This window comes from Aedes aegypti, chromosome 2 (genome assembly GCF_002204515.2).
Source record: "Aedes aegypti strain LVP_AGWG chromosome 2, AaegL5.0 Primary Assembly, whole genome shotgun sequence".
Classification (NCBI taxonomy): domain Eukaryota; kingdom Metazoa; phylum Arthropoda; class Insecta; order Diptera; family Culicidae; genus Aedes; species Aedes aegypti.
The window spans coordinates 111,820,376-111,964,554 of NC_035108.1; the positions used below are offsets into that span (position 1 = coordinate 111,820,376).

Sequence of the window (144,179 nt, forward strand, 5' to 3'; positions counted from 1 at the left end):
TTTATGATCTTTTCGATAACAAATGGGATGTGAAAATGGTTTTAACCCAGTTTGTGCTCTCTGAACCATTGTGCACAACCCAAACTTGAGAAGAAGAAATTAAAGAAGCCAAGAAAACAAGCCAGTTGTCAGTGAGCTGTCTCCTCTCTCTCAGGTCCTGGCCAACTTCATCTTGCCATCAAGAAGGCTGTTGAAAAACGCCATGGGGCTCTGCACTATTATGATTTTGCATAGGATTTTGACGTTTAGTGGCCTTGTTGTTTACTTATTTCAAGGGGGAGTGAAAAAAAGAGAATGATTTTTGTGCAGAGCCCCATACATCGTCCCATACAATACACACGTTGGAACCCTCGACGAACAAAATGAAGAAAGCATCATTCAAATCCGTTAAACCGTTCGTAAGCCATTTCGTGACATACAAACACCATTACATTTTTATTTATATAGATTTTTATTCTATTACCACTGGTGAACGTCGATGAAATTCATAGGAATCTGTTAAATTAGCTTAGTTTTCTAGAATCTGACGAATTTCTCAATCGAGTTCTTAGCGATATTTCATGGTATTTTTAATATAACCTACAAACATTTTTCAGGACGTTTTTTTTGGAAATGATAATTTTCAGGAAATTCAAAAACAATATTAATTTCCGTGGCAAAAATTTTCCCTTGCATAGAAGCGAAGCAACGAACGATCTTTGACAGAAGCCCGATTATAAGTTGGGTTTAAAGAATTATCCGAAAAGTTTTAAAAATATTTCTTAATATATTGTAATATTTTGATAAATATGTTTTATGAATATATCTTTTAAATATCTAAACAATAAATTAATCGCCAAAATTGTGTTACGTATGTAACAGACAGCCCGTTACCAAACGTAGAGAAAAAGCTAAAGTAATATGAAACGAGCTCACCGAATAACATGATCTATTCCTCATCGCCTTGAACTTCATTACGAAAGTTGGTACCGTGATTCGGGGTGAAGTTGATCTTTTTTAAAGGATTCCGTTTAATAAGACCTGGTGTGATGCATGTATTGCCATCTAAATATATTTTAAATCTGTTGGATGTTTATCGAATTATGTGAACGAAATATTGACACACTGCTTTCAAACAATTTTTGAAAATCAGAAGTTTCTGATTGATGATGAATTACAGATTCAGGCGTTTTACTAAAGGCAGTAATTTTTTGTTTGAATTGACAACCTAAGAAAAAAAAGGTAAAATTATTTTTCTGGAAGTGCATTTTTATCATCAATGCAAATTCAAAATTCAGTTCAGGAAACAAATCTTAAATGTTTGAAAACGTGTTTTTATATGCCTTTGGCAATAGTCGATTGTTCGGAGAAGAACCCTTCAATAGTTCATTAAACATTTCATAAAAAAAAATTTTTTCTTCCATGCTTATCATAGCTATTGAAGAAATTCCTATCGATCACTCATTTAACGATCATATCAAATTTGCTATGTTTCGAACCTCACAACCGAAGGCGCAAGCATCGTTTCTTCGTGTCTGACGTTTCAACGTTTGCTCGCCAGATGATGATGGTGTGAACTGAGCAATGCAATTTGTTCCAAGTGGTACGTCTGGTTATCTATGGAATAACTATCTTCTATGTCAAATAAAATTTCGGAATATCAAGAATATCTATCACGTAATGCTACATCACAGATTTTTTCTTAAATAGAAACCGAATTACAGTAAGGACCCGATTTTGTCAGCCCCTTGATGAATTTTAAACTGACAAATTGGGGAACCTGACAAAATCGGGTCATTTTATTTTGTTCCTGTTTTTCATATTTTGACGTGTTACATGGTTACATGGACTTTTAAGAGGCCGATGGACATGGGCATAGCCAGTTTTTTTTATCAGGGGCTTTTCCTCCCTTATATTGGTAATATCGATTTTTAACACTTAATAAAAGGCATTGCCATTGCCCCCTCTGGCTACGCCCATGCGTGCATGACATCAAACATATCATCAATTTTAATATAAACGTGGTAAAACATGACGATAATAATTTTTTGACAAACTTAAAATAGGCTGACAAAATCGAGTCATAAAGCTGACAAAATCGGGGGTAGACAAAATCGGGGACAGACAAAATCGGGAGCTGACAAAATCGGGTCAGTACTGTATAGCCATTTTTACATACTATAATGTGGTTATGAGAATGATCAACTTCTCCCCGCTGGTAAAGTACACCCCGAATCGCAGTACTAGGTAGGTGTATTTGTCCTTATGGACGGAAAATTCTTTCTATGGTATTTCGGATATTGAATATAAGAAAACTTTCAAGCCATTTGCATGCATAATTTCATTCTTTTAATGTGTTTTGTTAACAAATTCTTACATTTTGTTACTTCTTTTTTTATATTTTTGTATAAGAATATGAGCGTATATCATTCCATTCAATTGTTTTTTTTTCCTCCGACTTATTTAGGGGATAATCGTAAATAACATATATACAGCCTAATATAGCTGAATTTCGTTAACACAATACAGGTTGTTGCCACAATAATCTTGCCTAACATTAAACTATCATCGAGTCGATCGCAATCCAATTCGAACTGAACAGCTTGCGTGCGTGTGGTTTCCATAAAGTAGCTGCACAATTTCAGCTTCATTCATTTAGCCTTTGACCACGCACTTGAAATCCTTAATAGCGATAGCGGAGCGATTAGATTTAAAACGACAAATTAAAGCTGGCGATTGAAATGAGAGAGATCAATCTTCGTTAAGATTTATTCTGCCTTAAATTATTTATTTTTTATTTCTACTATATAAAATCCTATTATTCATCTATTTAGTCTCCATGAACTTGTAACGAAATTTGCGTTTATTGTTTGTTTTGAATGCCGTTCGTTTGGCTAGCATTGTTGAATTCCCAACGGTTTGTCTAGGAATGGTTAAAGAATTATTGAACTAATTCTCGCTAGCGATTGAATTTTACCGAAGAATCTTTATCGATTAACAAGTTCAAGTGTAATCTCGTAGCTAACGTGCTAAGCTGGAAGGATCCGGATGGAAATACTTTCAATTGAAGCTCGCTTGAAAATGAGAGAAAAATACGCTACAACAACGGTTATTTTAAAAAGTAATATGCAAAGAATTTTGTCTACTCTTATCGCTCACTAAACGTACAATTATTATCATGTTTGTGTGTTTTTTTTGTATGATACATACGCCTTGCGTTACAGATGAACACTGTTTGTCTGAGGGGGGGACACCGATAACGGGTGGTTGCTTTTGGAGGAGGGAATCTGTACAATACTGATGCTTACTTGCTTTCGGTAAAACCGATGTTATTCTCAGTCATCGGCGTGGAGGATTCAGTATTTGCTGAAATGATTAACCCTCGCTAAAACCAAATCTTGCCTGTTGTGATTCTTGGTACCGAAGAGATAATTGAAAGGTTGAGGTTGAAGACAACGCAGGAAATGAATACATCAGTACTACGATCGATGGAAACCAATCAGCCAACAATTTAGAGGAGGCCAAGAATGCCAATCATCAGCTCAAACACAATCAACAACTCAAAAAACAATTAAGCAGGTGATAAGCATGGTATCGGACTTAAACTCATCTAGAGAAACTGGTCATCTGTCTGCTCTATTTAGGACATGCTTCCAATCATATGAACGTAACTACTAATTTCTCTAAAAAAATACAAATATTGACAAAACAAAGTTGTATGAACCTTCATGGTTAAATACCTTATTCATAGACCTTCGGGAGAACACTGGTAGATCTGGAGATCTTCGCCACAGAGCAGGTAACAGCGCCAACCTGAAATCGAAGTCCTTCACGACTCTACATATTCTATCACAACTTTAAATCTTTTTCGGCTCTAAGAGAGCCGTATGAATAACACACTTGGGGATACGCAGTTTTTTACAGTGAAAATGAAAGAAATGTTTGTACGATGAAAAAAGCAAGAAACAAAAACATTATGATGTAAGTCTCATTCACCGTTTTCGTAGGAGATTTTTAGCGTGTTGAACCCCTGACATAAACTTCAAGGTCGAATGCCTCTGCGTTCCAACTAAGATCATCGACTTAACTAACGAACACTGGCATCAATTTGGTTTCAGCTAAGATTTCCTCACCTACCACAATTCTCTTTCAGAAAATACCTACCCTGAGGCCGTTCTCAATCTCCCGATCTCGTCCGTGCTGCTGATCTACTCGCTGCTCACACGTACACTTCGTCTCACAAGCGATGCCGATCGCTCGGATCGGACAGATCGTTCTCGTCGTTGCTGCTGTCGTCCGCTCGGTTGGTGGTCTGTTGGTTTGGTGCCTCCAGGTCCCGCATCAATCCGGCAGTTGGGGCACCACTGCTGCTACTGCTGGTCCCTGCCGCAGCTCCACCGGACGAGCTTTGACAGTGGCTGTTGCGACCCTCCGGATAGAGCAGGCCCGCCTCGCTACTGCTGAGATTCTGAATGATGGAGCTTATGTTGGTCCCCAAGCTTTGCCTCTTGATGGGGGTGATGTTGAGGTTTTTCGGCGATTTCGGTTTGAAATGTTGCCCGGGCTGCTGGATTTGCTGGGATGAGACCGCTGGGTGTTGATGCTGGAAGCTGAGATGTTCGCGGGATGACGGCGTCGGCATCTTGCTCGGCAGGTACGAGAACTGGGCGGACATGTCCTGCTGGGTCATGTAGGACAAAGTTAGCGGAGTGGTTTCATTGTACTTACTGGATTCCTTGATTACCTCGTACTGCGAGTCGGGTGCCAGGAAGATGTCCTGGAGATTCTTCGTCGAACGCCGGTGGGCTTCTTGGCTTTGTTCGTTCGACGAGTAAGGGTAGGACGCTATGAAATTGGAACTGTTGGGCTCCGTGGCGAAGTCCGCAACAGTGCCTTTGGACGTTGTGGGACCACCAGAGCTACTGCTGGGCTGCGACAGAGCGTTGAAGTTATTGCTGGTGTCCTGCTGGGGATATGTTACCGAGGGGAAATTTGTACTTGGAGTCGCAGGGGACAGATCGGTATAGTCAGTCTTTTCACCCGACTCAACAGAACACATACTCTGGCGGGAGATGTCTTTGTGCATCAGTGACGGACGAGGCATCACCGCTGGCTTCTCGTACGTCTCCGGGATGATTTGCGGGAAGGGTAACCTACTGCGGACGGACGGTTCACGTTTACCGAATCTTTGAGCAATGTAGTCATCGGCTTGGTCCTTGGTGAACTGTTCCTGTTCCTGTACAATCTTGTTCTTATCCTTCATATTCCTACGTCTTTGGTTGGTATCCTCGTAGTAGTTGTCGTTCTTGACGGACATGTTGCAACAGCTACTTACGTCGGCAAAGTACACTTCCGATTCGGTTGGTTCCATGACCTTCCCGTTCATGGCATCGGCTTCGAGTGCTTCTACCGTCTGAAACCCGGTATTCTCAACACCAGCTTTAATTCTTCTGGTTTTCGCATGCACCGGCGCCATTTGACCGCTACAGCTGGCCTCATTGTTGGGCAGGGAAGGTTCGTTATACTCGTTTTCTGAAGTTTCTACGGAATTCTGCGCAGTGTTGGGAGTGTTAGAGTTGAACACGTTCTGAACGTTGACCCTCGGGGCTGGCTGATTGGGCCCGATGCTTTTGGCACCGGCCTCTACCCGCTTCTTGGTCTTCCTCAAGGGAAGTGTATTGGAGAATCGATCTCTCGGTCCGTCGCTGTCCGATGGGGTGTTCTCGTAATTGTCCTTGGCCGGTTTGAATGCTTGCCGTTTCCCCGGATTTCGGAATGCATTCTGTTGGGTGGCATTGTTAAATTGTTGGATGGAATGGTTTTCGGACGTCATTGGATGTTGATGGCATTCCAGAATGGCTATGTTTGTTGGAGGAGCATTAGCTTCGATCATCGGTTGACACTGCGCTGGATGAATGTATTGATAACGGCCCCTTCGGGCTGGACTATTTGGATCACTATAGGGCGGGGGAGGTCCCCAGATTCCATACTGCTGTTCTATTACATTGTACCTGGGTTGATTCGTACCAACTTGCACCGGTTCCGGGGCATTAGTCCTGTTTGAGAATCCATACTGAGAATCAGGACTGTGAGGGGACATGCGTTGAGAATCGTTTCGTTGCCAAGGCATCCTTGGCCAACTCCAGCCTGGCATCCTCCGGCCGTTCTGATTCAACCTGTTTCCACCTGCGTTCTCCTCTCCGCCAGGATTAGGTGAGTAGAAATTCCCCGCCTGACCAGGCGTCCAAAACCGTTGATCACCTTCCCAGGGATACGCAGACGGCATCACGTTACGGTGTGCGTGGCACTGTTCGCAGCATCGGCAGTTGCCATTCCTTCCGGCTGCCAGCATCGGTCCCGACGGCAACACCGAAGGCCCTTGCTGACCCGAATACAGCGAACGGCATCTCAGTTCCAGCTGTTCCCAGTACATTTTTTTTCGTTCGTGACTCAAAAGCTGATACACCAGCATGCAGCTGAAAACCGCTACCAAGACCCCTGCCACAGACAAACCGAAGACGGCCCTCAAGCAGGAGTACAACGCCCCGTGAACGACCCCACAATCCGAAGTGGAATCGAACACGAAGCGCACGTTATCGTCCAGGCCTTCGGCTTGCTTCTCGGCCGTCACCGAATAGCAAGTGCAGGTTCGTGTCTTTTGCGTGTATTCACATTCCCGCAGCACCTGGAGGCGGCTCATGTGCAGAACCGTTGTGGTGACTGTGACGAGGGCGCAGGTGAGCGCCGATGCCAACCCGCATGCACCGGAAAGTTTGATCTGCGGGAGAAATAGGAAGATGGGATTTAGTATGTTATGCGATTTATTGGTATGGCAGTAAGGATTGTGCCAAAATTATGAATATGCCTGTTGAATATATTAAGAAATGTACACATTTTATCAATTTTAGGTAGATTACGATGGCTTCTATTTGACAATTTAAAGAATTCCCTGAAGAATATCAAAATTGATTTCTGTAGAATTCGTACTGTATGAGTTTTAGAATATTTTAGCATGTTCTTAGGGGTTTTTTCAGGCATTCTCTCAGTGATTCTAAATTAATTGTTGAACGATTTTTTGATAAAATCTTTGAGAACTTCTCGAGCAATGTATTGCATGTCTATTTTTTTAGATGCATTCCCTACGCATTTTATGGAAACATTTTCTGAGGAATCTTCTGAAAAATTACTTGACGAATAGATTAACAGACCTCTAGATTCTGCCAGATTTTGGAAGAAAGTATCGAATCTCATCATTTCTTCCTAGAGGAATTTCTGGAAGAATCTGTTATCGAATTTCTCAAAGTATTCTCGATTGTGCAGTTTTTCATTAAGTTTTATAATTAATGCATAGATAGATACCCACAGTAGACAACCAGAATGTACGTACAACAAAATCGCTTTTGCATTGCGATATGCGTGTATATTTTATACGATGAAAAATAGCATCCAATGCGAGTGGGAAGATTTAATTGCACACTTGTCTGTAACCTTTTACGACTTAATTTATAACAAAAAAGTAGAATTGACAATTACTACGGATTAATTCGGCTCAATCCGCTTGTGTAAACGGAACGAAACGAAATATACGAATGAACGTAAAAAGTCACGTTCGAGCTCCACCAATCCTACGATTTAATTTATCATTCAGTACGGGTGTGTTGCAACTTGTAAAGTTGAACGACTTTTCACGTAGTATTTATGCGGTCTGATGGTCTTGGTAGGCACAAAAACATCACGAAATCATGGTTTTATGCATACCTTCTTGATCTGATAATTATATCATAGAGAAACAACGTTATAAACAAAATGCATGAAATAATAATAACAAATCCATAGTAAAGATATACGATGTCTCACAATTGCGTGATATTGGAAGAGATTGTTCCTTACCGAAAATAATCAGACTCGTATTACTCTTATTTCACCATTAGAAGGCAAGATTCAAAATCAGTCAATTAATAGTCAGCCAACACGCAGTGACAAAGATATTATCCTCTCCTATTATTCCGCAACAACAGTTTATCACAACTTGTACAGAATATGCCAATGATCGTTAACCGCGTGCGTAGCGACTTTTAGAGCATTTAATTGCAATTTTCGAGGACATTCTCTGTATTGGTAAACATTTTCACCAAATCAAAGCATACAAAGTAATCCAAAATTATATGAATGGGTTGAAAATTAATGCTCTTCCTCTACCATTTGAACCCACTTAATAGGGTAAATGATGGCTTCGGCACCCTGAGGGTATTTTCGGCAGCACTAACTTATCGTCCTTGTTAAAATTTATCTACGGAACAAGAGTTACCTTCAATGTACTCAATATATTCCTTGAACTATAATCTTCCATGTAAACCTCATCTTTCACAAAAATATGGTATAACATGGGTTTAATCATTGAATGAAATAAATGCCGACGAAATTATCGTCATTTGTGAGCTGCCGAATAAAACAACACAAGAACAGCTTAAGAAAAACTCACCACTTTGAAAGGTCCAATTCTCCGCTCCAATACAAATTTGTCACAAAAGCTACGCACCGATCACTCATGCACTATTAAACTTTTGATTTGTCTATAAAGCACTCGAAAATACTGATTTTTTATGCTTCAAATCACAAATTAAAATTAATGCACTTTGCTTTCCTCGGCAATCACTTTTTATTACGGGAATAGGTTGCCAGAAAACCATAATCAATTGCGGTGTATTTTTTATTCACAACTTAAATTCATTGAAAAAAACGAACACAACTAATTAATGCATTGGAATTAGGCAACAAAGCATGCATTGGTAATAATTGAGCCTTTCAATACTTTCCTTATGTAAAGATTGTAGCGCATAAACTTCAATATACTGAGAAACATATAAAATATACGTCTTTCCATAGGTAAATTATTTTGGCAACACTCCTGTTGTTCTACAGGCAATCAGAGGATGATGTTTTTGTGTCAAGTCATAGGTGCATTGATTTGCAAAGGGCCTACTCTGATTTTCTCATACACTGAGAATAATATGAACGTAAAAATAAATGTAAAAATAGCCTGTAGAATTTTCAATTTCGCGTTACCTTTTGGCGATTTTTTGCTCATGCACTATTAAACTTTTGATTTGTCAAAAGTAGCATAGACACTAGGGTGCGGCTCATTTTCCAAAAGTTTTCAAAACCAAAAAATCGTGTGCTCTTATGAATTCAAATCATATTAGAAGAGAAATCGCTAAGTTTGAGCCAAAAATATTAATATTTATATATTTATTTATTCACCGTCTTTGACGACAGGTCACACAGACTGAAATTTTAATATTTTGTACTTTACTTAAATTCTATCTCTTATCCTATTAACAATTTAAAGGTGGCGCATGCAATATTTTTAAAGCTGAAACTGGTTTTCCTCATTTGATAAACCTTTGAAAAAGGCTTGTCAACAATTTTTAAATAGTTTTGAAACAATAATATTTTTGCTCATGTTAAAAAAATGTATGCACTATTTAACTCGTAATTAAAACAAAATGCGTTAATAAACACAAGTTTTATAGGAAAAATGTAATTTTTGGCAAAAAACATAAATAATCCAAAGAAATTCGATTTTTTCTTTAAAAAATCATGTTTTTGGGTAGTTTTTGTTACATAACTAAGCCAAAACCATTTCTTGGAAACATGGAAGTATGGAAACAACTATTTTTTGCTTCAAAAACATGTACAGTCGAAGCTCGTTATAACGACCACTTTAATAGCGACAAAAGCTCTTTATAGCGACATTTTTCGGTCCCTTGAAAAAGATTTTAATGTTATCACTATTCTCTAAAACGACATTTCCTTATTACGACGCTCCCTTGCCATGTCGTTATAACAAGCTTCGACTGTAAAAATATTTGAAATAGGTTGAGTATTTATGAAGTTATGGTCAAACAAATATGAATTTTCCAGTAAAATTAAAAAAATCGAGAAAACTACTTTTAACAAAGATTTATTTCGATTTAAGACAAATTTGATGTTCTACAAAGTTTTCATGAATCTAATTTTGAAAATAATGATAAAAGTTCTGAAATTAATAGGAAATAACCGAAGTTATGGTGACTTCACTGAAGGCCATTTTTTATAACTTGAAAATTCACCGTCTTGAAGGTGAATTTTCAAGTTATAAAAAATGGCCTTCAGTGAAGTCACCATAACTTCGGTCATTTCTCACTAATTTCAAAACTTTTAACATTATTTTCAAAATTAAATTCATGAAAACTTTGTAGAACATCAAATTTGTCTTAAATCGAAATAAATCTTTGTTAAAAGTAGTTTTCTCGATTTTTTTTTCATTTTTCAGGGAATGCATGTAACCCATTCAAACGCAACTCTGAAATTCAAGTAATCCGATAATCGTGTTCCGTGGATTTTTCTTGCAGAGCACAATATTATGAATCAATTAACCATGACGTCAAGCTGCAACTTCTAGGCTAGATTCGCACTTGCTGCAAGACCATGACATGGCAATACAGCCGAAATGCTGCCATAGTGAGATTAAACACAAAAAATATTCGATAAAATAAATGAAAACGAAATTAGGCAGCGTTTATTTATGAAATAACGTTAAAATGTACAATTTTCGACCATTCCCCCCTCCGCAACGGTCTTTGCATGGAAAAAATAAATTTTGTGTTTGAGCCGCAACGTTTGAGCCTACTCCCCTTACCACTAGAGCGTTACGTAATTTGTGGACGGTGCCTTACTCTGCATAAATTTAGTGGCGTTGTGTATTCAATTTGACTTTCTGCTATTCTATTTATAACTGCAATTCTGTTTTCAGTGTAGTCTGTATTTTTCTGCATTGGCCCTTTCAACGAGTAGAACATAATAAGTGACGTTTAATTTCAGGATTTGTCAACAAATACGAAATGTTACCAATACATAAACTAGTTTTTGCGCAGTTTTGGATTGCCGAAGTGAACATTTTTGTTGCCGACAATAGTAATTGCATTGCCGATAAAAGAACAAGTGCCTCGTGACTTTAGTGAGGAAAAATAGAAGATTAAGAGAATAAAATAGTGTTTTGTGTATAATAATTAACAAATGAAGAGTGCTCAAGTGTAGTTATGGTGTCTGCTGCTAATTGTTTTGCTCTATTGTTGCGTAAAATTGCCCTCTTAAAAGTTTAGCTGCTTAGGCTGCCAACAATACGTAAGTTCCCCTGTTTGATATTATATTTTACATGCTACAAGAGAAATTCTTGTGAACATTAATGAAAAAAACCTTCGACAAGTTCCTAGAAACATTTCAAGAACTATACATATGATATATCCCTAATCAAGGAATTTTTGGTGCAGTCCCTAGAAGAATGTTTGTAGTAATCTTTGGAGAAATTCTTGGAGGTATCACTGTAGCAATTATAAAAGTAATTCCTGGTGGTACTTCTGAGTCATGGAAGAATATCTGAAAGAATTTCTATAACAATCACTGAAGGAATTCCTGGAGGTTAAACATTCCTGGTTAAATGTCTACGGTATTTCCTGGCAAAATATTCGGAGATATTTTGATGAATCTGTGATAACATTTTTGTTGGAATTACTGGTGGTATCCCAGAAGGAGAATCCCTGGTAAAATAAGAAATTGAGGAGGAACTCGAAGATGAATCTCTTGAAAAACACATTGACAAATTACTGGAAAAATCCTAGGAAAATACTTAGAGCATTACTGAATGAATCGCTGGTGGAATTCTTGGTAGATTCTTTGAAGGAATTTTTGGAGGAAAATCGTATGTTATTTCTGTAGCAATCAATGGATCAATCTCTGAAGAATCTCTGCAGGAAATTTTGGATTGATTCCTACAGGAATTCTGGAGAGATTCTTCCTCCAGCAATTTCTATGAAAGAATTCTTGAATAAATCGCCGAAGTAGTTTCTTAATGAATTCCAAATTATTTTTTTTTCCAGAAATTCTTGAAAAAAAATCTTTAGAAAAGGAATTTCTGAAATTTCAGTAATCACTTTAAATCTGGAAGAATTCTTGCTTGAATTTCTGGGAATCCTTGAAAGGATACCTGGAGAAGTTCTTGTAGAGATATTGGAGATATATCTGAAGCAGTTTTTGAAGCGATTCCTAGAGAAATACCCGGTTCTTGGGTGAACCTCTGGAAGGAATTTCTGTAGCAATTCATGTGACAATTCTTGAATGATTTCCTGGAGGAATTATTAGGTTGATCTCTATTATTATGAAAATTTATTGGCTTTTTTCGGTGAATAACAATACCTATACTCAGAGTGAAAGGGAGTAACGAAAGTAATGAAATGACAAGATGGATAGAATCGCAAGCGAGCGATGAGAGAAATGAATAGAAGTTGAAAATTTGTTTTAACAGAGGGCCATATGTGTGAACAACACAATCGAAACGACAAATCGTTGCCTAACGTCCTGGTCTTGAACGGCTAGATGTTGTAGTGTTGGTCACTTCTAACACTAGACAGGCAAAAATTTGTCGCCTCGACCTGTTAACTATATTGTTCGGCGTATGTAACAGTTCTATCGATCGTTGGCATATTTTCGGAGATTGATACGAAATTGACGTTACTTATTGGATTTTTTCGCGTCTAATATCGCATACCCCTAATTTGCCCAAGTGATCATTCGAACTGAAGTTAGATTTCTTTGCCAATTGTATGGACCAATGCACGAGTTCACTATCTGACGTTTGAGCGGTGCCGTGTTATTTACGTGACCATGGTAACGAATGAATTCGGCACCGCTCAAACGTCAGATAGTGAACTCGTGCATCGGTCCATTCTACATTTATAAGGTTTAATCACCGCATGACTTTATTATTATGAAAATTTATTGGCTTTTTTCGGTGAATAACAATACCTATACTCAGAGTAAAAGGGAGTAACGAAAGTAATGAAATGACAAGATGGATAGAATCGCAAGCGAGCGATGAGAGAAATGAATAGAAGTTGAAAATTTGTTTTAACAGAGGGCCATATGTGTGAACAACACAATCGATCTCTGGAAAAACTATACCTCAACAGGTTGATCTCTGGAAAAACTATACCTCGAATTAGCGGAGGAATTTCTGAACGAAATATTTTGAAATTCCTAAATGAATTCTTAAAGAAATTGATGTACCGTTTTGATTCGAATCCCGGACAACTTCAAATTCCGGACACTCTACTTTGTATGGGAAAGTTTTCACTCGAAATGTTTCAAAATGCGCCGCCAAAAAATTACCAACCTGTAAGATGATTTTTATAAACAATTTACATAGCAATCCATGAAAATTTACAATGTTCAACTAGTTTTGACGTCTTTCTAACGGCTTAGTGCGTTTAATCATTGAATTATTTTGATTGTGTTTTTCAAGAGCTGTCTGGAATTCGAATCAAAGTGTCCGGAATATGAAGCCAAAGTGTGGATGTGTCCGGAATAAAAATCATGAAGAGGCCGAACAATTTTATTGATTAGAGTGAATTAAAGAAGTGGAATCCAAATCTTCACCCACCATTCGAAATTTAAGTGTTCGCAAAGCCTGATTACGCAAAAGTTTTGTACAGAACGATTCAATTTATATGTGTAGTGATTAGTTGTACTTCACTGAAGCCTTAAGTGTCCGTAATATGAATCAAAACGGTAGCAATTCATGGATAAAACTCATATGGAAGTCCTATTGAAGCCCAGATTAAATTCCTGGAGAAATTTTTAAGGATTTCTTATAAAAATCGCTGGAACGAGCCTTGGAGGAGTTCTCGAAAAATTCTTACTGGAATTTTTGAAAGACTTCCTGGACGAATTCCTAAAAAAATCTCTGTAGAAATTTTATGAAAGAATTCCTGACGAAATTCCTGGAGGAATCCCTGAAGAAATTCTAGGAGCAATGCGTGATAATCTTCGTGATAATCTCCCTGAAGGAATAATTGGAGGGATTTCTGAAGAAATTCCCGAAAAAATCGATGGATGAAATCCTAGAGAATCCCTGGAGGAATTCCTGAACGTATTTCTTGAGAAATTTCGTAGAAATTTCTGTGGAAATATCTGGAGGAATACTTAAAAAAGAAAAATAAAACTCCTGAAATAATCTCTGCTTGCTTGAATCTCTGGAAGTATCCTTAAAGGAATTATTAAAAGAGTTCCTGGACATTGTTTTGTGGAAGTTTTCATTAAGGAATTCTGGAGAAATACCTGATTAATTTCCTGAAGGATTTCTTGGTGCGCATCCGAGGAAAATTTCTGAAGGAAATATTGGAGGAATTCTTAAAGAAATTTCTTGAAGAATCCTTGGAGATAGGCCTGAAGAAATTCCAGGAAAAAACTGGAACAATTTTCAGAGATGCTCCTGGAGATTTTGAGATAAATATTTGAAGGGATTCCTGAGAAAACATCGCTAAAAGAATTATTATAGGAATTCCTGAAAAATTCCTAGAGGATTCATAGTAGAAGATCCTGGTTGAATTATTCGAGAAATTCCTAGTGGATTCCCTGGAGGTATTTTTTAGATATTTCTTAAGGAATCCTGGGAAGAATTCCTTGAGGAATCTCTGAAGGGGTTCTTTGAAAATCCTAAAGAAAAATTGCTACAGGGTTGTGCAAACGATATTTTGGAGAAATCCTAGAAGGAATCTCTAAACTAATTTCACGAGAGATCCCATGAGGAATCATTGGTTGAGGTATGCTGCCGCGAATCGTAAGTACAACAGGTGTTCTAGTTCAGCCAAAAACTTCCTGTAAAATGTACTTGCAATGTGAATCTATGACAAAATGTCGAAAGACAAAAGTTCGAAAGGACATAAGGATGAAGAGCAAAAAAGAAGGATAAAGGGTCGAAAATCTATTTTCAAAAAAGGGTAAATACCCCACAAAGCAAATCGTTTGCGACCTTTTGCCTTTCGACCTTTTGTTGAAGCCATATTAGTAAACGAAGTATTGTATTGAGTTGTGTCGATCTTCTTGGACTTCCAAGGACTCCACGGAATATAGGCCTGAGTATCTACAAACGTAAGTAGTTGTATGATCAATGATAATGATAGTTATGGCATAAAATCTCATTTCTTCATATACTTAAGGAAATGGATCAATGTACTGATCTGTACTGATGTTCTTGAATTTACTTCGTAAAAAAGTGACGTTGAATGAATTTGCGTAAAAAAAGAATTCGTTAATTGAGATTTTAGTGAATTGGTATTTTAGAATGGCGTCGGTCATCGATTTTATCATCCCCTTGTCACGCTCGTTCCGAAAATACCCATATAGCATAAGTTTCCAACGGTTTTCCCCAACCGGAGGTCATTCCATTACATAATTTCCCACATATCTAAATTCAAATTACGCACTGACGTAAAGTGACGTAAATTGAATTTACTTCGTAAAATAAGTAACATAAATTGAGTTTGCGTAAAAACAGGCTTCGTAAATTGAGGTTTTGATGTAGAGTATTTCAGCCTGGCCAGGGCTGCAAAATGGTGAGTCGACAATCAGGAAGGAGCGACCAACACAGCTCTGGTTTTCACAAGTTTCTACCTCGCGCTTCCATGGGTCAAATGATGACAAAGACCGCCAGCTAATGGTTGCGTTCTTAGCTGGTAGTGCAGCCTGGGCACTGTTGTCCTTCTGACATCAGCTAGAGTGAGGAGGTACGTTCTGAGCGTCTGTACACCAGGAGGTGCGGCTCAAACAGTGTCTGTTCTGGCATCCAGCGGCTGAGTATGAAATGCTGTATCACGTCAGCTGCACCTAAGATGGCAGTCCCATCAACGTGATGAAGGTAGCGTGACCCCGGTAAGGTAGCATACCGAATTTATTATCCACCACGAAATATGGAGAAAGAAGAAGAAACGAACGTTATTTTCGGCATCCGAACTGGCAACGAAATAAGGACTATGATTGGAAACTCGGCACCTGGAACGTCAGGACCTTAAATGAACCTGGACGAGTGAGCCTTTTGGCTCGTGAATTACGAAAAGTTGGCGTGTGCGTGGCTGCTATTCAGGAAGTGCGTTGGCTAAGATCTGAAGAACGTGAATTCAGAGCGGTAGACCCCGTCGCTAACACCGTATTCAAATACAATATCTACCACAGCGGTGACGATAAAGCGACTCCGTACGGTTTCATAGTGATCGGGAACCAGATGAAGCGAGTTATTATGTGGAGGCCGATCAACGAGCGGATCTGCGTATTGAGGATTCGGGGCAAGTTCTTCAACTACAGCCTGATCAACGTCTATGCACCGACTAACGACAAACACGATGACGTGAAGGACGCGTTTTACGAATGTCTCGACAAGACCTATGGAGAATGTCCAAAACACGACGTGAAAATTGTCATCGGCGACGCTAATGCGCAGGTCAGAAAAGAGGACTTCACTCTGTTACCAACGACAACGGCCTACGTTTAGTGAACTTTGCTGCCACCAGGGGGATGGCCATCAGTAGCACCTAATTTGCACGCAAGGATATCCGCAAGCATAACCTGGCAACACCCAAATGGCGAACTTTGGAACCAAATCGACCATGTTGTGGTAGACGGCCGACATTTTTCCGTTGTCATCGATGTTAGAACTTTCAGGAGTCGAGTTATAGGAATCGACAATCGTTGCGTTTCAATATCCAACTCCTGTCAGCAGATAATGTAGCAGCGGACAACCATCAAAAGCTCGACGAGCGGATTAGCGAAATCAACGAAAGCGTCAACCTCAGCGATCTGTGGGAGTCAGTCCACGGAGTAGTAGCGCGAGAAGTGGTATGTACTCCTCAACGAAGACCAAAGAACGTTTGGTTCGACGAGGAGTGCCAGAGAATGACGAACGAGAAGAACTTGGCTAGAAGCTGGATGCTGGTGTCTGGTACCCGTCAGAGCAGAAAGCGGTATAAGGAAGCAAGGGCAGCCAAAAAACGGATCCATCGCAGAAAGAAAAAGGAGCATGAAGAGGCAGGCGAAAGAAGCTATGGAACAGAACGACATGCGACGGTTCTACGAATCCGCCATGTGCAACGACCGCGAAGGAAACTTGCTGATGGATAAAACAATGGTGGCCGCCAGGTGGAAAGAGTACTTCGAGTCATTGTTAAACGGAGATTACGGAAGTGGATCTGGTAGCAGAATCTAAATCGATGCCGATGGACAGGCTGTGGAACCTCCAACGCTAGATGAGGTAAAGAAAGCTATCAATGGGCTGAAGAACAACAAGGCCGCTGGGAAGGACGAGCTCACGGCCGAACTTCTCAAACACGGAAGTGAGCAGCTGCACGAACTCCTTCACCGTATCATTTCGGGGATATGGGAGGAAGAACAAATGCCTACTAGTTGGTTGGAAGGTCTCATTTGCCATTTGCACAAGAAAGGTCATTGGCTAGAGTGCGCCAATTACCGAGGGAACCAAGCTGGTTCTCGAGAGGGCCGATCAACGACGGACTCATCATCTGTTTGTAGATTTCAAAGAAGCGTACGATTTAAGTGAAGAAAAACGAGTTGTGGCAAGTTATGTCCGAAAATGGCTTTCCGGCGAAGCTGATTAGACTGGTTGGTGCAATTGTCGTGTCATTGGAAGAGGCGTGTGTGCCTTTCAAGAGGGAGAGAGCGAGGATCGGGCTCACGATCAACACCACTACAACGAAGTACATGATAGCTGGTGGTCAACGTGGGTCCGAACGTGTTAGTGGTAGTGAAATGGTGCTCGGTGGTGAAAAGTTTGAAGTGGAGGAAGAATTTGTGTATCTTGGAACACTAGTGACATGCGATAATGATGTTACCCGCGAGGTGAAAAGACGTATTGCAGCTGCGAGTCGGGCTTTCTACGGGCTCCGTAACCAGCTGAAGTCCCGTAGCCTGCAAACGATAACAAAACTCGCGTTATACAAGACACTGATCCTTCCGGTTGTTTGGACATAAAGTGCTGCGAACAATACTCGTTGGTAAACTCTTGCTTTAGCTTTGATCACCGTTTACTTAATGGTTTTCAGTTTATTGGTGCTTTTTGGTGATGTAAACTAGAAAACGGCATTTGGCGGCGTCGCATGAATCACGAGTTGTACCAAGTCTATAAAGAGGTGGATATTGTCAAGCGACTGCGTTGGGCTGGTCACGTAGTCTGTATGCCGCAAGAACGACAAGCAAAGATAATATTCAACACAGAACCCGGACGAGGCCACCGATTGCTTTTTGCAGTTGAGGAGGACTTGAGGGCACTAAACGTTCAGGGCGACTGGAAGCGATTGGCCCAGGACCGAGCCCAGTGGAGAAGACTCGTCCATTCTGCGCAGATTCATCGTAGCGAATTGTAGCCCATCAAATCATGGGAACCAAAAATACAAGCCGATTTTCTACGAATCATTCAATTTTCCCTGTTGGACGGAAAAATTACTTCAAAATACAGTTGAAAAGCTTGAAAACTGTAGATTTGTTTTGGTATGCTTAACCCAAAATGTCACATACCGTAAAGTGCCCTAATTCAGCACATTGCCTAATTCCGCGCATTTCATACAAAATTATTTACATATGGAAATACACATCGATACTGCAGCAACTTTTAACGCCATTTGATGCTACTTTGATTTAGAATAAGTTTGAATCACAAATAAAAGCAAATAGAGCAATTTTTCGCGGCGTAAAAAAAATAATCAGTGGAGGCCCGTCTGAGTAGACGCCTTTTTTTCAATTTCCTTAGCGTCCGTGCTAAGACTAGGACACAAACAAACGTGATTTCTATATTGAAAATGTTTTGTTATTTATGCAATATTCTATGAAACTACTTCCTACAGATGTGTTTCATGATGCTTCTATGAAATCTTATCAAATATTAGCATAATTATTGAGATTTATCCCAAAAAGTATTGCGCGGCATTAGGGCACGTCATTTTTCATAAGTCCCTAATTCCGCGCACTGCTATCTACAGAACAACAAACAAGTAAAACATGCTATATTGGTCTTCACAGCTGAATATTTATCTGAGGAAGTATTCTCATGCATAAATACGTTTCGCAAACAACCGGAATATCGGGAAAGCCCACTTACAGGGAAACTAGCGGCCGTTCAGAAACCACGTGGTCATTCATGGTGGGAGGAAAAGTTTGTCCAAAACCAAGGTCCATAAACATTTGTTATTGTATGAAGAGTGCAGAATACGAATGTACAGACTTAAATTATTTTACAGGAATCGGTGAAATTCAACGTAATCCCAACAGCTGAAAATTTCGGTGAAATAAATGAACGGAGTACGGTAAATTTTTACAGTTTTCGGTAAAATTTCACAGCAATCCGTTGAATTTCGACGGAATTACGGTGTTTTATTTTACCGAACTGATCAGCTGTTGAGATTACGGTGAAATTCACGGATTACGGTAAAATAATTTAAGTGTGTAAAGGTAGTCGGGGCGATTTCGCCAAACTGCATATTTTTTTTAAAATTTCTTCTGGAATAACATGCAACCCCAAAGCTGACAAGGAAAAGGAAAAAAATATCAACGACTCCGCAGTCGCGAAACGTCCAAATGCTGAAAAATTGAAAAGTATTGTATTCAAAATAAACTGTTAGAAAAACCTCAGTGTTCGGAGCAGTTTTTCCAAAGCTGCTGATAAATATAAACACAAGACTATAGTTATTTCAAATGTCTGCAACTTTTTCTGGCATAAAATTTCACTTCAAAGGCTTTTTATGTTTTGTTGTGATGCAATCGCAATTGCATATTTGCTGGGATGTTCATGTGAGGGTTTGCGCATGATTGATACAAACACAGAGGAATAAGTAAAAAACTCAGCAATGACAGAATAAGAAGACCGTCTTCGCGAGTCTCGTCTCAGGAAAATACTATAACAAATATTTATCCTTATTTCATGTGATAGTCAAAAAATTATAAAAAAGTCTACGTTACGGCTCATACAAAACTTCACTTTTTTTCATACAAAAAGTGTTGTGGAGGGGGGTAGGGGGTTGAAAATGTTCAATTTCAGCGTTACGTAATGAATGGATGCTGCTTTATTCAAAATTAATGTTAATATGATTGTTTTGCAAGTGCGCGGAATTAGGCATTCTTCTGCGCGGAATAAGGAAAAGCGTGTAAAAAATGCGCGGAATTAAGCAATTTCAACGAGTGAACTATTTAAAAAAAAAATCACAATTGTAACGTGTGAATACAGTCTAGTTTATATTTTTGCCATAATCTAAAACAGATTTGCTAGCGATCCACCCATAAAGCTTTTTTGTTGATGCAACACTAATTTTTAATAAGCATTTGAAATGTTTTATTCGTTAACTGCGCTGAATTACGGCACTTTACGGTACACCCCTTTGCGTTTGGGTTCCTCACATACCAAACGATATAACATAATATCTCTTAATCACTTAAACAAAACGAATGCAAAAGTAAAAAGTAATTGTAAGCCACTTCATGAAAGAGCTATTTTCGTTGTAATCGAGAGCCCCAAATTATTTTCGAATACCGTAATCTGGGGTAACATTGATCTTTTTTTTTGAATATTTCTTGAATATTCCGTTTGCAAATGCAAATGTTGCAAATTTTATATTTTTTTAACAAGTACTGCCACTTATAGCTCGTGACTATATATTGTATTTTGCTTTTTGAAAGAATTAAGGATGTTTAAAAAAATGTTTTAAGCGATTTTTTGATTTCGCTAATATGGGGTAGTATTGATCACCTATGTAAACAACGTTCGATAATATTGAAAATGGCGTTACTTACTTAAATCATGCCCCCCAAAGCCGAATATGATGGCCAAACGCTCACAAATCATTTACTTTTTGAGTTATTTTAAAATTAAAAACACCTCGAACCACGGAATACGCCTAAAGGTAGGCAATTTACAAAGGGATTTCTATGTTCTCAACAGTAATTCGTTAATGTTGCCTAAATTAGAATACTTATGAAAGTTTTGACAACGGAATCGTTTTCGGCGATGCCATTTTTAGTAAGAACCGCATTTTCCTTGCTCATATCGTTTGCAGAACATATGTCCCAAGTAACACAATTGGTCATAAATGAGCTCAAAATACATCTTTCGAACATCATCGCTGTTTTGGTTCGAATATACAATACTGAATATCATACACCTTTATAACCGAAAAAGCGCAAGAACGGAAGGCTTTTAAAACATCTGCTTAGTTCAACTGGATGTTTTACAATACCTATTTCATACTTCTCATAGCATTTGAATTTGTTATACCAAAGTTATATCATACGTCATTATAACCATTAAGTTATAATCAAGTTATCGAGATGTAATCTGGCATGCAAAAATACAAGCGCACATTGTGTATTGCTTGAAATGTTTTGACAGCTGAAAAAAAAATAAACAAAAATGAAAAAGATTCGTCAATGAATTCAAATGCAAGTACCGTGATCAAAAAGAAATGTCATGCTGCATAAAATTTGGTTGGTTTTTTTTTAATTATGTTCAGAATTGGAAAATATAAAGTGAGCTTTGTGCATAAAGTGTATGTGTTTTTATGTGCGGTTTCAGATTTCTGGTGAAACATAGTGTTGCACTTGTGGATTATTTTCGCGCCGCTCATAGATGTGCAGTTCTACTTATTTTTTCGTGAAATCTATACGGTTGTATCAACTTTTCGTCAGATCGAACAACTAAGAAACATGGTGGAATTGACCACCAGCGCACAGTACGGGTCAAAAGGTTTTGTAGTGGTTCCCTGTTTATGAATCTATGATAATTTAATTGATTTGTATGTTTTGAGGATGTGATACTAAAAACATCAAACAATGACTGGGTCGAACTTATTCTTGACTTGTCGTGCTTAAAATTGCTAATATTTAATTTAATGCATGTGTCATAATTGTTCTGAGCGGTAGTGTTACATGGCATTGCTTTGATTGTAGCCATAGAAAAAACAGGTATTGCAATGAAGTTTAAATGAAGTTTTAAATAAGTATCGAATACGTGTTTAAAACAACTGAAATAAAAAAATTAAACATGCTATTTTACTCATTGAAAATGTGAGCATCGTCTTTGAGACAAAATAATCCTTTTCATCGGGAAAAATCACAGCATCAGACAAGTTTTTCATTCCGTGCACTATTAATTAAAACATTCACTTTCATTCATTTTCCCTATTCCGATTGAATTGATTACCATTCGCATAATGTTTCTTCGCATATATTGTTTTGCTTCAAAATATAAATCTCTGCATCAATCTTCGAAGAGAAACTGAGATGCTAAGTTTGTTTTTCGATTGACAGAAAAAAGCATTATTATAACATCATAATCATAGCCATCAAAACAGAGATGTATGCAATTTGTTTTCGTATGCAGCTTTATAACTAAATTGCCTCAGCTGAATTTTGGTCATGGGTAGTGTTTTAGCTAAGTTATACATACACTAATCGAACAGAAATACAACGTGAATATGATTTCTACGCTTTCCTAATAGATATGTTTCACTAAAACATCATCAGAACGGTATTAAAGCAGAAGATGTATTGGAATTTATCTTCACCACCTGAATATAACATAATTTTAAAAGAGCTGACCGAGAAGATGTTTTCGGTGTTACTTGGGGTGAGTCATGAATCTTCGGTAGTGTCATCCTTACCCATTGAAATCATTGTTTCGAAAAGTTAACAAATAAACGTAAAGTAAACGCAATTTTTGCAAAAATGTTCACCTTCATTAGCCCATGAATATAAGTAAAAGAAGCACCATTCATTATTTGGAAAAATTTCATCAATAAAAGATGATACGAACTTTTTACGAGATGTGTCATTCCGATCAATGTTACCCCGCTGATCAATGATACCCCGGATTACGGTACGAAAAATTGATGAGATTTTGGCATTTTTAGAAGGTTTACAAATGATCTGTTCTACGATTTATTGTGATTTCAATGTCAAAACACAAGAATCAATCGACATCTCACAAATATGATCTCAAACAAATTGTATAGACTTATAATGGTGTTTATCATGTTTGTTTCAACTTTAAGCAGTTTTGTCGTTGATTTTTCCATAAATTCTGTATTTTAATTCATAAAATCTAATCGACATGCTATGTTAACATTTCCAATCATGTTCCGAACGCAATGATGTCTCCTTTATTTAAGTTACCCCAAAACCAAAAAATGACTTTCGATTGTATGAAAAATTATAGGTGTATTCAAAATGAGTCGTTATGCAATCTTTCAACTGCAACCGATAACTAAGATACCAGTATTTGTTTTAAAAATGTTAAACGAAAATCTTCAGAAAAAAGTATTGAAATAATCAGAACAGATTATAAAACCATCAAAGTTACCCCATTTTGTTGTCCATAAATAGCGATATTTGCTGGAGACAAAACATTATGGTACTGTGATATATTCGATTAAGATCAATTAGTCCAATAATTTGGAATGATGAACAAGAAAACCGAACTGGAACAAGAAATTGTTCTCGTTCTATAAATTATGTTGTAAGGTCAAAAAATGTTCTAAGCCGAGGTAGACTGGACAAGGACTGAAAGCCTCATAAATAAAAAAATGGTGGTGGTGTATTATGGAGCATGATACTAGTGTCAAAAAACTTACCAAATAACTGTAGCGATTGCGACGCCTTGCTAGACTCATGATACAGATCCCGGTGACCATTAGCTGAAATAATTCAATAAATTATTCATTTGCACAAAAAAAAAACAGAACCGGCAATACAAAATACATACCAAAGTAGCGGGAACGAACGTTGGCACCGTTTCGAAGTACCCAACAGTACTGGTATAGGACCGCAGCAGGAAATAGATCCCCAGGAACAGGATTCCCAAGAGACACGATATGCCGCCACATATCAGACACCAGATGACGTACTTCCGCACTCCGGACGTTGTGGGGGCTGTTGAAGAAGATATGGTCTCATAAGTAACTGGTTTATGGGGTCACATCGCAAATTGTGTATTGACCAGCAGTAGACGACGGGGGACGGGGAGGTTCCACTGGAGGTGGCGCCCAAGTACAGGTGGGTACGCTGTACTGCACCACTTGCATGAATGGGTATCCGTGCATTGTTACCTCTATGTATACTCTTCTTCGCGTTAAACGTTAAAGGTACTAGATCTGAATTCAGAATGTGGTTTACAGCGTTCCCTCAAAACACATCTCCTATAACACCACACCCTTCCACTACATCTCACTTCCCTATCAATCAAAACGGGGCAATTCACAACATCAACTAAGCGTACTAATGATGTATCCTATTGTTAGTGTTGTACTATCTAATTGCTAATTTGTCATTTTTATTGTCCTTTCGAATGGCATCGAAATCGATTGGTTCACTCTTGGCTCCCTCAAAACCATCCCGCCCAACATCGTTCCAAGACGCATTTCAGCAGAATAATGATCCCAATTCCATCTATCGACATTTTTTTCCCGAGGTTTTCACTCACGCCTACGCTTATGCACTTGAGCTTATTATACAATCACACACAACAAATCGATTCACTGCCGAAGGTGTGATCCTTTTTTTGCGTAAGAATATTCTCTTCGAAGGGTAATGTTCATCTTATCGCTCAAATGCCGAAAAAATCCATCAATCGGAAATGATTCCCACAAACTGAATATTTTTTCGGTCCCTCCAAAACTTTCCCCTCTTTCGAGGATGCACTCCTTGAACCGCGATCGAAAAATAATGTATATGTTTTCTGACAGGTTAAATTATCCTTGCGACTCCAGTATAAGGATAACGAGTTAACCGATGATGATGTGACGGTATGCCGTTTTTATGGCGCCGAGATTTCTGTTTCCCTTCGTCTTGAGGTGCCATGCTTATGCGCAGACGCGTGTCAAAATCAGTGCCCCTTCGGAAGAGTGAACTGGATTTCCTCCAGTTTATCGCAGCAGGGTATGATGTCTATGGTAAAGAAAGGGGTTTCGATTGAGATAATTATCTCGATTGTTCGGGGGATGCTGTAACCAGCACAAAGATTCAAATTGATTTGATTGTTTGCACGGGTACAAGGTGCAACGGAAAATCGTGTCGTTTTTCATTCAATGTCATAAATAAATTGTATGAGTGCACATCGTACCCTCGTACTGTGCATACACAAATTCTCTCTGTTCTTGGAAGTTTTTTAAAAACTACCTAAAGCAATATAACAGTACTATTCAGTGCAAAAATGAAAAACGGTACTTTTCAGTGCTACTAAAACAGTATTTTCCAGTAGGGGAATTGGGTGTAAAATGCGCCGTTGGGGTAAAACGCGCCACCCTTGTTTTGAACGAACTACGTGCTTTGGGACGCTGTTTTTCATCCGATATAATGGAAAATGTATTAAAATGCTTCTCTATAAATATTTTTAAGTGTTTTCCTGGTAAATATCGTAAAAAACTCGAAAAAACGTTTTTTACTGTTTTCGTTGTAATTTTGTGATTTTTTCTAGGCCATTTTTCAGGCCGATAAACAACAAAATTTTTGAAACTATCGCCGAGAATCGACTTGTGCACTCCCATAGTTTGTATTTCATGCAAAAAAGTGTTGAATTTATCCTTAAAAAGCGTATTAAAGGACTTAAACTTTAATCAACTCGTGGGGCATAACGGCCACACCTATTTCATAACACCAAAACAGCCGTTTGAATTCAAATTCCAGCAAACGTAATGCCAAGCTGTAGTTACGTGCCAATTTGAACCTTACAAATGCACATTTTTCGAATCAGCATGTATACTATAATCGAACAATAACATCTGATTAAACGCCCTTATGTATGCAACGTATTTGCAAGCATGATTGCGCATGCGTGCGCGCGAACGACTAACGCCGTGATCAGGTGGCGCGTTTTACCCCGCGAAAAATAAAAATGCAGATAGGCAAGCATTTTATAAAAATTCATTTATTAACTTCTGAAAAAAGAAAATGGACAGCTGTTTCTACTATTTGATAGAAAACATGTTTGTCTATGAGATAATGAATAAAAAAAAGTCTTATAATAATGTTCTTCATGGTTAAAAACGCTTCCTTCCTTAGAGGGTGCATTTTACCCCCAGTTACCCTACATTTTTTTCTGCTATTGATCTCTTTACGATCCTTGTTTGGATCCGCGCCTTCGATTTTTCGTTGTACCCGTTAGCGAAAGCTAGCGGTGGGGACGGACCTGGTGTAGTGGTTAGGACACACGCCTCTTACGCCGAGGACCTGGGATCGAATCCCATCCCCGAGATAGGTACCCAAAAATTTCAGTGACGACTTCCTTCGGAAGGAAAGTAAAGCCGTTGGTCCCGCGATGAACTAGCCCAGGGCTAAAAATCTCGTTAATAGAGATAGAAAAAAAAAGCTAGCGGTGCTATTCCTTCTTGGGAAAAAACCCCTCGAAGGTCACGTCTTCTTTCGTTTATTTACTAAACGTGGTTACAACTACAAACAAAAGGGAGGGTAAATCTCTGAATTCACAACTTGCTTCCAAAAAAGTGAGATTTCAAACTGTCACTAAACGTGGCAAGAAAGGAAGAAAGGACGCTTCCCCGGAATGCGAGCTTTCTTCCAAGGGTGAAATGAATAATTGTATCAAAATGAGCAATCAGTTCGATGCTCTAGACAAATTTTCCGAACACCAAATCAAAGCAGCCTCTAGCCCAGGCTCTTTGATTCAAGTGAGGAAACAAAGAGTGCCGCCTATCGTGGTCAGTTGTTCCGAATTTGGGGGATTTAGGCAGGAGATCTTGAAATCCATTAGGGGAATCAAGGTTTCCTTCCAAATCGCAAAGAAAGGAGACTGTCGCGTTATGCCGGAAACTCCGAATGATCGCGAACTTCCTCTCAAACATCTTGAAGAGAAGAAGCACAGTTTTTTTACTTATGACGACAAAACTGAACGTTTTTTCAAAGTGACTATAAATCACCTGAAGAAATCAAAAATGGAATAAATGATTTACTCGGATTTTCCCCAGTCCAAGTAATCATTATGAAAAAGAGAACCCAATCTAGCATTCTTCGGAAAGGGCTTTCTTAAGAATATTATTTAGTTCACTTTAACAAAAAAAGAGCTAAATAATATTGAAGCTTTAGAAGAAGCAAAACTTAAGTTCGATGTCCGTGTCACATGGGATCATTTTCAGAAACCTGGAAGCAATTTCCCACTCAGTGCCGTCGGTGCCAAAAGTTGGGTTATGGTACAAAACATTGCCACATGGATGCTAAATGCATGATTTGCGGAGGTTCTTCTCACGCTCAGGACGTCTGTCCAGTAAGGGAAGATACCGATAAGTTCATATGCGCCAATTGCGGGGGCAATCATAAGTCAAATTTTTGGACTTGCCCTTCGCTTAGGCGAGACGTCGAGGCTCGTGCCAGGCAGATGAAAGATAATATCCGTTACGATAATGGTCGTTTCCGGAATTTCCCTGGTAGAAATTCGAACAATGCTCATTTTTCAGTTAACGATCGCTTGATTAGAAATCCATACCATCAGGAAGATCATAATCATGCTCATTCACAAACTAATTTTAATCTGTCGGGTAGCCGTTCGAATCTTTCATTTTCGAATGTATCTACCCACGGAAAATCCTTTGCCGATATCGTAGCAGGTAATTTGAACTCCTACTCTGTTTATACTACTAGTAACCGTTCTAATTGTTTCAAATCAAATGGAAAAACCCTGCCGCCACAGGAAACTTCTACTCCGCCCCTTCGTCACCGAAAATTCTAACGGAAAATCATCCAATAATGTACCCACTTCAAGTGATATGTCTGCTTCTGATTTTAATGTTCTAACTGAACAATTGAATCTAATGATTGATGCAATGTTCAAAGCCACCACTATGACTGAAGCAGTCCAAGTTGGTGTAAAATTTACAAATCAAATTGTTATTGAATTACCTTTTTGTTATAGATCTAAATAATAATTAAAATATTTCAAATTAAAATGCTCGTTCTTTGAATGGTAAAGAGGACGAGTTGTTCAATTTTCTAACAGTTGATAACATACATATGACGGATTTCTTGCCAACTCGACACAGGGATTGGCAGCACCCCTTCAGAATTCAATGAAACTTTCTGGGTGTGAAGACTATGTGAAACTAAGATACTTTACATACTTTGTTTTTTTTTCAAAATCGATCTAGACTAACATTTGGAAAGGGTCAAAGTTTATTTTTACTTTTTTTATAAACCCGTGTAACTCTAAAACGGTAAGACCTACAAAAAAATGTTGTATGAGGGACTGTCGTGAAATTTCCTGACGTTTAAGAAAAAAATATTGATTTAAAAAAAAATATTGATTAGAAAAAAATATCGATTTAAAAAAAACGGCCATTTCAGATTTTGATCATCCTTAAGCAAAAAGTTTCGTAATTAAATTTACAAAAAGTCGTCCATACATTGCAAATTGGGCATATTTTAGGGAAAAAAGTTTTTCTAACATCGAATTTTTTAAGTCCCAAAGTTTTTTTTTTTTACTTTTTTTATAGACCCGTATAACTCGAAAACGGTAAGACCTACAAAGAAGTGTTGTATGGGGGACTGTCGTGAAATTTCCTGACGTTTTAGAAAAAATATTGAAAAAATAAAAACACATTTTCTACACTGAAAAAAAAAATATTCAAAACTTTAAAGTCGATTTAAAAAATAAACGGCCATTTCAGATTTTGATCATCCTTAAGCAAAAAGTTTGGTAATTAAATTTACTAAGAGTCGTCCATACATTGCAAATTGGGCATATTTGAGGGAAAAAAGTTTTTCTAACATCGATTTTTTTAAGTTCCAAAGTTTTTTTTTACTTTTTATAAACCCGTATAACTCGAAAACTGTAAGACCTACAAAAAACTGTTGTATGGGGGACTGTTGTGAAATTTCCTGAAGTTTTAGAAAAAAATATTGAAAAAATAAAAACACATTTTCTACACTGAAAAAAAAAATGTTTCAAAACTTAAAAAAACGGCCATTTCAGATTTTGATCATCCTTAAGCAAAAAGTTTCGTAATTAAATTTACTAAAAGTCGTCCATACATTGTAAATTGAGTATATTTTAAGGAAGAAAGTTTCTTTAACTTCGAATTTTTTAAGTCCAAAATGAATTTTTTATTTTTTTTTTTTATTTCGCTTCAAATAGTCTAGTATGATCATATTTTCAGAAGATAAATGAGTTTTAATCACAAAATAGATTATATTTGTTTAATTGGGAGTAGTTACAAGAAATAAAACGGAATTATACAGTTTTTTTAATTAAATTCAATTGATCTTAAATCGACTTTAAAGTTTTGAATTTGACTTACTTTTTTGTTTTTATTTTTTCAATATTTTTCTCTAAAACGTCAGGAAATTTCACGACAGTCCCCCATACAACACTTTTTTGTAGGTCTTACCGTTTTCGAGTTATACGGGTTTATAAAAAAAGTAAAAAAAAAACTTTGGGACTTAAAAAATTCGATGTTAGAAAAAAAATTTTCCCTAAAATATGCCCAATTTGCAATGTATGGACGACTCTTAGTAAATTTAATTACGAAACTTTTTGCTTAAGGATGATCAAAATCTGAAATGATCGTTTTTTTTTAAATCGACTTTAAAGTTTTGAATAATTTTTTTTTCAGTGTAGAAAATGTGTTTTTATTTTTTCAATATTTTTCTCTAAAACGTCAGAAAATTTCACGACAGTCCCCCATACAACACTTTTTTGTAGGTCTTACCGTTTTCGAGTTATACGGGTCTATAAAAAAAGTAAAAAAAAAAAACTTTGGGACTTAAAAAATTCGATGTTAGAAAAACTTTTTTCTCTAAAATATGCCCAATTCGCAATGTATTGACGACTTTTTGTAAATTTAATTACCAAACTTTTTGCTTAAGGATGATCAAAATCTGAAATGGCCGTTGTTTTTTAAATCGACTTTAAAGTTTTGAATATTTTTTTTTCAGTGTAGAAAATGTGTTTTTATTTTTTCAATATTTTTCTCTAAAACTTCAGGACATTTCACGACAATCCCCCATACATAGGTCTTACCGTTTTTGAGTTATACGGGTTTATAAAAAAAAAGTAAAAACCCTTTCCAAATGTTAGTCTAGATCGATTTTGAAAAAACAAAGTATGCAAAGTATCTTAGTTTTACATACTTTCGACATCCAGAAAGTTTCATTGAATTCTGAAGGGGTGCTGCCAATCGCGTGTCGAGTTGGCGTGAAATCCGTCATATAGCAGTTATTACTAAAACTTATTTGAAACCTGGATCCAAACTCAAAAGAGATCCAAACTTTTTTATTTATCGTAATGATCGACTTGATGGGGCATGCGGGGGAGTTGCAATCATCATTCATAGGTGTATAAAACATAAACTTTTTTCGTCATTTGAAAACAAAGTTTTTGAAACTTTAGGTGTTTCTGTTGAAACACAGTTTGGTAAATATACTTTCATAGCTGCCTATTCGCCATTTCAATGCTCTGGACAGCAAGTTAATTTGCTCCAAACTGACTTGCGAAAATTGACTTGCAATAAGTCAATTTTTTCTGTCATTGGTGACTTTAATGCCAAACATCGGTCATGGAATAATTCGCAAAGTAACTCCAACGGCAGAATTTTATTTGATGAGTGCTCCTCAGGATATTTCTCAATTCAATACCCTGATAGCCCTACTTGTTTTTCTTCTTCTAGTAACCCTTCTACGATTGATTTGGTCTTAACCGAATCTAGGCACCTTTGTAGCCAACTGGTTACTCATGCTGATTTTGATTCTGAAAATTATATGGCAGGATCTGCAGAAAGAAATGAATAACCATTTTCACAATTAAGAAACAACAATTTTAAAAATTAAAAATTAAAATTTCTCAATTGGACCCTGGTTCTAAGCCCTTTTGGAAATTATCTAAAATTTTGAAAAAACCTCAGAAGCCAATACCAACATTGAAAGAGGAAAACAAATTATTACTAACTAATTGCGAAAAAGCTCAAAAACTTGGTGTGCAGTTTGAAAGCGTGCACAATTTTAACTTAGGACTTACTAGTCCAATTGAAAATCAAGTTACTCAAGTTACTAATAAATAATAAAAAAAAACCTGTGTGGATAGGGTTAAGCTGTGACAACAACGGCGCGAGAAGTGATTGACACTGATCAACGACAAAGAAGAAATGACTGGTTCGATGAAGAGTGCCAGAGAGTGACAGACATGAAGAACATCGCCATAAGTCGTGGATGGTACCCAACAGAACAGAGAGCGGTACAGGGCAGTGAGAGCCGAAGAAAAGCAAAACCACCGCAGAAAGAAAACGCAGCCGGAAGAAAGTTTGGTAGCTGAAGCTCAACATAACATTAACCGGAACGATATGCGGAGATTTTCTTCAACGATCAATGGCGTGCGGCACAATACCGTACCAGTGCACGCCTTGAGCAATGATCGGGAAGGGAAGTTCATCGAATCGGTTTCGACATCGTAGCGCTGCTCAAAGGCCGGTTCAAAGGCCGGTTCTTCAACTTCAACATCATAAACGTGCATAGCCCTCACTCCGGAAGCACTGATGATGACAAGGATGCATTTTACGCGCAGCTCGAATGCGAGTACGACCGCTGCCCAAGCCACGACGTCAAGATCATCATAGGAGATTTGAACGCTCAGGTTGGCCGACACTCCTGGAGATCACCACAGCAGACGGAATCACAAATCGACCACGTTTTGATCGATGGACGGCACTTCACCGATATAACCGACGTCAGAATCTATCGTGGCGCGAACATTGACTCTGATCACTATCTAGTGATGGTGAAACTACGCCCAAAACTTTCCGTCATCGCCCGCCTCGGTATAACCTAGCGCGACTGGCCCAACCGAACGTCGCCGACGCATACGCGCAGCATCTCGAGGTAGCGTTGCCGGAAGAGAGCGAGCTTGACGAAGCTCCTCTTGAGGACTGCTGGAGCAACATAAAAGCGGCCATCAACAATGCAGCCGAGAGCATCGTCGGGTACGTGAAAAGGAGGTCATGTAACGATTGGTTCGACGAAGAATGCAAGCAGGTTTTGGAGGAGAAGGATGCAGCGCGGGCTGCAATGCTGCAGCAAGGAACGCGACAAAATGTGGAGCGGTATAAAAGAAAACGAAAGCAGCAAACCCGCTTATTCCGGGACAAAAAGCGCCGCCTGGAAGAAGCGGAATACGATGAAATGGACCAGCTGCATCGTTCACAAGAAACGCGAAAGTTCTACGAGAAGTTAACGCGTCCCAAAAAGGCTTTGTGCCGCGAGCCGAAATGTGTAGGGATAAGGACGGAAGCATCTTGACGGATCTACGTGAGGTGATTGAAAGGTGGAAGAAGCACTACAATGAACACCTGAATGGCACGGAAAACACAGGCGCAGAGGGTCACGACAGTGGAAGAAGTGACTACGTCAGCACGGCGGATGAAGGAAACCAACCTGCCCCCACATTGAGGGAAGTTATGGATGCTATCAACCAGCTCAAGAATAACAAGGCCGCTGGTAAGGATTGTATTGGAGCTGAACTCATCAAAGTGGGCCCGGAGAGTTAGCCGCATGTCTGCACCAGCTGGTTGTCAGAATCTGGGAAACGGAACAGCTGCCGGATTAGTGGAAGCAACGGGTCATATGCCCCATCTACAAGAAAGGCGACAAACTGGAATGTGAAAACCATCGTGCGATCACTGCCGCCTACAAAGTGCTATCCCAGATTATCTTCCGTCGTCTATCACCAATAGCAAAGGAGTTTGTGGGAAGTTATCAAGCTGGTTTCATCAACGGCCGCTCGACGACGGACCAAATTTCACTGTACGGCAAATCCTCCAGAAATGCCGTAAATACCAAGTCTCAACGCATCACCTGTTCAACGATTTTAAGGCGGCTTATGAAAGATTTCGGGCGAACATTCCAGTCCGTTTGAATCCCGCCGGGGATTTCGACAGGGTGATGGACTTTAGTGCCTGCTATTCAAGGTCGCGCTAGAAGGTGTCATGCACAGACAGAAAAATTCTTGTAAATTTCAGCGTAAAATCATGCACATCAGGGGTATGCCAGATTTGTCGCAAGTTTACACGTCACATCGTGTAAATTACAATAACATCATAAAAGTTTCCGGTATACATCGTGTAATCTAGCATGGACTCTAACCGATTACGCGACAATTCGCATAAATTCACATGACGTTGATGTAATTTTACACGATGTGTCATGTAAATTTGCGAAAAATCTGGCATTCCCCTCATGTGCATGATTTTACGCTGAAATTTACATGGATTTTTCTTTCTGTGTGCGGAGAGCCGGGTTCAATAACCGAGGTACGATTTTCACAAGATCCAGCCAATTTGTTTGCTTCGCGGATGATATGGATATTGTCGGCAGAACATTTGGAACGGTGGCAGACCTGTACACCCGCCTGAAACGTGAAGCAACAAAAGTCGGTTTGGCTGCGTCAAAAACAAAGTACATGCTGATAGGAGAAACCGAGCGCGACAGAGCCAACCATTGTTACGATAGACGGGGATACTTTCGTAGTGGTTGATGAGTTCGTCTACCTCGGATCCTTGTTAACGGCTAATTACACCGTTATGGGAAGTATGCACTTCAACAGAAAAGTAATCGCCTATCTCGATGCGTGGGAAATTTCTTGCAAGAAATGCTCAAGAAAAGCATTTCTCTTAGATCGCAGTACGCAGTTGAAAAGAAATGTCAATTCAAATGGGGCTCATTGTAGAAAAATTTCTTGACCATTTCTTTCCACAGAAATTTTTACTTTTCTTGAGCTGAACAGCATACTTAGCTTTAGTCGAGAAATACGGAAGTCGTGCCTACTATGCTGCCGTGAAACGCAAGTCAGTCCCATCTGTAAAAAGTAGGCATTGAGAAAATAAGCTGTGAAATTTCCCAACTCGTTTCCCATACGAATATTCAAAAAATCCTAGAGGATTGTAACATGATCAGATCTTAATGAAACTTTCACAATTTGCTTTTCAATTCGATATCTTTTCGAGAAAAATATAGAGATGATTAAAACACGGTTCTTTTTGTGTTACACAGGTTGGAAATCTAAAGTGGGACTGAAATGCGATTACTTTTCATTATTGGACAATTTGACCTGCTATTTTTTCCTAATTTATCCGAACAGATCATATTATCTTATGAGCGGAGCTGAAAGAGCCTTGGAAAATATGTTGAAAACTGTACTCAACTTAATTTTGACGAAAAATCAGATGTGACTGACTTGCGATCCACGCCAGTATGGGCTCTAGGAGAAACTGCGATCGAGAAAGATTCACTCCTGCACCAAATGTACCATGTAAAAAACGCAAATAAGACCGGTGGTCCTCTATAGTCCTCCATATATGGACATGAAGCATGGACTAAACAGGCAAGGAACTGCAAGCACTTGGAGTGTTCGAACGACGGGACCATCTTAGGACCATCTTTAGCTTGTGTGGTGGCGGAGGATGAACCACGAGCGCACCAGGCATGTAATATAATAATGTATTATTACAGGAAAGGTAATCCTGAAAGAATTTTACCGTTTCAAACGTAAACTCTGGCGGAATTTTTGAAGAGTTTTTTCGAGGCGATCGCACAGGGATTTTCTAGCGAAATTGATGTCATAGAGCATAAAAATGTCATAAAATGAAATTCCAGGAATAAACAATGAATAGTCATTATAAATTCCATGGACATTTTTTTGCAGGAAACCCAGAAGATTCTTTAAATTAAATTCGGATTTTTTGGAGGAGTAGCTCAGGAAATGCTTATATAATTTCTGAAGAAATATCTGTAGGAACCAAAGAAAAACATTCAAGAATAATCTATGCAACTTTTGATTAATCTTATTAAAAATTTTGGGGAAAAATCTCTGGAATATTCCTGGAGAATTTATGAAGTAATTCTCAGGATTATTTAGATTTGTTGTACACTGGCACTGGATTATGAATTCATAGTTGTGTCGTATTTCGAGACTAGCATTAAATTTATGTAACTGGGGTAGTCGTTTGGGCGCCTTCTTTAGCCGAGTGGTTAGCGTCCGCGGCTATAAAGTAAAGTCATGCTGAAGGTGTCTGGGTTCGATACCCGGTCGATCCAGGATCTTTTCGTAATCGAAATTTCCTTGACTTCCCTGGGCATAGAGTATCATCGTACCTGCCACACGATATACGAATGCGAAAATTGCAATTTAGGCAAAGTAAGCTCTCAGTTAATAACTGTGGAAGTGCTCTTAGAACACTACGCTGAGTAGCCGGCTCTGTCCTAGTGGGCGTCCCCAATGCCAAGAAGAAGAAGAAGAAAAACTGGGGTTGTCACGTCTATTACGGCTTGAATCAGCCGACGGTGTTATTAAAAAAAACTTAAGTTCGTAGACAAATTGAGATGAAAAATGTGAAAAATAATGGAATCGTTCTGGTGGATTTCGACTTCGAATCAACTACGCCACAGAACGGGTAACGATTCTGCAGCGTCGTTGACCAACCTGAACCCAAAGTCCATAACGACCCAACGTTCTCCTTCACAACTCTGCATCTCCTTCGGCTCTTTATGTTAGTCTTGTTTGATTGCTACCAACTGTATATTTAATATTCGCGTTTTTGAAAAATAAACATCATAATTTCTGTAGAGTAAAAGCACCGCTTTTAGATAACCTGAGAGAAAATGTCTTAATTATTTTTTGTAAGCCGTTTTTATACTACAAATGTGTCAAACGCAAGCATTTAATCTATATTACATATGAGCAATGTCGTAACTGAGCTGAAACCATTTTTTCGCTTTAAAATCCTCGTTGGGCAATATAGGCTACCAGAACCAGTTTCGGCCAGAGATTTAGCTTGGGTTCCTAAATTGGCTAATCACATTGATTACTTAAGAGAGTGGCCAAATTAGGGGTACCCTAGCCAGATTAGGTTTAAGGGAGTTAAAATTATAAGGAAAATGATTTATTTTTCGTATGTTTTAAATCAATTCTGGCGAGTAAATGAATTGAGCTCAATCATGTGACTGTGATCTACTTAACACAAAAGGTATAACCTTTTATGGCTACGTCAGACATACGGCTAAAACCGGTGCATCTACAAAAATAGTGTTCAGCGATTTTAGACTAAGCGACAGATCCGCGGAAATTATAAAAAATATAACTACTAGAATTGTGCTTTGCCGTAACGATATTTTTAAACATCCATCTGTAATTGTAATAAACTGCCTCAATATTGTACATATATGTTATTGAAAGTGTAGTAAAACAATGAATTGAAATTCCATTTGAAAATCATTAAAATCATATTTAAAATTCCTCCATAAAAATGATCTTTCTATGAAAAAGAGTGAAAAATCCCGAGTCCCGAGATTTGTTTAAGATAGGGAAAATTAGTAGCCGATGGTAACTCACCACTTTCCGCTCGTTGCAGGGTTCGCGTCCGTGGGGCAGGCCTCGGCGGCAACGGTGGCCCCCGATCGTCCTCCGATATTTCCTCCTCCAGCTTGTTCCCGTTGTCGCTGTAGATCTCTATGTGGTTGGTGTATTTCCTCTCGTTGTCGAACCGAGCCGGAGAGTTCAGTCTCGAGTTATTTGGATTGGATCTAACCGAATGAATCATGGCGTTAAATCACGTGTCCACTTGGCATGGCACTCTCATACTTACAGGGCAATTTTCTTACTATCTAAATTAATATCTAACACACTAGGCGTATTCTCGTCGCAGGATCCCGGCAAGCTGGAGCCCTGCATCGGGTGTTGTTTGGTGTTATCACATGAGCTGGAACTAGATGGCATGTAGCGATGGTGGTGCTGCAGGACGGCAATGCTGTTGTCGCTGTTGTATTCGTCCGCTTCGGCACTGGTGATGTTGTAGGCCGGATCATGGTGCTGGTGGTAGCGACTCATGACCCGGTGGTGCTGCTGGGGCGAGTCCAGGTTCGACTGAATCGTCATGGCTGCCGCGGTCTTCGATCACTCATCAGGATGGAAGGATTTCTGTACGGATGGGAGAAGAGTGGGAAACGATGGTATAAGTACGGTACATTGCACTATGGGACAAAGATCAAAATTTTGTCGAAATTTCAAGCATTCACAATAAATAAAAATCAACCTAAAAGTAATATAAAGACTGATCATTTTATGAAGCGGACACCTTTTTTATGCTATATCTTTTTCATTTATCAATGAAATAGTAATTGGTTTTTATTGCATCGTTCAACTACCGTGCACCCCCGCTAATTTGAACGGTACCTCATGCAAACCATCGGGGTTCATTTTTATTTGAACATCTAGTCACCCTAGGAACTTGTTTCTGGTTACCTCTTTCACTGTTTTGTTTTGATTCTGCGTTCCGTTCCACAGCGTTCCATCTCACTTCACTTCGTTCCATGAGCTAAATGACGTTTGAACCATTTTTAATCTGAACGATGTGCAAATTAGCGGGGTACAGATTAAAAAGTGTTCAGATTGAATGTGGTCAAACCAACGGGGGTACCCGGTACTATTCTACAATGTTATGAAAATGTAATGCTTTTGGTTTAAGAACTGAACAGTTTTAAGATTACCAAGGAAACTATATTTGTTTAATAGAATGTAGCTGAATCAAAAGTTTTAATCGCACTCTATAGTATAAACTTTAATCTATATGGTCGTTTTATTAAAAATCTTATACTTTTAAAAACATGTACGCATGTTTATCGACCTACAGCAATTTGTAAACGTTTTACTCAAAATATTTCGATCGGTAATCTCAGAATAACATATTATGAAAATAATACATCTATATAAATAAAAATGGAATGGTGTTTGTATGTCACGAAATAACTTACGAACGGGTCAACGGATTTGAATGATTCTTTCTCCGTTTTGTTCTTCAAGGGTTCCGACGTGTTTGTGTATATGCAAATCCCAGGATATTCACCGGAAAACTTGAAAAAACGATAGTGCACGGAACTGTCATTTTGTATGGGACGATCTATAGCGTTTTTCAAAAGCCTACTTGATGGCAAAACGAGGTTTGCCGGGACCACTAGTAGAAAATAAATTCGTTTTCCATAAAACAGTGATTCCAATTTTGATGATTTTCTTTATGCTTTGAGAGGTCTTGTGAAAATAACGTAATTTTCCTCTATTGTGCTTGAAATATGACGTGAGGATTAAATAAGCAACTCTATGAGGGCGTAGTTTATTATTCATATAAAGACTATATTGATACTTCCGTCAGGACGTTCCCTAAACCTAAAAATTCTACTCATTTTTTTTAAAAAATAGGTGAAAATTGCTTTTATGATATCTAGAGAATTGTTGATAAAAAAAACTTGATTCTTTTTTGGAGACTTCTTATTGATGATGCTTTTAAAGATAATAAAATATACATTATCTAATTTCTCAGGCAAATTATAATAATCATTTATTTTGATAACCTTCATAAATGAATTGTTCTGAACGTTGTTTATTCATGTGTGGAATTCAATTATTCCGATGGATTTTTTATTATCACAACACCGTACACTATTGGTCAAACAATGTACAGAAACCCGATTGCGATTTATTTTATATATTAAAACTATAACCTTTTACAAGGTGTCCACTTTATAAAATGAACACAACTATACAGTTTTGGTGCATTGTCCAACTGCAACTTTTTAGATTTTCATACAAAATGATAAACATTGGTAGGTAAGATCTCCGTTGTCAATTGACAAAATTCAATTAAATTTCCTCAGTTCTTTAAAAAATAACTTGAATTTCAACATATCTTCTTCTTCCTGGCGTTACGTCCCAACAGGGAAAGAGTCTGCTTCTCAGCTTTCCAGCATCCACAGTTGTTAACTGAGAGCTTTCTTTGGCTATTGACTATTTGTATATGTCTTTATATTGTGGCAGGTACGATAATACTCTATGCCCAGGGAAGTCGAGAAAATTTTCTTTACGAAAAGATCCACGACCGACGAGATTCAAACTCACGACCCTCAGCTATTCAAATCTTGCTGAATAATTGGGCCCCGAATTTCAAATGTATGTTGAATTAATTTTTCCAATCACAAGAAACTGATTCATGACCCATAACATGACACCGCTCAAACGAAAAACAATTCTTTCATTAAGGTGAAGATGAATCGAAGCCAAACCTCAAATTTTCAAGAGCACAAATCTGGAGAACCAAACGTCCGTTTTAACTGAAAATTCAATCGATTGGTCGCTAGCTGGAGGCGATCAATCGATTAAGTTTTCAGCTTGAACGGATATTTGGTTCTCCAGATCTGTGCTCTTGAAAATTTGAGGTTTGGCTTCGATTTATCTTCACCTTAACACTAGAAGCCCCGGGATCAAATATCAGATTCACCTTGAATTTTAATCAGCCATATCTCAGCAACGGCTTTACCGATTTTCAAAGTTCTTTCACGTATGTCCATATTCCATAGTTTAGTACGGTGAAAAAAAAATGTTTCTGTGGATGTTCAAATTTCTCATAGAGCAATAAAACCAAAACGATTTTTTAGCACGCTGAAGCGTCATTAGAATTGCAACTTTTATAACTTAAGGTTTTTCAAACCAGAATGACCCTAACTACCTAAATATTGCCTGTGAAGCAAACAAGGCAGATTTTTGTAGATCGCGGAATTCGCATGTCAAAACTTTTAGTGCTCTGAATATGCATGCTTCTCCTTCTTCTTGGCATTAACGTCCTCACTGGGACAGAGCCTGATTCAATCTAGATAACTTATAACTAGATTAATTTTATCTCTTGGTAGGAACGTCCTAAATAAAAGCTTCGTTCTGGCATGTTGTTGAATGATACAATTTCGAGTTTTTCATTTAAAAGAAATTCGGGTTTTAATCAACCATTGCTATTTCTGCCTAAACAAGTTCACTGCGTTTCCGTAAACGAATTCATTTAAAAAAAAAACTACATATTATCGCTTTAAAGTTTGATTCATAGGCAAACAGGATTGAAAAATTGGATTTGAAGTAAAGCGAACTTTGCGTTTGATAAAAAAAATCTTGTTGTAAACATGTTCATAAGAGTTTCAAAACTATTAAAAAATATCACATTGTCTCACATTGCAACACGCATTTTTGAGTTTGTACCAAAAAGCATACCAGATATAACCAGGAACTGCCTTTAACTCAATAACTTACATAGATTACCTGTTTCGAAAACTTTTACGAATAGTTTATCGAATAAATGCTTCAATTTTGAATTTACATGTAGTTTTCTTAGTTACTTTTAGTTGTTGAAATTTTGAGTGTAATCAAAAATGTCTATTTTATCTTAAACATGTTCACTGGACTTTAACTAGGAATTTAATGCTGAAAAACTATATTTTATCGATTTTAAATCTGATTTACAGGCAAAAAATTAAAACTAGAGGTTTTGGCGATTTGTGTTTTACCAAATAGTTTTCAGTTTGATCCAGAGATGCTCTTTGTGCCAAATATAGATACTGTTCTTCTTCAATAAAATGTATGTCGATAAACTACATGTCGTCACTTTGATACTTGTTTTATAGGCACACAATTGGAGCAAATTTTTTTTTCGTAATTTCCCAGTAAAAAAATAGTGTATCCAAAAGTTATTATTTCTGCTCAAACATATTCCCTAGATTTCTACAAAACAATACATGCCACAAAAACTACATATCATTGCATTACATTTTGTTTTCAAGGCACATAGGACAAAAATTTGAGTGTAACCTAAAATTTATATTTCTGCTCAAACATGTTCACTGAACTCATTCGATACCTATGTTTTATGCAAAAAAAACTGCATGCTTTTTGATTATTGATTTGAATGTTAACAGGTTAACAAAACTAGGAATTTTTTTTGAATAAATTTTGAGTGTAAATTCGAATTTTTATTACTAATCAAACATGTTCTCTGGACTTTTGCGATCAAATTCATGTCGAAAAAATTACATGTCATTGCTTTATTTTTCGGTTCATAGGCAAACATTTAAAAAATGTGGTATTTCTTAGTCTTTTTCAATAGCATAATTTTTTGATGTATTCAATAATTTATATTCTTGCTCAAACATGTTCACAGCTTAGCTTAGCTTAGCTTAGACTGACTACACATATCAATGGTTGCTATTCCGTGATTGACCGAAGTCAGTAAAAATGCACAAAGAATCAAATAGAAGTTCGGCTGGGATTGGCCATAATCTTCTTCAGTGTGCATAATTCAGTGCCTCTATTTATACATGGTGAATAACGGTGCCGGCCACGTCCTTGCAGTCAGGTGGGATTGGGGGAAGGATGTTAGTGTGTAACCTTTGCTATTTGGAAACCGTGTTTGCCTCTGCATCTCCACAAAGGTTACTGGGAGGGATGTTTGCTAATGGGGAAGATCGTTGGGTCACAGGATTCACTTCGATAAGCGATTAGACCATGATAAATAATTATTGGTGAAATATAAACATGCTTATATGTAAATATAATATTTTCATTTGATATAAACAATATCTATGTAGAGATAAATTATGTCGACACTTGACGTGACGAACCTTTCAAAGTTTTTTGAATAAAGTGAACCTTTCGCAAGTCTACACTCGTTGTGTCGAACCATTCAAAGTTTTTTTTATTACAAAAATAAAGGTAAAAGGAAAAAGGTGTTTTGAAAAAAAAAATAGACATAAATAATATATGATTCAGAGTTTATGTCGACATTCACAGTGACGAACTTTTCATAGTTTGTTGAAAAATCATATTTACGTATCAACGTTGTAACGATTAAAGGTGCAGTCATACATATTTTATGGATTAGAAATAGTAGCATGAAACGAGCTCACCAATTGATCCGTCATCCTTGAGTAGCAACAATCCATTTTCAGCTTTACTTGTTTGCTCGGCTATATAAAAGCACTCAAAGAAAATAGACGCGCGACCCTGCTCGGGCTGCTCGGGCTTTCTTGACGCACTGTCCAGGAGCAAGCGTCAACGTCGAAAGATCAAAACGAACTAATCGAATGCGGCACTTTTTCACTTTACTCGACCGATGCGCGACATGTTTGATCCTGCCCTCATCGCCGGCCCCCGCAGGAGCAAGCGTCAAGGTCGAAGGATCAAACACAACTCTGCAGAAGGAAGTTTTGAATTAGGACGTTCATAGTAAAAAATAAAATAATCTAGATCAGTTACAAGTAATTTAAATCAAAACCAAAATGGTCAAAATATAGTGCAACATTTTGAAAATACTTTGTCGAAGATACCAAACCTCTAGTATATATATTCAAAGCACTAGTGGTTTAGCTGTTAAAATCAGCGACCTATCCAAATTTTCCTTGTTAGGGATGCTCGAAATATTAGTTTCCAAACACATGTGTTATTCTTCTTATTATTCACGATTATTCGAATCCAATAAGCTTAAATTAGTTACTTTTTCGGTAAGATTTTACACGACACTCATGCAGTTCCAGTTAACAAAAAAAGGTTTAATTGCTTAGGGGAAATTTGAACACCCCTAGGACTAGTTTCTTCCATTTGTAGAAACCTTGAGGATGTGGACGTGAAAAAATTCGGTCTAGCCATCGTTGAGATATAGCCGATAATCCATGTAGACGTTTTTGAAACCGGGGCTCCTATGGTTAACGAACTCTTGCATAAGGATCATGTATTTAACCACTGGAATACTGAATTCACTCGGTCCGAGAAATATGGGACACAATATTGATAGTTGAGCGGAGCTCTCTTCTGAATGCTCCCACATGTTCCGGTCCTGCTCAAATGTCAAAGTTCTTGGACCGAGTGACTTTAGTTCAGATCGCTTTGGTACATCAGCCCTCAGCTTTTTTGACTGATATTTATTGTGCGACTCTGCCTTTTATTCTCTGAGAATATGCGTTAGGGTGACACAAAATTTCACTTTGTCAGAAAACTACATATGGTAGCTAAAAATATTACAATCAACCACCCCATACATATAGGTTTACATACAGTCACAGTGGATAGCACACAGATATGGATCAAAGTTTGATTAAAACGTCAATATCTCACCAAATATAGTTGCAATTATGCAGAACACATTTTATATATTTGAACCATAAATGTGTATAGCATTACTATCAATTATAATATGCTTAAGCTTATTTTTTTCCATCCGTAGGGAATAAAATGTTAACCGTATTCCCAGAAGCGTTAATTCATAACTGTGGGGCATTGAAAACCATACCACAATTGTGAATCAAAGATAAGACGATTCCGAAACAAACTCCTAAACGTATGCTTTCTCTATAACACACCATTCGTTTTCCTCTCAGATAAATTGCTGTTATAGTGTTTCGATTCATACATATGAGTCGATTTGATCCATAATAAGGATCCTTATCTCTTATTGATCCACATCTGTGGGGTGAACACCGTTTAAACTTTCTATCGAAATCGATACTTTGTCGTAAATAACCGGGAATTTTGAGGTGTATTCTCAAAAACAAATATATTCTGCAGTGTCAGAGAGGTAATTTTGTTTTGTACAGCGTCACCATGATTTTTAATCATATTTTGTTCTGAAAAATGACCCTTGGTTGATCCATAACTGTGGGGTGACTGTATAACATTAGAATTCAACGTAAGTTCCTACGTAAGAAAACGTTGATAGTAGGGGTAGGGCCCCTTTGGAGACAATTACTTTTTATGTCACAAACATATCGTGTGACGTCTCAATCTTCATGAAATCAAAAGAACTTATCAATAAATGAAGAATAAACTCGGTATCCACGAACGTGGCCACTCCAGAGCACTTGACATATTTGGACATTTTTTTATTTGGAACAGGAAAAACTCTTTGGAGTGCCTTTTCGCACCTCTTCCCCCGGAGGCTCTTCTTTTCATCTATGTACAATAAGAGCACACTCCATGTGAGAAATATTTCTTTTTTAAGGAATTGTAATAAAACTAATTCATCAATAATTTAGTACAAACTAATTAGAAATAACAGTCACAAAAAAATCAATGAATGACTGACTTAGAAACTAGGACGCAGTTTGAAGTTGAGATCGTTGATTTGATATCGTTTTATGTACAAAACATATCGTGCTACGTCTCAATCTTCATGAATTTGAAAGTACATGTCAATAAATAAAGAATAAACTCGGTACCAACTAAGGTGGCACTCAAAAGAACCTGCACACTCAAAAAAGCGTTCTGGAAAACGTGAACTGTCAAAAATACACCGTGAACTACCATGATTGGTCTCGTATACATGATCTAGTTCACGGTGTATTTTTGCTTGTTGACGAGTTCACGCCTGCTGTTCACGGATACGAGAACGGATTTTTTTCTGTGTGGTCCAGGTTCCATGAGGGCCTTTTTGGGGATATTTCCGTGTTATGAGTATGAAATCTGTATTACATTTTAAGTGTTTGTATACCGTCAAAGTTTATTTTTTTGCTTCAAATGGTCGGGGTTCTGCTAAACCGCACCAAGTGCCAAAATCTTTATTCCGAGATATTTTACTTTAAAGTCTTTTCCTGTACTAGTTTATCGCGGACGGTAATTTCAATTTTTTTATCGCTCACATGCGATTAACAGTGTTCAATAAGTACACCGATATTAAATATACTAGTAAATCATCAAAAATTAACGATGTAATTGGATTTCATTAAACAATATGAAGCACTCAGTTCGCTCTGGCTGACCAAAAATTGAAAAATATGGTTCTTGGTTCGGTATGGTTGGATGTGTTTCACAGTTTTCAACAACACAAGTAAAATTGGAGACAAATGATGTTTATCATCACCGTGCATGTTGGAATCCATGTCACAAGTGTTTATCGGAAGGATTCGTATGTATTGAATCAAGGTTCTCACGTGTTCATACATAGAACCTAATGATCGAAGAAAACCATGAATTCGCTCTGCCAAAGCGCACCAAGTTGCTCCCATTTGGTGCACCTTTGCTGTTCAAGTTCACAGTTCAATGCGTGAAGTGTTTACCAGAAATGACCATCATTTCAGATGTATTGCTGTGTGCATTTGAAACGCAAATATCAAATGCGGGAACACCAAATGCGGTAAGATTTTCTACAAGAAATGCGATGTCAGAGATAGATTTTTCTTGCTAGGTTGGCGGTGATTTTGGAAAACGTTGCTAGGTGTCCTTTGATTGTTTTGTTTTACCGCATTTGGAGGACGTTTAGTCAAAATTTGCATCTCAAATGCAAACAGCAATACATTGACCTGCTGATGTTTTACTGCAACATAAAAATAACCACAGAATCTAAAAGTTGTTTGATTTCCATCACCCTCGGATAGAACAAGAGAAAAAAAAAGTTTCATCGGGATTCAAGCTCGTGCCTTCTGAGTGGTAATCTACTGTGCTATCACTAGATCATCTTCACTTCCTGAAGGAATGGTGATCAACTTGAATCAAGTAATGTGCACTTTGTCTGACGGGGTTTGATGGCGATAATGCCATTTTCTGAACAACTAAAGCGCACCAAGTCCACCTGAGTTGTTCATACAGTATCAGATTAAATCAATTCGTTTTTTTCATTGCGGCTTCTGTGTGGATTGATAAACATATTATATAACAAGCAAATGCAAGTATTCATTACATGTAAATGCCTTTACTCCATGTCTAAATGTGATTTTCAGATAAACGGTACTTAGTGCGGTGTGGCTGGATACAATTTCAAAGAAAATAGATCAACGCCATCGAAACAATATTTAATTTTAATTAATTAATTGCTGCCCAATTTCACTTGCCTCTGTTTCTATGAGTTGCTTGGAATGGATAAATTGTAAGAATATAAAAGGAAATTGGAAAAATATAGCTTTATTTCTGAAAAATGAATTCCCTCTGATGACGTGCGTTGGTTTATGGTTCACTCTGGCTGAACAAAATTACAGTTTTACTTGTCCTTCCAGACAACATTTGTGATCTCATATTACAAGGGATTGTTCAAATCGCTCGATATTTTTATGGTAGAGAGGTTATGATTATTTAAGTCCTTTGGTGTAAAAAACTCAATTTGGGAAAAAATGGCACTTGGTGCGGTTTAGCAGAACCCCGACCAAATATCCTTTGAAATTTGAAGTTTTTCTCATTTTCAAATCGGCTCATAAGCAAGATGGTGGAAGAATCTAAGCAAAGTAACGTACCCAGAAAGGCCCTTTTACACATCGGAACTATTCACAGTCATTATATATTTTGGAATCATTACATTTCACGCAAGTGTTAATTTCGCCCCGATACCTTTATCAACCTTATTTTCGACCCAATTTTCTATCTCGCGTTTCTGACATATGATATGATTTTTATTACCATAAATGAATGTAGCACGCCGTGCTAACATCAAACTTGAAAACTAGCCGAGGGTAACTTAAAAACATTGCAATTGTATGGTCTTAAAAAGAACATTTGCTTAACGTGTCCATTATGCCCCTAATTCCCCTAGATAGCATCAATTGTTTCTAACCCGACTGTCAGTTTTGAGTATGGACAAGTTTTTAATAAAAATATGAATTTGGCGTGTAAATTGTTTAGATTATTAGCTTGAATTTTCATACTTTTGTAACAAATCATACCGATAAATCAATCCTCGTTAAATAAGGGAGGATCGAGTTACAGAATACAAAATCAGTGCAATAGTGATTCTAAGGACAATCGAGGTAGCCATGAGAACCAATTTTTGCGATGGTTCTTTAATTCGATATCGAAATACGGAATATAGAGTAAGGCAGAATTGCCTATAGATGTCTTTAAGAGATCAAAGCAATAGCATTTTCTATCTTTAGCTTTAGCTTTGAATGAATGACCTTGGCTTAAAAGAAGATGTTTGTGACGGTTCTCATAGTTTTTGGGCCAAACAAAATTGTTGACAAGTTGAGGTTCAATGACAGCAGCGATACGCAAACCGAATACGACGGAACATTCTATCTTTTAAGGCTAAATCATCTATCATTCAATCAGCAAAAATTTAAAACCGTTCCAATCTGAAGAAATACCAATAAAAATCTATCATAGCATTACAGATAGCAAGTGCAATGCAATGATAGATTTTTAGGAACATTGCTTCAATTTTGAATTTTGAAAATTTGTAAGACAAAGATGGTTGTTTTCCTCTCAATGCAAAATAGTATAACAATAGTAAAAATTATAAATACATTGTACAATCAATGAAGAAATCTTAACCTGGGGGATGCGAAAAGAAAATCAACAAGCAGCCAGGCTGCTGTCAAACTAAAATTTTCATAAAATAGATCAGAGTACGCCTAGAAATGTACGGTCGTGATTTCGACACGCTAAAAATTGTTGTAGAATTCATGTAACACAAAGACCGCCAACTGTTAAATAATTGTTGTGTTTGGTCCAAATTATGTATAAGTCTTGTACAACTGCTCAAAATATGTTTCTAACTAAAATACGGCCAGGAACTTTCTGATTCGGTCTATTAGTTGGATTCATTTCCTGCATTGAACTGATCTAGACAAACAAACTCACAACGGTTAGCACTCTCGGAAAAGATTGTGTTCAATTTGAACAACCTAAATCTTCGAGTCCGTACCCCTTAGACCTTAACTTAACGTTGTTTTCATGTGTATCAGATATGTAAAAATGAAAAATAAAAATGAAATTCTATAATAAATCAAATAAAAACATGGGTATACAACCACACTTGGTCCCAATAATTAGAAATTTAACAAGTAATTATGTAAAAATAATTTGACTTTTCTCGCAAAATATTGATTTCTGGCCCATAGTGGCATTCGTTGGATGAATGAAATTCCCACAGGAAATGACTCCACGAAGCACGTAGAGGCGGCTCCGAACTGCAAAGTCATCCAAATTATAGAAGATTTTCGAGAAATCGATTCATCCAGCGGGAGGGTCCCTTCCCTAGCCTAAGGTCAAAGTGTATAATTTTCGAGCACTCATCCTCATGGGCGAAAGGCATGAAAAAGGAACAAAACGGCGTCGCAAGATCCGTGTAATTGTTAATTTTTCAACACGGTCGTCGATCTATCCGTTTCTACCTGTGTGCCATAGAAAAGGTTGAAATAGAAGGATGAAAAAATGTGTTTTCTTTGAACGTGTCATTGTACAAATTATCTTCGGGGTGGGTAAAGTTCCAGGTACCCTCCAATTCAGAGGTGTACTATAGCAAGAAACCTGCCAATTTTATGATGTTTGCACATTGTATGATCATGATCAATCATCAGCCTATGTGACTTCAGCACTGGACCTAGAAGTTTTAAAACATTCTTACAAGCGATCTACTGTAGATATCTCAAACGTATTACTTCCAAATGCATGTCGCATGTACAACGCAGCGGGGTTCATTACGTGGGAAATCAGTCGAGTAAGAAATTACAGAGGTACGGTTTCAAAAAGGATAATTTATGGCCGATCCCTATTTTCTGAGCTACCACCATTCCATCAATTCTGGTGGGAGGACATTTTGCTGCTGTGAAATACGACTTCTAGTGTAGAAACGGCGTGCGATCGTTGCACAAAATTATAGGTTTCGGCAAGGTAGTGCATTATTAGGCCGTTTGCCGTTCTCTTTCTCTCGCTGAAATAGAGTCAAATTTAGCTTGTATATCTCTCTATATCCATCGTTGGCCACCTTCTGGTCAATCGATGACAATTGAATAAGCGTATGAATAGGGGATGGCAGTCAACAGTGAGACAATTGCACAAGGTAAAAGCATAGGGACACATTTCTCACAAAATGTATGATACTGTCCTAAAAACACTAGTAAATGAAAAAATAAATATTGATAAGGAGATGAATTCAATTCACCTGTAAAAATTCAAAACTGCTACGACAAAATGTAATATTTATTTACGATCTAAATATCATTTTTGGTTATCTTAAATCGTTCTAAACTCGTTTTGGGCAATAATTTATTTTTATTCGCAAATCTATGAATTTTCGTGTTTGATTTTTATAATTTTTTTTTGAACATCCATATCCTTTTTCATTTTTTCAAGCCTCTTCTAGTTACTGATTTTCGGCACTAATAAAAATTCAAAGTACCTTAATTTTTAAAAATAATAAATTTTAAATTTTGTTTTGAAAATATTTTTATTTCCGTGTAATTAACAGAAAAACAGGTTTGAAATTATTTTAATACCACCAAGCTCTTCTTCTGTTATAGGTTAATAGTAGAAAAATACAAAAGGTACGATGTTTTATATTACACGTTAAATAAACCCCAGGTATTTGTAGGTTACATAAGAATACAATTTTTCAAACAATTTCCAAAAATACAAAAAAGCTTCAAAAGTCAAAAAATAATTTCTCATATGCGTGTTATGAGTCAAGGTTCAAGCCGAAAATAAAATCATTTTGATTTCCAAGCTACGAAAAAATACACAAAATTCCAAAGTGTACCCCGTCTAAAGGCGGGGTTGGGTATTAGAGGGTTAACAGAATGTTTATTACAGCTTAATAAAGTTTTATCAAATTAGAATTATAGTGTTACCCAAGTCAGAACTCCTAAATATAAGAAATGAATGTAATATTTGAAATGATAATAATAAAGGAATACGGAAACATAAACATAATAAAATAACGAACAAATAAAAGCACCTTCTCTTCATCGAAGCGTTGTTGAATAACGTTCAAATGCTCTCATATACTAAGCGGAAACGGGCTACACACTGAGTGGATTGGTTTTCCGGAAATAAATTATAGAATTATCTCAAGGCTCAAGAAGGGCTTAATCTAAAATTCACGAGTATCTTGAGCATGAACTGCATTTCTAAAAATGTCGTAGAATTTACTTCCTTCTTCTTCTGTCGGGTGTGAGATCACTGCGTCCATTTTTTAGAACTATTGTGATATACCCTTTTGCTTTTACAAAGACCCTCAGTGGCAAGAACGCCACCGGAATACTTTGCGCGGTGACTGAACTTTTATCCATCTGCCATTGATGGGCAGAAGTCTTAGGTTGCAGAATTTATTTACTTACTTATTACCCTCGTAGTCAACAGGGCGTAAATCGTTACCCTGAGAAAGGATTTGCGACCCGGAACATTCGAACTAAGCATGGCTTTGTTACTGAAATATATGTATTCAACAGTCCTCTTCAGAGCTATTATACATCGTAATAAATGCGTCATCCAACCCTGGTTACATAACCCCTGTGTAACAATTAAAATCTTATCAAATACATTTCAAATGTATCCAACATCGGTCGTCCATTGTAACCCAGCCCAGTTTTACGTAGTACGGAGGCAGCGAAGATCTGTTTCAAGATCTGAGGCAGCTTTTCGAGGTTCATGCACACGAAGCTCTTCCCGGCCACCATGTTTTCGGCGATTCTAAAACGGAACCAATCAATCATTAATAAGGACATTCTTACCAAGCCCTAAGAAACTCACAGTTGTGCATCATCGCCCAGGCTGCCAATGAAGATCACGTACGCCTGCACCTTCGGCGACTGCTTTTGCAGCAGATCGTCCAAGTTCCTCGGCGAAATGCCGTACCGCGAGAGGTTGGCATCGCTCAGCACCACCACGATCGCCTCGTCGCATTCCTCTTTGGCCAGCGAGTCCACGGCATTGCAAGTGGCCGGCAGCGTGTGATCGCCTCTTCAGAAGAACTGCGAATGCGCGTGCATCATCTTGATTGCTCCAGCTGATCATGCTTCGGTAAATTGTTCACGATGATCTACGGAATCTCCACGACTTTGTAGCTGTGACCCGCAATGTCGTACTTGACGTACTTGAAAGCCGTCGAAGGCCTCCATCACCATTACGACCGCTTCCAGATGACGATCCAAACGATCGTCGTACCCGTTGAAGCAATACATCGATCTGGCTACGTCCACCACCAATTTCAGCCGTTTCGGTTTCTCTTGGGACTGTCCTGGTTCCGGATTCTGCTCGACACGACAACTTCTCACCGGTAATGCCTTACACCAGTTTTGTATCGTCCATCTCTCCGGAGGTTTGATGCTTCTGCAATTTTCGTTCCTTGCTCTTTGCTTGCAGTGCTTGCAGAATTACTCGGAGCTGCTGCACTTGCTTCTGTACCAGTCCAGCAAACTCCATGTACACCTTCTGATCATAAGGCCTCATCTGAATCTCCTTCAGCTTCTCTTCGAACGCCTTACGGTTTATCTCTCTAGCTGCCAGTTTCACGTGTTTTGGGATCCTCGTTTATCCGCGTCGGACAGCTGGTGTACCTTGTGATCGTCATCCAGCCGATAGGGAGCTCCTTTTCCACCCAGACCGGTCGTATCGCGAGCTCCGGTATCTCCCGGCCAAGTGTTTTCTCGTTGGATCGTTGTTCGGAATCACTTTTCCGTACTTTGGTCCGAAGACGTCCTTCCCGGTCTTTCTTTTTATCATCTAAATCTACCTTTGCTTCCAGAGTGCAACCAGTTCCGCGCCGTTCTTCGCCAGTCCGTGCTTGAGCAGTACGTTCGTGATCTGATCAAGCGTTTCCGGCGTGTGCCTGTCGTAGTTCAGCACGTTCCCGATCAGCTCGGCCATGTCGTCCTTGGGGAACTCCTGCAGGTGCTTGACGATGTTCACCACTTCGCGCGTGAAGTACGGATAGTTGAAGATTCCGCTGTCGGCCATGTTGGGCAGCTCGGAGAAAGCGTCCATCAGCTGACGGATAGTTGCTTCTGGGACGTCTGGGCCGTATTGCTTAAGAAGCTAGATTTTCGAGTTGAGCGAGGGGTTGTCGATGGCGTGGCAGGAGAAAAGGTCACCGAGCGCCGCGAAGAAGTTGTTACCGAGGAAGGGGAAGCCCGGACGATTGGCGAGCACTACCATCCGGAAATCAAGATGAGTGTAGATCGGGTTTTCGTTGGGTGGTGGTGTACCTCTGGGAGGTGGACTGATCTAACGTCCGTCGGACAGCATCATCTCACCGTTTTACAACGAGAGCCTTCAGGATGCAGGTGACGTGGATCGGGGATTTGTCGGTTTCGTCTTCGACGATGACGTGCCCGTTTTTGACGGCCTTGACCTCCCCGCTCGTCGTCCTCGGATGCTCGCATGCAAGGTCAGGGACTGCACGGTGGTGTCGCGGTGCAGTTGGATATACTCTCGAGGTCGGTTCATAAGTTGCAGGAGACGGTCAGCGATCTTGTTCTTTTCGACGGCCCGGTTGCCAACCAGGAGCAGATGTTCACCCAGGGTGAAGTCCTGCAGAAGGCGTTCTATGAATTCCATGACTCAGGGTTGGCCCACAGCCTTGAGCCAACTCTTTCCCGCAGGGAAGTTAGGTAAAATACAGTACGCTTCGATGTTTACTGATTCCCCGATGGCTTACTCAAATTTTCACCACCTAATAAAATTTCAATCTTGTCGGTTCTTCGCCTATCCACTTATTCATTTCATCATTTGTAAAAATCTTTTACAGACACCCTTTACCTTTGAGTCGCATGACCGATATCCCAGACAACCAGAATGCATGTATAACCAAATCACCTTTTGCGTTATGCGACGCTTATACATATGTGTAAAGTTTCACGTATAAGATGTCGCGAAAAGGATAAGATGTCGTTCAAAAGTGGAGGCGATATATGTACATATTTTATACGATGAAACATAACATGCAGTATGAGTGTGTAGATTTTCTTATGAATTAGTCTGTACTCTTATGCGACTAAATTTATGGTAACAAAGTTTATTTGACAGCTGCTACGACTTGATCCGACTTACTTTGTAAAAGTATACGGGACGAAACTGAATGTACGTATGAACTCCTAAAATAGCGTTTTATGCGAGGAAACTCATCAATCGAACGATTTGATCCAATATGTAGTGCGGAAGGGATGAGTTTGTACAAATAAACGACTTTGTTCGCATACTGCTATGCGACTTCTGGTTGTCTGGGACAGCCATAACAAAATAATTTTATAAATTGTGCAAAATTCCATCAGAGGTTATAATTAATTCTAAAGCAATCACATTCTAAACGTGTGCCCTGGAGATAATCGACCACTACTCACAATCTTTATAAATATTTTATTCATGTTTGATAATCGCCATCTGGTAGGGTAAGAGGGTGGTAGGTCATTTGGCATAAAGTCGTTTGGCATAAAGTCGTGTGGCATAATGATCGTTTGGCATAATGGTCGTTTGGCATAATGAGTCTGAACCCAAGAATTTCTTTAGATGACATTCGTTTTTACGTTTCTATTGAATCTTTCTGATGATAACAGGCATGTTGTGGAGTAAATTGATACAAATTGTCACTTTATTCAACAATCATATGCTCTTGAATAAACTAAAAAACTAAAACTATTTTATTATTTATTTAGAAATTACCATCCTTTCAAATATTTAGTTCCGCTATTGGAATAAATTTATACACTGAAGATTTTGATATACAGTACTGACCCGATTTGGTCAGTTTTTTGACCCGATTTTGTCAGCCTATTTTAAATTTGGCAAAAAAATGTTTTTGTCATGTTTTACCACAATTACATTAAAATTGATGATGATGTTTGATGTCATGCACGCATGGGCGTGCCAGAAGGGGCAATGGCAATGCCTTTTATTAAGTGTTAAAAATCGATTTTACCAATATAAGGGAGAGGAAGCCCCTGATAATAAAAAAAACTGGCTACGCCCATGTCCATCGTCCTCTTAAAAGTATAACCATGTAATACATCAAAATTTTAAAAACAGAATCAAATTAAAATGACCCGATTTTGTCAGGTTCCCCGTTTTGTCAGCCTTAAATTCATCGAGGGGCTGACAAAATCTGGTCTTTAGTTTTACTACAAATATTTTCATTCAAAAATGTGTTGTTCATTTTAGTTATGCTGTGAGAAGTTTTTTTTGCGTTAGGGTCTTAGGCATTTTAAACGAAAAATAATCTGCTCTCGTATATAGGCTTTTATTGCATTATAGGTCTTGGGAAAAGATTTTGCAAATAAATGTTCCCTTCTTTAAACAAGTAATTTTCATCAAGTGTTACGTCCAAACTGGGACAGAGCTTGATCTGCAGCGAAATATTCTATGAGCGTTCCTTTTATTATTAACTGCGAACTTTCTTTGCCAATTTACTATTTCATAATATGCACATCGCAACAAGCTCAAAGATACTCTATGTTCTAGAATGTGGAGAAAATTATTATTCCGAATAGATCTTCAACCAGACTCGTCACGAGTTTTATTTAGTTTTGTTATCTAATGTCACTACAGTTTTTGACATTCATAACTTAAAATATCTCTGAACAACTACCACGCTTATTGAGAACCTACGAAAAATTGTTGCTATGGGCTCGGTGATGTTGATCTCGGTAAAAACTTCGAAAATGCCTATATCCATTCTAAGTCAATCATTATGCCAAACGGGCATTATGACAAACGACCATTATGCCAAACGACCATTATGCCAAACGAATTTATGCCAAACGGCTTTATGCCAAACGACCTTATGCCAAACGACTTTATGCCAAACGGGGTACAATCGGGTAAGAGTGCCATTTTTTAACCTATCAAGTTTTCTGACATTAGGATACACAGCGCAACAAAAATGACATTTTTGCGTGTCTCAAGGATCAAATTATGTGTCTCTTGTAGGCTTGGGGTTGCTGAATCTGATGCCGTTCTCAGAAATTTCCCAGCACGTCACAATTGTTAGCTACAGGTTGCCAAAGTTGTATAAAACATTGGTTTTATTGATGTTTACCTAAAATTTAAAGTATATTTTATTAAACTTTTTTGTGGTCTTATCCACCAAGCATGCAAAAAAGGACTCAAACTTTCGTTTTAGATATATTTTGGTTGAAGTTTTACGATTAAATTTAGATTAAACCCATCTTTTTCAACATGCTTGCAGTCTCCATAGAAAATTCTTCGTTTCTCTTATATGGCAAAATACAAAACTTTTCTAACCCAGCAAAATATAACTTTTCCGCATCAAAAATATTATAAACTTTGATGATAAGTATTGTTATACACATAAAGTTTGCATTCTGTGGCAAATTAAGCAAATGAATTGCCTTACAAGCTGGCAAACTTGCATGCAAGTTGGCTGATATAGTCAATTTTTGCATTTTCAACAACCAATATCTCAAAATCTGGACGTGCTATGATATTTCTGTAAACGGCAATGGATTCAGCAACCCTTAATTAAGTAAATAGAGGTATTTTGATGCTGGAGACAAAAACGTGTTCCGCAGTGATATATACCCACTTTGTATGAAAGTTCCAAAATTTACACGTAATTCTTGTTGCTCTAAAATTAGTGCTTTTCCCCTACTAGCTTACTCAAACATGGCTTTTGATATCTCGCATAATTTAGAATAATGTCAAGAGAGCCAAGCTAAGCGTGATAAGCCTTTAAAAAAATTCAGATGACTTATACAAAAGAGTGACAAACGGTAAGGTTGGAATAAAGCATGATATAATTTGTGTACCATAACTTACGACAAGTTTTACCGTAAGCATTTGGTTAAGACTTTTTCCAGGAATCATAGACCAATTCAAGTCCCAAGTAATCACATGCCTGTAGATGAACCTGCCTACGGCAGAAAATCCCTTCAATAAAAAAGTAATTCAATTCAAATTCGTAATCACATGCAAAATTAGTTACTTTTGTTCAACAATGTTCATGAGCTGTCAGTCAATAATGCATGAATTCAACATTGTATAGTCACATTACTGATGCACTCACTGCGGAACAAGTTTTTGTGGCAAGCACTAATACACCGCTATTAACTCAATTTGAGATCACTGAGTCTATTTATCGTTAAGATATTGACTGTTGAAAAGAACCTTATTTGACGATTTGAATCAACTTGCATGCAGTATGGGCTTAGCTTACTGCAGAGATCAGTTTTTAGGTGTCAAAGAACATGAATAAATAAATTTTGTAAGATTGTCGTTTTTAAGGTGAAACAGTTTGGAATCATCTTCTAAGATTGCACTAAAACTTCAAATGCCAAAATCTTACGAAGAAAGTATCCCACGGCATTGCACGTTTTATTTTGGCTTTGTGCACTAGTAGAAAGCTTAAAATAAGAAGATCAGGAACGTTTGCCAACTATTTCTCCAGTGTTGTGCCTTTGAAAACGTGAGTAGGGGGAGAAGTCCGCCATTGTGCCGGCCATCTTTGGATTCCGAGATGTTTCACCTTAATAAACGAGAGTTCTGACCAATAAGTGATTGGTAGGTAACGATTGCCGATATCTAAAAATAACATCTCTCTCGTTTTGATGTATACATGTACACGACGATCTCATACATCCGAAGGAAGTTTAGACTGCGAAATGATGATTCCTTGTGCTTTGGGGTAATCGAGTTCAGTTCGCCTTCGAGCGTCGGGGTCTCTCAAGGGGCTCCGCTGCATGTAGGTTGAAGCGCCCATCTAGCGAAACAAGAGTTTTTGAGTAATTTTATGCTTTTAGTACCAGGACGTGACAAGATATCGAAAACTTCAAAAAACATCATATTGTAATTTTTGGATTTTTTGGAGACAACCGATTCGAATGATTTTTTTATTATCTGACATTTTATAACCCTCATTTTATATTTTTGGTAGATTAACTAAAAACAAAATGGCGATCAAAAAAATTGTATATGGGAAATGTCGGTCCCCAAGGAATACCGGAATATCTTCAAAACCAGATGTTCAATGATGAATGCTGACACAGAATCCAAAAAAAGAGTTTTTAGAGAACTTGTGAAAAAATTGTGTAAAAATATTGAGAACCAAAAAAGTTATCGCGATTTGAATATTGTTTTGTGATGAAAAAATGAAGCTGCCGGTAGAGGGTTTAAAAATCCTACAACATTTGTAGAATGTACCTTGAGGATTTTTTTTTTGTATGAACTGTAGACATCTTCGGAAGATCTGCTAAAGTGCCTGCTGGAGAAAACGATGGAGGAATTGGTATAAAAATTACTGGAGGAAGTTCTGGGATAGTATTTCGGAAAATTTTCAAAGTACTGGATGTAGTTGCGTTGAAATTGTTGGAATGAATTCCTTTAAACCTTCCATTCCCATGGTAGTTGATTATGAAATGATTACTAAAATATAGTTACATTCTCATCAGCTTTATCTAATAATTTCCTAACTGTTTCAATAGTAAATCTATTGATAAAAAATAATTTATTAAAAAATCTGGAAGAATTGCTAGAAAAGTTTGTGGAAAATCTGTAGAGGAATTTCATAGTATTGCAGGAAAAATCTCTAGATGAAATCACTAGAAGAATTCTTGAAGCTTTTCTCCGAGAATTAAAAAAAACTATCCTGGGATAATCGCGTAAGAGTATCTGACGTTCCATTAGAGCCTTTAGAATTATGAACCAGAATTCAATGCAAGGAGAAACAGAAAAATAGTTACTTCTGAGACCATTTTGGTTAAAAAGCAGAGTTTATAGACCTTGCATTGAAAACAGACTTTTTAAAGACATTTAGACAATTTTTACATCAAGATATAACAAAGTTTCTAAAAACAGATCTCAGCCCTTTTTGCATGACGATCAAAACTCTTTTAGACTCGCCAATGACCACTTTCCCCTATTTCGGTTTGCATCATCGATACGAGAGAGGCTCCCGCTCAATTGAGCTTTTTCGAGGGCGCTGCTGATGTAGCAATTAAGCAATTAAGGATAGATGAGCAGCAATAAATATGGTTACGAGGGGCAGATTCGATGGCACTGAACTCCACTGCAAAAGCAAATTTAATTCTATCAGAAAAAAAAACTGTGAGCCAGTGCGTAGTGCTTCATTCAGTTGATTTATGAATGGAAACCTGAATTCATTCGCCGATCGTGAAGAAGCATTCTTGCATTTCCATACAGGTTTAAGGTGATACCTACAAAGTGATTCATCAATAAATTGTAACATGTGTTTTATGAACACTTTAATAGTTATTAAATGGAAGCTATCTTTTGTGAAACCTTTCACTACACTACACTACACTCGGATAAGGTTTCATGTATTCACTGAATGGATAATGTTGAAAATAGCATCGAAATAAGCAATTAGCGACAAATTTTACGTTGCTGCACGTAAGCATCGAAGCAGCCTCTAACCCTGGGCAGAAGACTAGTTTTGCTCAAACAAATGATCGATGATTCCACTTTTTATGTTTCAAACCGTTTCATAGTCGCTATTTATGGTAGCCCAATTTTTGTCTTAATATCTTCGGGAACGTCCATAGATTACGTCACATGATTGAAGGGAAATTAACACTTTCACTTTTCTCACTTGTTTTTTTTTTGTGATGATATACATCACAAAGCTATGTCAACAGAAGAAAACGGTGACGGCAAGGAATCATCGAAAATTATGAATTTTCCCTTGACGTAATTGATGAACATTCCCCATGTTTGGCCATGCTATTTTTTTTATTTTGTTCATTTGCGCTTGATTATCATCATTTTGAGCCGGAAATAATTGCGGTTTGATTTCAGGCTAGCAGAGCTTATTGGTGATTTTGTTTGTGATCGGCTTTACGATCGGTGCGACTCCCAGCAGGTCATGAAAATCTCCCGGTTTTGAACTGTGGTAACGGTTTATGGAGCAATCTTTTAAGCTTATTTCAGCGGACATCGATCTGCGTGTATTATAGTCGGATCGAAGTAGTCTGAGTAGGGGGGCATGGGGCAAGTGTGCCACCAGCACCCAGTGCAGGAGCGCCACCTCTGTTAATGTTTTGAACAGTGAATCAAATTGTCATCAAAAAAGACGAAAAACAAACAACAAAGCAGGCTCGCTCACAACCGTTTGTTACAACTGTTGCGGATAAGGACACAATCAAAAGCAAAATTGTCATGACAAGCACAGAGCGCAACATTGTTGCAACCCTTTCAACTCGCAATTAATCAGTTATTTTAAACCAAAATCAAATTTGTTTTATGGAAGCTGTTTGATAATGTGTCTACCCAGGTAACCAACAAGCACTGACATAAGCCGTGCAACAGACTGCTTACAGTATTTAACCTGCTTGCTGCTTTATAGGACCAGTTTGATTGCTTAGCGGTCTTAAATCAGCAGAACAAATTGCAATATAAAATCTATGTGTTATTAATAAGCATTTCAACTGCGTGGGCAACTTTCGTTTCTAAGCAATCCAAATGTTGTTTCATTGCTACCTTAATGCAATGAAAAAGTAGTACAGGTTATGTGTTACTGATTTGCAGGCTTCCGAATTCTCACTCACTCTCACGATAATGGATTTATCCCTCACAGCAATTTTCAGCGATTAGCTGCCTTGCGATTTTATCCGTCCGCAAAACAAAGCGAAAATAGATAATTGCACATTTCCGCAGCTGTGAGAAGTTTGTTTTCTCTTTCTCCGATCCATGGAGAACTTTTCCTGTATGCATCGACACAAGCAGTAGTTGCTTTTATACACCAAATTAATCACTCCTTTCGTCAAATTGGTGTGGTAGCATGGTCAGCGTGCACGCATTGCGGTTGTTTTTAGCAATGTTCTAGGTTCGAATCCCGTCGCTGGCACTAATTTTTGTTTATCCACATAGTGATAATTCTCGGGAGCAGTTGGTGAGCAAAAATATGATGGAGTGAAAAATAGATTATCCCCGGAGTGGAGTGATTTTCGGTTATCCACCATCGTAGCTCCAGGGAAAATTAGTGTGAACGATAAAAGATGTTCACGTGAGGAAGCGAAAAAAGCATTCTCCTTACGTGCGAAAAATCGTTGATTTCGCATCATTGATACGAAAATTCAGAACCCTGACTGATTTGACATATCCTGTTGTCTCTCTCATACTCTCGTGCTACGATTTTAGCATCTAAAGGCATTGATTGAGGAATACGGGAATTTTTTCACAAACATAGTTGCCGCGAGAGCAAATCAATTATTTGTATGCTTCGGCAATGAAATGTTATAGTTATTAACAAAATGTTAATTTAAGCTCAATAATAATAGTAGTTTTACCAAATTAGATGATAGTGTCTTCTTACACAGAACACCTAGATTTTAGAAATAAATGTAATGTTTGGAATGATACCAATAAAGGAATAACAAAACGTGTTTCAATAATTGTTTCAGGGAACCTAAAATTTCGTTAAATTCTGTTACGGTTCAATATTCGTGATCAAACGTCAACTTCCCACCGCAAAATCGCTAGTGTTTGGAGGTGATGTTAACCTCCAAATTGCGAAATCATCACCTCCAAGTTAGTTCTAATACCCTCCGTTGTATGAATTATGGTGGCGCGTCGATCGTCGCAAGTTTCTCGTTAAACAGTCAATGGAATAATGGAATATGTAATAATCTTGATACCAGTACACAATTCAATTACACTTGTTGCAACGTCTAAACTGAACGAATAGATATATCGCCTCTATAATTGCCTCTACCCTTCAACAGGTGTCGTTCTTTTGAAATCCAAAGAATAAAGCCCTCAAGCAGGGGGACCGTTAATGTCAGACAGCTAGTGCGCCGTCTTTGGTCGTCTATTTCCATTTAGACACGGCTCCGGCAATGCGGTGATGCAAACGTAAATACACTCTTTTCGTCGGCTTTCTTTGTGCTAGTTCTTTACCGGCTTTGCCACAAAAAAATCTCGAAACATATCCCATCATCTCAATCACATTAACATGCACGAGATAAAGAGTAGACATCTGAGGGCCTGCCCTGGTTCGGGCTGGTGGGGATCAGTCTCATCCCGAAACAGGTTTACCCCTTCCACCAGCGATCACAAGTCATTAACACGCATGTGATCGCTTTCGCTCCATTTTTATCGGTTTCTTCATAAGCTCACGGACGGGATGAATTTGATTTGCATTTTGTTCCAACCTATGGTTTGGCGTCCCGTTGTACTTAAGTTTTAACGTTTGCAACGACAATCTCTGGGAGATCTTTTATGATCTAGGTCTAAGCCTCATGATTCTTACAGAAAAATCAATAAATTTTTGTATACTTTTTATTCACATTTCTTTGCAAGCATCGAATGCAAGATATATATGACAAACATGACGAAAGACAAAACGTTAAAAGGAAAGAATGTCGAAAGACAAAAAATCGAAAGGGCAAAACGTTGAACAGGTGAAAAATAAGAGCCAAAAAATCTAAACTCTTTTGTTGAATAGAGGGAAATTTCCCAATACGCAATAATTTCAGATCGTTTATTATTTCAATCTTCTGTTGGTAAGTCAGAAAACAAGTGAATGGAAGAGTTTTTTAGAGAAATTTTGATGGAAAATGAATATGTGATCAAACGTTCTGTACCTAGATCATAAAATGATTTCACATTCTCATTCATGTCTTCAGCCATGTTCGAAATATTGAGAGCCCTTTTTTAAAATAACTCTCCTCGCACTGTACTACAGTATGATTAAAAAAAAACAAAAATAGTCATTTCATATGGAAATTAAAACGAAACATAAATGTTATTCATTATTCGTATTGTTAAACATATTTAGACTCTGTATTTCACTTTGGCGATGGACTTTCGTGCCTGTTGTTCAATATTGCGATAGAAGGTGTTATGCGGAGAGCCGGGGTACGATTTTAACGAGATCCAGTCAATTTGTATGCTTCGCGGATGATATGGACATTGTCAGCCGAACATTTGTAAAGGTGGCACACCTGTACACTAGCGTTGGGCGATTTTGAATCGATGTTTCGAAAATCGATGTTTGCTTTCCGATTAATCGATTTTTTGAATCGATGTTTGAAGCACCTAAAATCGGATGAATCGATTTTCTTCATTCGATTCTTTGATTTGATTTATTTTGTTGAAATCGTTGAATATTTTTTAATAAGTTTGTGAAAAAAAATTATTTTGAATTAATCTTGAAGTAGTAAATGTGGTCGATTGATTTTCGAAACTGATTTAATTGAAAGATGTTGAAATCGATTGCAAATGCATTTGGTCCCATTTCAAGCTTCATAAAGGTCAGTTTTCATCCGATTCGAATCGATTCGGAAACATTGATTCAAAGGATTCGATTAAATCGGTGAATCGATTCGGCAGTTCAAATGTGAATCGATTCAGTAACATCGATGTTCTGAACAAATTTGCCCAACGCTACTGTACACCCGCCTGAAACGCGAGGCAGCAAAAGTTGGACTGATGGTGAATGCGACCAAGACAAAGTACATGCTAGCTGGTGGGGCTGAGCGCGATAGGGCTCGCCTAGGTAGCAGTGTTACGATAGACGGGGATACGTTCGAGGTGGTCAACGGGTTCATCTACCTTGGATCCTTGCTGACGGCTGACAATAACGTTAGCCGTGAAATACGGAGGCGCATCATCAGTGGAAGTCGGGCCTACTATGGCCTCCAGAAAAAGCTGCAGTCATAAAAGATTCATGCCCGTACCAAATGTACCATGTACAAAACATTCATAAGACCGGTAGTCCTCTACGGGCATGAAACGTGGACGATGCTCGAGGAGGATCTGCAAGCACTTGGAGTCTTTGAACGTCGAATGCTTAGGACGATCTTCAGCGCTGCAAAGATGGTGTTCGCTTCGGATCCGGTTGGTACAAGAAGACAATTTTCGCAATTTTATGGACCATAGATGGTCGGTGTTCAGACAGACTGGACCAAGTGCTTTTTTAATGATTTCTGAAAAACGTACCCCAAAAATTCAAAATGTCAAAATTTTTGCATTGTTTGCTGTAAAAATGGAACATAGCTATTTGGTAATACATCTGTATAAAAAAAGGATTGAAAAAATCAGAACTGATGCCGTCCTTAACATATCTCTAGAACGTAAAAATATCGTCTAGTCTGGTCTGTCTGGACACCTACCAGATGATTTTAAATTTCCTAATTTTATCTTCAAAGGATGTAAAAAAAAAATAAAATTTGATCAAATTTCTTGAAGTTATCATAATTTAGGGTCGATATGACCCAAAAAACTATGATAATATTTTTATCCGAGTTACTCTACAAAACCAGTTCACAAGATATTTGAAAATGTTTATGTGTAAATGGAAACACTCGCGAAAACACATCAACGTGTAACAATAACTCAAAAATCGGATCTCTGACATTGAGATATTTGGACCACCTGATTCCCATACTTGGCGGATTATTTCAACCACGTTGTATCACATATCTAAGTTGATATTGTTTCCCATCCCGTTTTCGTTCATTGTTGCCAATAGATTTATTGAGAGAAGCATTAGATCCTTCGACCTTGACGCTTACTCCTGCGGGGACGGAAGATGAGGGCAGGATCAAACTTGTCGCGCGTCGTTCGCCAAGTGAAATCAAAAAGCGCCGCAGGTCGTTGGTATTGCTTGATCTATAAATCGCGTCGCTTGCTCTTGCATGGGCGAGTGGTGAACAATTGTTCGGCGCACAATGCGATTAACGAATTATATCATGAATCCGGTTAAGCGTGATGGTATCATGGATTGCATCACCAAAAATTGGTGACTCCCAGATCTGTACCTTGCCCCACTAACCCAATATCCTTTCCATAACAACTGTGGAGATGCTGAGGTATACTCGGTAACGGTTGTATAACTAACATTCCTTCCCCTCTCCGATGACCGTAAGGACGTGGCCGGCGCCGTTATTGACTTTTAAATTTTGAGCTTTCGGTTTGTGCACATGAGAATGGTTAGCTTATCCCAAGCCCCACTCTCTCCATAAATCTATGTGCAACTTCGATGGTCTGGTTAATTACGGATTAGCAATTTTTAAAGCATAAGCTTGGCAAGGGTTCAAGAGAAACGCACTCAATTTCTTTTATTCCTTTATTAGACTTACTGGGTGTGGTTTGGGTGTGTCGATGCGGCTGGTCGGAGCACGTAGGATATGTTCGTTAGAATTCAATGAAGATCTCCCCTTGATCACCCTTTGAAATTATTAATATTCTTATCGATTTCACAAAAAATCTCATTGAAAACTAGACAATATTTACCGACATTCAAAAGGTTTATATTGAAGCTTAACTTTGAAATTCCAACGGAAATCGAAATCTACATCTAGATTCTACAGAAATACCGTCTCAAAGATACCCACATAATAGGGTCCTAAAGCCCTGTCCCAATTTTGGTGCCAAACGCTTAAGTTTAGGTCAAAAACATATGTTTACTCAATTTTCTAATGTTCTCCGATGGTTTAAGTCCAAAAACATTTTTTAAGTTTTTTTTATTAATTTTGTCACACCCCTTGGCTTAAACTCAAATTTTGGGTGTATTTTATTTCCGTGGCTCCTCCTAAATGTCAGATAGGAACAACCCCAGTGTAAACCCTAAAACCCCTGTGGTGTTTTTGTCAACTAAGCGAACGTCAAACATGATCAAAAGTGTCAACGTTCATTTATGGACCCAATTTTGAAATTAAAGTTTAAACATGATATAGCCTTTATTTGAGCGGGAAAAATTGCTAAAGTAGTTGCAGTAACATGCTCTTTCGTGTTATTAAGTAAAAACAAGATTTCATTAATAATTTTAGGACCCAATTCCAAGAGATTAATAACCGGAATCCCATTCCGACCCCAATTCTAGAGTTTTTACCAGATTTCTAATATCTCCGCAATATTTCTAGATTGGCTTTTAAAATTCCAGAATTATCATTAAAAATCCGACATCCCTATCGGAATCCCAAAGTTCCTACAGGAATTACGGAATTCCAAAGGAAATCTGATAATCTGAGATGTCAGAATTTACACGTAAAATTCAGTATTACATTATACATATCTGAATTCTTACCGACATCGCAAAATTCCTAGAAAATAACATAATTATCGTAATGCCAGAACTCACACGGATATTACAAATTGCTACAGCCGGTAATCTTACCAGAATCTCAGAATTGGCGGGCAAAATTTTTCGTAACCTCAGAATTCCTAAGCAAAACTCAAAATACCTTCCGAAATATCAAAACTCATATCGTTTTCCCATGAGTTTTACTCAAAACTAAATTATTCCATGCAATTCCGCAATCTCAAAGCATGTGTAGCAACCTCTGAAGCTAACTACCAGTAGCTTTGTAGTAAATGCTACCTTTATTCATAGCAACGCGTTGTTTGTAGTATGTTCGAAAAGTGTAGAAAGGAAAATGACACAAACATGTTCCACATGTAGCGTTTACTACCGAGAATGTAGTAAACTCAACTTTACTACATTTTATTCATACCGCCCAATGTACTTAGTTTTTCATAAGGTTGTACACAATGTGCGCTAGTATCACCCATGCTAGTCTAGATCTATAATACGATGGTATCAATTTAATATTTCAGATACATATCATTAAAACAAACTAACAGTAGAGCCAAGTTTATTCAGCTATTCATGCATTTGTTGTCCATAACAACGCATTTGGTGTTTAAAAATACAAACGATGCTAGAGATATAAGTCGATGCATTACTTAGATGAAATCTCGACTAATGTTCATCCCTGCAAATCACGAGTCTTTAAAGCAATGTATAAACTTCCTTAAATATCGTATATATTATTATTTTTGCCAGCTGATCAAAATGATGCGTTGCATGTAGAGTTTATTCATCTTTAATTTATACAGTACCATAGACATTACATTTATAAATTAAAACCACTATGAAAGATTGATAAAATCAAATACATGCAAGTTATCTAATCTACAGTTCTACGATAAATTATGCAATAATAATACTACCACAGACAAACGGACGTGACAATTAGAGCTAAACTCGATCAATATCATAGTCACGATGACATGTACGCCCAATGCTAAAACTAACGTGTTTGGCCGACGGGCCAACAGATGACATGATTTTGTTATTGAAACAAATGCCAAATACTCTATGAAGAAGCAATCATGTTTTTCAAATGGTGACGACAACGATAATTATTTCGTCATATACGGGTCTGATGTCACGATCAATCACTTTGTTTGAGACTGCCTAGGATACGAAATTAACTGTTTAAATTAGTCAATCTTAGCCAATATTAATTCATTATTTGACCTTTAGATTTTAAATTCCACTTGTCAAATATATAAGCACTTTTTCCTTGCTTATAGGTTTTGTTGAATAGTGTTATTCGTACAATGCTATTTCTTTATCTTCAATGCTTTGCATTGCAAATCTTCAACATGTTGCAATCAAAAAGCAATTAAATGTTTATTTTCTGTCATACCTAACTGACAAAATCAGTTTAATGCACTTCAGTGCTTCGAAATTAATGAGTAGTAGGGTGCCGGTGCCAATAGCGGATTACCTAAGCAAAAAATATCATGACATAGTAACGAAAATTTCTAAAAGAGATCTTTTGGCATAAATTGACAGATTTAAACTTCTACTATAAGGAAAAGTATAGAAAGAGTGATAACACTATTTTTTGAGCATAAAGCGGCTTGAGCCACTATTAATATACGTGTTCCAGTAGTTGCGCTAGTGCAATTAAAGCATATTGATGGTCGCTAATTTATTTTCGATACAGTCCTTACCACATGGTTAGTATTTGCTAGTGGTAAGAATGAGTAAAACATCAACGCCCATAGTAGGGGAAGAGCACTAATTTTCAACCCATCCATACAATTTCGGCCTACTTTGTCCGAAAATCCGAAAATCGGCACAAAATTTCTCCAAACCCAAAGGTATTTATCTTCTATGGCCGACGGAGCAAATCCCTGGAGGAGTTTTAAAACGAATCCATGAAATCTTTAGATAAATCCCAGGATGAATAATACGGTCCAAAACTTTGTGATAAAATCTTGTTTTTATTGAATAACACGAAGGAGCGTGTTCTTGCAGCTACTTTGACAATTTTTCCGACTCAAAAACGGTTATATTATATTCAAACTTTATTTTTATCGTGGGCCTCATGGTCGTACGGTTAGTATCGTCATCCATATATACGCATCATGTCATGGGATGTGGGATCGATTCCCGCTACAGCCTTTGATTGTTTCTCGGTTGTGCCACTGGAGCATGCTTGTCCGTCGTCTAATGTTAAGTTACAGTCCGTGCAGGTCAATGGCTGAAGACGGTGCCCGTGTCGTTGAGGTGAACAGTTTGGAATCAACTTCTAAGATTGCACTAAAACTTCAAAGGCATAAATCTCGCGAAAAAAAGTATGTAACAACAGTGCACTTTTTATTTTGGCTTTGCCACTAGCATTAAGCTTAAAATGAGAAGATCAGAAACGTTTTCAAACTATTTCTCCAGTTTTGTGCCTTTGAAAGCGTGAGTAGGGTCACAAGTCGGCGATTGTGCCGGCCATTTTTGGATTCTGAGATGTTTCACCTTAAGAATGGGTCCAAATTTGAACCTTGACACTAATGATCATGTTTGACGTTTATTTAGTCTACAAAAACGCTACAGGGGTTTTCATTTTTAACACTAGAGTTCTTCTCAACTGACGTTACGGAAGGTAAACGGAAAACAAAATACACCCAAAATTTGAATTTAAAGGGGGGGGGGGGGTTGGATTTGATGTTGTCAAAAACCGGAAAAATGTTTAATAGGACTTAAACAAACGAGAAACATTTAAAAATTGAGTAAACATGATCTTAATCTTAATATACCCATCAACGCTTTACAAATTTTCAAAACCAGTTTTCTTGCTCAAAGTTGAAGCAATGCTCATGAAAATCTATCATTGCATTCCACTTGCTACCTGTAATGCGATGATATAGTTGATTGAGGATTGCTTTAATTTTGAAAAAATTGGTTTTTGATTTTTGATGATTGCTAATGATTGAATGATGGATTCTTGAGCCTTAAACGCATAAACTTCCGGTTCGAAGGACCAAAATGTAGGATACCTGAACCGATGGGTACTTCGCTCCTGCTGGTGTTGAATAATTAGCACCTCAACATTACTCGCTACCTCCAATGCTCTTCGGTACACCAACCGACGGTGTTCCAACCGACGGTTCTACAACTGGCGACAATTCATGTGGGTCTTCATTTGGCAATACAAAAGTCAATTTTTTGACGGAAACACTGGCTTCAAACACTACATTTATTGCTTATGAATCTAACAAGTAATCTTAAAAACTAACAGATTAAAAAACCCGATTGCTCTCGACTGTCTTCGACTTTGCTAATGGTACTAAACTGACCTTCTCGTTCGGTTCGGGCAAATTCGCTCAATTTGTTTCCATCTCCCATCGATGATGTAAAAATGAGAAATCCTACGTAGTCTACACTGCGAATTGTGTCGGTCTGCCGTCTGTCTCATCATAGTCCATCAACCACCTTTGTAACGGTCAATTTAAATATATGGTAGGTGGCTCCGCAGTGCTTGCGTCGTTTTTGTTCGTATTTGACGTTCACACACTACCGCCATCTGTTGGTCCGTCGGCCAAACACACGGATTTTAGCATTGGGCGTACATGTCCTCGTGACTATGATTTGGATCGTGATTTGTTCCAAGTGTTACGTCTGATTGTCAGTGCTCAAGCGTTGGGTAATACAATTAGGGACAAGATTTTAGAGCCCTTCTTTTGGAGGAAATGCTGGAAATATCTCAGGCAGGATAACTGCTGCTTATCATTTCTGGAAACTCCTGGACGAATTCCTGAAGGAATCTCAGGTGGAGTTTTTGGAAGAACTCATGTCAGAATCCTTGAAGGAATTTGGATGCACTTAGCGTTCAGTGCGATTGGTAACGATTGGCTCAGGACAGAATCCCAGTACAGAATAATTATTCATTCAGCGTAGATTCAACGTAACTAATTGTAACCAATCGAGTATCGAGTAATTAAATTATCTATCTATCTATATAAATAAAAATGGAATGGTGTTTGTATGTCACGAAATGGGTAGAGAACGATCCAATGGATTGTCACAACTCTTTCACTGTTGCATTAGCCAAGGGTTCCGACGTGTTCGTGCGTAGAAAAAGTTTAGGTAAGTCTTCGGAATAGTCTTAGAAACGGGAGGAAATAATGTGCCATTTTGTTTGGGAGATTGTATGACATTTTTCAACAGCCTACTTGATGGCAAGACGAAGTTTGCCGGGACCACTAGTTTCCAATAACATTTTAGTAGATTTGTACGGAAAGATTCAGTAAAACTTCCCAAATTCATTCTTGATCAATTCAACGAATCAAGAACACAACAAACATAAGGTAGGGCAAATTTAGCGAAAGAAGAAAAAAAAAATTAAGCAAAGTAAGTCTTAAGTAGCTTAACGATTGAATTTTACTACTATTATTCAATTGCTTGTATATTAGAGTTATGCAAATTTTGAAATTTTGGTTCCCCTATGCCTCAACGACTTATTTACCATAAAATGGCATCCTCCCAAAGTTTGAAATTAATCGGTAGAAATTTGACTGTGCACAGGCCATTTGAAATTTATATGGAAATTACTATGGAAAACGCCATCCGTTTGTGTTCAGCCCTCTGCCTCTGCGTCATAATGTTTTACGGAAAAGTGAACACATTCTTCTCATGTGAAATCCTTTCAGCTACAACTTTGCCGAAGACCACATTTTGATTGGACGTCAGGAAAAATTGCTAGGGTAAGTGTTCCCTTAGTTGTGGGTGTTCCTATAGTTGCGGTCTGGGAGGGAGAAACCAATACAAAATTTCTGTACGTCATAGTGAGCCGGGATTCCGCTGTCACGAAATGTCACTGTGAGCCCAGATCTCAAACATTGGACTAACATGGAAAAAGCGCGTAACTGATAAAAACACATTTTCGCATTTCATCAAAAGTGACAAAAATTGAATGAAAATCAATTCATGCACATAATGCAAGTAATGTCACGTGAGCACCTTTCAACTGATTGAATATAAAGCATTGGAAAACGCATCGTTTTACTTTTTCCAATGAAAATTAATATTTGGTGCATATAGAAAACTGTGGTCCTTTTTCCATGTTTGTCAGGAAAGATCGAAAGTACACAACAAAAGAAAACTAGCGGTTTTCCCCAAGCCTTCCTTGATTGTTGTTGGCAAGCTGGAGTTATCTTGCAGTTCAAACAAACGTTGTTCTATATTTCGTGGGTAGTATCGGTGCCTCCCTCCCAGGTTGCGGTAATGTCGTTTTCACTGATTTTATTACATTAGCAACAGAACCGACACTGCCAATCTTCGTATTGGCTTGTTGATACACGGAATAGTTAAAAAGAGCATCCAAATTGCTTTAAAACTGATGAAATATCACTAAAATTGCTAAAACTTTTCTTGCTTGTACCAATTGTTGCGGTAAAGTGTTCCTATAGTGGAGGATCCCATAAGAAAACCACGGATACCGCAACTATAGGAACACAAATTAAAAATATACCGCAACTAAAGGAACAGTGTACCAATAGTGGAGGTATTATTTTTCACTGACATGCCGTGGATTACTACGATGAAATCATTTTTTTTTTTCATTAAGTCAATGGTCGTTAGTTCCCGTTACAACATTAACATATGCATTAAATGCGCTACTTGAATTAAGGCGATTATATGAAGTTCAATCGTGCTTAGTACCTCCACTATTGGTGCATATACCCTATTCATAATCATAAGCTGGGTATGCATTTTGCATGCTGAAACAACTGCCCGGCAGGCAACTGTGGTGCTCCAATAGAATTATTAGTAGTAGAACGCTAATGGCGTAGTTGTCACAAAACTGATTTCAATTTTTATTACCTTAAATTATGGTTTTTCATTGTTTATTCTATACCATGATGTTGTTTTGGATCTTAAAATTAATCTGACACTTTTAGGCCTGGTACTCACGCTGCCAGTTCGTGGCAAACTAATGTTGGTAACATGAACAGCAGCGACATTAGCATTCTTAGGTTAATGCTTCTACTGGTGCTTCTGGTGGGTAGAATAGATCAAAGTAATCCAGGCTACTATGTTCTATAGCAAAAAAGCAGTGTTACTCTGAAAGTAATTAAATGATCATCGCAGCATGGTTTAGACTTTGTTATCAATAATAACAAATCCACTTTTCCATAGATTATTATTTGGAGCTGTTAGAGGACTGAACACAAAAGCTTTGTCTTTTTCATAGTTATTTCCATATAAACTTCAAATGCGGTGTGCACAACCAAATTTCATCCAAATCACTTCAAATTTTGGGAGACTGATTTTTATCATAATTGACACCGTTTAAGCATGGGGGAGAAAAAAATACAAAATTTGCATCAGTCTATTGTATATCCCATATTCATTTATTAGTGCGAAATATGTCAACACGCACTACCTCCACTAAGGGAGCGTTTACCCTATGACATGTTCTTATGAAATATATACAAATTCACAACTTGGTTTAGAACAAACTGTATTTTTTTATTAATTTAAAATTATATGTTTGATGTTTACTTGGGTCAAGGGTGAAAAACAGATTCAATTTTTAATCATCAGTGCCTAACGAAATTTTTAATGGTATTTGTGGAAAAATACAAAGTTTGTGTTGTAAAAATACAAAGTTGAAAAGGTAAGCTAAATTCCAATAAAAAAAAAAGTATGATCACAAACATAACATGAAGGGAATGGCTACTGAATAGCGAACGAAGAAAAAAAAAACTGCGAAAAGTCATGCAATGGTGCGGACAGCATGAATTAATTTGCGAATTAAATGAACGTTATTCGCAGATGGTTACGCACATATGTTGCCCCCCTTCCCATCAGACGATTATAGTTATGCTCTGTCAGTCAATGTCAGTCCATTCCCTGAATCATCAATGCTGGTGGCCGCTTCTTCATGAAGATGGCTTTTGTGGGTGCAGTGCGGGTCACCGCCACCCGGTGGTGCTGCCGTTTTTCTGCAACAGTTTCATTAGAAGACTGCCCGGATAAAAAAATTCGAATACCTTGTTCCATAACTTTTTTTTTCTTTATTAACGTGAATTTTAACACATATGGCTAGTTCTTCACTCATTGTTCCATAACTGAATAAACCATTATTGTACAATACTACGTATTTTTTTTCAAATCTATGTATTATAAAAAAAAATATTTGTATTGTTATTATACTTAACAATCCGCACTAATACTTCATATACCATACTGGCGATATAGTATAATGTAATTGTTATGTTTACAATATACTATATTGCATTGTTAATGTTTTTCTATCAGGCTATGCAACTGACGGCAGACGACTGTCGGGAAAGAGTTTTCTCTAATTTGCGGTCTTTGACAAAAGAACGACTCTCTGGCAGAAGGAATGGTAATACTCGTTGCGTGACGAATGATTACCATTATCGCGGTAAATTGCTGTGAAGGGCCCGAAGAACATTGTTCTCGGAAAATCGGCGCTGTGGAGTGACTCCAAGGAATGATAATGCCCCATTATGTCGCTCTAATGGTTCGAAACGCGAGCAGAATAACTCCGACAGCAGCCAACTGTAGACGGTTGACTGGTGGGGATTATGGTTGCTAATTGGGCGGCAATTAGAAGATAATTTTTCGTCGCCACTAGTGCCACATAGATTAGATCTCAGGTGCTGAAGATTTTGCCGGGCGCACGTCGTTAGGAGAATGAATATCATGGTATTTACTGGACATACCAAATGATAGCGGAAATCATACACTTTCCTTCAGGATGTTTCACAAACTCTAGGCAAAATATGCTCTAAGTGAAATGGGATTCCATCCAAAGTTCATCTATAGTGTATTTCACTCAAACATTCTGAGTGTGGTCTTTTGACTTCGTTGCATGCTTCTGTGGAGTAAGCGACGGAATCAAGATCAATCGTGTTCGGTTCGCATTGTTCAAGTGCGTAAAGATGTTCAATCGAGGATGGATTACCAACTGGTGAGCTCGTTTCATGCTTATGATAACACATTGTTATCGTGGAAACTTTACGTTTATGTAATTTTCAAACAAATTATGGATAGTTCGTTAGTTTAAGTGTCGATAAAACCATTATATAAAAATTACATTTGAATAGTTCGACATTATTAATGTTCACGTACTTTTGTAATCTTCTAACAATCTCTATCAAAATATTATCACCACGAGACAAAAATGCAGAACTAGTTTTAAGTAATCCTTCATCATTATGTTGATTACCCTCCCCGTGGTGATTATAAAGATGCAGAGGTATTCTCGGTCTCTAGAAGCAACAAACACACACAAACGATCCATTCACAAAATTTCATTGTGCTGGGTGGGTGCTTTTTTTCAATATTGATCCATATTGAGCTAGTTTGAGATAAAGCCATCTTCAGCAGAGTTATAAATCGTACAAAAATTATGTCACATGCCATCCGATTTGTAACACTGTTGAAGATGGTCTAAGTCTTGTTTGATACTACACTAGCAGTATTTTTATTCAAAATATTTCCCCATCCAAAGATGCGGTAAGTTTCTTTGATATTTTTAAATTTATATATAGATTACACATTTATATTGATGTTGATGAAAAGTGTGCAATAAAATCTTTGGCATTCAAAACCATAAAATGACACTAGTATATATTCATAAACTCAGCACCTTTCAAACCACTTCTCGCTCAACGACATACAAGCTCGTCTACTTAACTCAGGCCTCCGAAAACCTTGTATAAGCCAAAACGACAACAACACACGCATTGCATGCCTACATGCACAACTCGCCCCGGATCGGTCGCTTTGGGTCAAGCCGACATCTTCCAGCCTTCCGTCTGGCCGGTTGACGAAGATGATGGCCGATTTCTCTCTGTGTCTTTATTCTACTCTGAACCGAACTTCGGTCAGCCCGACTTCGATACCTGCATTCTGCAGCCAACAGCATAAAGCATAGATTTTGAACAGAAGACCTTTTTCTGGGGTCCTCGGACGACGTGATGAAGATCGACGGTTTTCATCATTCGTTTTGTATCGATTGGACACTTTTCTTTGACTGCCACAGTGTTTCATGAGGCGTCAATTCGTGATCGAAATTGTTTTGCGTCTGTAAGTAAACTTAGTTTAAGATATTTGATGTTTTTGGAGAAGTTTTACGGGATGAATGTGAGGTCCTTATAGGGTGTCCCAGAAAGTATGGACACAACTTTTATATCTAGAACCACAATACAGTCATCTCTCCATAACACGATATTGAAGGGACCATCGAGTTGGGGAGGTATCGAGTTACATAACACAAAACCAGTGCAAATGTGATCCAAGGGACCATCAAGGTAGCCATGAAAACCAACTTTTCCTATAGTTCTCTAACTCGATATCGAGATACGGAATATCGAGTAAGGGAGAAATGACTGTATTTTTTCAGACAATTTTTTTTTAATTTTATTTGTTTTTTTTTTTTGGGCGTTTTAAATGCTGCCTGTGTAAATTTTGTTTGAATAAATAAATTTTTACATTATTTTTTTTTGATTTTAGAAAATAAATTCTTATATAGCTAGCACAGACCCTACTTTTGTGTTTTGTTGGAACTTATTTCTGTTTGCATTTGAAGTGCAAATCTCATTTAACTGGGCTTCAAATGCGAAAAAAACAAACTTATCAAAGGATACTAAGCAACCATGATCCATATCACAGCCAACCTAGCAAAGAAAATTAATCTTTGACTTAGCCTTCCTTGTCAAAAATCTTACCGCGTTTGGTGTTCCCGCATTTGATATTTGCATTTCAAATGCACACAGCAATAACTAATCATAAATGATTATTTCAAAATCCATCGATATGGTGAGTTCAAGTAGATTTTTTGATTATTTTTTTTGGCTTTGCTAGAAAACATTTGACAAAATGGTGAAATTCTAAAAAATCGCTAGTTTTTCTCTTCACAAACGATAACTTCACGAAATCATAGTACAGTCACCTCTCCCTTACTCAATATTGAAGGGACCATCGAGTTAGGGAGGCATCGAGTTACAGAACACAAAACCAGTGCAACTGCGATCCAAGGGACCATCGAGTTAGCCATGAAAACCAACTTTTACTATGGTTCTCTAACTCGATATCGAGATACGGAATATCGAGTAAAGGAGAGTTAACTGTATTTTCAATATAAATGTTATTTCATTTCAAATTTACATAGTAAATACATTTACTTATGTCAACACAAATTTTAGATTTCTACATGTTTTATTGGATATACATAGATTTGGTTTTGACCCTTTCAAAAATCGACCACGGCTGAAATCGGATTTTTAATTTCTATTCACATTTCATATACTTGAGTTTATAATTTCCAATAAAATAATCGATAATCTGTTCATTTATCTAATCGGCAGTGATAAATATATTTTTCAGATTTTTATTGTAAAAAAAAGTATTGTAAAGTACTTTATGACCCAGCATAAATTTCGTGTAACAAAGTCGCTCAGAAATAACGCGATTTGTGCAAAACTGATAAGAAAAGTTTCCAAAAATGTAACCCCACCAACAAACAGGTGCCGAAAAAATGCTCAAAATTCAAAATCTACTCTTAATAAGTAAAAATATAATGTGTGTGAAAATCAGACTTTTATCTGCATTAGTCTCGAAATGGTAGTATGGTAAAGTCGTGCTCATACTTTCTGGGACATCCTATATTCTCGAGAAAGTATTATTTTGAGATTATTCCCCTCAGATGTGAGATAGATTTTCATTGTTTTACAAAATTTAAAACCAGCTATGCAGAACCATTCTACGGGGGGTGGGGGTGCAGACCATGGCCTAACAAAAAAAAATTTTTTTGGCAAATAGTGGACCCAAATTCTATACAGCCGTGATGTACAGACCTTTTCAAGGCTGCGACCCCCTTGAAGTTCTACATTCTTCAATCATTCCGCGAAACCCTAAAGTGGATGTTCTCGAAAGGTGTGGAAGCCTTACATAGATTTCATTATGAATAAGCATAAGCATGAGCATTGATGGTAGTACCATTCGTAGTTGCTACTCCGTATTTGACCGGAATAATCAAAATTGGACAGGAAACCAACAGATGCAGATTGAGAGTAGCGTACCATCCTCAATGTACAATCTGGAGAACTCCAAGCTTAGTAATGTCAATAACGGCGCCAGCCACGTTCTTACGGTCAACGGGGAAGGGAAGGATTGTTAATGTGACGTGCATTGTTACTAGAGACCGAGATCACCTCTTCATCTCCATGGATTACACAGGAAGGAGTTTTGTTAGTGGGAGGGTTCAAAAGCTACATGATCAGGATTCACCTTGGTAAGTGATGTAATTTATGTAGCCTCAATTTAGAAAGTTATCTGTTAGTGCGTCGATATTTTCTATGTCGAGCTATTGATAGGTTATATTTTTGGAAATTGCGAAAAATAAATAAAAGACTACCGTTTTGACTCATATTCCGAACACTTAAGGCCAACAGTGACTTCAAATGCATCTGATTGGCAAAAATTTCCTGATATTTTAGTGAATTTTAATTTCTTCGCAAAGCCTAACTGTTAGCTGTTGAGTGTACCAATAATAATGTTGATTTAATTAGTTCTAGTATTGTTTTTACGTAAATGTATGGAACAACATTTTGATTCAAATGCCGAACACTGTGTTTATTCTGTCTCATATTCCGAACACCTTGATTCAAATTCCGAACAGCACGAATAAATCCGAATCAAATGAACAATTTCGCAAATAAATTAATCTGAGCTTATTCTACTGGTCTCAAACTCGAGAGCCATCACTACTCCCTCGGTAAAAATTACATTACAAACGGTACGCAATTTTTTTATAAAACAGGAATGAGGGCTTATGCCGATACTTATAGTGACGAACCATCCATAGTTTTTTAACGACTAAATAAATATAGGGTAAGGGGTTGTAAAATGAACACCTTAAGGATATCATCTTGTTTCTGATAGAAAAACGAAGAATTTGTATAGCTCTATCGCACAACATCAAATATAGGGTTGTTATCTATAGCAGCAACACAAATTAAGACTAAAATAGCTAAATTTTCACATTTTTTTATCGCTAGCAAAACCGATACAAATGTTCATTTTACCTGCACTATGTGGGTAAACTGAACAGCTGTTCGTGGTAAAATGATCATCATGCAAAAAACGTGAGCAAAACAAATATTTCTGAAAATTTTCATTGAATTGTAAATTCGGACAATCATTAAAACAATGCAATTCGCCGATGTTGGATTTTTCTCGGAATCCATGCGAGATACACCATTTTGGAAATAGGGCGCGTTAGAGCGCAGTCGGTCACGATTCGAATGCACCACTTGTGAAGTTAGGCATTAGGTTTTGAAAATCTAAAAACTATTCTGAATCAATAAATCAACGTGCAAATGTTTAGGTTCACCCCTTAGTATCGTGCAAAAGTTTGGAATCGCCTGATTCGTACGCAAATCCTTTTTGTCGATATATCTGCCATTTTTCAAACTATTTCAATAGTTCATAGCTTTTTCAAACGCAAATAATGGCGCGTACATATATTTTTCGAAGAAAACGACATGCGCTATTTTTGGTGGGTGGATCGCCACTAGTTTAGTCGATTTGCCAAATTTCAGCTTTTTATTTTATCAAAAAGTCATATAAATGGTGAAAGCTTAAAACAAAAAAAAAATGCTCCTTTGCACCAGTAGTTGCCGTTGTGTTCCAGCAATGGATCAATTGACGTCGGCAGTGTTAACAATAGGTATATAAAAATGAAGAAATTTCACAGAAATGATCTTCATGCTTCATTTGAAAGATTATAGTTGCTCTGAGGGAAAAACGTTAAACTTATGTAAAAATCAACTGTTTTGTTTCAAATTCCTTGAACCAATCCCGAACGTCTACTACTAGAGCACTAGCGCAATAATTGGAACACGTGTACCAATAGTGGCTCAAGCAATTTCATACTTAAAAACTAATTTTATCACACCTTTTTATATTTTTCCCACATAGTAGAGGTTGAAATCTATCTGTTAACGCCAAAAGTTAAGTTAAGTTATCATATGCTTAGGTAATCCACTATTGGTACCAGTACCCTGTGTGATGGCGTAAAATGAAACTCAAAAGAACAGCCAATTTTTAAAAGAAGGGTGAATTCCCTATGACTTGCCAATATTAAACCAGTTCATGCCAAATTGAACTTATAATCAAAAGCAGGGACGAAAATACTCAATCTACCCTCGCCTACATTGATACTTGCTGGGTAAAATTTTCGTTGATTTTTATATGTTTTTATCCTCACCTTGACAACACAACAAAGATTGGCAAAGCGCTTGCGCAAGATTTTTAGTTTCCTTTTAACCGTTTTAACCTGCTGCTACTCAACCGCTTTGTGATAATCGGAAACAAAAAATGATATTCATTCTAACTAGCTTGACTTTTTTACATTTCGCTTCGGGAAGTTGTAATTTTTGCACGAGGCACACTAAAGATGCGTCAATATAATCGATTACGTGCATCGGATCGTTCATTACCCGTATGGCAGCATATTTTTTAATTAATATGAATCTCATTGATAATCAATTTCCTAAAAGTGATACTCTTCTGCTTCTGATAATCAAAAACACCAACTACATATGGACATCGTTGTTTGTTTTGCCAATCTACTTTTGTGCCATCTTCATTAGTACAATCATATTGGTAGTAGTGCGGTTACTTGGATGGTGGCATAAATGTCGGTGAATTGAGTATAGTGAGCATGATTTTTTTCGTCACTGATCAAAAGAATATATTTTGTTGAGTGTAGTAGAGCAACTTGTAGATCTCATTACAAGCTATCTATCAATCGCAATATGATCAGAAAAGCATAGGATTTGAAAAGTAACTCACAATATAAAAACCCACAATAGCACCACAGAACAATAGACATACTGCAATAGATCCACAGTAATAAGCAACCGCTCTTGCAGAGTGTGCCATTGTTCATTAGTCAGTTGAAGTGAGCAGTTGAAATGGCTGAAGGTGAAGATCAATTTTTCAGTTTGGATGAATGTGGCAGTGATGATATAGAAATGGATAATAATGTGGGCGAATTGATTAAAACTAGTCGGAATAGATTTAAACTACTTTATCGCGGATTTGTGTATCACAAGGATAATCAGGTATTTTTTTTAGAAAATGTAATTGAAAATTTGAGAAACTTATGAGCACGTTGTCGTTAGGTGGAAAACTATTGGTATCGGGAATGTGAGAAGCGACGTAATCAAAATGGCGTAGAAAAATGCAGAGGATGAACGCGAACATAAATTATTAATGGAACCTACATGGTAATCGGAACAAAAGAACATAACCATGTTCCAGATCCTCTGAGGTTGGAAACAAGCAGGGAGCAGCTGAAAAGGAAAGTATCAGAAAAACCGGAAAAAAATAATTCGTCGTGCTGCAGCTCATTTTCCCGTTGAGATAATCCCATTGGTTATCTGTTGGCATGCGGTTTGCATAACCTCTTAAATAATTATATTCCAGGTTCAAACATTTTTTTCGCAAACGGCTCAGCAGCGAATTTATCAGCGACAAAGAAGCTCCGCTGTTCTCCCTAACGATCCTACGAATTTCGGCAAACTGGATGTTAAATTCACTAAAACCTTCGATGACCAACACTTTTTATTGAAGAACGTGGAATAACGTGGAGGGCGAATCATGGTATTTTCAACGATTGCAAATTTGACCAGACTTAGCCAAGCGCAGATTCTAATTCTCGATGGAACGTTTTCTTCAACTCCTAAGGGCTTTCGGCAGGTTTTCACCATCCATGCTTCGGTGGGAACTGGAGCTGCTCGAAAATTTTCACCTTTCGTCCATATGTTGCTTCCCAATAAATCGGAGCCAACATATCAAAAGGCTTTGAAATTAGTGAAAAAAAAAAAATGCTATCGAGAACGGCATTACACTTGACCCTCGAGTTGTGCTAACTGATTTTGAAAAAGCAGAAACTAATACGTGAGCAAAGTATTCCCAGATGCTGCTCAATATGGTTGCTATTTTCACCTCACTAAAAGCTGGTGGCCGACGTTTGCAAAAGCTGGGTTTGAATGGGAAATATTGTAAAAGTATTCGAATGCAGCTTACGTTCAACAAACTGAAGCCTTGGCATTTTTGAAACCCAAACATGTTCCAGAGGGTTTAGCAGCTTTTCGAGCAAATGCACCTCAATCAATGCAGCCATTTCTCGATTATGTCGAGATTAATTATGTGCTGGGAAAAATAAGAGCAAATGGTCGGAGAGGAGTACCACGATTTCCTCCAACATTTTGGTCGATGCGAAACAATCTAGTTAAAGACATCCCACGTACTACGAATGCCATTGAGGGATACCACAATAATTTTAATTCACTCCTGAAGGGCGGAAGTGAACTAAAATTCTATGCTGTCCTCAAGGCGTTTAAGGAGGAAGAACAATCGACATCTGCGGAGTTCCCGAAATGCTTGCAAGGCGATGTGCCAATCAACAATCGTCAGACGAAAAAACTACAGCAAAAAGAAGAGAAACTTAAACAAGCTATTCGGTCAGTCGTGATGTTTCTATGGCGGATCATCTTCTAGCACTAGCTCTTTTATTACAAAACAAATAAATATATTTAGCATTCATTATAGATTATTATCAATGAAATAAAATATAACATTTGAAACAAAGGAATACATTTGAAATTAGCGATTTTTTCCGGTAAATGTTCCTTCCGGATAATGGTTTTCCGTTAAATAGCATTCCGGGTACATATAATGCCTACTAGAAAATATTCGGAATACTAATTTGAGGATAACTGACTGGACAATGCGTACCATTGGTACTTCGCGTATCTGCAGGTATAAAATAGACCCCATTTGTGGTCCTTAGCCTCTTGTCCAATAACTCCTATCCCTACCTCCCCGTGGTGCCGCCTGGGATACGAGTAACCGTAGGGAAGATCGGGTAACCAACCCTGGTGGAACCTTGGTCGTATGCTGACAGGGAAGGGGGGCTCCTCTCTTCTGAGGGTGTAGCTTATCAGAGCGTCTGTTCTCCATGTTAGGGGCGGCTCAAAACAGCGTCTGTTCTCCATGTTAGGAGCGGCTGATCATCGTCCTAGTGCCAGCGTGGAACTCTAAACAGTGCTGTGCACGATGATCCTCCGGCGAGACAGGGGGTTGGTGCAGGCCTTACAAGCCAGCCGTAAAAATCATCAGTACAGGAAGCATACAATGTAAATTCGGACCGGAACAATCGGCATAGACCCAGGCATCGAAAACGGACTAACGATTGGAAACTCGGATTATGGAACTGTAAGACTCTCAATTTCTTGGGAAGTACCCGCATTCTTTCCGAATTATTGAGGGTCCGCAAGTTCGACATCGTAGCGCTGCAGGAGGTTTGCTGGAAAGGGTCGACGGTACATACGTATAGGGATGGTTATACCATCTACCAGAGCTGCGGCAATAGACATGAGCTGGGCACAGCTTTTATCGTGATGGGCGAAATGCAGAGGCGCGTGATTGGGTGGTGGCCAATCGACAACAGAATGTGCAAGTTGAGGATCAAAGGCCGTTTCTTCAATATCAGCATAATCAATGTGCACAGCCCTCACCTAGCAAGTGACGATGACGATAAGGACGCTTTCTACGCGCAGCTGGAACGTGAATACGACGGCTGCCCAAGCCATGATGTCAAAATCGTTATCGGAGATCTCAACGCTCAGGTTGGCCAGGAGGAGGAATTTAGACCGATTATAGGGAAGTTCAGCGCTCACCAGCTTACGAACGAAAACGGCCTTAGACTGATTGATTTTGCCGCCTCCAAAAACATGGCCATACGTAGTACCTACCTCCAGCACAGCCTCCCGTATCGGTACACCTGGAGATCACCCCAACAGACTGAATCACAAATCGACCACGTTTTGATTGATGGAAGGTACTTCTCGGACATTATCGACGTCAGAACCTATCGCGGCGCAAACATCGATTCGGACCACTACCTTGTGACGGTTAAAGTGCGCCAACGACTCTCCGTTGTGAACAACATTCGGTACCGACGCCCGCCCCGGTACAATCTGGAGCGACTCAAGCAACCCGAAGTCGCAACTGAATACGCGCAACGCCTTGAGGCAGCGTTGCCGGAAGAGGGAGAGCTCACCGAAGCCCCTCTTGAGGACTGCTGGAGTAGTCTCAAAGCAGCCATTAACAACGCAGCGGAAGGTGCCATTGGGTTCGTGGAAGCAAATCGACGGAACGGTTGGTTCGACGAGGAGTGTCAGACGGTTTTGGACGAGAAGAATGCAGCGCGGGCGATGATGCTGCAGCAAGGCACCCTTCAAAACGTGGAACGATACAAACATAAGCAGTGCGCACCGTACCTTCGTGCTGTGCGTACACGAATTCTCTCTGCTCTTGGAAGTTTTATTAAAAACTACCTAAAGCAATAAAACAGTACTTTTCAGTGCTACACAAACAGTACTTTTCAGTGCTAAAATTAAAAACGGTACTTTTCAGTGCTACTAAAACAGTACTTTTCAGTACTATTTTTTCTACTATTGATCCCTTTACGATCCTTGTTTGGACCCGTGCCTTCGATTTTTCGTTGGACCCGTTGGCGAAAGCTAGCGGTGGTAATCCTTCTTGGACACCGTCTATGGAAAAAACCTCTCGAAGGTCACGTCTTTCTCGTTTATTAACTAAACATGGTATCAACAACTAACAAAAGGAAGGGTGAATCTCTGAATTCACTACTTCCTTGGGTTTTAAAACTGTCACTACACGTGGCAAGAATGGAAGAAAGGACGCTTCTCCGGAATGCGAAGTTTCTTCCAAGGGTGAAATGAATAATTGTATCGAAATGAGCAATCAGTTCGATGCTCTAGACAAATTTTCCGAACACCAAATCGAAGCAGCCTCTAGCCCAGGCTCTTTGATTCAAGTGAGGAAGCAAAGAGTACCGCCTATCGTGGTCAGTTGTTCCGAATTTGGGGGATTTAGGCAGGAGATCTTGAACTCCATTAGGGGAATCAAGGTTTCCTTCCAAATCGCAAAGAAAGGAGACTGTCGCGTTTTTCCGGAAACTCTTAAAGATCGTGAACTTCTTCTCAAACATCTTGAAGAGAAGAAGCACAAGTTTTTTACTTATGACGACAAAACTGAACGTTTGTTCAAAGTTGTCTTGAAAGGTCTCTCAAGTGACTATAAGTCTCCTGAAGAGATCAAAAATGGAATAAATGATTTACTTGGATTTTCCCCAGTCCAAGTAATCATTATGAAAAAGAGAACCCAATCTGGCATTGTTCGGAAAGGGCTTTCTCAAGAATTTTATTTAGTTCACTTTAACAAAAAAGAACTAAATAAGCTTTAGAAAAAGCAAAACTTTTGTTTGATGTCCGTGTGACATGGGAACATTTCCAGAAACCTGGAGGAAATTACCAGAACCCCACTCAGTGCCGTCGGTGCCAAAAGTGGGGTCATGGTACAAAAAATTGTCGAATGGATGCTAAATGCATGATTTGCGGAGGTTCTTCTCACGCTAAGGACGTCTGTCCAGTGAAGGAAGATACCACCAAATTCATATGCTGTAATTGCGGGGCTAACCATAAGTCCAATTTTTGGAATTGTCCTTCACGCAAAAGGGTCATTGAGGCTCGTGCCAGGCAGATGAAAGATAATATCCGTTACGATAACGGTCGTTTCCGGAATTTGCCTGGTAGAGTATCGAACAATGCTCATATTTCAGTTAACGATCGCTTGATCATGAATCATACCCATCAGGAAGATCATAATCATGCTCATTCACAAACAAATTTTAATCCGTTGGGTAGCCGTTTGAATCTTTCAATTTCGAATGTATCTACCCACGGTAAATCCTTTGCCGATATCGTAGCAGGAAATTCGAACTCCTCCCCTGTTCGATCAATGGGTACCCATTCTACTTGTTTCAAATCAAATGGAAAAAACCCTACCGCCACAGGTAACTCCGCTTCTTCGTCTACCGAAAATTCCAATGGGAAATCATCAGATGATATGTCTGCCTCTGATTTTAATTTTCTAACTGAACAATTGAATCTAATGATTGATGCAATGTTCAAAGCCACCACTATGACTGAAGCAGTCCAAGTAGGTGTAAAATTTACAAATCAAATTGTTATTGGATTACGTTTTTCTAATGGATCCAAATAATAATTTAAATATTTTAAATTGGAATGCTCGTTCTCTGAATGGTAAAGAGGACGAGCTGTTTAATTTTCTTACGGTTAATAACGTGCATATAGCAGTTATTACCGAAACGTATTTAAAACCTGGATCTAAACTCAAAAGAGATCCTAACTTTTTTGTTTATCGTAACGATCGACTTGATGGGGCATGTGGGGGAGTTGCAATCATCATTCATAGGCGTATAAAACATCAACTGTTTTCATCATTTGAAACTAAAGTTTTTGAAACTTTAGGTGTTTCTGTTGAAACACAGTTTGGTAAATATACTTTCATAGCTGCCTATTTGCCTTTTCAATGCTCTGGACAGCAAGTTAATTTGCTTCAAACTGACTTACGAAAATTGACTCGCAATAAGTCAAAATTTTTTGTCATTGGTGACTTTAATGCCAAACATCGGTCATGGAATAATTCTCAAAGTAATTCCAACGGCAGAATTTTATTTGATGAGTGCTCTTCAGGATATTTCTCAATTCAATACCCTGATAGCCCCACATGTTTTTCCTCTTCTAGAAATCCATCTACGATTGATTTGGTCTTAACCGACTCTAGTCATCTTTGTAGCCAACTGATTACTCATGCTGATTTTGATTCTGATCATGTCCCTGTTACATTTCAAATATCCCAAGAAGCGATTCTCAATCCTATCAGCTCCACTTTCAATTATTTACGAGCCGACTGGAATATATATAAAACGTATGTTGACTCTAATCTTGATGTTAACATTTCTTTAGAAACTAAACTTGATATTGACAATGCTCTTGAAACTTTAACAAATTCCATTGTTGAAGCCCGGAGCATTGCAATTCCAAAATGTGAAGTAAAATTTGAATCCGTGATTATAGACGATGATCTTAAACTCTTGATCCGTCTTAAAAACGTGAGGAGAAGGCAATTTCAACGCACTCGCGATCCTGCTATGAAAATTATATGGCAGGATTTGCAGAAAGAATTCAAGAAACGTTTTGCTCAATTAAGAAACAAAAATTTTGAAAGTAAAATTTCTCAATTGGACCCTGGCTCTAAGCCCTTTTGGAAATTATCTAAAATCTTGAAAAAACCTCAGAAGCCAATACCGGCATGGAAAGAGGAAAACAAATTATTACTAACTAATTGCGAAAAAGCTCAAAAACTTGCTATGCAGTTTGAAAGTGCGCACAATTTTAATTTAGGACTTACTAGTCCAATTGAAAATGAAGTTACTCAGGAGTTCGAAAATATTCTCAATCAAGAGAACGTTTTCGAAAATGCCTGGGAGACTGATTTGGAAGAAGTGAGAACTATTATTAAAAAATTCAAAAACATGAAAGCTCCTGGCGATGATGGAATTTTCTACATCCTCATCAAGAAACTTCCAGAAAGTAGCTTATCATTTTTAGTTGATATATTTAACAAATGTTTTCAATTAGCATATTTTCCTGACAAGTGGAAAAATGCTAAGGTTGTTCCAATTTTAAAACCAGACAAAAATCCTGCAGAAGCTTCTAGCTATCGTCCAATCAGTTTGCTTTCCTCCATCAGTAAACTTTTTGAAAAGGTTATTTTGAACAGAATGATGGCCCACATCAACGAAAATTCAATTTTTGCCAATGAACAGTTCGGATTCCGCCATGGACATTCGACCACTCATCAACTTTTACGTGTAACAAATTTGATCCGTTCCAACAAATCTGAAGGCTATTCTACTGGTCTTGCTCTTCTAGACATAGAAAAAGCATTCGACAGTGTTTGGCATGAAGGTTTGATTGTAAAATTAAAAAACTTTAATTTTCCAACATACATTGTTAGAATAATTCAAAGTTATCTGTCAAATCGTACACTTCAGGTTAATTATCAGAACTCCAGATCTGAAAGACTTCCTGTAAGAGCTGGTGTTCCTCAAGGCAGCATTTTGGGACCAATATTATACAATATTTTCACATCTGACTTACCTGAGCTACCTCAGGGATGTCAAAAATCTTTGTTTGCGGATGACACAGGCCTCTCCGCCAAAGGTCGAAGCCTGCGTGTCATCTGTAGTCGATTGCAAAAAAGTTTGGATATTTTTTCTTCATACTTGCAAAAATGGAAGATTTCTCCTAATGCTTCCAAAACTCAACTAATAATATTCCCACATAAACCAAAAGCTCTTTATTTGAAACCCTCAAGTAGACATGTTGTCACGATGAGAGGGGTTCCAATAAATTGGTCAGATGAAGTTAAGTATCTAGGGCTCACGCTAGATAAGAATTTAACTTTCAAAAATCACATTGAGGGCATTCAAGCCAAATGTAATAAATATGTAAAATGTCTCTATCCCCTTATTAATAGAAAATCAAAACTTTGTCTTAAGAACAAGCTGTTGATATTCAAACAAATTTTCAGGCCAGCCATGTTGTATGCTGTACCAATATGGACTAGCTGTTGTAATACCAGGAAGAAAGCTCTGCAGAGAATTCAAAATAAAATTTTAAAAATGATTCTGAGGCTTCCTCCCTGGTATAGTACCAATGAGTTACATAGAATATCCAATGTTGAAGCTTTGGAACAAATGTCAAATAAAATAATCAATAATTTCAGGCAAAAATCGTTACAATCTTCTATTGCCACGATTAATGCGTTATATGTTTAGGTTAAGTTAGGTTAAGTATATTAAAAACTTTTTTTTTTCTCTTATAAGCAGGTGAAATCAACTCACCTGTAAAAAAAATAAAACTGAACTGCTACGGCAAATGAAATGTAATATGTTGTTAACAAAATGTTAATTAAATCTTAAATTTGTTTTACCAAATTAGGATGATAGTGTTGTCTAATAACACAGAACACCTAGATATAAGAAATGAATGTAATGTTTGGAATGATACTAATAAAGAAATTAAAAAAAAAAAAAAACACAAACATAAGCGAAGACAGCAAACCCATCTATTCCGGGATAAAAAGCGCCACCTGGAAGAGTTGGAGTGCGAAGAGATGGAGCAGTTGTATCGTTCTCAAGAAACACGTAAGTACTACAAGAAACTAAATGCATCCCGCAAAGGCTTTGTGCCGCGAGCCGAAATGTGCCGGGATAAGGATGGAGGTATCTTGACGGACAAACGTGAGGTGATTGAAAGGTGGAAGCAGCACTACGATGAACACCTAAACGGCGCAGAGGAGGAAGATCAAGACAGCAGGAGGAATGGCTTCATCAGTACGGCGGATGAGGGAGACGTGCCAACTCCCACAATAGGTGAAGTTAAGGATGCTATCAAACACCTCAAGAACAACAAAGCAGCTGGAAAGGATGGTATTGGAGCGGAACTTATTAAAATGGGCCCGGACAGGTTGGCCACTTGTCTGCACCGATTGATAGCCAGGATCTGGGATACAGAACAGCTACCGGAGGAGTGGAAGGAGGGAATAATATACCCAATATACAAAAAGGGTGACAAGTTAGAATGTGAGAACTATCGAGCGATCACCATTCTTAATGCAGCCTATAAAGTGCTTTTCCAGATCATCTTACGCCGTCTATCGCCACTGGAAAGCAAATTTGTTGGAAGTTATCAAGCCGGATTTGTGGACGGGCGATCGACGACAGACCAAATCTTTATGTTGCGGCAGATCCTCCAAAAGTGTCGCGAATATCAAGTCCCTACGCACCACCTATTCATCGATTTCAAAGCGGCCTATAATACCATCGACCGCGAAGTGCTATGGAAGATTATGGACGAGAACGGTTTTCCCGGGAAACTGACTAGACTGATCAAAGCTACGATGGATAGTGTACAGTGCTGTGTGAAGATATCGGGTGCTTTATCGGACTCGTTTGAAACACGCAAAGGACTTCGACAAGGCGATGGTCTTTCCTGCCTCCTGTTCAATATTGCGCTAGAAGGTGATATGAAACGGGCGGGCTTCAACATGCGGGGCACGATCTTCAATAAATCCAGCCAGTTCATTTGTTTCGCTGACGACGTGGACATTGTCGAAAGAACGTTCCAGGTGGTTGCTGAACAGTATACCAAGCTGAAACGTGAAGCAGATCGGGTTGGATTGAAGGTAAATACGTCGAAGACGAAATATCTGCTGGCTGGAAGAACCGAGCGCGATAGAGCTCGCATAGGCAGACGCGTGACGATCGACGGGGATGAGTTCGAGGTGGTGGACGAATTCGTCTACCTCGGATCATTGATAACGTCGGATAACAACTGCAGCAGAGAATGCACCAAACGGTGTAAAGTGTCTCTAATAAAAAAAAATCACTTCCGTACTAAGTGTACCATGTACAATACGCTAATAAGACCGGTAGTCCTCTACGGGCATGAGACGTGGACAATGCTCGAAAAGGACCTGCAAGCGCTAGGAGTTTTTGAACGACGTGTGCTTAGGACGATCTTCGGCGGAGTATGTGAGAACGGCGTATGGAGGAGAAGAATGAACCACGAGCTTGCGCAACTCTACGGTGAACCCAGTATCACGAAAGTCGCCAAAGCTGGAAGGGTACGATGGGCGGGACACGTTGTGAGAATGCCGGACAACAATCCCGCAAAAATGGTGTTCAACTCAAATCCGGCCGGTACAAGACGAAGGGGAGCGCAACGAGCTAGGTGGTTTGACCAAGTGGCGCAGGATCTTGGAAGTGTGGGGCGATCGAGGAATTGGAGGTTAGCAGCCATGGACCGAGTTAGTTGGCGTAACATTGTGGCGCAGGTCATGTCTTGAAGGACGCAGAACCAGCAAAAGTAAGTAAGTAATTTGAGGATAAACTTAATGAGGAAAATTTGAAAACAAAATCATATGTTTTTTTTTTTGAATACATTTTACAAACGCTCATCAACCTAAATTGTTGCATTCATAAAATATACTGGATAACAAACCGTATTGACAGTGAACTAGGGTGACAGTTCAATTTATGAGGCAGAGCATTATTAATTAAATGGGGCCTTCCTTAGCCGAGTGGTTACAGTCCACGACTACAAAGCAAAGCCATACTGAAGGTGTCTGGGTTCAGTCCAGAATTTTTTCGTAATGGAAATTTCCTTGACTTTCCCGGGCATAGAGTACCATCGTACCTGCCACACGATATACGAATGCGAAAATGGCAACTAAGGCAAAGAAAGCTCTCAGTTGATAACTGTGGAAGTGCTCATTGAACACTAAGCTGAGAAGCAGGCTCTGTCCCAGTGGGGACGTTAACGGCAAGAAGAAGAAGAAGAAGAAGAAGAGGAAGAGGAAGATTTGGGCAAAAAGTTATAGATTATTGATTACAAAATATCTGAGCTTGAGGTTTAATAGCTAGAGACTTTGTTTTCTAAGTAACAATATGATTACTTATGGATCAAACCGATTCAGCCAATTCTAAAACGTGCTTCGATGAATTTCAACGCCGAGAACATAGAGAACAAAAAGACAATTTGGCAGTATGAAACATTATAAAACTACATATTGCTATTGCCTGTCAAACAATGCTCATCCAGGAATGTAGAAAATTTATATTCAACGTGCATTAACCACGTTCAGTATCATATATGATACATACTAAACGTGAGTTATACTGCCCATACTCGCAGAACAGTCCCATATTCTATGGGATTTCCTATATAAATGGGACCATTATGCGAATAACTATATTGTCATTTATTTTCAAATTTTGTCGAGGGAGGCAAGCTGAAGTTTCAGGCGGACCAGGCTCCTTCCTGCCCTCCCTTATTGAAGCCAATGGTAATGTCTGTGCTCTCTATACACTACTAGAGCAATTCAGCGAGAATTGCCCCAAAACAGTACATGGACTGGTTTTAGTGGGTCGTCGATGGTGCGGCATCCCCACACTCCCTGAGTTAACTCCTCAGGCGTCTGTTTGCAGATTTCCCCCTTGTGGGCCTGATACTCTGCTTAGTGTTTTAGATTCTTTTGTCGAGCACGTAAAGGAATAAATACATCTTTAATTTTATGTAATATGTATGTATCATAATATAAATATAGTTTACTTTTAAAAGAACCAAACATATGTTACACAATTGAATGTTCTTGTCAATCAACAGAACTTGCATTGAACATACGTAAATTACGATAAACAAAAATGAAAATATAAATAATACGAAGTTTAAATCATACAGTGCTACAGTATTGAACAATACATTTGCAATCATTTAATTAAAAAACTGGTTTGAAGGCGACAAGAGCCAACTTTTCTGGCGCAAAACAAATACCGATGACGAATTTAGACCTCATGAAGCACTGTGCCTCGATTGAACCGTTTGGACCTTTCTTTCACTTACGTTTTGTCCTGTTGGTTGGCCGGCCGGATTCGATCGTCGTCCGTAGAGTCCCACTTGTGGGATCGCTTCAGCTGTGTAACTGCTCGATCCTTTCTCTGTATTGAACTGCTGGACACCATCCGCCTCACTACATTGTAGGAAGCCTTTGTGCTGGATCAGGTAAGGAAAAAAAAATCACAAAATTCCCGTCGTTCACTTATTGGGACGAGGTATTCAATTTCCTTTTTCGAACTTTTAGTGATAAATTTCTTCTCCTTCGCTGTGCGACATTCCGCTCACTTTGGGTGCGCAACCGGGTGGTGACTGCTGGATGCTGCTTTTCTCTTGATTACCAAAACTGGTTTATTTTACACCACAGCCCAACCAAGCGCACTGACCGTGTATTAGGGTGTCACAAAATTATACTCTGCCGGAAAATTTAGGGGCTCAACCTCCAAAAGGTTAGTTGAGGATGTTACAAACAGTGTTTGTATGGACGGAACTCTGAGAAATGTCGTTTAGAGCTTACCCCGTTGAGATTTATGAGAAAAGTGCGATTTTACTGACAAAAACCTATCTAAAAAGTATATTTCTAATTCTACAAAACTTCATGACACCCATTTTTTTTTCTATGTTTTATAGACCCCTAGAGTTCCAAACTATGTGAGAAAATAGTTCAATGTATGCTTTTTTTACGAAAATATTACATACTGATTTACAGCATTAACACCATACTCATCATCATCTTGGCGTAACGTCCCAACTGGGACAGAGCCTGCTTCTCAGCTTAGTGTTCTTATGAGTACTTCCACAGTTATTAACTGAGAGCTTTCTTTGCCAAAGTGGCCATTTTTGCATTCGTATATCGTGTGGCAAGTACGATAATACTCTATGCCCTGGGAAGTCAAGGAAATTTCCATTACGAAAAGATCCTGGACCGACCGGGAATCGAACCCAGACACCTTCAGCATGGCTTTGCATGGTAGCCGCGGATTCTAACCACTCATTACCTTAGGCAGGGATTCTTCTTCAAAGTAATTTGCCCTTAATAATATAGGTACTATCTTGAGAATCTCCCCATTTAATCTTTTTTTAATAGAATACCTTTTTTGTAGAATACCTCCGAAAATTACAATTTGTTTGTACAATTTCCTCTGTTTTTTTAATAAATTCATCTTGGATTCTTCATTTTAGAAATTTATTTCGTGTTCAAAGCCTCAAAATGCTACAGCAATTATTCCTGTAGTTCCTTCGTGAGTGCCTCTCGAGATTTTCCAAAGGTTTCCACTAGAAAATTTTAGTTTTGTTAATTTTCCAATAATTACGTTGTAAGCTTCTCTCAAGAGTCAAGAAAAGATCCGGAGATCTTTGAAAGACTACTCTCTAGTAAAAATTTATCATGTATTTCATCAGTAATATATCTTTAGGATTTCGTTTAGAAATATCTACAGGATTTTTTCAGGATTTTCTTCTAATAATTTCTAAAAAAAATAGTTTGCTTCTTCTTAGACTAGTTCTCAAAGAAATCTTGTGACATGGACTGTTTTTTTTTGTGAGGGTATTATTGGAAAAAGTTCAGGTATACTGCCCATAACTGCATAACAGTCACATTCGACAGATTGGAGTTAAAACCATGGAGAGGCATCAACTGATAAATACTTTCGATCAACTTACTGAAATCTGTGAGATTGTTCTAGAAAATTCGAAAAAAATACCAAGTAATTATTGGAGATTTCAAATGAGCCTCGTATTGTAATACAGTTGACTCTCCACATCTCGATATCGAAAAGACCATCGAGATAGGGAGAGATCGAGACATAGAACAAACTTTCAATGAATACTAGATTGACAATCACTTCGTTACCAGGAAGATTAAAAACAAACATACGTCATTTCGTCTTCGCAAATTGTTTTGAATCCCTAAAATATAGTCTAGTAACCTTCGATAATGGGCATATCGACATACGGAGAGAAAATTGGGAATGATCACATCGAGATAGGGAGATATCGAGATAAGGAGGATATCGAGATATGGAGAGTGAAATTGTATGCATAATGAAGGGACCGAAAAAATCATCGACATAGGGAGAGATATCGAGATGTAGAACATCGAGATGTGGAGAGTCGACTGTAGCAATGAAATTTCTATCAGAATTATTTTCTGACTGTTCACCTAGTATGCGATATGAGTTGCACAGAATGTCAGCCTCAAATAAACACTTTTGAGTTCCCGGTAATTTTTAGAAATGTTAGTTTTCTCCCATACTGGTATAAAATGTACATTTGGTATTCCATTCACTCAATGCCTACTTTTGTCGAATGTTACAAATATGCAGTTATGGGCAGTATAACTTTTCAAGGTACCGTCGTTGGGGGTGACAATGGGTCAAAAAGGGATATGTGCGATTTATTTTTTGAATAACTATCGCAATTTAACTCCAATAAACTTCAAATTTGGTGTGTATGTACTTTGATGGTATATTAACAACTGTTCAAAAAATTAAAGACAATTATTTATTCACAGCGGCACCACAAGTGAATGAAAAATGACCCAATCTCACCCCATAGAGGGGGTGACATTGGGTCACTGTAATTGAAATAACTTGTTTTTGAGAATATGATTGCAAAACCATTCACAACTGAAAAATATTGACAAAAAACGATGCAAACAAGACAAAAAGATGTCTAAGATGTTTCACAAGTATGATAAACCCACTTAAAAGAAAGATTATACTGAAAATTGAGGAGCTATGAGCAAAATATGTAAACCCAACATTTATCGTCAAGTTTACATAAATTTTCTTGGTTTTTCCCTCAAATTGTCTTCAAAGTCTCATCCCCATTGCTATAAAGCCCATTCAGTTTCCCCAAAGGTGTTCTGAAACAGTGATTATTTTAAACCTTCGCAAATAGTTAAATTTCGGTGCGACATTCCACGATCAATAAATTTCAGGCAGAAGTTGACGTCATAATCCCAGTATTTCAGCGATCCAACTCATTTGTACTTCCGTGAGATGTTTCTATAATATGAAAACACTGATAAATTATCAAATTTAGAAAAAAAACACCCTTTTGATGAAAATTTACGATGTTGCTGCGCACGAAACACAGTTGCTGGTTTGAGAAGTTGTCAAAATGCGTTGTATTGTTATTCAATGCACAGAAAACTCAAGTAGACTTGTTTGATGTTTCAGAGATGCTGTATTTAGAAAGAATAAACACATCTTAATGAAAAAAGAGAACACCCGGCACCGTAAAATATCAAAAAGTGGACTTGGAATTTCATTTACTATCGTTCTTGCTTGACCCAATCTCACCCCCATTTTCAATGTTTAAGACATCGTACCGAAAAAAATGATTTTTTTTGTGGGAAAATCAAACAGAGTCCGGAAAATACCTGTGATTGTAATGAAAAGACTTTCAACATTCTACTAATACAACGATAGAGGCTAGAGTACATGCGTGATACTTTGGACAGGAGAAATTTTATGTTGTAAATTTTATCTAGTTTCAACATGCAAGTTTATGGATGTAGTACACAAAAACTACTATTTCTAAAAATGTATATTGTTATGAATTATGTGTAATGATATGTTCCCTAACATATGAATTATTAATTTTAGTAATATCAGCGTTATTAGCTGAAATATTTCACAAAACATATTTTTCCGTTTTGACCCAATCTCACCCCCTAGACCCATTGTCACCCCCATCGACGGTATCTTGAATGAAAATCCTTAAGGAATTTTTCGGGAAGTCTAAGAAGGAATTACTCAATGTACTTCTGATTAATCTTCGAATTAAAAGCTGAAGAGAACTTTAAGAAAATACCTATTACATTCTGGTGAAATTTCTAAGGAAATCATTGAATCCCACAGAAACAGGAAAACGCTTTGAGAGTTATCTGATCGGAATACTTGAGGAATCCTTATTAAAACGAGTTTCCTGTTCAATCTCTTTTTGGTCTCATCTATTAAGAAAAAGGTCTCTAAAGTTCCTTTTCTTAGATAATTAACCGCTAGCAACCCTAAAGTGGTCGTCGGCATATTACCCCTCATTGACAATTGGATTACTTAATAAAAAGTTATAAGCTACTTCAACAATTGATGAATACAAGGTACAATATTTTCAATTCCAAATATTAATGTTGATAGAAAGTGTATTATTATTTCGACTAATTGACTAGTTAAATGGCACACACCTCTATTTTGAAGGGTTCCCGAATATGACGCGGCACCGGGCCCAAAAACCCTTGCTATACTACTAGATATTGCATGACATTTGGACATAAGAAATAATATTTCTGCCCTCAGTAAATCTTAGATGATTTTGAAACGCATAAAATTGGAAGTACGGTGTGTTCGACATGTCCTTACAAAATTCCCCATCATTCCATAAAAAAATATAATAGTTTATATTTGTTTAAGAAATATTTGTTTTGCTGTCACAACTTTTTCAATAAATTTCAACGAGGCAACCTCTAAACGTAGTTTCTCGGAATTCTACCCTAAAAAGTATGTATGTAACATCCTTAACTATCATGTGGAAGATGTACCCCCAACTTTCCCGACAAAATGCAATTTTGGGACACCCTACTATGCATAGAGACAATCCGGATCGCGGATGAGAGATCTTCAATGGCCTCTTTGGAACGATCCGGTGCATTCAATCCCTAGAGCCCAGCCTGGCACGAGACTCTTCTATCTCTTAATTAAGTGATTTAATAACCCTCCGAAGCACGCATACTTTTCGCACGTCGTTTGCTTTTCCTGCTTCACTTCACGAATGGGGGCTTAATTGACTATTTTTTTTTCTTCTAGGAAGCCCGACCGCAGACGACGGAGATCTTCTGAAACTTTTAGACTAACCGTCGCACAGTGATGATCATCAACGACGACCAAGAAAATCTTCTTTGAAATATTCTCACTCACTTCACGATGTGTCGTCGTTCACTATTCCACCTTCGAGTTGATAGGTCATAAACTATCGCAGCTATCTGGACTGGATCCTGCTTTGCGCCTCCGTTTGCTGCTGTTGCTGCTATTCCTGAGAGACGGCCAATGGCCAGGGCAGGAAGTTCTCGCGAAAGATGCTGGGAGAACAGCAGCACCTCACGTCTTCACCGTGTACAACTATATAATTAAGCAATGAAAATGCTAAAAAGAATACGACGACGGCGACGATAGTTTCGAAATACAGCGCAACGGCGACGATCTCACGCTACATAGGCCCAATAAAACCAATCTTGCACTTTACGACCGAACTAAAACGTAATTCTAGAACGCCATCAATCGATCGTTAAACCACTATCGACCATTCACAGGGGGGGGGGGCCATAAAGTTTGAATCTCCCGTATCCAGGTATAGCAGCGTTTACGAAACCGAACTGCCCGAAAATTATGATTCACAACGATCGCACTTCACTCACACGCAATCCGTCGATACTCCGTTCCGAGCAACGAACCGCGCTGAACTGAAAACTGGTTTCCTGGCTGAAGCTAGGCAGACATTCCTTCCGAAGCAGCTTGGCCGTTGCAGCATTTTTAATTCGCTCGGTCTCTCCCTCTCACGAGACAAAGCATGCAAGGAACCCGAAGTGATGATGTTGAGCTCTGCTGACTGTTGATCGCTTATGTTATGGGTTTGGTTCTGCTGTAGCTGCTGGCTGGTTCAAGTAGCACAAAGAGAACACACTGCACTGGAAAGAGACCCGGAGTTAAGTTTTCAATCGGTCCAAAGCAACGTTGAATGGGGATGTAGCAGGACGTCCTATAAGGACCATTTCGTCTAGGTCAGTGGAAACTGATTCAATTAATAGATCATGAGCAAAATCTCAGTATTCTCATTAGAATCCTCTCAGGATTTTCATCAGAATCTTTTCAGGTTTCTTATTGAAATTTATCTAGATCACTTGATTCTGAGAGGATTCCTTCTGAAGAAAGTCCTGCACTGAAACAAGCTTTGTGGTAAAAAATATCATTTTAGGGGTTACTATCAACAGAACAGCACCAACGATTTTCAACTGAAGTTATTTTAACTTTAAAACAACAAGATTTATTGTATATTTTACTACCATTGCAGTTTGTGGTGAAGATAGTAATTTTGATCACATTGTAGTAAAATTAACTGTTAGTTGTACTATTAGCTAGTTCATTTAACCATAGTAAATTATGAACATGACTAGTTAGACATTGTAACATTCAAGTAATTATATACAATTTATACCATGTTGTAGTAAATTTTAGAATGGATATTTCTATAGAAATACTACAACATAGTAAATTTCTTGATAGTATTTTCATGGTAAAATAAAAAAACCGGGATGATTCCTTTTTTTTCTCTATTTTCTTTTACAAACATCATGCTCTCGAAACACTTGTCTGAATCAGCTTACGTTTCAGGGATACGACTGCCGATGAAGTTGTCACGTTATTAACTGAAACTTGGTAACTACAGCTTGCTGCAGCTTCTGCGTCGCCTTCACGAATAAGTACACTTTCCTTCCATAGCGTTAGTTTTTGGCGGAGTGCATATTTATGAACTAACAACATCGGTTATCAACTGTAGAAGCTCGTAGTTATCTTCAGAGTCCGAACCGGCATCTAAAATAAACAACAAAAGAAAAGTAATCTTAAAATGTAATAATGATAATTTTTAGCCTTACCTTCGGTTAATTCGATATCCTCCGGATTAGTGATAATCAGCTCCACCAACTTCACAATCGTCTTTTTTATCCATTTTCGCACGAATTTCCTCAACTTTCAAAGGTGTTGAAAAATGTCCGCACGGTTTTACTCGCAAATGGCAATGAATGATAAAATGGCGGCTCGTGCGTAACAAAACACTCAGACAAATTACTATCTTGCTACAGTTGATTTGACTGTCAAGCCACTTCGGTTGATTTTTGTTGGTCACATATTCTTGATTGTACTATGAATATGGTAAAATTTACAACAACGAACATTCAAACAATGATGCATGCTCAAATTTAAAACCAATGTAGTTGTTTATACTATAAAATGTTGTTAAATTGTATGTTTGTTTTGACTGCAGTTTTAGTTAGTTTTAACATATTTAGATGACCATAAACATTCTCAAAACAATGAAATTGCAGTTACTTTTACTGATTTTATGGTATTTTTAATGACAACCATGCAATGTAAATTTAACTACTTAAACAACGTTCGGCTTACAATGCAATTCATTTCAGTGTGATAGGATTCTGAACAGAAACCTGAAAGGATGCTGAAAAGAATCCTGAGAAGATTCAGAAGAGAATCCTGAGATGATTCTGATGAGAGCAATGAGAGGATTCTGATGAGATTCCTGAGAAGATTTTTGTGACAATCCTGAAAAGATTCTGATGAGAATCCTGAGAGGATTCTGAAGAGAATCTTAAGAGGATTCTGAAGAGAATCTTGAGAGGATTCTGATGAGAATCCTGAGAAGATTCTGGTGAGAATCCTTAGGGGAATTTGGCGAGAATACTGAGTGTATTCTGGTGAGAACCCTGAGAGCATTCTGGTGATAATATTTCATTTATTTAGTTAACATCTACACAGATAACACTGAATCAACAATTTTACGCCACAATACTCGGTTCGTGGCCGCATCTCTCCATCCTCGGTTCTGCCCCACGCTCGCCAAATCGATACGCACTTGATCCGCCCACCTAGCTCGCTGCGCTCCACGGCTTCTTGTACCAACCGGATCCGAAGCGAATACCATCTTTGCAGGGTTGCTGTCCGGCATTCTTGCAACATGCCCTGCCCATCGTATCCTTCCAGCTTTGGCCACCTTCTGGATACTGGGTTCGCCGTAGAGTTGGGCGAGCTCGTGGTTCATCCTTCGTCGCCACACACCGTTCTCCTGTACACCGCCAAAGATTGTCAAGTGCTTGCAGGTCCTCCTCGAGCATCGTCCACGTTTCATGCCCGTAGAGGACTACCGGCCTTATGAGCGTTTTGTACATGGTACATTTGGTGCGGGCGTGAATCTTTTTTGACCGCAGCTTCTTCTGGAGGCCATAGTAGGCCCGACTTCCACTGATGATGCGCCTCCGTATTTCACGGCTAACGTTATTGTCAGCCGTCAGCAAGGATCCAAGGTAGACGAACTCGTCGACCACCTCGAACGTATCCCCGTCTATCTTAACACTGCTACCTAGGTGAGCCCTGTCGCGCTCGGCCCCACCAGCTAGCATGTACTTTGTCTTGGCCGCATTCACCACCAGTCCAACTTTTGCTGCCTCGCGTTTCAGGCGGGTGTACAGGTCTGCCACCTTTTCAAATGTTCGGCCGACGATGTCCATATCATCCGCGAAGCAAACCAATTGACTGGATCTCGTAAAAATCGTACCCCGGCTGTTAAGCCCGGCTCTCCGCATGACACCTTCTAGCGCAATATTGAACAACAGGCACGAAAGTCCATCACCTTGTCGTAGTCCCCGGTGGGATCCAAACGAACTGGAGTGTTCGCCTGAAAACTTCACACAATTTTGCACACCTTCCATCGTCGATCTTATCAGTCTCGTGAGCTTCCCGGGAAAGCTGTTCTCGTCCATGATTTTCCATAGCTCTACGCAGTCGATACTGTCGTATGCCGCCTTGAAATCGATGAAAAGGTGATGCGTTGGGACCTGGTATTCACGACATTTTTGGAGGATTTGCCGTACAGTAAAAATCTGGTCCGTTGTCGATCGGCCGTCAACGAAGCCGGCTTGATAACTTCCCACGAACTCGTTTACTACAGGTGACAGACGACGGAAGATGATCTGGGATAATACTTTGTATGCCGCATTTATTATGGTGATCGCTCGAAAGTTCTCACAATCTAACTTGTCGCCTTTCTTGTAGATGGGGCGGATTACCTCTTCCTTCCACTCCTCCGGTAGCTGTTCTGTTTCCCAGATTGTGCCTATCAGCCGGTGCAGACAAATGGCCAGCCTTTCCGGACCCATCTTTATGAGTTCAGCTCCGATACCATCCTTACCAGCAGCTTTATTGTTCTTGAGCTGGTGAATGGCATCCTTAACCTCCCACAAAGTGGGGGCTGGTTGGTTTCTATCTTCCGCAGTACTGACGAAGGCATTTCCTCCGTTGTCCCGTCCTTCATTGCCCGTGCTCTCAGCACCATTCAGGTGCTCGTCGAAGTGCTGCTTACACCTTTCGATCACCTCACGCTCGTCCGTCAGAATGCTCCCATCCTTATCCCTGCACATCTCGGCTCGCGGCACGAAGCCGTTGCGGGATGCGTTGAGCTTCTGATAGAATCTACGCGTTTCCTGAGACCGGCACAGTTGTTCCATCTCCTCGCACTCCGTCTCCTCCAGGCGGCGTTTTTTCTCCCGAAAGAGGCGGGTCTGCTGTTGCCGTTTCCGTTTATAGCGTTCCACGTTCTGCCGGGTCCCTTGCTGCAGCATGACCGCCCGCGCTGCATTCTTCTCCTCTAAAACCTCCTGGCACTCCTCGTCGAACCAATCGTTCCGTCGATTCCGTCCCACGTACCCGACGTTGCTCTCAGCTGCATCGTTGATGGCTGCTTTTACTGTTCTCCAGCAGTCCTCAAGAGGGGCTTCGTCCAGCTCACCCTCTTCCAGTAATGCAGCCTCGAGTTGCTGCGCGTATGCCGCTGCGACATCCGGTTGCTTGAGCCGCTCTAGGTCATACCGGGGTGGCCGTCGGTACCGTACGTTGTTAACGACGGAGAGTTTTGGGCGCAGTTTGACCATCACCAGATAGTGGTCAGAGTCGATGTTAGCGCCACGATAAGTCCTGACGTCGATAATGTCGGAGAAGTGCCGACCATCAATCAGAACGTGGTGATAATACTGAGAGGATTCTTGTGAGAATCCTGATAGGATGCTGATGATAATTCCGAGAAGATTCTCATGCGAATCCTGAAAGGATTCTGAAGAGAATACCTTAGGGATCCTCATGAGAATACCTTAAGGATTCTCGTGAGAATACTGAGAGAATTCTGATTAGAATACTGAGAGGATTCTGATGAGAATCCTGAGAGAATTCTGAAAAGAATTCTGATGAGATTCCTGAGAAGATTGTGATGACAATCCTGAAAAGATTTTAGTGAGAATCCTGAAAAGAATTCTGAGAAGATTTTTGTGATAATCCTGAAAAGATTCTGGTGAGAATCCTGAGCAAATTCTAGTGGGACTTCTGAGAGGATTCGGGTGAGAATCCTTAGGGGATTTTGGTAAGAGAGTATTCTGAATAGATAGAGATTGATGAGATGAATGAAAGGATTCCAACATAAAAATCATATTCTAACGCGATTTTCGAGTTGGTTCTAAGATTGTAAATGGACCCTGGTGAGAATTTTCCATATATTTGGTGAGAATTCTGGATCGATTCTTGTCTGAATCCAGAAAAAGATCTGTTGACAGATATGAAAGGATTCTTTTCTTAAAAGTTTTTCAATCTAACATGAATTTCACTTCGCCAATAAGTAGTATAATTTTAATTCCTATATGAATATAAAACCTATGTATACAATTTCTACATATCACTTCCAACAGTTCAACGCCATCGAGCAAGTTTGATTTATTACTTCTGTTAATTTCAATTTATGTGCATCAATCTGAGTTTTCGGGATCTAGACATCAGTGATCGGATCAAAAATATCAACATTTGTCCAAATAGTCTCCATAATAGGGTCCTAAAGCCCTGTCCTAATTTTAGTATCAAACGCTTAGGTTTAGGGCAGAAACACATGTTTACTCAATTTTTAAATGATTTTCATTTATTCAAGCCCAAAAAACATTTTTTTTTAAGATTTTTGAGATTTTGTCACACCCCTTGGATTAAACTCAAATTTTGGGTATATTTTGTTTTCCGTATACCTTCTGAAAAGTCAGATAAGAACAACCCCAGTGTTAAAACTATAAGCCCTGTGGTATTTTTGTCGAAAAAGTGAATTTCAAACATGATCACAAGTGTCAAGGTTCATATTTGAAACCATTTTTAAAATTGATTTTTAAAAATGTTATAGCCGTTATTTGAGCTAGAAAAATTTCTAAAGTGATTGGAAGAACATGCTCTTTCGTATTATTAAATAAAAACAAGAATTTATTAAACAATTTAGGACCCAATTGACGAAAAACAAAATTGCCGTCAAATACATTTTATATGGAGAATGTCGGTCCCCCAAGGAACATCGGAATATTTTCATAACTAGAACACCAACGATTAATATCGATATGTTTTCTATTTCGACCAAATGGCGTTCGGTCAAATGACCAGAAACCGATGTTTTTATCTTGATCAGGATCTTAATAGAAATTCCGGATCAACGGTATCATAATGATCACAAGTATTAGATACTAAGTAATTTAGCTTCTGATAGTTTTATCACAGACAAACAGACGTCACACTCTCATCATTGGCCATCGACCACCTTTTTAACGGTCGGTTCAAAAATATGGTAGGTGGCCGATTCACCACCCGCAGCGCTCGCATCGTTTTTGTTCGTGTTTGACGTTTGCACACTTCCGCCATCTGTTAGCCTATCGGCCAAACACACCGATTTTAGCATTGGGCGTACATGTCCTCGTGACTATGATTTTGATCGACATTTGTTCTAAGTGTTACGTCTGTTTCTCTGTGGTTTTATCTTTAATATTTCTTGTGACACAAATTTCCTTCAAATTTGCGTTTATGCGCAACACGATAGGGTGCCAGTGCCAATAGTGGATTACCTAAGCAATAAAAAATCACAACTTAATAACGAACAGCCTTAACAGAGATATGTTGGCTTCAACAGAAAGATTTCAACCTCTATTGTATGGGAAAAATACAAAAAAGAGTGATGAAATTATTGTTTGGGCATAAACTCGCTTGAGCCACTATTGGTACACGTGTTCCAGTAGTTGCGCTAATGCTCCAGTAGTAGACGTTCGGGAATGATATAAGGAATTTTAAACAAAATAGTTGATTTTTACACAGGTTTAACATTTTTCCCTCGTAGCAGCAACTAAAATCTTTGGAATGAAGCAAAAAGATAATTTCTGGGGCATTTCTTCGTTTTTTTTTATATCTAAGTATTTAAAAAAATCGCTTCTATAAGATGATCCATTACTGCAACACGACGCAACTACTGGTGCAAGGGTGTTTTTTTCCGGAAACTATACTATTTATGACGGATTTCACACCAACTCGACAAAGGTATTGGCAGCACCCCTTCAGAATTCAATGAAACTTTCTGGGTGTGAAGACTATGTGAAACTAAGATACTTTACATACTTGTTTTTTTTTTAACTGATCTAGACTTACATTTGGAAAGGGTCAAAGTTTTTTTACTTTTTTTATAAACCCGTATAACTCGAAAACGGTAAGACCTACAAAAAAGTGTTGTATGGAGGACTGTCGTGAAATTTCCTGAAGTTTTAGAGAAAAATATTGAAAAAGTAGAAAAACATTTTCTACACTGAAAAAATAAATATTCAAAACTTTAAATTCGATTTAAAGAAAAACGGCCGTTTCAGATTTTGATCATTCTTAAGCAAAAAGTTTTGTAATTGAATTTACTAAAAGTCTTCCATACATTGCAAATTGGGCATATTTTAGGGAAAAAAGTTTTTCTAACATCGATTTTTTTAAGTCTAAAATGATTTTTTTATTTTTTTTTATTTCGCTTCAAATAGTCTAGTACGATTTAAAATCGTCGTCATATTTTCAAGTGATAAATGAGTTTTAATCACAAAATAGAATGTATTTTTTATTAAAAATAGTTAAAAAATGGAATTATACAGTGATTATGTTTTTTTTTTTAAATGAGGGCAATTAATGGACTTCGCCTCTTCTTATGAGAAAATCAACTCCGTCTAACAATCCGACGGATTTTTATGGTTTAAAAGATATCACAACAGTATTGCAAACATTGAAAAGTAACAACCTTATCCATACCCCATTAAATTCATAATTCATAAAACATTTAAAATGGGGGTGAGATTGGGTCAAGGAAGAACGATGGTGAATGAAATCACAAGTTTACTTTTTTGTCCTTTTACGGTGGCATGTGTACTTTTTCCTCATTGAGATGTGTTTATTCTTTCTAGATACAGCATCGCTGAAACATCCAACAAGTCTAGTTGAGGATTCCGTGCATTGAATAACAATGCAACTCGTTTTGACAACTTCTCAAACCAGCAACTGTTTTTCGTGCGCAACAACATCGTAATATTTTATTGACTGTTTAACGAGAAACTTGCGACGATCGACGCGCCACCATGATTCATATAACGGTGGGTATTAGAACTAAGTTGGAGGTGATGATTTCGAATTTTGGAGGTTGAAATCACCTCCAAACACTAGCGATTTGGCGGTGGGATGTTGACGTTTTATCACGAATTTAATGTTTTTTTTTCAAATTTAATTATTTCTTAGTGTTTTCATATTACAGAAACATCGCACGGAAGTACAAATGAGTTGGATCACTGAAATACCGGAATTATGACGTCAACATCTGCCTAAAATTTTTAAAATAATCACTGTTTCTGCAAACCTTTGGGGAAACTGAATAGGCTTTATGGCAATGGGATGAGACTTTGTAGGCAATTCGAGGAGAAAAACAAGAAAATTTGTGTAAACTTGACGATAAATGCTGGGTTTACATATTTTTTCTCAAAGCTCTTCAAATTTGTGCCATAATCGTTCATTCAAGTGGGTTTATCATATTTGTGAAACATCTTAGATGTCTTTTTGTCTTGTTTGCATCGTATATCATCAATATTTTTCAGCTGTGAATGGTTTTGCAATCATTTTTTTCAAAAACAAGTTATTTCAATTACAGTGACCCATTGTCACCCCCTCTATGGGGTGAGATTGGGTCATTTTTCATTCACTTGTAGCGCCGCAATGAATACATATTTTTCTATAATTTTTTGGACAGTTTTTAAAGTATCATCAAAGCACATACCTACCAAATTTTAAGTTTATTGGAGTTAAAATGCGATAGTTATTCAATAAATCAATCGTACATATCCTTTTTTGACCCATTCTCACCCCGCAACGACGGTATTGTTGAATTTGACACCTGGGTTAAATGTGGCGCAACAAAATTAATTGTTGTTTCAACTTTTTTTTCTTTTGAAACAAAATTTTTTTGCATCAAAATAAAACTTATAGTTTTTAAAACAAATCTAGACTGTTTTTTATGTGTTAATATTTCCGTTTGAAATAAAAACTCATTTTTGTTGATCCCAGTCCCCTGAAACCTTTGTTTTTTTTCTGTTTTATGAAATAAACAACGATTGCCGCTCTGAATAGTTTATTTTATTTGCATTTAAGCTAAGTGAAGGTTTATGAAACTGTTTCCATAATCATAATAATAACTGATGAATGAACTTCATCCGCTCCGTGACAAAGAAAAAGAAAAAAGAGTAGTATTGGATCCGTTGAATCTGTTGCTTGCTCCTTTGTGGGCGAGCGACGGAATCCGGATCAATTGTGTTCGGTTCGCGTAGTAGTCGCACTATCGGTATCGGTCATCCGTGTATATGCTCACGTATTCATTTCACATTACAGCGAGGATTCGTTGGTTGGACACCGCCGCCTTCCATTTAGCGAATCCGACCCGTTAGTTGGAATGACTGACAGCTTATGAGGCTGTGAACCGTTTCACCAGTTCGTTTAACTTTTAGTTAAAATTTGACAGCTTGATAGTTATTTCCCCTCCGGTTAGAAATAACCCTGCTCTGGAGCATGGTTAAACTTGACAGTTCGAAAGTTATTTTTTGCTCCCGTGAATTTGAGAATAACTAACCATCTGTCAACTTTGTTCTGAAATAACTACTCGACTGTCAAAGCTCAAATGGGTCGACTGCGATTTTCAATTTAACCATTTGAGGGGAAAATAACTATCGAAATGTCAAATTTTAACTAATAGTTAAACGAACTGGTGAAACGGTTCACAGCCTGAAAATGCTCCAGACCTGGGAGGGAGGCACAGATACTACACACGAAATATAGAACAACGTTTGTTTGAACTGCAAGATAACTCCAGGCAGGCTTGGGGAAAATCGCTAGTTTTTTTTTTTTTTGTTGTGCACTTTCGATCTTTCCTGACAAACATGGAAAAAGGGCCACAATTTTCTATGCACTAAATATTCATTTTCATTGGAAAAAGTAAATCGATGCGTTTTTCAATGCTTCATATTCAATCAGATTGAAAGGTGCTCACATGACATTACTTGCATTATGTGCACGAATTGATATTCATTCGATTTTTGTCACTTTTGATGAAATGCGAAAATATGTTTTGATCCATCGCGCTTTTTCCATGTTAGTCCAATGTTTGAGATCTGGGCTCACAGTGACAGTTCGTGACAGCGGAATCCCGGCTCACTATGACGTACAGAAATTTTGTATTGGTTTCTCCCTCCCAGCTCTAGACTAACGCATCTGGAGCGCGAATCGTCACGAAATGTACATATACATACACATTTGTTCTATATATGGAGACTTCAGTTCGACGGTACTCAGACGTCAAAGTCAGTTTGACATCTTCTCTTGACATTCGCGTGCATTTTAGTTGGATTTTTTTTCCAACCAGCGAACATCCAACCATCGAGTCATTCCATGTAGTGGACCCCCAACGAGCGAATCCCAACTGTATATGTTTATCGTTTGCCAAAACGAATCCTTTCCTATATCCAAACTCTCAGTGTTTTCTTGTGAAAGTGCAGAGGACTCCTCGGCTTCCTGAAAGCAAGTAACACGTCAACATTTCCCTCCCATCCTCAAATTGACCTGCATTCGGACGCAGCCGGCGCCGGTATTGTTTGTTATAATAATGAGAGCACCAGTACTTACACATTGAAGATGCTACTGATCCTGAGTAGCATCTGTCGGTTTCATGTGTAAGTACAGCTGTTCTTGCAATAACGGAGTAGCAACTGCGGGCGGTCAATCATGCTCATGCTCATGGTCTCCGTGACAAAGCAAAAGGATGAAATCATCAGGTCATGTAGGAGTTGACTGAAATAATTTAAAATGTTTTAGTGGAAACACAAATTTTAACTCCTTAAGCAGAAGTTTTCTGCACGGCTTTCACTTTAATTTAATTCAACGCACCGTACATACTCACTTTCTCACCATTTCTAATGAAAACCAAAATGGCGTGTCAGTTTTTCTATACGTATGATTAATTTAATCAACAATGATGGAAAATCAAACACATGAAACTTCCATTTGACGCAATGGTTTTCATTTGTTGTTTTAACAAATTTCTAGGTAGGATTGCTCCCATTAAATTCAACAAAAATATACATTAGTTTGAATAGCTGTTATTTCTTTGCGGTTATATTTAGCAATGTGAAAAACCAACTGGGTATTTTTTACGAACTTTCTAGAGCAATCTTATAGATTTTTATTAAGTTGGTAGAAATTATTCATGATTTGTTGACGTTTCATGGTAGTAACTCAAAAATGCCAAAAATTTCGAATGTGACAAATGTGCAGTTATAAGTAGAGTAGTTTCTAAATTAAGTTCATCATTACATACTCCTACAATCTACAGGGTGATTACTATATCTTGTCAGTAAAATAAGTATTCATAGAAAAAAAATGGTTAAATGAATTTTAATTACCTGTGCATATCCAGTTTAGGACATCTATAACATTTGTCTTTGCTATACATAGATAACAAATTAGTTTTTTTACCTCAATTTCCAGCCACAAGCATTGTTTCAGAAGCATTACAGTTAACACGCACGTTATTCAAAAGCATATATTTTAACCAAAAAATACATATTTTTTTCGCTAAAATTTTGCATAATCAGTCTCATTCTAATCCCTAGTAAGTCTAAAAGATTGTGGTAACATGCTGTTTCAATCAGGCAATTTTTTCAGCGAAGTTTAGTCAAAAATACATATCTGTGGAAAACGTGCGTGCCAGGTGCAATGCCTTTAAAACAACACATATGACTAAAAACTAAGGTAAATGAAAAAAGATTTAATCTTTACTTTGTCAACACAAACTTTATAGATGTGCAAAACAGGATGTACACCGGAAATTAAAATTCATACATACATCTTTTATCTACGAACATTTACTTTACTGACAGGAATTAGTAACCACCCTGTAATGTGAGACTGTTAGTAACATAATTGATCTTCACCTAATCTGAAAAAAACAACCTAAAGAAAATAGTGTTTTAACATTTGGTCTCACATAACTGTCCGGGTATTTATGCATCATGGTACTTGATCTGCGTAATAACTTTGCCGAAATCTTCAACCTTCTAGTTCATCAGGGTTTTGGAATATCCGTGGAATCGATGATATGGCCCCAAGACAATCCGGAATAACACCGCATCACTTAGACCATATTGACCGCATCACTTAGACCATATTGACAAAAACATTTTAGGCTCATCCTTTTCGGTTATTCTGGCAACTGAAACAAGCTGGGATGAAAGCATAAAAAGCGAAGAAGTCTTTGGAAGCGGCTTCAACTTATTCAGAGGCGACCGGAATTTTTCAGAGTCCGGAAGAAAATCAGGCGGGGGAGTACTCGTTGCTCTTTCAACTGATTTTAATTCTGAAATTATTAATATGCAAAATTTTAAAGAATTCGAACAAGTCTGGGTAAAGTCACACATAGCAGGTGAAACACACTTGTTTGCCTCAGTGTATTTTCCACCTGACCATGCACATAAAGGCACGTATGATTATTTCTTACAATGTGCCGAACAAATTTTATCACAACTCCCCCAGAGGTTAAGGTTCACATCTATGGTGATTTTAACCAACACAATGCTGATTTCATTCGGGACTCTGAAAATGAATGTATTTTACTCCCAGTAGTCGGGGACAATGAAACATTGCAGTAGTCGGGGACAATGAAACATTGCAGTTTATTTTCGATAAAACCGCAAATTTAGGACTAAATCAAATTAATCATATTAAAAACAGACAAAACTGTTATTTGGATTTCTTATTGACAAACATTTACGAAGATTTCTGTGTAACTGAGTCATTGAATCCATTATGGAAAAATGAAGCGTTTCATACAGCAATCGAATATTCCCTACTCATCCATAAGAATGCAAGACCCAACGACTATGAATACGAGGAAGCCTTTGAATACAAATCAGCAGACTATGAAAAAATTAAATGTAGACTAAATAGTGTTAATTGGCAAGAAATAATCAGAAATGAAGGAAATGTTGAAACTGCTGCATTCATATTCAATGAAATTGTACTAGAAATCATAAAACAAGAAATTCCTTCCAAAAAAATACGGCGAAACCTCAGTACAAAAAATTCAATATGGTATAACAACCACATAAAAAATTTGAAAAATCGGAAGCAAAAGGCACACAAAATTTATAAGAAACACCAGAAAGATGAAAACTTAGCAAAATATTTGGACATTTGCAATCAATTGAATCTTGCCATCAGGGATGCTTTTGAAGAATACAATTTAAAAACTGAACTTGAAATAAAGTCCTGTCCAAAGAACTTCTTCAATTACGTAAAAACAAAACTAAAATCTGACAATTTTCCATCCGTTATGCACCTTGATAAAAATGTGGGTGACAACTCAGATAAAATTTTCAATCTATATGCAATTTTTTTCCAAGAAATCTATACTACATTTTCGGAAGAAGGCCGCGATCTCAATTAATTTGCGTTTTATCCGGAATTTTCTAGAGATATTGGTGTAAATCAAATCCATGTGCGGGAAATTTCAGACGCTCTAATGAATTTGGACGCTTCAAAAGGTCCCGGCCCTGACACGATTCCACCAATATTTATGAAAAATTTAGCAAAAGAACTTACAGCGCCATTGTTTTGGCTTTTTAATAAATCCCTTGAATCCGGAATCTTCCCAAAAATATGGAAAAGCTCCTTTTTAGTGCCTATCTTTAAATCTGGCCGAAAATCTGACATACGTAATTATCGTGGTATTGCCATTATCTCTTGTATTCCAAAACTTGTCGAGTCAATTGTCAACGAAAAATTATTTCTTCAAATCAAAAATAGAATTACTGACACACAACATGGCTTCTTTAAAGGTCGCTCGACCTCAACAAATTTACTTCAATTTGTTGACTGTTCATTGAATGCAATGGACAATGGAAACCACGTAGAAGCTCTTTATACGGACTTTAGCAAGGCATTTGATCGCATAGATATACCAATGCTACTTTTCAAACTAAAAAAAAAATTGGAATCGAGCCAAGACTGCTGAAATGGCTTGAATCGTATTTAACTGACCGCCAACAAATAATAAAATTCGAAGGAAACAAATCAAACCAATTCAAGTCACTTCGGGTGTCCCTCAAGGCTCTCATTTGGGACCTCTTCTTTTTATTATGTATGTAAACGACATTTCCTTCATTTTCAATAAACTCAAAGTGTTAATTTATGCCGATGACATGAAGCTCTACCTGGAAATAAGAAATGAAGAAGACATCAATGTATTCCGCAATGAAATAGAAAAATTCTACATATGGTGCAAAAAAAGCCTATTCGAACTGAATGTAAAAAAATGCAACCTAATATCATTTAGCAGAAAAAGAACAACATCACGCATTTCAATTTCATTAGGAAATCAAAATGTGGAAAAATGTGAAAGAGTAAGGGACTTAGGATCTTAGACTCTAAGCTTTCTTTCGTAGACCACTACAGTACAATAATTCACAGGGCTAATAACATGCTAGGGTTCATAAAACGCTTCTGCTACAACTTTCATGACCCATACACTCTAATATTGCATATGTAAGATCAATCATGGAATACTGCAACATTGTATGGTCTCCTTTCTCAATGACACACGAAGAAAGATTAGAATCTGTACAAAAACAATTTTTACTATATGCTCTTCGTAAATTAGGTTGGACATCATTTCCACTTCCACCCTACAAAGCACGCTGCATGCTTATTGACATACAAACGTTGAAAGAGGGGCGTGAAATCGCAAGAGTTTCATTTGTAAATGATATCGTTTCGCAACGTATTGATTCTTCAGAAATCTTATCAAAATTAAATTTCTACGCTCCTTCTAGGCAACTACGAAATCGTAACTTTTTCTTGACAAATCATCATCGAACAAATTATGCCAAAACGGGCCCTTAAATCAAATGATGGCCATTTACAATCAACATTGCGAAACTATTGACTTTACCATGTCTCGGCAAAATCTAAAAACATACTTCAAATCCATTAGAAATCGCAACACATAAAATAAAACAAAATGAAATTAACATTACTTACACTACACTTTCTTTTTCAATATTTTTTATAAATTTCATAATTTTAGTATTAAGAAACAAAACAAAAATATGTATATGTAAAATGTACTAGTCTACGTCGGTTGACGAAAATAAATAAAAACAAATTGGTGACTGGGATCTAATACAGGTAAATCCTACCTCCGAATAAATCAAAAAGCCAAAAATTATAAAATGCCTAAATTCCTAAACAGTGCCACTAGTAGATGCAGGCGATGAAGGGCAAGAGAGTGATCGAGTAGCAATGAGCGCTCAGAAAAGTGATCTTACTTTTCGGCCTACGGCAGTCTCCTTTTTATATCTCACCCTTCTTCCTCTATCCTTCCTCGTCTTCGTCTCTTTGATGTTTCCTTCATTATCGAGTAGTTTGCAACTTCTTACCCCGCTCTCGTCGGTATCCCAAGTTGTCGAAAGGTTTACTCCATAAGGAATAAAGTTTATGTTTATGTACGCTATTACACTGCGCATGTCGAGTGTCTTATATGCAAAGGTCTCCAACAGGCGATAGGGGTACTTGAAACTTGGAGAGCGAGAGACCCTTGCTTCTAAGCTTGCTTCGGCGATTTGTGAGCCAAGCCCACAGTCGGAGTAAGAAAACAGCACAGATTCAGTGCAATTCTAATGCTCAGTTGCGTTTCCATTCGGAGACTAAGTTATTGAAGTACTGGTGAAGTTGAACTCTGGGCTGCATGGTATTGGTGCTGGACCAAAGTAGAACAAATCTGAACATTCTCCTCGATGCTGCCTGTAATGACCTCGAATGTCGATTTGCCCAAATTTTTCTGATTAAACTAGTCATAAGTTATCTTATAATGATAAATAATCTCGAAAGACCAAGCTTTTCCAGGACACAAATTTTCAACTTAAAAAAACAACGTTACTTTTGTTTGCACAGAACTTGCAGTCTTCTTCACTATAAGTTACGAACAAAACCCTTTTTAAGTGAAACCTAATTTGTATTCAAAATCTCTGGTAATTTATATTGTTACAGCTAGCGTACATAGGTATAATATAAAACATTGCCCACTAAGGCCGGAACAAATCTTAAAATCTTCTTTTGTCACCTTCCATCAAAATGTGTCGAGGGGGGGGACAAAAAATAATAAAATGGAAATTCAGGGAAATTCATCATTTTTTATTCTCATATGGCGAAAAAGCATGTTTTGCCACATATATCCGTCAAATCAAAATGTTTGAATAATAAACACGGCACGGTTCATTGTTCGTAACATCGATCGCATAACATTTTTCATAAAACGGCTTTCAAATTGTACTCTAGCTATTAACAATTTCAAGAAGACTGCGAAAATGTTGCACTTATATCCAACTTGAAATCATATTTAGATTGTATCAATTTGGTCCAACATGCATGTAACATAAGGGCTATTCAAATTTTAAAAAAATTGAAAATACAATCTCTCATATCTTCCTTATAATCTTCACCATAAAAATAGTGTTATGTGAAATTTTCAGCTTTCTATGTGATGATTTAAAGGTGGCCCAAAGACGATGTAGGTTTATATGAAAATTAATATTCAGAAATTCTAAAAAATGTTCCAATTACGTTAGTACTGTAAGTACAAACATATCATCCCATAGAGAAAACTTATTCTTCAAGTCTTAATGAAGGAAGTTGCTGAAGAAACAAATCCGTTTTGAGCAAATTTTGTTTTGGATTTTGTAGATGTGAAGCTAAATAATAGCTAACAAACTCATGAATATCTTTTCTCATATCGGTCGGATTGAATTGCTCTCTTCAGCAAACTTCTTTGTTATGGTTCGAAGAATGAGTTTTTACTATGGGATGATAAATTTGTACATACATTCCAGTACTAAAGTGCTTGGAACATTTTTCAACATTTCTCCATAGTAATTTCTATATAAACCAACATCGTCTTTGGGCCACCTTCAAATCACTACCTAGAAAGCTGAAAATTTCACCGAACTCTTTTTTTATGGTAAGGATTGTAAGAAAGATATGGGAGATTGAATTTTCATTTTTTTTATTTTGAACAGCCCTAATGTAACAATCCCGGTCGGTCCAGGATCTTTTCGCTATTTTCTTAACTTCCCTGGGCATTAAGTGTCATCGTACCTGCCACATGATATACGAATGCGAAAATGGCAACTTAGGCAAAGAAAGCTCCCAGTTAATAATTGTGAAAGTGTTCATAAGGACACTAAGCTGAGAAGCAGGCTCTGTCCCGGTGGGCACGTAATGCCCATTAGAAGAAGAATTCATGTAAATCATAAAAAAATCTATTTTTATAGACCACACTGTTACCAAAAACGAACAGATTGAGGACTTGTAATCCATTAACACCTGTTATCTCATATAATACAGTAAAGACGAATTACAAAGCTAGCTAAAAAACACGAAAAATAATGAAAATCTACACTGAAAATAAGATATTTTATTTATTTCCCCCTTCTGACTTTTTGGAAATTTTGGAGGGGGGGGAGACAAAAGTAAAATTTCAAATTTGTTCCGGCCTAATTAAGGCCGCTATCGTCTAACCAATACCGCTATCGGCTAACCAATACCACTTGTAACAAACAGCGCACCAAGCCGAAATTCCTCGGCAGGTAATTTTCCATTATCATCGGTTAAGCTGCACTTAATAGGATGATTAATAATAGGAAAACACGAAATAAGTTTGTAAGCTTGCGGTACGGTATACCGTATCTTCGGATGACCAGCATTCAAATGGACCCTTCTTCGGCTAGCGTGGAAGGTAGCTGAAATGCGTTTTTCATCATCTTCGTCGGGCTCCATTCATAGATCGGTGGATGGAAACGGCCTAATGATCGGGGATGAGCTTGAACCTTTTTGCCCTGCTCGTATGCCTACCACTGCGTCACGTACCGCACTAAATACAATGCAGCAGCTCAGGAAACCGAATAAACCGATCTCACACATCGCTGCGCACCCGATGATGGATTATCGAAAAACAGCAATTTAAGATCTCCTTTGCGCTTCTAAAAAGCCGAAAAGACTAATTTAACACAGCGTAAAGTGTCTACGCGAAGGCTCTGGGGATTTTTTTTTGACAGTTTCGTTCGCGCTTGTTTTTTCAACTTTCCCGGTGAATATCCTGGGATTTTTATACACACAAACACGTCGGAACCCTTGATGAACAAAACTGAGTAAGAATCATTCAGATCCGTTGACCCGTTCGTAAGCCATTTCGTGACATACAAACACCATTCCATTTTTATTTATATAGATTCATGTATTAACAACCTAATTATCATCTATTGGATCATTGAACATCCCTTTGGTTGCAAACATAGCACAAAAAAATGGAAAATATTCGCCTCTGTTTGTTGATCAGGATGAGAGCGGGTCAGCGGATGTTACAAACAAGTGGTGACACACAGAAATCGGTGCCAAACAGTGGGTGGTGTGTGTCTGTCTTGTTTTCGTTCATAGCTCGTTATCTTCCACGGACGATATATTTACTGCTTCGCGGCTAAAGATGGATGAACCAACGTGTGAAGTTCGATTTTTGACCAACTTAGCCGCGTCGGGAGTCACTTCGCTATAGTGCGCATCTATGCTCTCCGCTGTGTGCATCATGCGCACTATTGACAATCGAGTTGCGACGCGGCGAAATTGGTCAAAATCAAACTTTGCACGTTGGTTAACCCATTTTCTAACGCGAAGCAGTATATATGTCATTAGAGCGATCCAAATTTTAAAAAATATTTGAAAATTCAATCTCCCATATGCTCCTACCATAAAAATAGTGTTCTGTGAAATTATCAGCTTTCTAGGTGTTGATTTAAAGGTGGCCCAAAGACAATGTAGGTTTGTATGGAAATTACTATGGAGAAATTTCGAGAAATGTTCCAAACACGCTAATACTGTAATGTAAGTAGAAACTTATCATCCCATATTGAAAACTCATTCTTCAAAACTTAATAAAGGATGTTGCTGAAGAAACAAATCCCTTTTGAGCTAATTTTGTTTGGGATATTAAGTTAAACAATAGCAAACAAAATCACCACCTAGAAAGCTGAGAATTCCACAGAACACTATTTTTATGGTAAAGCTAAGTATGCTGTTCAGCTCAAGAAAAGTAAAAATTTCTGCTGAAAGAAATGGTCAAGAAATTTTCTACAGTGAGCCCTATTTGAATTGACATTTCTTTTCAACTGCGTACTGCGATCAAAGAAAAATGCTTTTCTTGAGCATTTCTTGCAAGAAATTTCCCACGCATCGAGATAGGCGATTACTTTTCTGTTGAAGTGCATACTTCCCATAAGGATGGTAAGGAACATATGGGAGATTGGATTCTCAAACATTTTTAAATTTTGAACCGCCCTAATATGTCATGCGTGTTGTATGAATGCAGACCGATAAATGGAATGAAGTTATGGCTTGTGTGTCAATAATCGTAAAATTTTCCAAAGCCTTCTTGAAATAACTCCAGGTATTTTATAAAATTCCTACGGAAATTCATGCAGAAATTCCCACATGCATTTTTTTTTAGATTTTTCAGCGATTTTTACAAGAGTTTAGTCTCACATTGGGCCGTATGAATAAAATGTAGTAAAGTTGAGTTTACTACATTCTCGGTAGTAAACGCTATATGTGGAACACGAGTGGAACATGTTTGTGTCATTTTCCTTTCTACACCTTTCGAACATACTACAAACAACACATTGTTATGAATAAAGGTAGCATTTACTACAAAGCTACTGGTAGTTAGCTTCAGAGGTTGCTACACATGCTTTGAGATTGCGGAATTGAATGGAATAATTTACTTTTGAGTAAAAATCATGGGAAAACGATATGAGTTTTGATATTTCGGAAGGTATTTTGAGTTTTGCTTAGGAATTCTGAGGTTACGAAAACATTCGCCCCGCCAATGCTGAGATTCCGGTAAGATTACCGGCAGTAGCAATTTGTAATATCCGTGTGAATTCTGGCATTACGATAATTATGTTATTTTCTAGGAATTTTAGGATGTCGGTAGGAATTTAGATATTTATAATGTAATTTGAAATTTTACTTGTAAACTCTGACATCTCAGATTTCCTTTTGAATTCCGGAATTCCTGTAGGAACTTTGGGATTCCGATAGGGATGTCGGATTTTTTGTGATAATTCTGGAAGTTTAAATACCATTCTAGGAATATTGCGGAAATATTAGGAATATGTTAAAAACTCTAGAATTGGGGTGGGAATGGGATTCCGAATATTAATCTCTTGGAATTCTGTGGGTATCTTTGAGACGGTATTTTTGAAAGAATCTATGAGATTGCGGTGGGATTCCTGCGAATTATTGTGTGAATATTTGTAATTCTGAAAACCAATCTTCGTAATTATTGTAAAAACCTTTAAGATTCCGTTGATCTCCAGTTCCGTTGGAATTTCAAAGCAAAGCTTTAATATAAACGATTTGAATGTCGGTAAATATTTTATAGATTTCAATGGGATTTTTTGTGAAATCGACAAGAATTTTGATAATTTCAAAGGGAACCCTGGTGTTTTAGGGGAGATCCTCATTGAATTCTAACGACTGCCAATGGAATAACTACAATTCCCATAAAAATCTCGACATTCTAAGTTCTAGACATTCCAAGGATACTATCAGAAACCCCACCGAAATAGCGAGAATATCGTAGAAACACTTAGAACTTCCGGAATTCAACATGCTGTTAAGAAAACACACGGGGAGCATCAAAATTCTACCGCAATTTCACCAGAATCTCAGTACTGGTGCTAGAAAATATGTGGTTCCAAATTTTATAGCTGTAATCTCAAGATCTCTTCATAGATGTTAAGCTAGTATTTAAAAAATCATCAATCACTGGCGTTGGCGAAGGCCGAAAACCACCCAGAAAATTCTTTGATGTACCATCATCATAAAATCATAGACATAAAGAGAATACCAGACTAATCGCAAAATTACACTACAAATTTTGTCAAATAACAGCACCTTCATGATTTGTGCAAATTGTCGCGTAATCGATTAGATTCCATGCATTTTCTTCATATGCATGATTGTATTAATTTTAGGCGTCACTCTGAATAGATTGTTCTTTACGTGCAGAATCACTCTGCACTCTGAATGGAAATTTCTTAACGTGCAGCTTCAGTCACTGCTCATGTTCGAAAGTAGTAAGTACTACATGTTCGAAAAGTTTTTTATTCATACCAAAAGTGTAGTAAACTTTGTGGATTTTGTTTTTGAGTAGATGCTACATGTAGTAAAGTTCAAAGTTTTTTATTCATACCACCCCTCTTGGGGACTTTTCAAAAAATCGCAGAAATTCTCGGGAGTGGGCCATTTGGCATAACGTCATTTGGCATAACGGCCATTTAGCATAATAGTCATTTGGCATTACCAGAATTATACCCCTTCTTTCAAAAAATGGCTGTTCCTGTTGTGAAAAATGATTTTTATGCCAAATGGCTTCATGCCAAATGACCCAGACCCGAAATTTTCAAAGAGGGTTCGAAAACAATCAAGAATTGCTTCGGAAAAGTAATTCAAGAAATTAACTAAAAGCTTCTCAAGTTATTATTTGATTTCATACAGTAACTACATCTAGAACGTATCGCATTGATTTGTCCAAGATTTGTTGTTGAGATTTCTCATGACTCCTAACGCTTACTTCAGACTTTACAATTGTTTATCTATAAACATCTCTAAGAACACCAAAAAATCATCTGCAAGTTTCTGCCAAAGATATTATGAAAAATTCTTACAGGGGATCCTGAATGAATTTCTGCAATATTTTCCAAATATATTAATATATTTATTTTCATACAAAGTTTTGATCTCATTTTTTCGTTATGATTATTGTTAACTCGATCAGAACATAATACATAATATTGAGTTATCATATACGATTATACCCAAAACATCGAAATATGTTTTCAATTAGTTCTCATTCTCTGCTCGGATAAGTCTTAAACTTTTGTATGAGACATAGTAAATTAAATTTAAAATAACTCTTTTTATTGTCGAATAATCGAATTTTTGAACATGTTTGCAGCGTCCATCGAAAATGTCGTTTTTTAATTGACCAGATACAATGGGTGATATGAATAAAAAACGTTGAACTTTACTACATGTAGCATCTACTCAAAAACAAAATCCACAAAGTTTACTACACTTTTGGTATGAATAAAAAACTTTTCGAACATGTAGTACTTACTACTTTCGAACATGAGCAGTGATTGAAGCTGCACGTTAAGAAATTTCCATTCAGGGTGCAGAGTGATTCTGCACGTAAAGAACAATCTATTCAGAGTGACGCTTGAAATTAATACAATCATGCATATGGCGGAAATGTATGGAATCTAATCGATTACGCGACAATTTGCACAAAATCATGAAGGTGCTGTAATTTGACAAGATTTGTAGTGTAATTTTGCGATTAGTCTGGTATTCTCTTTATGTCTATGATTTTATGATGATGGTACATCAAAGAATTTTCTGAGTGGTTTTCGGTCTTCGCCAACGCCAGCGATTGATGTTTTTTTTTAATATTAGCTTAACATCTATGAAGAGATCTTGAGACTACAGCTATCAAATTAGGAATTACATATTTTCTAGCACCAATACTGAGAATAGAATTTAGAGAGGTAGAATTTTGATGCTCCCCGTGTGTTTTCTTAACAGCATGTTGAATTCCGGAAGTTCTAAGTGTTTCTGTGATATTCTCGTTATTTTGGTGGGGTTTCTGATAGTATCCTTGGAATTTCTAGAACTTAGAACGTAGAGATTTTAGTGGGAATTGTAGTGATTCCATTTGTAGTCGTAAAAATTCAATGAGGATCTCTCCTAAAAATCCAGGGCTCCCTTTGAAATTATTAAAATTCTTATTGATTTTACAAAAAATCCCATTGAAATCTATAAAATATTTACCGACATTCAAAAGGTTTATATTAAAGCTTTGCTTTGAAATTCCAACGGAACTGGAGATCAACGGAATCTTATAGGTTTTTACAATAATTAGAAAGATTGTATTCAGAATTACAAATATTCACACAATAATTCGCAGGAATCCCACCGCAATCTCATAGATTCTTACAGAAATACCGTCTCAAAGATACCCACAGAATTCTAAGAGATTAATATCCGGAATCCCATTCCCACCCCAATTCTAGAGTTTTTACCAGATTTCTAATATTTCCGCAATATTCCTAGAATGGTATTTAAACTTCCAGAATTATCATAAAAAATCCGACATCCCTATCGGAATCTCAATGTTCCTACAGGAATTCCGGAATTCAAAAGGAAATCTGAGAATCTGAGATGTCGGAATTTACACGTAGAATTCAGAATTACATTATAAATATCTAAATTCCTACCGACATCCTAAAATTCCTAGAAAATAACATGATTATCGTAATGCCAGAGTTCACACGGATATTACAAATTGCTACTGCCAGTAATCTAACAGGAATCTCAGAATTGGTGGGGCGAATGTTTTCGTCACCTCAGAACTCCTAAGCAAAACTCAAAATACCTTCCGAAATATCAAAACTCATATAGTTTTCCCATGATTTTTAGTCAAAAGTAAATTATTCCATTCAATTTCGCGATCTCAAAGCATGAGTAGCAACCTCTTAAGCTAACTACCAGTAGCTTTGTAGTAAATGCTACCTTTATTCATAGCAACGCGTTGTTTGTAGTATGTTCGAAAGGTGTAGAAAGGAAAATGACACAAACATATTCCACTCGTGTTCCACATATAGCGTTTACTACCGAGATTGTAGTAAACTCAACTTTACTACATTTTATTCATACGGCCCAATATTTTTCTAAACACTGAAAATAACTTTTTAGTAGGGTTTAAGCACCGCCTTAGGTCAGCCTAAGGGTAAATGTTTTAGAAAATATATGAGTAGTCATACATGTACTGAAAATACGTTAATACCATATTTTGTAATGAGAGTGTGAGAGTTAGAATTATTAGGAAAAGGAATTGGGGGAATTTACGTATTTTCGGCAGTCTAAGCCGATGCCGCGCTTCTGTTCACATTTAGGCTCTGCTCAATCCTCTATCGATTCACCCCATGGACATGTTTTACAAAGTTTCGGACCTCATGTCAGTGTGCCTATTGTCGGCTTTCCCATAAGAACTGCAGCTCCAAATTATTTTTTTGAACCAATTTTGAGACGTATTCATTTGGATTGATGACATTTCTGACGAATTTGTTTATTCAGTCTTGGAAATCTCGTCAACAGGAAGCTAACAGAACAATGAATCTTCCAAATGTTTTCAGTGGTATGATTTGATAGAAAAATACTGTGAATTTGAAGCTTTGATATTGATTGCCGATAATAGTCGAACAGTGACGAAGCCGTAAATCACTCTACCATCAGTGCACCAGAATCGACTCATTTAAGGGAAGTTATGTGTTCAAATTTATTTTAAAATAACTATTGCGTCGATCCGAACTATTTTTATGTCACAGCTCCAAGTATAGGTAATCAGCGGCAAAATAAAAATAATTTGAAAAATTTTCATAAAAAATTATTTAATTGCATTTGTTACTGCATCTAAGTGTTCCTATTTCCGCTCACGGTAAACAGATTTCGTGACGAACTTACTAAAAAATGCATTAATTCGAATTCCGTTAGTTGTCCTGATTATTTTTATGGTCAAACCATAGCTACTACTGCAATAAAGAAGGCTATATACTAAAATAGACATTTCATTAAGATTTTGCTCAATTTTTTTCATGAGCGGCTATTGAAACACAAAGAATACCTAGTGTTCCAATAACCGCTCACGAGGTCTTGTGTTTTCAATATAAAGAATCATTTTATCAAATGAAAATAATGTCAGACGACCTCATTTAAAAATTCCTAATATTGCTAGAATATATCCGTGCGAAAAATGTTAGTTTTTGACACGAAAAATCAATTTTTACACTAGTGAGCTGAAACAGGGGCATGACGCGGGTACTGGTGCACTAATGGTACTTCCGTTATTCTTTTAATCAATTCGGCCAAGTAAACGAATGACTATAGGGACCTTCCTTACACGCTCAAAAAAGAGTTCTGGAAAACGTGAACTGTCAAAAATACACCGTGCACTACCACAAACGATCACTTAAACATGATCTAGTTCACGGTGTATTTTTGCTTGTTGACGAGTTCACGTCTGCTGTTCACGGATACGAGAACGGATTTTTTTTTCTGTGTAGCCGAGAGGTTAGAGTTTGCTGCCACAAAGTCAAGCCATGCTGAAGGTGTATGAGTAAAATTCCCGGTCGGTCCAGGATCTTTTCGTAATGGAAATTTCCTTGGCTTTTCAGGGCATAGAGTATGACCGTACTTGCTACACAATATACGAATGCGAAAATGGTAACTTTGTCAAAGAAAACTCTCAGTTAATAACTGTGGAAGTGATAATAAATACTAAGCTGAGAAGACGGCTATGTCGCAGTGAGGACGTAATACCAAAAAGAAGACGAATAAATGAATGACGGGGTTGATGGTCCAATGGCTACCGCTTCTGCTTCATAAGCAGTTGGTCATGGGTTCAATCCCATGCCCGTCCCTTTCCTAGCACTTTGTAGTTTTATCTTTCACTTGCTTCTATCTTCCACTCTTGATCTATCATACATTTCGTTTACAGAAATCGCTTGAACCAGAAACGGACAAGACACATTTTACCTACGTTTCCATCATTATATCACGCCTTTTCTTATGCCTGATTCATAAGCAGTCTGCTAACCAGAAGCAAGCCTTCCCGCATGAACTGGCGTAGATGCAGAGGTATATCCGGTCTACTGTGGGTAAGCTTTCAATTCAACATCAATTCCTCCCCCTTTCCCTGCACTCTGACGTGGCAGGCGCCATTGTTGCCTAAAAATAAAAAATCACCTGCACTTATACGCTGAGGGTGTCTGTTAGTCCCAAACTGTCATCTGGTTGATTTCTTGTGTAAGTGCAGTTGATCTGGCGATACTGAAGTAGCAACCACGGGCGGCCAATCAAGCTAAAGCTCAATTCGGACAAGTTTATGCATGTTGCACTTTTATATGAAAATAGTTTACTGAACACAAAATGTTTCATACTGATTTGCCGTACAAAACAGTGTATAACCCACTATTGCTATGACTGGCGATATGGTCACAATCGGTGATTCTGCCCTAACGTAATTATAACGAACTTCGTTGATTACTATTCTTTAGCATTGATTTCTTTGATACCATCCTTGTTAGCTGCCTTGTTGTTCTTGAGTTGGTCGATGACATCCTTAACATTCCTCAACATGGGAGCAGGTTGAATCAGATGCTGAGGTAGTCATTTCCTCGGTTGTCGTAACTATTTACATCTTTGTCCTCTGTGCCATTCAGGTGTCTATAATAATAGTGTGGCTTCCACCTTTCGATATTTCTTGTTAAAGCATTCGTATCGTCGATATGTTTCAGCGAATCCAAAGGTTTCCTTTGTTAGCCATCCAAAATGGAAAGATTGAATCCAAGAACATGGCGTTATTGTAATATGCCCCACTTACAATCCGCGTAGTTATCAACATTCAAAGCTGTTGAGCAAAAATACCTATACAGTGTTTTGGACATATGTACTTGCGGCCAATGAATTACCTACTTATGATTTTTAGGGCCTTCTTTCTTTCAAAACGCAACTCCGCGCCCAACTACAGGTTTCAACATGCATCGTTTAATTGAATTAAGCCAAATGTTTCTCGAGTAAATGCATCATAACACATGCAGATCTTATCCGTTCCTCTAAGTAATAATTTAAAATTTATACAACACTGATGTTACAGTCGTGCTTATTCTGCGCGGCGTGTGAGTCGAGACGAGTCGCTCTCACCGCGAGTGACGTGAGACGACTAATGTTAATCAAATGGGAGCAAGTCGACAATTGTCACCTCATTCGACTCATGTCACCTCACACGCCGCGCAGAATAGGCACGAGTATATAGGTGTAGGTAAAAGGGGGGAAAACGTTCGAAAACCTAGCGGAAATTTATACACAAACGATTGCGTTCAATGCGCCAGTTTAAAGACCTTTTTTTGTTTGTTAGGTTTTCTAAAAACGTATGAGAGAAACGCTTACTTCTAATAACAATGTCGCTTACTGTTTTCTGCTTTATCTTTTTTGTCTGTGATTTTAATTTTTATTCCTTGATTGATATACTGATACGAGATTAGCGGGTTGCTACGCCGTTAATGCTAGAAATGCCCTTGTCTCAGGGTCCAAGATATATGTTACTTATTTGTGACCTTCTTTTCATTCTATGCCACTTTACACTTTCAACGAGAGTCAGAGGATATAAACAGTCGTTTTAAAACATCATGTTTCGTTAAAGCTAATTATGCAACAAAGGTCATCTGGCCGGTTAATGTATTCTGTTAGAACTTACGCTAAACTTTCGTTGAAAAATAAACTTCTTTTGATCTTTGTTTTAGTACTACGCATATCGACGACGGGACACTTTATCATCTTCGAACCAGTTTGTTAGCTCGCATCAAATTGAATGCTGATCTGCTTCAAAATATAGATCATAATCTACGCTAGTTATAAATATACTTACTAATAACAATAATCGTAATATAATAGCAGCATCTCCTCTATCACACAACTCAACCCGCTCGCTAGGGACTAGAATGTTTGCACACTAACAGAGACCGCCTTCCTCCACGTCGTCCAAGCCGGACCCTGGGGCCGGTTTCCCGCCCTGTTCAAAAGAAAAGCGTATTACCCCTTAATATCGACAATTTGCACATGGAAGCCTTCTACATACCTCGGCCGCATTGCCACTGTTGGGGGACACGTACGATGCAGCGGCATTTTCGATAACGTTCGCCTTCGGAGCCACGGCAACGCCTTTCGGCAGGGGCAAATCCCTGGCCAATCGGGCGTACTCCACGTCCATGTGCCGGATGAAGGGCGATGCCAGAGCGCGAGCAGCCAGCTCCGGATCCTCATCATCGTAGGCCTGAAAGTGAATGCAATGCAAGTTTGAACGAGTGCAATCGTTTTGAGATCATTATGCGATTGGTAGGAACATAGACGAAAAGTTGGTAGAATCGGGAAATCATGTCCTACGGAAAAAAACATTTGATTGTACACGTTTTGTAATCATCTCACCTGCAGCAACGATTCCAACGTTTGAACCTCGGCGGCGTCGCAACAATTACCCCATTCTTTGAACGCCTTCTCGGCAGCCACGTAATCGCCGCGCGCCAGCTGCACAAGCACCAAAGCAACCGCCAGCCGCCCTATGGCCGACTCCGAACCGACTTGCTGATGGAGACCGATTTCACGCCGAATGGCATCCGCTGCCTGGTCGTACATTCCCAACTTCACCATGATTCGGGCCACCTTGCTGGCGTATTCGGCGCCCTGGCGGGAGGAATCTTCAATCTAAAAGAAATTGTTAGATGGTCGTTATTTTTCAAATTTTTAACTCTAAAGGCGTAGGGCTGGTAACGACTGAGTGTCTTAAACATAGGAACTTTAGAGACCTGATGCTTGAAAAAAAAGTCTGAAAAGAGGCTGAATTGGAACCCAGAAAGCGAAAATATCTACTCCAAACAAATTCGTAGAAAAGCTCTTAACAGTTTTTCTCAAATATTCTCTCGAGGAATTTTTGGAGCAATCCCTGGGAGTCACAGTGTATGAAAAGGAGTAGGAATTATTGTAGGCTTTCTAAGTAGTAGCGATGGAATGCTCCATGATTTTCTAATTCTAAAGTAACTCCTCTGTACATCTTTTGAAAAATTGCTCGAAGTATTTCTGGTACAAGAATGTTCCTGTAGGAAGCTCTGAAAGTATTCCAGAATCTCTGGAGATAACATTAGGACAATTCTTGAAGCTTTTCCTCGAGGAATCTGAGAAAAAAATCTCTAAGAATAAGTTGTATAGTCGTTTAATAGTCTCTGAAAGTGTCCCTGGCATTGTTGAATTTTGCATCAGATTTCATTTTCTAAGAAACTTTAGAGACCATTTTTGTTAAAATTGAGAACTTAGAGACTTTTCATTAACAATAGAGATTTCAAAAGACTTGCATTAAAATAGTGACCAAGTCTTTAAAAAGACACTTGTTACCATCCCTATGAAGGCAATTTGAACCTACCGTGGCCACATCCACCGCCAGCTTGTACAACTGCAGGGCGTCCTCCGGGTTGGTGCCCTCCAGAATCTTGGCCGCCTTATCGAGCGTTGCCGCGCCGGACTCGGGCGATCCATGCTGCTGGTAGAGGTTGCAAGCCTTTTCCGCGTACTTGCGCACCTCGGCCAAATTGTTCATGTCCTTGCAGATCAGGATCACCTGGTCCAGACACTTGGCCGCGTGGAAGATGGCCCGATTCTGGCGGTGACAGTCCGAGGCCTTCAGCAGGCACTCCTTGCACTGGTCCAACGCTTTCGCATTCCGGAAACATGTTGCTGAAAAAATCAACATTCATTTAAAATGCTTTCCCGAGCAATAACTGTTCAATTCATGAAGTTGATGTGGATGCTATATGGAATATTATTCATAATATTATCAGCCTCCTGACACCGCCCATACAACCCCATTGAAAAATAACGAGCAAACATCTATGGTTCCCACCTGGGAGGGAGAAACCAATACAAAATTTCTGTACGTCATAGTGAGCCGAGATTCCGCTGTCACGAACTGTCACTGTGAGCCCAGATCTCAAACATTGGACTAACATGAAAAAATCGCGTAACTGATTAAAGCACATTTTCGTATTTCTTCAAAAGTGATAAAAGTCGAATGAAAATCAATTCATGCACATAACGTAAGTAATGTCACGTGAGCACCATTTAATCTGATTGAACATAAAGCATTGAAAAACGCATCGTTCTACTTTTTCCAATGAAAATGAATATTTGGTGCATAGAAAACTGTGGCCCTTTTTTCATGTTTGTCAGGAAAGGTCGAAGGTGCACAACAACAGGAAACTACCGATTTTCTCGAAGCCTGCCTTGATTGTTGTTGGCAAGCTGGAGTTATCTTGCAGTTCGAAATAACGTTGTCTTATATTTCGTGTGTAGTATCGGTGCCTCCCTCCCAGGTTCCCACTGGGAAGTGGTTCCCACTGACAGCTCAATGTGTGTAAACAAATGACCGTTTGAGGAAAAACAATCGTTGACGGCGATATCTGTTTCTCCGAAAAATTTCTTTTCCCGCATAACAACAGTTATTTGAACAAACAAACGATTGCAAACTATTGGATTGTAGTACAGCAAGGCAATTTGGGTTGATGAGATTAGCTAGAAACCCATTTTAGTATTGGAGGAAAAATTCCCTAATATGATTAGGCTAATGTACGTTGTTGTTCTTGAGTTTGATGCTGACCACGAAAACATGGCTGCCTTGCCTAGCACCGGGTTGAATATTATGTTTTCAATTCATTAATGAACATGCAATCGGTTTTCTGTACATCGTTCAACTAGGATTGTACTTTTTCTTTTTTATTTGGCGAAATGGAACAGAGCCAGCTTATGAGTGTTCTTATGAGCACCTCTACAGTTATTAACTTAGAGGTCTCTTTGACAATTTATTGCCCATTTTTGTATGTGTATATCGTGTGGGAAGTCGAAGAAATTTCCAACACGAAAAACTCCTCGACCGATGGGATTCAAACCCATGAATTCTGGATGAGATTTTCACAGAAAACTTGAACTTGGAAATTCTTATGAACTCTTTGATAAACTTTCATAGGGTCCTAGCCAGGAATAACACAAAATCCTATACCGGGTAGCCCCGTTGGTTTGACCGCATTTAATCTGAACACTTTTTAATCTGTACCCCGCTAATTTGCACATCGTTAAAAATGAATCAATGCACGAGTTCATTATTTGACGTTTTAGCGGTGCCGTGTTATTTATGTTACCATGGAAACCAGTGAATTTGGCAAAGCTCAAACGTCAAATTAGTGAACTCGTGCATTGGTCCATAGGCCAGGAGAAGTGGATGAACTTGTCATTCATTTTTCTGTCAATTCTCATACAAAATCTACTTTTTCTCTGACAGAAATTCACTCTAGGTGAACCACTTCCCCTGGCCTATGGTTCAAACGTCATTTAGCTCATGGAACGGAGTGAAGTGAGATGGAACGCTGTGGAACGGAACGCAGAAGCTAAACAAAACAGCGAAAGAGGTAACCAGAAACACGTTTCTAGGGTAACTAGATGTTCAAATTAAAAATGAACCCCGATGGTTTGCATGAAGTGCCGTTGAAATTATCGGGGGTGCAAGGTACACAATTCTTGCTGGAATCTAGGTAGTGTCGCACCTCAGGTCTGTCCGTTGAGAAGCATGCGTCGTCATAATATGTAAATATTATGTAAATGGTTAGGAGGGTAATCGAAAGAGTTATGATATTTGTTGTTTGTAGTTCATTATTTTCAACAGTTTATGGGCCCAGGAACGCTTGGAGGACGCTGAGGCGACTCCGATGAGGGACCACCTGGATGATGAGACAGGACCCACGCTATGTCTAAACCAGACAATTGTTTTTTTATTTTTTTTATTAGTATCATTCCAAACATAACATTCATTTCTTATATCTAGGTGTTCTGTGTTATTATACAACACTATCATCACAGACAAACAGACGTCACACTCTCATCATTGTCCATCGACCACCTTTTTAACGGTCGATTCAAAAATATGGTAGATGGCCAATCCGCCACCCGCAGCGCTCGCATCATTTTTGTTCGCGTTTGACGTTTACACACTACCGCCATTTGTTGGCCCTTCGGCCAAACACACTAATTTTAGCATTGAGCGTACATGTCGTCGTGACTATTATTTTGATCGAGATTTGTTCTATGTGTTACGTCTGTTTGTCTGTGCTATCATCCTAATTTGGTAAAACAAAATTTAGATTTTATTAACATTTTGTTAACAACATATTACATTTCATTTGCCGTAGCAGTTCAGATTTTTTACAGGTGAGTTGATTTCACCTGCTTATAAGAGAAAAAAACGCTTTGAATATACTTAACCTAACTTAACCTAAACATATAACGCATTAATCGTGGCAATAGAAGATTGTAACGATTTTTGCCTGAAATTATTAATTATTTTATTTGACATTTGTTCCAATGTTTCAACTTTGGAAATTCTATGTAACTCATTGGTACTATACCAGGGAGGAAGCCTCAGAATCATTTTCAAAATTTTATTTTGAATTCTCTGCAGAGCTTTCTTCCTGGTATTACAACAGCTAGTCCATATTGGTACAGCATACAACATGGCTGGCCTGAAAATTTGTTTGAATATCAAAAGCTTGTTCTTAAGACAAAGTTTTGATTTTCTATTATTAAGGGGATAAAGACATTTTACATATTTATTACATTTGGTTTGAATGCCCTCAATGTGATTTTTGAAAGTTAAATTCTTATCAAGCTTGAGCCCTAGATACTTAACTTCATCTGACCAATTTATTGGAATCCCTCTCATCGTGACAACATGTCTACTTGAAGGTTTCAAATAAAGAGCTTTTGGTTTATGTGGGAATATTATTAGTTGAGTTTTGGAAGCATTAGGAGAAATCTTCCATTTTTGCAAGTATGAAGAAAAAAGAAAAACTTTTTTGCAATCGACTACAGATGACACGCAGGCTTCGACCTTTGGCGGAAAGGCCTGTGTCATCCGCAAATAAAGATTTTTGACATCCCTGAGGTAACTCAGGTAAGTCAGATGTGAAAATATTGTATAATATTGGTCCCAAAATGCTGCCTTGAGGAACACCAGCTCTTACAGGAAGTCTTTCAGATCTGGAGTTCTGATAATTAACCTGAAGAGTACGATTTGACAGATAACTTTGAATTATTCTAACAATGTATGTTGGAAAATTAAAGTTTTTTTTAATTTTACAATCAAACCTTCATGCCAAACACTGTCGAATGCTTTTTCTATGTCTAGAAGAGCAAGACCAGTAGAATAGCCTTCAGATTTGTTGGAACGGATCAAATTTGTTACACGTAAAAGTTGATGAGTGGTCGAATGTCCATGGCGGAATCCGAACTGTTCATTGGCAAAAATTGAATTTTCGTTGATGTGGGCCATCATTCTGCTCAAAATAACATTTTCAAAAAGTTTATTGATGGAGGAAAGCAAACTGATTGGCCGATAGCTAGAAGCTTCTGCTGGATTTTTGTCTGGTTTTAAAATTGGAACAACCTTAGCATTTTTCCATTTGTCAGGAAAATATGCTAATTGAAAACATTTGTTAAATATATCAACTAAAAATGATGAGGATGTAGAAAATTCCATCATCGCCAGGAGCTTTCATATTTTTGATTTTTTTAATAATAGTTCTCACTTCTTCCGAATCAGTCTCCCAGGCATTTTCGAAAACGTTCTCTTGATTGAGAATATTTTCGAACTCCTGAGTAACTTCATTTTCAATTGGACTAGTAAGTCCTAAATTAAAATTGTGCGCACTTTCAAACTGCATAGCAAGTTTTTGAGCTTTTTCGCAATTAGTTAGTAATAATTTGTTTTCCTTTTTCAATGCCGGTATTGGCTTCTGAGGTTTTTTCAAGATTTTAGATAATTTCCAAAAGGGCTTAGAGCCAGGGTCCAATTGAGAAATTTTATTTTCAAAATTTTTGTTTCTTAATTGAGCAAAACGCTTTTTGATTTCTTTCTGCAAATCCTGCCATATAATTTTCATAGCAGGATCGCGAGTGCGTTGAAATTGCCTTCTCCTCACGTTTTTAAGACGGATCAAGAGATTAAGATCATCGTCTATAATCACGGATTCAAATTTTACTTCACATTTTGGAATTGCAATGCTTCTGGCTTCAATAATGGAATTTGTTAAAGTTTCAAGAGCATTGTCAATATCAAGTTTAGTTTCTAAAGAAATGTTAACATCAAGATTAGAGTCAACATACGTTTCATATATATTCCAGTCGGCTCGTAAATAATTGAAAGTGGAGCTGATAGGATTTAGAATCGCTTCTTGGGATATTTGAAATGTAACAGGGACATGATCAGAATCAAAATCAGCATGAGTAACTAATTGGCTACAAAGATGACTAGAGTCGGTTAAGACCAAGTCAATCGTAGATGGATTTCTAGAAGAGGAAAAACATGTAGGGCTATCAGGGTATTGAATTGAGAAATATCCTGAAGAGCACTCATCAAATAAAATTCTGCCGTTGGAATTACTTTGAGAATTATTCCATGACCGATGTTTGGCATTAAAGTCACCAATGACAAAAAATTTGACTTATTGCGAGTCTATTTTCGCAAGTCAGTTTGGAGCAAATTAACTTGCTGTCCAGAGCATTGAAAAGGCAAATAGGTAGCTATGAACATATATTTACCAAACTGTGTTTCAACAGAAACACCTAAAGTTTCAAAAACTTTAGTTTCAAATGATGAAAACAGTTGATGTTTTATACGCCTATGAATGATGATTGCAACTCCCCCACATGCCCCATCAAGTCGATCGTTACGATAAACAAAAAAGTTAGGATCTCTTTTGAGTTTAGATCCAGGTTTTAAATACGTATCGGTAATAACTGCTATATGCACGTTATTAACCGTAAGAAAATTAAACAGCTCGTCCTCTTTACCATTCAGAGAACGAGCATTCCAATTTAAAATATTTAAATTATTATTTGGATCCATTAGAAAAACGTAATCCAATAACAATTTGATTTGTAAATTTTACACCTACTTGGACTGCTTCAGTCATAGTGGTGGCTTTGAACATTGCATCAATCATTAGATTCAATTGTTCAGTTAGAAAATTAAAATCAGAGGCAGACATGTCATGCGATTTCCCATTAGAATCTCCGGTAGACGAAGAAGCGGAGTTACCTGTGGCGGTAGGATTTTTTCCATTTGATTTGAAACAAGTAGAATGGGTACCCATGGATCGAACAGGGGAGGAGTTCGAATTTCCTGCTACGATATCGGCAAAGGATTTTCCGTGGGTAGATACATTCGAAATTGAAAGATTCGAACGGCTACCCGACGGATTAAAATTAGTTTGTGAATGAGCATGATTATGATCTTCCTGATGGGTATGATTCATGATCAAGCGATCGTTAACTGAAAAATGAGCATTGTTCGATACTCTACCAGGCAAATTGCGGAAACGACCGTTATCGTAATGGTTATTATCTTTTATCTGCCTGGCACGAGCCTCAATGACCCTTTTGCGTGAAGGGCATTCCCAAAAATTAGCTTTATGGGGGCCCTTGCAATTGGCACATTCAAACTTTCTGGTATCTTCTTTCACAGGACAGACGTCCTTTGCGTGAGAAGAACCCCCGCAAATCATGCATTTAGCATCCATGCGACAATTTTTTGTACCATGACCCCACTTTTGGCACCGACGGCACTGAGTGGGGTTCTGGTAATTTCTGGAAATGTTCCCATGTCACACGGACATCGAACATAAGTTTTGCTTTTTCTAAAGCTTTAATATTATTTAGTTCTTTTTTGTTAAAGTGAACTAAATAAAATTCTTGAGAAAGCCCTTTCCGAACAATGCCAGATTGGGTTCTCTTTTTCATAATGATTACTTGGACTGGGGAAAATCCAAGTAAATCATTTATTCCATTTTTGATCTCTTCAGGTGATTAATAGTCACTTGAGAGACCTTTCAAGACAACTTTGAACAAACGTTCAGTTTTGTCGTCATAAGTAAAAAAATTGTGCTTCTTCTCTTCAAGATGTTTGAGAATAAGTTCACGATCTTTAATAGTTTCCGGCAAAACGCGACAGTCTCCTTTCTTTGCGATTTGGAAGGAAACCTTGATTCCCCTAATGGAGTTCAAGTCAAGATCTCCTGCCTAAATCCCCCAAATTCGGAACAACTGACCACGATAGGCGGCACTCTTTGCTTCCTCACTTGAATCAAAGAGCCTGGGCTAGAGGCTGCTTCGATTTGGTGTTCGGAAAATTTGTCTAGAGCATCGAACTGATTGCTCATTTCGATACAATTATTCATTTCACCCTTGGAAGAAAGTTCGCATTCCGGGGAAGCGTCCTTTCTTCCATTCTTGCCACGTGTAGTGACAGTTTTAAACCCCACTTTTTTGGAAGGAAGTAGTGAATTCAGAGATTCACCCTTCCTTTTGTTAGTTGTTGATACCATGTTTAGTTAATAAACGAAAAAAGACGTGACCTTCGAGAGGTTTTTTCCCAAGACGGTGTCCAAGAAGGATTACCACCGCTAGCTTTCGCCAACGGGTCCAACGAAAAATCGAAGGCACGGGTCCAATCAAGGATCGTAAAGGGATCAATAGTAGAAAAAATAGTACTGAAACATACTGTTTTAGTAGCACTGAAAAGTACTGATTTATTGCTTTAGGTAGTTTTTAAGAAAACTTCCAAGAGCAGAGAGAATTCGTGTACGCACAGCACGAAGGTACGATGCGCACTGAGCTCCTTATTTGTTAGGAACATCAACGAAGAACGACAAAAAGAAGCTGCTATTGTTGCTGTAAAACAAAAGTTTTCTAGCGTTTTCCATAAAGATTTTTCGTCACCAATTGTAGGCTATGAAGCAGACTTGGTGCTTAAAGAAGACTCGCCTATTTTCAAAAGAGCTTATGAGGTACCGTACAGACTGCAGGATAAGGTAGTCGAGCATTTGGAAATGTTAGAACAACAAAACGTCATAACTCCTATTAAGACCAGCGAATGGGCCTCACCTGTGGTCGTGGTCATCAAAAAGGATCAGCAAATAAGATTAGTAATAGACTGCAAAGTTTCTATTAATAAACTTATTATACCTAACTCATATCCTATTCCTATTGCCCAAGATATTTTTGCTAAATTGTCAGGGTGCAAAGTTTTTTGTTCTTTGGACCTAGAAGGGGCCTACACTTAACTCTCTTTGTCTGAAAAGTCTAGAAAATGTGTCGTCATAAATACAATCAAAGGATTGTTCAGATATAATAGATTACCACAGGGAGCTACGTCAAGCGCAGCCATTTTCCAGCAGGTTATGGAGCAAGTACTTGAGGGTTTAAAATATGTATCAGTATATTTGGATGACGTTCTCATAGCGGGAACTGATTTTGCTGATTGTTGCGAGAAACTCCATACGGTACTTGACAGACTTTCAAAAGCTAACATTAAAGTAAATTGGAGCAAGTGTAAGCTCTTTGTATCAAATTTGCCATATTTAGGCCATGTTATCACAGAAAATGGTTTGCTGCCTTGTCCAGAAAAAAAATAATACAATTAGCAAAGCTCCAGTGCCCAAAAATGTTAATGAATTGAAATCGTTTTTGGGCCTTATCAATTATTATGGAAGATTTATTCCTAAGTTGTCGCCCAGGCTACACTGTTTGTACAATTTGTTAAAAAAAAAGATGTGAATTTCATGTGGGACAACAAATGCGAGCAAGCATTCCAAAACAGAAAGCGACAACTATTAGATGCAAATATATTAGAGTTTTATGACCCGAATAAACCTATAATTGTAGTGACAGATGCGTCTGGATATGGTCTCGGTGGAGTTATAGCACATGTTGAAAATGGCATTGAAAAACCAATTAGCTTCACTTCATTTTCTTTGAACAAGGTACAACGTTCCTATCCCATTTTACATTTGGAGGCATTGGCTTTAGTATGCTGCGTGAAGAAGTTCCATAAGTATCTTTATGGGAAAACATTCACAGTATACACGGATCATAAGCCACTTGTGTCAATTTTTGGAAAACCTGGAAGAAATACGTTATACGTAACTAGACTGCAAAGATACGTCTTGGAAATGTCAATATACGATTTTGAGATTGCTTATCGACCGCCAGGACAAATGGGCAACGCTGATTTCTGTTCTCGCTTCCTACTGGAACAGATGGTGCCCAAAGAAAACGATCAAGAATTCGTTAAAAATATAAATTTTAGTCAAGAATTTCCTGTTGATTTCTCATTAGTAGCAACAGAAACGAAGCAGGATTGTTTTTTGCAAAAAGTAATATCTTATTATCAACATGGATGGCCTGAGAGAATTGATAATGAATTATTAAACATATTTTCAAACCAGCATGACCTGGAAGTTATTAACGGATGCCTAATATATCAAGACAGGGTAGTTATTCCAACATCCATGCAAAAGAGAATTCTGAAATTGCTACAGTGTAACCACAGTGGGATTGTAAAAATGAAACAATTGGCACGAAGGTCTGTGTACTGGTTTAACATCAACGCAGACATTGAATCTTATATACGTAATTGTGATCCGTGTAACAGAATGTTGATAACTCCCAAGGAAAAAGTAGAAACTAAATGGATTCCTACCAATCGACCGTTTTGTCGCATCCACGCAGATTTTTTTTTTACCTTAATCAAAAAGTATTTCTGATCATTGTTGATAGTTTTTCAAAGTGGATAGAGTTGGAGTGGATAAAATACGGTACAGACGCTGAGAGAGTGATTCGTAAGTTTGTTGCTCTGTTCGTCCGCTTTGGTCTACCAGACGTAGTAGTTACTGATGGAGGGCCTCCATTCAATTCACATGCATTTGTATCCTTTGTGGAGAAACAGGGAATTAAAGTTATGAAAAGCCCACCATATCATCCGGCAAGCAATGGACAAGCAGAAACGTCCGTAAAACTAGCAAAAGAAGTGCCTAAAAAGTTCCTGTTAGACAAAGAAGTAATGAACCTACAAATGGAAGACCAAATAAATCTATTTCTTATTAACTACAGAAATACCTGTTTGACGAAGGAGGGAAGTTTCCCTTCGGAAAAAGTCTTCAACTATTCACCTAAAACTATGATAGATTTGATAAATCCTAAGAAAGCATATGTACCAAAAATCAATAACGATACTAACAATAGTGAAGTTGGTGTTAATCCAAAGACGACGAGTAATCGAACTAGATCCATGACTACCGTAGATCCTATATTCAAGCTAAAAACAGGGGAAACGATATGGTATAAAAAAACAATTCAAAGGATTTTACTAGGTGGGTAGAGGCTAAATTTGTGAGACCATGTTCTCCGACTGTTTTTCAGATCTTAATTGGAAACGTGGTGGCAAAGGCCCACAGAGGGCAATTAAGGGTTCCTAAGACAGTAGCGAAGCCACCACCGCTAAACCTGACGACTCCATGCAGGAAGAACTACAAGCGTGCCCGTTCCATTTCCAATGAGGAAGATTTCCCTGGATATGGAGAAGATGACGTTGCGACACGAAAGCGTCGTGGTCTGGAATTCGAGAAAGAAGGGGCCGGAAACGAAGGTGTAATATCTCCAGTGGTACGAAGGTCCAAACGGCTATGGCGGCATCCACAAATTACGTAACGCTCGAAGGGGGGGGGGGGGTAAGCTCGAGCGTTACGACCCATACAAAAATTTTAAAATTTTCATACAAAAAGCGTTACGGAGGGGGGGGGGTCAAAAATTCCCCATTTTAGCGTTACGTAATAAATGGATGCCGCCTATTAGAAAAGAATAAGACAAGAACTCCTTGAATTCTATAACCGATATGAGCGTAAGACGCATTTGAGTTGAATAATAAATGAATTGTTAGATCTGAAATATTGTGAGCAATCAAAATATCTAAATGCATTAAAATGCATTTGGAATCTTTTATAGGGGTGAGAATTGTGGAGTCTATGAAATGACCAGATAGAAGTATAACCCTTTTATCTACTTATGATACATATGCTGCGAATATAAATGTCGACAAGAAAATACAAGAATCATTTCCAGTATTTCGAGAATGCTTTTCAATAGGTGCTGGCTGTGCAAGCACTTCGATAGATAGATAGAATCCATGGAGGAATTCATGGGTATGGGTAGGAATTTCTAGAGGAATCTCCGGATAAATTTCAAGGTGAATCCCTGGAAAAATCCTTGGAATGATTCATGTAGCCATTTTCCTGGAAGTATCCCTGGTAGAATTCTAGAAGAAAAATCTTGAGTAATTCGTATGCAAATTCATGTTATTTCTTTAGAATCTCTAGATAAAGAAGGAAATCTCTGGACTAATTTGTAGAGGAAATTTGAGAGGATAACCTGAAAAATTCTGGAGAAATATCTGAAGTAATCCTGTAGAGATTTTCCTACATGAATCCTTAGATGAGTCTCTGCAAGAATTTTTGGAGGAATATCAGGAGAAATCGATTGAAGAATCTTCGTAGGAATCTTCCTATTTCTTGGAAAAGTTACTTGAGGAATCTTTAAAGAAATTCCTGGAGAAATCCCAGTAACGATTTAACTGGAGGAAATTCAGCAGCGCACTAAAAATTTTAACCTCTATTCTGTTGCAAAGTTGGCAATTGTCGAGTTCACAAACGTTGCAAGTGTTCATTGTTGGATAACTGTTTCAATTTCAAGATGAGTTTGAAACACAAATAACGAAAAATTGGCATGGACAATAATTTCTATAGAAATAAGGGACAGTTTGGTATAAATGAAATGCGGAGCGTTTCGCGGGATAAATGGTACCGCAAAAAAAAACGGGACGTCGGCCACTTTAATTGTGTTGGATCTTAAGTTTCAATAAATCCGCAGAATAGTAGATAAACGATGTACAGAATATCGCTTACAATTTCATTAATGAATAAATGTCATAATCAAGGCGTCCACTTTATAAAATGAACAGTCCCTTACCTCAATCATTTTGTACTTACCAGCTTTGTTATACTCATCAGCAGCAAAATCGTAATCCGGCCTCCATTTGAGCAGCGATGTTTTCAAGCTTAAGTTCCAATCAGTGGCAAAATCCCGGCAGCCAAAAGGAGTAACGAAGGTAATTGAAATATAATGAGAATATTATTAGAAAAATCTTCCCATCCGACCTAAACAAGGGAAGTTGATAAAACACAAAAAACATCATCGATTTTATCCCCACACACACTGAACTGGGGGGAAAGTCCCCCTCCCCTCCATGGAACAAGCAGAATGAAAAATGACGAAATGGGCCAAACCTTTTCTCAGCCTGACGAATATGTTCTTGAGCTTCCTCGATTTTGCTGGACATTATTGCACTTTCCAATTGCTGACTTTGCTAGCGGTAGTCTTAGCCAGTTGGATTCTTACAAACAGTTACTGTCCACCAATCGATGATTGGAAAATTGCACAAACAATAATCACTTTCCTTGAGCACTACCAGAGAGAGAACAGCAGCTATTTTCACAAAATCCAATTTGACACTGATGTGACAGTCTGAATCTCCTTCGTTATCCAGTGCAGTCTGGCTGGCGTTGATGTGTTTTTATCAATGAAATTTACTCTTTCACGCAAAGTCCCGTTATCCGCGAAGGGAAGTCCGACAAGTTTGGCTAGACATCTGATAATTCATTTTCCCTTCGTTCCTACCCGAGGGGACCAACGATGCTGGCGCACGAATTTCATTCCACCAGCAAAAATCACGGAAAGGTCTAATTCACAAATTTCATAATGCTGCAGGGGGTGGGTGCCCGGATAAAAAATACAATACAAAAACAATATAACTTATTGAAACAGTACCATTCAATATATTGGAAATACAATACAGTATATTGTAAAATGACAATACAATTACAGTACAATATATTGTTTTGAACAGTTCACTGTATGGTATATGAGATTTTTGCAATATAATGTATGGGTGGTTAAGTATCGTAACAATACAAATATAGATATTTTCTCATACAAACATTTTGAAAACACAATATGATATATTGTTCATGTATTGTCTTGATAAGCAATTCGTGTATTGTTGTACAATACAAAAACAATTCAACAAACTGTATCATGGTTGCATGTCAGTAAATGTCAAGTGACTTCTAAAAAACTACTTATTTTGACTTTTTGAATATTTTCCACCCAACATTTCTTGCTTTTTGAACTTGTTTTGTTTATTTTTTTCAGCAAAGCTACATAGAAAAAAGCAACAGTTGTTTTACGCGAAAATAGGAATTTGACCAAAATTGTAAGGTATAAAACCAATTAAAAACAATACAATGTTCTGTTACAATATATTATATTGTTTTTGAATTGTATATCCAAACATGAATAATATTGCTTCGACATTCAATTACAATACGCTGTATTGTATCCAATACGTTATATTGTACATTAATGGTTTATTCCATTCACTGAATGATACGTTTTTATCCGGGTGGGTATCCCCATGATGTTACGGCTCAAACAACATTTGTAGAACATCCATACAAAAAGCGTTACGAGGGGGTGGGTGGGTGTCGAAAATTATCATTTTTGGCGTTATGAAATATGTGAATGAACCCAAAGCCGAAACAAACCAAAATCAATGTCGTTCTTCAATGTTTTCCCATCGTAAAACTTGCACCCAAATTTATTGATCTTCTATTCCGCAGCACACCGATTGCCACCGATGCAGAAAATCCTACACGGAGAAATCGGACTAGGGTAAGTGTTCCCTTAGTTGTGGGTGTTCCTATAGTTGCGGTAGTGTCGTTTTCACTGATTTTATCACAATAGCCACCGAACCGACACTGCCAATCGACGTATTGGCTTGTTGATACACGGAATAATTGAAAAGAGCGTTCAAATTGCTTTAAAACTGATGAAATACCACTAAAATTGCTAAACCTTTTCTTGCTTGTACCAATAGTTGCGGTAAAGTGTTCCTATAGTGGAGGATCCCATAAGAAAACAACGGATACCGCAACTATAGGAACACAAATTAAAAATATACCTCAACTAAAGGAACAGTGTACCAATGGACCTATGGACGAGTTCACGATTTGACGTTTTAGCGGTGCCGTGTTATTTATGTGACCATGGAAACCAGTGAATTCGCCACCGCTCAAACGTCAAATTAGTAAACTCGTGCATAGGTCCATAGTGGAGGTATTATTTTTCACTGACGTGCCGTGGATTACTGCGATGAATTCATTTTCTCATTAAGTCAATGGTCGTTACTTCCCGTTACAACATTAACATGTACATTAATTGCGCTTCTTGAATTTTGGCGGTTAAATGAAGTTCAATCGTGCCTAGTACCTCCACTATTGGTACATCTACCCTACTCAAAAATTAAGTTCTTTCAACTCAAATTTGAGTAAAGTGCATTTAAATTTTACCCATGGTTGGGTTGTTTTGCTTCTCTCGCAACAGCAATGTTATCGAAAACAGAGAGAAATGCACCAACGCAGCGTCAAATGTCCGTGGAATAAACCAAATATGAGATCTTTCGAGTTAACCTAAATTTAACTACGGAGACTCCGTAAGCTTACGCTGAGTGGATTTTGTTGCGCTTAGTTGTTTTTTCGCTGATGTCAAATGAAAACTACCTACACATAAATGAATTTTATTGTAGAAACCACTGAATCCATGGCAAAATTAAGAACTATGCCAACGATTTCTAACCGACTATATACAACCGACTACACTAACCAGTGATAGTGATTTTTACTAGATTATAGTAAACCTTGACGTAAACTATGTGAAGAGAGGAGTAGAATATGAGAAAAATTCGATCCCATTCAGTAAAACATGTAAAAAAATATTTTGGCAAAACGACCAATATACAGTTTTACGTACTTCATTCTCCTTTGGTTACTTGAGCGTTTACAATAGACCATTTCCGTGAAAAATTTTTAATTGCTCGTAAGCTTTCTTTTAATTTACTGAACAAACTTTCCCAAGGAACCCATATGTTTTCAAGCCTCTAACTATTGAAAAACAACGAAAAACTGGCGGCACACTAGTTCACCCCGCGGTCCCCTACAATTTATATCTCTCCGAAGGTTTTGGGAACCCCTTTTTCTCCTATGAATTTATCTCCACGTTGTGGTGAATATTGATCAACTGTTCCTCCGCCGTCTCCACTTTGTTGCCTGGTGACGGTGAATTCGCTATCTCTGTTGCTCTCTCATCATATTCAATTGACGGTCCTGCTCTTTGACATTTCGTGCAGGATTTGTTTTCATTTTTATATGGAGTTGACCTTCACTGCAGGACTCGTTGACATTATTTCTCGATTACTTTTTCAAACCGACGTAAGTAACTTCCATACAGTTTTGAGAAAATTAATTCAGAAGAATCACAACCTGTCTTCTAAAACTGTTTTAAAATGAATCACCTTTTTCACATTTTTTCGCCGTGTACATTGCTTAAATTTTGCATACAATAAGCTCGCATTCAAAAACTAGGGAGTTCCTGTTATTTCCCACAAAAAAATTATTACAAAATGATAAGCCGATTTATTCAGTTACTTTCGACGTTTTTGTACCAGTGTAAAATCGGCTCAAGTAGTGTTTTGTTTTGATTCGTGGTTAAGTCACTTTGTCTCTCCATATAGCGGAGCGGCGAAAGTAGTGGTTAGGTAGTGAAAGTTGAAAATCTTACTTTCGTCGTTTTGTAATTCCGGAAAGTAAACGTTCTAAAAGTGAAAAATCGAGTTGGTTTAGAGCAAAATGTGTAGAATTTCGTCTGCGAAGCACGTAGAATCGATAAAGTAAGTTTGTATACTTTTTTGACTTGAGTCTGTTTGAATAAGTTTTCGAGATTTGTATTTTGCTACTAAAAGAAAACAAAAAATAGCTACTAAAAATAATCCTTCAGCCTTTTTCCAAACGTCCACGCCGTCCCTGCCCACCCCAACATTTCGGGGGTCCCAGCAGGGATGCGTTATTCCGTCCATTTTGGTCCATCCCCGCGTTCTTATATGCATTCCTTCTTCGTCGTCGCCGTTCAATTCTTCAAGCTCACATCTCCTCCTTTCAGCGCTAGACCGAGTCGCTGTTAAAACCTTGCCCGCACGTAAACTGCGCTGGAATCGTGGGAACCGTAGCCAAGGCGTTTCGCGTGCTTGTACACCTCGTTGGAGGCGGCCGTGATGGGCAGGGGGTGCTCCAGACCTTCGGCCATGTTCAGCGCCAGCTTGAGGTCCTTCTGCATGTGCTTCAGTTCCTGCTGGGGCGGGAATTCGCCCTTGATGATTGCATTTCCCTTCTGCATGACCAGCTCTGACGACATGCTTGTCAGTTCCAGTACTTCCAGGACATCCTTCTGTCGAAGACCCGCTCGATCGGCCAGAGCCAGCCCCTCAGCAATACCGGTCAGCATCACGCCGGAGATCATCTGCAGGACCAGATTCATCTTGGTGGCATTGCCCACGTCGCCCATGTAGAACGAGTTGCGCGAGATGGCCTCGAAGCAGGTCTGGCATTCCTCGAACAGCAACCGTTCGCCGGCGCCCAGAATTATTAACGTTCCTTCCTCCGCTTGGTTCTTGGATCTCTGAATTTGTGCTTCTAGATATCTTCCTCCTTTGGCGATAATTTGCTCTGCAATTTCATGTGACGTTTCGGGATCGACGCCGGTCAGATTGGCTGACATGACGCCACAATTTCGCAAGCGCAAGTGAAGCCATAGTACATCGAATACTATGGAATATTTGCCACACATTGAGGGGTAAATGATGATTTTAGAGCGTTTCCCAGATATCTTGCACTACCTTTGAAAAAATGTCTTATTTTTGAAGGAGCTCTATGTTATACACTTCTTGACATTCTCAAATGGTAAATATGTCAAATATGGTTCAAAATATCTTCAAAACAAAGCCCAAGGTATATTCTTTCGAATGAGACCGGTTGAGAAAGATTTGGTCATGATTTAGTACAGAAACTGCAATTTCTATAGAACAACCTTCACGAAATTTGAAAAATTCAAAAGGGTCATTTTTCGCTGACATCTCTCCAAGTTACATGCTGTAAAAAATCGAAGTATACACCGATTGATCTGAAATTTTGGGGAATTGTTATTCAATACTGAAGAAATCAAGAAATAATATTCGAGAAGGAATTTTCAAACTTCATTTTTTTTGACTTTTGGCCAGCTTTGGGCCACTGTGCGCTGGTCATATCGATGCGTGGCCGGGCGGGCTACCGTTGGTCGGTTAAACAGATGTGATACAGGTACATTGCGACGCACCGGGGAGAAAGTGTCGAGATCAAGTGAGGACACATCGCCGGGGGTATCGTTGAGGATTTTCCGTTTGAGCTTGGGCGATGAAGTGTCGTTCAGGGCCGCTGCAGCTTTCGCTTTGTTGCCTATCGCGCGGGCTTTGGTTGTGGAAGCAGCTTTCTTTTTGGCGGCGGATTTCTTGGCCGTTACGGGTTTCGTTTCGACCGATTCCAGCGCTGCCGGGTGGACGTGTTGTTGACGGTCGTTTCCTCGCCGATTTCGGTGCCACCTTCGCGCAGTTTGTTGAACTCGACGTCCGGATCGGGGCGGTTGTCTTACTCCGAGGCGAATAGATGCTGGAAATTTTCCGGCGAGGCGATGAACTCTTCGATTTGCTGGACGGCCTCCTTGAAGCCGGCCGACTTGCACGACGAGAGCAGCTTCTCTTTGAACTCCTGGTATGGCTTGATTTGTGTTTCCTCGATCCATGCATAGTTGTTGGAACCAAAGAAGAAAATGCATCGAACGGGAATGTTTTTCTTGACGGTAATACGGCGGAGCTCTGCCGGGGGCTCCGAGATACGACCTGGCCAGGGCGAGAAGCCTTTGATTTGATGATTCCGGTGAGGGTTTAAGCACGGAGTTTGAGGCTATAAATACCTAGCAGTTTTATAAAACAAACGGAAATTGTTGATCATTTTTTTAAATGTGCGAGCGAGCCAGTTTTGTTGTGAGCTGGGATTTAACATTTCATTATGTCTACAAACATTCAATGCAGGGGTGTTATTGGACATTGTGGAAAAATCTCCACTTTGCATACCCATAGGGTTGAAACAACTGTGCCGCACGACGATTTTCAGCTCAAAATGTGGTGAATTCTCAAGTTTTTAAAAAATTGTAATAAATTCAGGACTGCATATAAATAAAATCTAAAAGCGTCAATAATCATTAAAAATTACCGTCTTTCGAAGAAAAATATAAAAATTGGGGGTAAGTTCTGACGGAAATGGTCTATTCCTCAGCATTGAATGTTGAAAAAAAAAGTGTAGTTACTGCTGTTCAGAATATGAGTCATATTTAGAATTTGAGACAAAATGGAATTTGCACAGCAAAACTATAAAAATAGGGTCCTAAAGCCCTGTCCCAATTTTAGTGCCAAACGCTTAAGTTTAGGCCAATAACACATGTTTACTCAATTTTCTAATGTTTTCCGTTGGTTTGAGTCCAAAAAATTTTTTTTTAGATTTTGTCACACCTCTTGGCTTTAACTCAAATTTTGGGTGTATTTTGTTTTCCGTGTCCCTTCCGAAATGTCAGATAGGAACAACCCCAGTGTTAAAACTAAAACCCCTGTGGTATTTTTGTCGACTAAGCGAACGTCAAACATGATCTTAAGTGTCAAGGTTCATTTATGGACCCAATTTTTAAATTAAAGTTTAAACATGATATAGCCGTTTTTTGAGCGGGAAAAATTGCTAAAGTAGTTGCAGTAAGATGCTATTTCGTGTTTTTGAATAAAAACAAGATTTCATTAAAAATTTTAGGACCCAATTGCAAAATGTCCTGATTTTGAATCTCCAGGAGATGGTCTCCCTAGCGTCAAAAGAAATCAAAGTTGGGTTGATTTGTGGCTCCGTGTAGGTACAGTAAATGTTGAACACGGAGACGGAAATCAACTCAAATTTGGGTTGTTTCAACGCAATTCCGTAGTTGAGCCCAATAACTCAATTTTGGCTAAATTTCCAAGGTCCCCACTAGGTAGTTTGGCTTTAATTCCATTAGAAAATTATACTAAATTTTGGGTTGATTTAACGCAAAATTGAGTTCTTTCGACCCAAACATAAGAAAAGTTGCATTTACCCAAATTTGGCTTATTGGGCCAAAGTACCCCCATTGAGTAGATGCAGCTCTCTCTATTTTTGACAACATTCGTGTGGGAGAAAGAGAAAACCGAGAGATTTTGGGTTGAAACCATAATCGATATACTTAATTTTGGGTAAAGTAAACTCAAAAATTAGGTAAAAATATTTCTCCGTGAAGGCACACAACACCTTACGTAATTAATGGACGACCCCTTACTCGCGAGTGTGAACAGGTGGAAACGGAACGAATTTTGTCGGAGTTGTCGGAAATGCTGCGACCGCCTTCTGTCAAAACATTTCTGTAAACAACACGCGACGCGACGACGAATGTTTGCTTTCGGTTCATCAAAAATCAGTAAAACGCTATTTTCCACAGTAAAAGAAATTGTGCGCTAATTGAAAAGTGATTAAGCTATGGAGGAAGTGCAGCGCCATTCAGTGCACACGCTAGTGTTCCGTTCCTTGAAGAGAACTCACGATTTCTTCGTGGCGAATCAATCGCTGCTCCCGGAGATGGATGAAAACCTGTAAGAATTTTTACCAGAAAGTGCTTTGCTTTTAATTCGCTAATGAATTTTTCTGTTTTTTTAGGGAAAAATCTAAATATTCCATCAAAGCGCGCGATTCATACGGACTAGTGTTTGATCGAGTGGCCAATGCCAAAAATGTATCCATCAGACGAAGCGAAGTACTCAGAACGGAAGCCGGACCAAATCCGACTCAGGATCACAGTAAGTTGATTCGATAGGTACAGTGACTCACAGTCATATTCGTTCAGAGCACTGTTTTCATATCAAGTTGGTAAAAAACTACCAATCAAATCTCGCATAACTTATGATCTCGCCCTAAAAGCCATTGGTAAGCGAGTGTGTAGCTGATTGTTTTTAAGCAAATGAATGGCATAAGATAATAACCTCTGAGAGATAGAGAAGGATCATCTCTTCATCGTAACATTGTTAAATAACTTAGAAATCCATTCGTTTTGGTTTTCTGGTTAATATGTAGTCTTTTAATTCCGTTGCATGTTTCTGTGGAACGAGCAACGAAATCAGGATCAATCGTGTCCAGTTTGCGTTGTTCGAGTGCGAACAGATATTCGTGTTCAGTCGAGGATGGATTAGCAACTGGTGAGCTCGTTTCATGCTCTTGATAACGCATTTTTATCGTGGAAACTTTTCGTTTTTGTAATTTTATGGATGGTTCGACATTAACTTTTATTCCTGTTTTTGTTTTGTACGCAATTGAGTTACTGTTGGCAATTAAACAAAGGTTATTTTTTTGTAATTTTAGTGCTGGCGATCACTGCCGGAGGTGAACAGGATCAAGGTGCAAATACCCAATCCGCTCTGCTGCCAGTTGGTGCGTCACAGAGCAGCCAGAATACAAACTCCAACACTGTCCAGATACTGCCAAAAAAGG

General features: G+C 38.1%; 4 protein-coding genes and 1 pseudogene across 10 annotated transcripts in view; 1 reads left to right on the forward strand and 4 right to left on the reverse strand.

Moving 5' to 3' along the window:
- Positions 1-2,489: 2,489 nt before the first annotated feature.
- LOC5564953 lies at positions 2,490-95,318 on the reverse strand. 7 transcript variants are annotated; one of them, XM_021841981.1, is made up of 8 exons: positions 94,562-95,318; positions 89,837-90,159; positions 36,474-36,805; positions 36,221-36,411; positions 23,609-23,775; positions 23,478-23,540; positions 4,724-6,757; positions 2,490-4,660 (listed from the first exon to the last, which is right to left on the reverse strand). In XM_021841981.1, the coding sequence occupies exons 3-8, from the start codon at positions 36,761-36,763 to the stop codon at positions 4,217-4,219; spliced, it is 3,189 nt and encodes a 1,062-aa protein (XP_021697673.1). In that variant the 5' UTR covers positions 36,764-36,805; positions 89,837-90,159; positions 94,562-95,318; the 3' UTR covers positions 2,490-4,216. The 7 variants fall into 7 exon arrangements, with proteins under 7 accessions (XP_021697673.1, XP_021697674.1, XP_021697672.1 ...); XM_021841982.1 differs by having other exon boundaries at positions 2,490-4,657; positions 94,562-95,317; XM_021841980.1 differs by having other exon boundaries at positions 2,490-6,757; positions 94,747-95,318.
- LOC110675123 lies at positions 49,912-51,946 on the reverse strand (annotated as a pseudogene).
- Positions 95,319-122,135: 26,817 nt separating the features above from the next.
- Positions 122,136-136,259, reverse strand: LOC5573548 (gamma-soluble NSF attachment protein). Its single transcript, XM_001654633.2, has 6 exons — positions 135,951-136,259; positions 135,654-135,721; positions 124,154-124,464; positions 123,166-123,441; positions 122,819-123,013; positions 122,136-122,752 (listed from the first exon to the last, which is right to left on the reverse strand). Exons 1-6 carry the CDS (start codon positions 136,001-136,003, stop codon positions 122,693-122,695), a joined length of 963 nt encoding a protein of 320 aa, XP_001654683.1. The 5' UTR covers positions 136,004-136,259; the 3' UTR covers positions 122,136-122,692.
- Positions 136,260-139,654: 3,395 nt separating this feature from the next.
- LOC5573547 (putative oxidoreductase GLYR1 homolog) lies at positions 139,655-141,692 on the reverse strand. The gene is given in 4 exon segments (XM_001654632.2): positions 139,655-140,324; positions 140,832-141,143; positions 141,146-141,548; positions 141,666-141,692. Coding segments are annotated over 4 exon segments (1,332 nt in total). The 3' UTR covers positions 139,655-139,734.
- A 1,360-nt stretch (positions 141,693-143,052) lies between these two features.
- Positions 143,053-144,179, forward strand: part of LOC5573546 (pleiotropic regulator 1) — a 2,194-nt gene continuing 1,067 nt past the window's right edge. Inside the window, exons 1-3 of the mRNA XM_021841985.1 lie at positions 143,053-143,287; positions 143,352-143,491; positions 144,051-144,179. The exon at positions 144,051-144,179 is cut by the window's right edge and continues 1,067 nt beyond it. Of these exons, the coding sequence (XP_021697677.1) occupies positions 143,175-143,287; positions 143,352-143,491; positions 144,051-144,179 (382 nt within the window). The 5' untranslated portion in view covers positions 143,053-143,174. The remainder of the gene's footprint in view (positions 143,288-143,351; positions 143,492-144,050) is intronic.

Bases quoted from the DNA above. Each gene is read 5' to 3' on its own strand.
- LOC5564953 (XM_021841980.1), bottom strand. From the start codon at position 36,763: ATGACGATTCAGTCGAACCTGGACTCGCCCCAGCAGCACCACCGGGTC. The intron at 23,776-36,220 runs GTGAGTTACCAT...CTTCTTCAACAG, and splicing joins CCTGCAACGAGCGGAAAGTG to CCCCCACAACGTCCGGAGTG. The intron at 6,758-23,477 runs GTAAGTTTTTTG...TTTCTCCCGCAG, and splicing joins GCAATCGCTACAGTTATTTG to ATCAAACTTTCCGGTGCATG.
- LOC5573548 (XM_001654633.2), bottom strand. From the start codon at position 136,003: ATGTCCAGCAAAATCGAGGAAGCTCAAGAACATATTCGTCAGGCTGAG. The intron at 123,014-123,165 runs GTGAGATGATTA...ATTCACTTTCAG, and splicing joins CGTTGGAATCGTTGCTGCAG to GCCTACGATGATGAGGATCC. The intron at 122,753-122,818 runs GTATGTAGAAGG...TCTTTTGAACAG, and splicing joins ACAGTGGCAATGCGGCCGAG to GGCGGGAAACCGGCCCCAGG.